This window comes from Sinohyriopsis cumingii, chromosome 14 (assembly GCF_028554795.1).
Source record: "Sinohyriopsis cumingii isolate HCF-2022 chromosome 14, ASM2855479v2, whole genome shotgun sequence".
In the NCBI taxonomy this organism is placed as follows: Eukaryota; Metazoa; Mollusca; class Bivalvia; order Unionida; family Unionidae; genus Sinohyriopsis; species Sinohyriopsis cumingii.
In genome coordinates, this window is record NC_142974.1 from 26193463 (window position 1) to 26312866 (window position 119404).

Sequence of the window (119404 nt, forward strand, 5' to 3'; positions counted from 1 at the left end):
CTATTGTGTTCTTAGACAGAAATAAATTTAAACTTTCTTTTGTATTATTTATAGATTTATCATAAGACTTCAGGACTCACGGTACTAATCCAGTTAAGATAGTAAACATATGCAAACACCATGATATTAATAATCCAATAACCTAACATTTCTGAGTGCGCGCTCATGATCAAACATATATTTATCAGTATAGACGAAAACTGGATGACAGCTTCTGTGTAAAGGAAAGGATATGAGCCGAGGCATTTTCTGGACCTGCATGTGTTTGAAACATGTGCCTTCATTTCCGCACCAAATAGTCAGGTGCTAAATTTAGTAATGAGTGTTCCAAACTCAAGACTGTTAAAGGACTAAAATTCCATCGATAAAACAATATATATTGTTTTAACTTACAACTAGGATAAGCACTCAAAAAGTTCGTTTTCCTAAAATATAATTTACATTACTTAACAATCCTGGCCAGACTAGACCATATATAATGTCTGTTATGTTCACCAATTTCCAGGCTGGTTCCTATTTTCCATATAATTAGTACCGTGTGTCCTTCAGCTGTATCATTCTCTCGTTTGCTTGAAACAATGTCAATGAAGTTCGTTTCTCTGCCTTGAACTCACTTTTACTCGATATCTAAATTTAAATATATGGTCAGACGGCAAAAAATCGTTAGATTATGTGCAAAATAAAGTAGCTCCATGCCCATTACTGATGGGGTAATCTCCTGCAATATTTTCAAAGTTTCTCGCCTACTTCGCAGACGTATTTAGATCAGATTTCAAGAATATGAGAACTACTATGGCAAATATAATAAGTAATGGCTGCGTGTACAACGTAGAAGTTACAGGGATAGGTTTACATAACAAAGGAACATATAAAACATTTTGGAGCGAAAATAGGAACATTAAAATTAGACCACATATGGCAAAGGAATCCTGGCACATACATACATACATAAATACATACATGCATGCATACATATATAAATACATACATACATACATACATACATACATACATGTTGCCAACCTTAACAGCACATCAATGCAGTTGTTTTTACCTTGGTATATTGTCTTATTCTTTATACTTTCCTTACTTTATTTCGTGTAGTTTCCTTTCTACCAACCAATATAATACCCACGTATGTACATTGCAGATATCAGGGTTTCTCACAGTGCCAGCCAAGATTTCAGGTAAATTAGTGTACAAAAATAAACTATAACGATATATAATTTCGCATATTTTGATATATGTTCCATTTTCTAATTTTAATTAAACGTGTAGTGCCAACATGTGGTAAGGCTAATGGGAACTAGCCACGAAAAGAGTAGGAGATACTAAATTATATTTGCAACGTTACCTTCCTATGTATGTATGTATGTATGTATGTATGTATGCATGCATGCATGTATTTATGTATGTAGTATGTATGTATGTATGTTTTTATGTATACATGTATGCATGTATGTATGTATGTATGTATGTATGTATGTGTCAGGATGCCTTTGCCATATGTAATCAAATTTTAATTTCAACTTTCAGGCCTGCCGAAAATTCTGATTGTGACAAAATACACACGTATGGAAAAAGCCATGACCGGACATATAACTCGCTGAATTCCATAAAACGCAGACAAGGTTAGTATTGGAATAATGGACGTATCCATAATGGACTCTGGCAGTAGTGACATGAGACACACTTTGGACATATCATAATTATAAAGACGACCATAGGTTTGTTAATGGCGACACTGTTTGGAATTGATGGGAACTTCGGTGTTAATTTTGTGTTGGGGTTAATCATTGTGAAGGTATTCTTGAAAATAAGGAGAAACGCAGTAATTATTAAAATATTTAATACTATCCAGCACTCACTCTGCTATATTTCAAACGTTTTTTCAATATACAATCCAGCACAAACCTTAGTAATTAGCGGTCTGTTCATACCATGGTTCACACGTGTTTATAGACACAATATACATTCACAGAATTAGACTATATTATTACACCAGCAAGGAATGGAAGTACCTTGCAGGGATAGGTTTATATAACAATGGAACATATAACCAATTGTTGAACGAAAATAGAAACATACATTATTTCATTATGTTGCTAACCTTAATAGCACATCAATGCAGTTGCCGTTACCTTGATATATTGTCTTATTCTGTATAGTTTCCTTACTTTATTTCGTGTAGTTTTCTTTTTGCCAACCTATAAAATATCCACGAATCTACATTGCAGACGCCAGGGTTGCTCACAGTGCCAGCCAAGATTTCAGGTAAATTATTGTACAACAATAAACGATGACGAAATATAATCTCGCATATTTTAATATCATATGTTCTATTTTCTATTTGATGTTAAACGTGTAGTGCCAACATGTGGTAATGCTAATGAGAACTAGCCACGAAAAGAGTAGCAGATACTAAAATATATTTGCAACCTTAACTTGTAGTAATTCCTATGTATGTCGTGTTTGTATGTATGTATGTATGTAGGTAGGTAGGTAGGTAGGTAGCTAGGCAGTTAGGTAGGTATTGATGTACGTATATATGTTTGTATGTGTCAGGATGCCTTTGCCATATGTGTTCAAATTTTAATTTCAACTTTCAGGCCTGCTGAAAATTCTGATTATGACAAAATACACACGTATGGAAATAGCCATGACTGGACATATTGCTCGCTGAATCCCATAAAACGCAGACAAGGTTAGTATTGGAATAATGGACGTATCCATAATGGACTCTGGCAGTAGTGACATGAGACACACTTTGGGCATATCATAATTAGAAAGACGACCATAGGTTTGCTAATGGCGGCACTGTTTGGAATTGATGGGAACTTCGGTGTTAATTTTGTGTTGGGGTTAATCATTGTGAATGTGTTCTTGAAAATAAGGAGAAACGCAGATTAAAATATTGAATACTATCCAGCACCTACTCTGCTATCTCTCAAACGTATCTTAAAGATAGAATCCAGCAAATACCCTAGTAATTAGCGGTCTGTTCATATCATGGTTCACAAGTATTTATAGACACACTATACATTCACATAATTAGACTATATTATTACACAAGCACGGAATGGAATAAAAACTTATTAACGCTCATTGCTCTCACTTAAATATACTATCATACAAAGTGTGTTTATGTTAAAGTTGTGAAACATATATATAGACAAACACAAGCATAACGTCATGAAATGATTGATGATGATTGATGGTTATTATCTGCTTATTCCAAAAATCCGAAAAGATGAAAAGAGCTGTTGTAAGTTGTCAACAAACAAAGAGGGTTGACACATACGACACCTTTTGCTCTTCATTTTCTCAATGTCTTTACATCGTCATTATCTTCCTGTCATTAATACTATTTTGGCGGTATCAATATTAGAATAAGAGATCTTGCTCCTTACCGCATTGACTCTCCATCAAATTGTAGAAACAATAGGTATCCTGTTTTTGAAAGAGGCTTTCGACTACGAATTCTTCTTTTGGTACTTATCTTAAAATCATTTTTTCATACGATGGTACCGAACTTAAAACCGATGGTGATTCGATGATTGCATCTTTTAATGCTAGGAAACGAACGCTTCAGTACTATGGAAACCATACACTTTGAGTAAGTATAAGCACATATTTGACCATGGATTGAGATCATCACAACGTTTTATTTAAAGACCGTCAAAAGAAAATCAAACAATTATTCTCTTTATAAATGATATCTCGTTTAGATTTTGAGACGTGTTTGCAAGACAAGTATATCTTAAGTGGTGTTACGCATGAGTGAGTGTCAAAATATTACTGTATTATATTTGTTGGCTAATGCTTCCGATTACAATACAAACATGGAACAATGCAGAATTTGCGATCTCCGTCTGTAAGTTTTAAGTATATTTGGAAATGACATCAAACTGCCAGCAAAACGACAGATAAGTATCATATACGATGCATGGAAGTGAAAACCTTCACCATTGCCTCGCGACTCTGACCTATGTTCGAAGATAATGTTTTACAAAAACAGCTACCAAAACAGTTCTCAAAATAGACAACGCCATTCCAAGGAAAGTTGTCAGCCTTCCTCCTGTGGACAGCATCATGAACTTGTTGTTTAGCGAAGAGAATTTGTACTTGATTAACAAAGTATATGTCAGCAGCGTGGATACTTAACATTACCGACATGGCAAAGTCAAAAGAACACATATGCATGCATCCGAGGTATAGAAACCAGACAGACGGGATGCCTTCAGCAGCACATAGATGACAGAAGTTGACGGTTTGCATGCAAATGTTGAATTTAAATAACAAATAAAATCAAGCATGAGAGATGTTTGGAAATGATCGGTTGTGTACATTAGAACATGTAGTTGCAAAACAAGTATTTGTTGAATAGAGTAGATAAGTGGCAGAGGAAAAACAGTTTCATCCTATACAATCTGGCCTGATTGATATGGGACTTCAGTTTCCAGTAGTTCCGGCAAACATATAATTTGACAATACTCTCGAAATCAACAGTGTGAAAGAAGTGAACGTTGACTGCTAGAAAAATGGAACAAGAAGTACCTATGGAAATTGTCAAAGAGGATATTACCTAATTAGAACAAAACCATTACCAAATGTGAACAAGATAAACATAAAGTTAGGCACAGTACGAGGTTTTAGAAACTTGGCCTAACGAAACGTAAATGTCTGTCAGAAACTACATGACGAACATTTGATGAGTCAGCAAGAACAATTGGAAGTCAGGGAAGTTCATCTCAGAAACGACTGCTGTGCGAAAATGCTTTAATGACATGCGCGATCATTTCTTACTTAAATATACTTCTAAAGAGGCGACACGTATAAAGTCTCTCTTTTAACAGAGTAGGGTGACTACTTGTTCTTCGTTCATTCACATGCTCGACAGATATTGACAAGAAAAATCAGGTGTGAGATGATGGCTTATGAACGGAAAACTGGGAACGTCATTGCGTCCTGACTCGCAGTTTCGATACATATATGTGGACGGTTGTGGTGTGCTAAAGATGAACTTGCTTACAGATATTTAAGTCTATATCGTTAACAAAAACGACGTCTTGATATGATTGTGTAGCCGTCTACTTCCCAAACGATCACAGAGTGGAATAGTCTGAAGTCTGATGGACAACATTGACGTTCTGAGAGGAAATAGTGCATCTCCAAAATTCCATAATGAGATATTATAAAGATCAGATGACATAGTATTTCAACAATATTTTGCGTGTTTTCTTCTTCAAAGCAGCTTTGGATTTCCCTTAGAATAAATTGTAACTTGTTTAGATCGAGATCATTGATAAAAATAATAATGATATAAAATTGTAGCTTTTTGAACAATATGTTTATTTGCTTTCATAATTCATACATCGATGTATTTTATGCATATAGAAGACAGTTGAAGAACAAATGACCAAGCAAGTCTTCGAAACAAACTGAATGTCATCTTAAATGCAGAATTTTACAATGCTCTAGAAGTAAGCACTTTGAATGAAGTTATCATCGACAATTAGAAGGAAAACATGGAATTCAAGGAACCTATGAAAATCGGGTACAAGGATGTATACAGCACATAGTGTCAGTCGTTGGCACAATGACAATGTATTGTATCATTCGAAGTAAAATGTGACCCCACGACGTTGTGCATGTTGCAAATACGTTAAGCCTTATTGTGGACGATTGTATTCCTGTTTTAGAGAATCTTTCTCTTTTTAAAAACATGTTCACTTTATATAAATGGTGTCGTCGTGCTGCTTTCTTGTTGGAGACGTTGGATCGATATTAGTGAATTTATAGACTTTTTTGTTCCGGGTTCGCATAACTTATCGGATTGACATATTCATTCACGTTCGTGCGTCTGTAATATAAAATCATTGTTTCGAAGAACAGAGATATTGGGCGTCGCATTTTGTTTAGGCTCGTTGTATCTATCAAAGTATCTTCAGGTGGAACGATCACTAATGGTAATAACGAATTGCAACCCAGAAGGTGTGACTACTAAATAGGAGGAGTGTTGACAACTAACCCAAATGACCCTTTGCAGGGCCAACAAGATCTCTAGAAAAAAGATCCTACTCTCAAATTATTTACGCCTTTTGTATGTGTGTTTGTGAATGTGTCGAAGTTTCCCAGTTTGAACTTAAAATCTCTCACCTCTTTATCTGTGATATGATTCGCGTGTGTGTGTAATGTGTGTGTGTGTGTGTGTGTGTATAAACGCTCCTACACTTTCCTGCCTAATTGACAGTATAGTCTGTTGATGTAAGGGTCTAGTATACGTGTATGTTTAGTCTTAATCATAGCATCTTTAGACATTACACGTCTGGTCAGGAAAAATGAACGGGAGCTAGACTGTTTAGTGTGTTCTGGACTATATATAAAAACGGTTAATTGATAGCAGGGTATATGTGCATATTATCTAAACTTTTAGCATCTCAATATTTGAGGTCATGTCCATAATCAGGCGTCTATGCGAGTATGATACATCCTCAGGGATAAATTAAATTACTACCAATGCCAAACTATATATCGAATTATAATGTTCGTAATAACATTGTTCTTTCAGTTTTACCTGACATTATTCCCTAATTAAAACTAGATCCTCAATCGTGGTATATCAACAACATTATCTGGAGTTATAAATGCAACGCTGGAGTTATATAATATATGCACGTACGGAACTAAATCTAAAATAGTAAAACCTTCATCTTAAACGTTTGGCCAGACATTCGTTTCATTCTTTGATTAAGCTGTATAATTTTATAAAGCATGTTTTTATTTTTATAGCAACACCATATCTTTTATTATTGAATATGTTGCACTCGTAAATCAAGTTTTTCTGTTTACAGGGGTAAAGGATTCGGACCTGGAAAAACGTCAAAGACAAAAGAATATCAGACCAATTAGCATGAAGTTAACACAGACAGTTTCAGAGCTGTAATATATACATACGGGATGATCATGCATATATGGCTTAAGTAACAATTTTCCCAATTGCATATCTATCATTCATTGAAGAAAAACATTCAGGTGAAAATAGTCCAGTTAGAGTTGATACAAACAAGTAGAAGAGGTCGAGATCTATGTTTCTGAAAACAATATATATATATATATATATATATATATATATATATATATATATATATATATATATATATATATATATATATATGTGTGTGTGTGTGTGTGTGTGTGTGTGTGTGTATATATATATATATATATATATATATATATATATACATATTTATATGTATCTATAGAGAGAGAGAGAGTGAGTAAGCGATATATATATATATTAACGCACACATAGCACAGCCCATGGACCTTTGTACTTCGTTGAGCACTCTATATGAGTTTAAACAATTGTCGTTTTGGTCTACTTACAATTGACATTTAGAGTTATATTTTAAATGAATGCGCTTTGCAAGAACTTTATCAGATGGTCTGGAATAAGAGGACATTTTTATATCTGTCGATTTTGCTCCATTTGTTTTTCTGAATGTGATATACTTGATTTATTAGATGTGTTTAGATGTACATGTTTGAGGAAGAGGAGAACCAGCTGATGCATTTATGTCTGTCATCGATCGTTTCGAATCATAATTGGAGGAAAGCATACATTTTTATAACGGAATTTATAAAAAGAGACTATGCAATATGACGTTCATTTCATTTTGAGTGCAGTGAGGATTATACGATTGCAGATGGAAATATAGTCAAAATTACAGTAAAATTATGCGACGTTTATTCAAGTATTAGAACCGATGACATAGCTCGTGGAATTCTTATTTGCAGAACCATAAACGTAGAATTTGAGGAAATGCAAGATACAAAAGTGTATGTATAATATTGCCTTTTGATTACCAGCTAAAAACACATGTTTAAATCATGTCACTTGTGTGCTCTGTAGGGGACCAGCTATCTACATAACATGTAAGGCTTCTGTCGCTAGCCTGCATCTAAAAGATTGTATCAAGAAAGTTAACTTCGAACACTGCGAAGCAGCTAGCGTGTAACAGTCCATGCAGCCAGCGAAAATAAGATGTATTCGTCTTCTTGACTTATTGGCCTTGAAGCCCTCTACTTTTCTACCAAAACCTTCAGTTGTATGTCTTCTTGAATTTAGTATTACCTTTCATTAATTGGCATGTCTCTGAAAGATATATGATAACCCTTGGCCTCAATTTGCTCTCCTATATTCTTTCATATATATTAGAGAGCGCTGGTCATAGTCAGAGTCTGAATGACTCTATTTGCGCAAAGTTAAGGAAAAAAAGTTTTCCTAAACAACTGATTAAATGATCAGATTGGTATTTGTTCAATTACTGTGTCTCTCACGTTTGTTGTGGAAATTGCGAGAATAACTTTAATCCGTTTGCTTGTTTGAAATTTTGTTTTGTTTTACTCAGTAAACTCGTCCATCGTTAACTTTATGAATTCAACATTCTAGTGAATAAAGCAGCTTGTTTAGTCCCTCCACAAATAAATATAATAACCGATCTTACATATAAAAATATTATAGTATCATTATTGACAAGCAAATTAAAATACAGCATCTATTTTTACATCATTTAATGGATACAACTATTTTAAATGTTGTTGTATCTTGGTTCATTGGGATTCTCCGACTTATCAAATAGTTCCTTTGTACATATATTCGTCATCTCTGTATCATCATCTCTTACTTGTCGGGTGCGAATTTCAGTACGTTTAACTGCATCTTTAAGTTCTGCGTTGCATATTCTCTCCGAGTCTATGTAATTTGTTATCGTTTTCGCCTGTTACTGTAGAAGTAGAAACCCTGTCGTCTTCATAAAATGTATGCGTGATGATTTTAATAAGGAATTTCAAATCTATCATAATATTCATTAAGAAGTTATAATATTGCACTCTTTAGTTCCTAATATGCTTTCATTAATAATTTTCATCACGGTGAGGGTTAAATAGAATGCAAACTCTTCTACGTCATATTTTCCAATTGATCGCTGTATTTAACTGGTACAAGGATCAGTAACATGGAAACAGAAATATATTGCACGCAAGTTAGGTAAATGCAGTTACTTTTCTGTCCTCAAAATTTAAAAATACAACATGGGTTGAAATATAGTGTAGTAAATAATACATAGTCGGATATAGAGATCAAGGCTGCAACTGCGAAAGAATGAAAATAAATGGTTGGCAAGATCACATAAAAAATCTTTAAACAAACATTCCTTAATACAAGCTCAGCTCAACTCAATGACGGTTTCAGATTGTACTATATTGTCGGTAGCTGCTTTACCTATCTCCTCATTAATGATTTTAAATGAGTTGCAAGCTGTCAAATATGGGAACGATACCAATGGGGTCAACAACCGTTCTGATTGTCAGTTGACGGCATATTGAGTATCCTATTCATGCAGTTCATGTTTTGAATAGAATTTAGTCCCCAATGTGTTTCTATTGAAAGTGAAATTATTTGGTACGTTTTAGGAATAGCCTAATCATACAAGTTCTTACCGATATGTACATACTTTACCAGTCTAAAAGTTATGAACATAAACTTTGCATTCATAACGTTTCCAGAACCACACAATGCAGTCTATTAGGGTCTATCGTCTTATACATCCCTGAAAGAGAATTTATCCGACATATGTTTGAGAGGAGAAAGCGCAATATGGACTAACGTACCTGCGCACTGCTATGCCGTAAAAACGTAATCCAGCTACATATCTAGAGTCCTGAATATCTTCTCATTCATCATATGATTCACCATGTGATTCAAAAAGACCATTATTTACTAGCCATTCACTGTTGACTTGAATGTATGTTATATATAACGCAGAGAAATAACATTATCAAATCTGACTTCCTATCGTGTTAGCTACATTTCCCAAACCATAAGAATGAATTAATATATAAGCCCGTTGCGTAGTATATACATCATGACAGATAATTACATTAATGATACCTATCGGTACCGTAAAAAGTTCTTAAAGGTGATATCTTCGGTAACACACCCTCCTCCCCGCAAATTTATGATCCTTTTCTTGATATGTGTTTATGTGCACTAGTTCCTTCATCTGTGTCCATTTTAGGCTATTATTTTATTTTGTTAATTTTTGTATGCAGTTTCTATTTTGCTATGTAATATAGTTTAATTTTGCGGTTTTCGTAGATAAAACCATTTATTATGAAATGATTGTTACTCTTAATATCTTGACTACGCTGAACTGTAATATTATATGTATTCTGTGAAGACAGCTACGTGAAAATGATATCGTTGGTTTTGCTATCCTTAATATTATTTGTCTCAGTTTTTACACGTGGTAATAATTGGGTCTTTTGATTTTCGAAATAAATTTAGTTGTACTTGTTGTATTGTATAATTTCACAGATTTATTGACTAAGCATTGTTTTCTTTATACTCTTCAGTGTTTCTATGATATTTCTGGGTTGCCTTTTTCGTGTCCTATTCTTCCTTGATCGAATCCCTTAACATTGGCTAATCTAGATAGATAGTCGCTTCCAGTAAATGCGAGTACGTTAGCAACTCCCCTTTCAATAAAACGCAGGAAGCCATTTTAAATATAGATGGACATGCAAATGTCACACCGCTTCTATGTTTAAGATATTTGATGAATATGGAAAGCTCTTCAAATCTCGATCTGCATCAGTAAGCCATAATTTGATATGATATTGTCATATAATATAGTATCATTTCGTTCTGATTGTTATAATAATACTGATATCTTCTATTCTTCAAAACCTTACATATACAAAACCCACCTCAACTACTTTTGTAATAAAAGGACTTAATGTGATCAAAATGTGTAGTTGTTAACTCATGAAAAGATCAAGTAGATACTTATTTTTTTTACAATAATTAAATTTAAAGTACTTTACTAATTCAACTTTATGTATGTAAAAAATGATTAGCGTAATATTACAAATCGCTAATAAGATTTAAAACATTGCACTGAATTAGTGTAAATAGAACCGGAAAAGCAAGCATTTACTTCACAAGTAAAGTACGTTTAATGTCAGCGAGTAATATAGTTTCAACACGAATTACTGTATATTTCAAATCGATGTTAGTCTCTTCAATTACAAAATCTGAACCATTCAGCACTGGAATAAAGCAATTTAAATAAGAGCCTTTTGTGAGTTTTTAATTCAGTTTAACAACAGCAGCCTCTATATTTGATTGTCTACTTTTGTGTAACTCCATGAACTCCAGTTATAGAGTATATATTGCAGTTTTTACAGCATACACTGCTGCCTTAGCTGTTTCAATATTTTCTGCAACAGTTTAAAAATCATCAGTAGTTCCATTTAAATTTTGCCACACCATGGTTCTTCCTTTGTTTTATCGTAATAATTTTAGCAGTTTATTCTTATACTTTTTAGCCTGTACCTTCTTCAGCATCGCTCTTATCTTCCTTCAATGTATGTTTCATTCTTATCATCAACTGTTGATTTAGCTACGATAACGTCTTTTATAAGAGATATCTTTAAACTTTTATAACCTGTACTTTTCACTTGTTAACGTTAGCATCGGGATCTTTAGTTGATATTATTGTTTCCAGTTGGTCTCTCCACTACTTTGAGTCATTTACATTATTATTTGCTTGAGATGATTCGAATGAATTTTATATTAGAAACTTCACATGTGTCGCAGGATCTTTTGAATAATATTATTGGGGTAAAGTCGGTTCTTCCGGTTTTATCGTGAAGTGTTTCATGAAGCGCCTCACAACAAGGTTTTAGTTTCGATGTTCAGCATATCATCTTTAAAAGATGACTTAAAACATTATTTTTCGTAGAGTTGCTTAACGAAATTTGATGAGAGGCCGTGTGTACATGATAAGATGCAGACGTGACTGTGGCATAGGTGTCAAAAGGAGAAATAATATTACACACAGAAGTGTTTCCAACAATAAATGTGTATTTCGTTCAAGTTTCAGTGTTATTTGTCATGTCAGTAAAGCAAGTAACGATTGAAAGGAAATGCTGTGTAGATATGCAAATTGTTATTATTATTATTATTATTATTATTAATTATGAAATCCATTGTTGCTTTCAAATCAGATTAAACTTCCGAAGTTGAAAACTATAATAACAATTAATATATATATATATATATATATATATATATATATATATATATATATATATATATATATATGATATTATAATTTAAGAATAGTATTTCAATATTATCTTGTATTCATCATTATTTTAAAATATTTTTATGTAGTTTGACTATGTGAGTCATTATTTATATTCTACATGTACGTGCTAAAATGATTTGTCAATCCTAGATAAAAATAAAAATACCAATATAAAAAAATAGGTATCTATAATCATTTCCCGCAAATATAGTCAGTGACCCGCATTTAAAGTACTACTTGAATATCTGTTTCGATTAGTATAAACACCAATTTGCTTAGACTGTATTATTGTTGTTGTAATAAATAAGTAATATACAAAAGCCTAATATAATATCAAGGATCAAACGTCTATATATATAGTCAGTGGACAATCGAACCGTTCACTACCAGGTAGTATTATACAAATTACTAGGATGCATAGTACCATCAAACATTTATATGGAATAAACTAAATATTTGTTTGTTTCAATCTTTATAAATAAAAAGAGATGAATATTCCTAGCTCTGTAGGTAACAAATAACCTGCTAATTTTACTTAATCCTGTAAATAAAGTGAAGCTGAAATATTGTTTACGAGATTCTTCAGGTTGAGAGGCATACTTCTATTATTTTATGTTTTGTGGTTAGGTCTGCCTCTTATTTAACACAAGAAGCATATTTCAGTGGCTAGCATATCACGAGAAAAAAATCAGACAATTATTAACGGTTTTCTCTGTGAATTCATTATGATGCAATAAAAGGTGGTTGGCTCAGTCAGGGCATTGACATCTTACAATTCTCATGCAGTTCGATTTAGCAATTCCTGACATGCCAAGAAAAATGTATAAATGCATATTGTAGAAATATTTCAAATATTTCATTGTTTCACAATTTAAAGTTTAAATTAAAAACAAAACAGGAACATTATTATGAAACAATATCTTAATCAAATATCATCTTTATTAAAATTTAGATCAAAGACAGATCTGAAACGGAAACGTAAATGGTTCAGCCCTTTATTTCTTTAAACTTGATATAATCGACTGTCAAACTTTTGCGTTGCAATATACATGGTCTAATTATGCAATGTTAATGCTCACCTTGATGACTGACAAATCAGTGATGTTTGTCGACTTTTACCTAGTTATAGTGTTGTAACTATTCTTTGGGCAATGGGTGGACAAAACATTTCTGGGCAGATGGATTAATTCTAATTGCCATATATAATTTCATATTACAAACATTGCAACGTAATAACACATACTAATCAGTCCTATACCCCTGGCGACTATTCGTATTTAAACCTATGCAAATTACCTTTTAAAAAGCTTTCCAAAGTCAAGACGCTACCATGTGCTATCGTGGTTGTTATGTGTAGAATTATTGACACTTTTAAATGTATGCTTTGGGTTTCATAGAACAAGGCGCCAGTTAGGCATGTTTAGCAAGGGGCACTATACAAATTGAAAGCATCTAAGTTAAACTTAGATACATGATATTTGAGCCAATTTGTTTACGTGATCCTACTAAGAGCACAATACCTTCAACATTGATTTCATTCAGTGCCTACTGTATTCAGTGGTAAACTTCCTGGCTCCACAAATGATGAACTGACTACACGGTGCCCGGATTGATGGACAATCATTAACCATTTAAACAAAATCTTGAAATGAAAACTAAATATCATCACAAGTTCAATGATTATAAAATCAAAAAGATGTTCTCATTTAAAATTTTCAAAAGTCTTAAGTAATATCATTCCTCGATTGACTTTCAATTAACGTATAACTTTGTTTGGACTGGATACAATTCTTTAGAGAAATGAACTGCCAAGTTGTTTTGGACTGGGTCCGATTCCTTAGAGAAATGAACTGCCAAGTTGTTTTGGACTGGATACAATTCTTTAAAGAAATTAACTGCCAAGTTGTTTTTGGATGGATACAATTCTTTAGAGAAAAGAACTGCAAAGTTGTTTTAGACTGGATACAGTTCTTTAGAGAAATGAACTGCCAAGTTGTCTTAGACTGGTTACAATTCTTTAGAGAAATTAACTGCCAAGCTGTTTTGGACTGGATACAGTTCTTTAAAGAAATGAACAACCAATTGTCACGTTACCTGTGATGCGGGTAAAATTGTAGCCTAAAACTACGTGATCCCGCCAGAACAACGTTTATATCGACGATGAATCTAGGCAACGTTCGTCACTTCTCGAGTGTGACTTTCAACTGTTTTTAAAAGACGTAACACATTCAGCGCAGATTTTCATATGTTGAGTCAAAGTTACATACTAACACAACAATCTTAAGTTTATCTTCATTTATAAATACGTTTACTATATGAACCTTTATATTATTTTCATTAGGTAATAACTCAATCGTTGACTTTCTTAATGCTTTTAACACCTTCAGTGAAGTAAAAATTGGAAACTTTCACTGATTTACATCTTCTTGTATGAAGTGTTCAAGTTTAAGCTCTTAATTTAGGATATTGAGTTTAGTAGCCTGGTGTCCATGCTTCTTTCTTACTTGTTAGTAGTTGTACGTGTGGATTGTGGACTCTACTGGAATCAACATTTTGGAATTGGATTGCATTAGGTGGCACTTCAGGCCTCTACGAGCAATCCGTCATTTAAAGTTTCAATAGGTTTAACATTTCACGGCACTCCCGTTAAAACATTTATTTTGTGGACCTTTTCTATGTAGACAAAAATATGGATTCGTAGGGGAAATATAATGTTACATGTTCTAGATACTTTGTAACGCATACTTTTGATATACTATCCATCACGTGCATATTTGATATACGATCCAGCTTCTACATTTTGTTTAATATGCAGCGCACACGTTTTGATATCCTTTCCAACACGCACGTTTTGATATACCATTCAACATACCATACTTGATATAGTATCCAACACAGTCCCTACTATCCAGTGAAATGGGTGTGAATATTTATTCACACTCTGTACCTAAATACATAAAATAATTATATCATGCAAAAGTAAAGTAGGATTCTTTATAGACACAATACGATCACTGACATATTATCAAACACAAGAAGGAGAGTTGGATTTACGTTTTAGTTCGGTTGTGATACACAAACATACAAACACATATATCTTCAATAACCAGTATATTTATTTTCTGGCGAGCTGGTTAGTCCTAAAAAGGGCTGTGCTTGTCTAGCGATGCTCTCCCTTACTGGCAACACTTCTCAGGTTCGGTTGCACAGTTAGAACGTATTTCCTTTTTACGAGCCTTACCTCAATATGTCTTGTGACAGATAATGAGCATGAACATATACTTTCCTGCACCATTCTGCCGCTCTTCTTTCACATCCTCACCAGGAAACAACTCTTTCATCCTCCTATACCATGTTTCCTGTTGGATCCTCGTCCAATATTGGTTGAGGCGCTCGAAATCCATCCCTTTTTCGCGTCTGGTACTCCATTTAATTTTACTATTCCACCCATGATGTATCGATGGTCTATATTTCTTCGTTATTTCTCTGACGAAGTCTTGTTGGCCATTTTCAATTAGGTCCTCCCTATATAGGTGTCGCTTGTTTGCGAACCCCACCATTTGTTGAGATACCCCTTATATATAAATAAAAAAAATTGTTCCACTAACATCCAGAAGTAGTAATTTGTAATTTTTGTCATTCGTCGTTCTTCTTAGTTTTTAATTGTAGACTGATGATGAAAGGCATGCGCGGTGAACGCTTCTAATAATGTAATTACTGTCTTGAATGACAACATCTTCCAATTTAGTACAAAATGCAAATGGATAGAAATCTCGCATACCTATACGAATAACTAGTCTCCCTTCCTGACATTAATAGTCAAACACATTTTTATGCTATCTGATTAATCGTGGTTGGTAGGTTTTAAATGGATGAGAAAATATGTTTGAGATGATTGAGTGACATAGTCATACGCATATCTGGGCCAGGTTTCCGTAACTGTTTAGTTAGTACTTGCAGTTGCGATTCGATTTTTGGGTTAAAAAAAAAAACACCAAAGAAAAAGGTGCTGTGAAGACTGATGATGCACTGCTCTTAAATTTGTTGAAGTAGATTTCAAATATTATTGCCATTAGGAAGATTAAGATAATGGCATGAAAACCAAACGTTTATTTGGCTTCTTCTTCTCCTAACACGCAACTGATGATGACTATATCTGTATGACTAAAATCATATTGGATCCAGTCGTCATGAGCAGAAACTCATTCTACATATCAAACGGATTCCCCTAGATTTTATTAGAGTAACGTGGGAACCGGTTGCACCTCTTTTCTAACACGCTACGATACGCTGTGGGGGAAGATTGTTTTATGTTCTATGAAATATTTGACAAATTCGAGTATGCCTAAGCGACTTGGCGAAGAAACATTGCATCCCAACTTTAACGATCCGGCCTCTCGTCAATCAATTTGAAAACCGAGGATGCAGCAATAATAGTGGTGTTTTGAATTCTAAGATTCCATAAAAATACCATAATTTTCTTCCTTTTACACATATTATTTTTGGTATTGTGACAACATAAAATATGTTTATATTTCTAAATCATGGTACGCAAGTAAACATTAGAAAATGACATGATCCACACATCACGCCTTGAAAAAACATACAACTATAAAATTTCCGTTCAATATGCATTACATTTAATTTACGTAAACTCTTTGCCACTCTTAACTATATCCATTTAATCTGTCTTATCATATCTTTGTATGTAATTTCCCCCTTCTTTGTTACATTTACGATATTAGTACACTCGTGGATTCGTAATAATTTTTGCTGTATTTCCGGTTCGCCTAACATTATTTTTAAAATTGTTTTTAATTCCGCTTTCACTTCAAGTCTTTTTCATCGGTTCTAGGGTAAATAGTTATCCACTCTTCAAAGCAAAGACTTCACCAATCTCAAGCATTATTCAAGTATAAATGTGTTGGTATAACCAACTGGCTAAATACACTTCTTGGCAAGATTGAAGTGTGGAATTAGTACGTAAAATGTCTTCATCCCAAGATGTGCTGAGCATTATTTACAACACTCGTGCGTATTTTCTGCACATCTGAAGGTTTGGTGGTCATGTCGATGTAGCATGTAAGGCGCATAAATTTTCAGAAAAAGAGACTGCTACGATAGTCACAAACGCTACACTTCGTAGACAATTCAATGAAATCGTGCAGTGTTATGAAATCAGTTTTTAAATTAGTTATCGGTAATCCACTAAGACCAGAACAATTTCAGTGACTTTCTTCCAATATTTTTGCTCGAACACTGGTCACAAGAGTCGTGGCAAGGTAAGCTTTATGTCGTTATTGACACGGTTTTCCTTCATTTAGAGATGATATTTGCACGTTTGCTAAATGGAATTTGCTGTAAAGTGTATGGAAGATGCTCAGTCATGATTACACCGCATCACACAACGTGAAGTACATTCGTATCGAGGTGTTGCGAATTTGTTATAAATATAATTTAACATTTTATCTCAATCCAAAAATGTTAGGAAGTTTACTCAAAGGACTAGTCAAATAACTCATCTAATTTTTAACAATTCTACGTTTTCAAGTTTCATGTATAAGATATTTGCTAAATTCGTGGTCACTGTTGCAAATTATGATCCTTGCAATATTTCAATAGAAAATGTCCGTCGTATCTTTAAAAATAGAGTAGCATTTTTATAACAAACGCCTCTTTGATCCAAGTGTAGGCGGCGAGGTCTAAAATCCGTTTAGCTAAATCAGCAAGATTAAATTAACCCTAGAATACTCTTGCAATCTCGCAGCCATTTTGACAATGAACAAATATAGGTCATTTTGTCACAAGTTCGATGAGCTAAAGAAAAATTAGGAATGCGCATTACAATCTGTTGTATGCATTCAAGCTCTGAAAAGATCCAATCCACCTATTACATGTTATTCACGTCCGGGTCGTCTTCAAATAGATCTTAGACTTTATTGTCGTATCTTTGAATGCAACATTGGTGATTAAAGGCAACAATCGGAACACAAAAATGACATTTTATTTCCTGGATAAACTGAAGAACTGTCCTTAGTCCTTCGAACAAGATGTTAATTTGATTGGAGCACACTCTAAATAATTGCCAAATCTTTACTGTTGCACGTGTATCATGCGATGTTAACGGTAACAGCATGGACGGAAAATTATTCCCTTGCAAGTAGAGCAATGAAGCCAAGCACACACGACATCTCTATTCCCAATAAATATGTTGCTTTGATTGGTAAGTCCATGGTCACATTTATAGCAACAAGAACTGCAAACAAGACATCCTGACAGAGTGATTATGGCATCGAAATGCTCTAGATGCCGATAATGAAATATGTGCGAAATAGGATCATTTCGCTGTGTAGGAGAAAGGAGGGTATTAACGAGCCACGTCTTGAAGTTGTTGCGTGTCACTAAAACATACACTTTCTTCTTGTCTTTCTCTCCAATAGTCTCACACTAGCAGACTATAGTTTCAATTAAGTTGTGTCATTCATTTTGGTACACGTTCACACCACAACAACGACACAGGCGTTGAGACTGATTAGTCATCCCAAAGTCACTTGCAAAATATTAATGCTTCACTTTGCACATGAGGCCAAATCTGAATTCATTGTTTTCTAGTGTCTTCTTTTGACTGTTTGATCTTGACGTACGATATAACTTAACTTTGGTACACACTCTTTACCTATTTATTTAGTGACCTATGTCATATATATATATATATATATATATATATATATATATATATATATATATAGATATAGAGAGAGAGAGAGAGAGAGAGAGAGAGAGAGATACAGAACTGCAATGTACTGGTAGTGGTAGTTTTTGTTGCTGATGTAGTCAGTCATTGGATAGTGTAGGTATCTTTCTCTTAGGTTTCAAAATATCTACTAATAGATTAATCAATTTTGATTTTACAAATTTGTTTTTTTTGTACTCCTAAAAGTTTCGTCCTCTAATTTTTTTCTTCTCGTCTTGACTTTGTTGTTTATATGGTTTCTGTTCAAACATAATAACTTTACTTAGTTTGGACGTTGCAAAAGCTCCTGACACATCCTTGTTTTTATTTCGTAACGAATTATACACTGGTAATATTCGGGATAGGGACGTACTACGTAAGCCAAAGCGACATTGAAATCCTCATCTTTTGAAAACGAATACTTGATACATCAGCAGCTGTTTATATACATATTCGATACCATCCTGATCTCTAGGAAGGAACGATAATAGTCGTTGTAGATGTATTCGTGTTTATGTATGTCTATCATCGGAGCTGAGGTTAAACTTAAAGTGCCTTGTCACTCTCGTGTGCTATAGAATATCGTGTGGGAACATTATGTCTATAAACAGTCATAATGTTTCAAGCGAATTATGTATTTCTTTATGGCTAGGTGTTTGTTTACAGCCCGAGGGAAAGCCAGACTGTGGACACGGATAACGGAATCAGGAAGGATACTGCAAAACTAGCTTTTTTCGAGTTCGGCTCCAGGGAAGAAATAATAACATACACCATGATTGTCGTTGCAGGCCACTTTTAGTGACGAGTATAGATTATCTATAGAAATAAACATGAAAGTTACTGCTATTATGGTTTACATACATAATGAAGCTCAAGTGCTTGAAATTTGGGGCTCAGACCCCCACCACACAGAGAGCGCTCTCTGTGTAGCCCCAAAATAAAACAAGGGGGCGGAGACCTGCAGCAACAAAGCGAAGTAAACATATAATGAAAAGCAAGCATAATAAAGAAAAGATAATAATTATTTATCCCAGACTCATAGGCCGTATGTTAAAATCACGATATAAAGTAACTACATTGTAACCATAAATGAACATATATTCCACGTACCCGTAAAAGTGATATGAAACGCGTGCAACAATGTAACTGCATACATGCAAATACAAATTAAAAGCACAACATCGTACACATATTGAAACATGTATATCATGTGTACAGGTACATATATAATACCGAATTGTGCACCCGCAAAAAGGGGTGTATCACACGTGCGAAATGCTCCACAATGAACCCATGTGAAGAGCAATGCCCGTATGATTGATAACGTGTACAATAACGGAAGTTCATGCATGCAAAAATTAAATTAAAAGTTATACATTGCAAGCATAATGGAACATGCATATCATACCAATAATGCCAAATTGTTCACCTTCAAAAAAGGGGTGCATTACACGTGCGAAATGCTCCCCAATGAACCCATATGAGGAGCACCGCCCGTATAATGGGTATTGCTGTCTCGGTCTGTGCACCCACGAGACCTAGACGAAGAACTGACAAGCATAACAAGATAGCAGAAAGTGATATGAAAACATGTAACACAACGGAAGTTCATACATTCAAATTAAAATAAAAGTAAAACATGGTAAACATAATGTAACATATATATCATGTGGACTGGTGTCCAGATAATGCGGAATTGTTCAGTTCATGTCTCAAAATTGGAGTATCACATAGCGTCCAACGCCATTAGAAGAATGTTTGAATGTTTCACACGAGGGTCACACCTCCAAGGAACCCATGTGAAGTGGAATACTCTTCAATGGACCCATATGAAGAGCGGTGCCCGTAGGATGTGAACGGCTGTACGAGTTTGTGAACCCACGAGACCTGAAGAAGAAGAAGAATACGAAGGCAGACAGGCAGTAGGATGTGCTATGATGAATTGTCCAACAAGGTAATTTCATACATGTGAATTAACATATAAAATGAAAAATTGAAAATTATAACAATTATATATATCCTACATAACTTTAAGTGAAATGCGCTTCAATGAAGAGCCGTGCCTGTATGATGTGCAAGGCTTTAATCAGCTTGTGCACCCACGAGACCTGGAAGAAGAATTAGAGGTGATATGATGACGTATATTCCCACGGAAGGCAGCACTAATTCACAGATGGGAAACTCGATTGTTCAGGCGTATATATTTCTTAAAGTATCTGACCTCCACCGTCCCAAGATCTGACTAAGACTGTCTGAGAGAAACTGCTTAGCTCACTCTGTGGCTGCCCCTATCCTAAAACTATGAGCTTTGAACAACTGAGGGTTAAAACAGCATTTGAGGAGCGATGTGCGCAGCGCTTGGTTGAAATCTTGCCTGGTCATGGGCAAACCCCAAGAGGTAAGAAAAAGTGGTCCCTCCTGAGAACCCCGCAGTTGTAAATAATGGCGGAGCGCGTGGACAGGGCACTGGTTTTGGAATTTTTGGGTCACTACACTTAAGCAAAAAACGGTACCATTGGAGTGTTTGCAATGCGTAAACTGTATAACTAAACCATCATCATTGATCCGAACCTGAGAAAAATGAAGCAGATTTGGATTGCCCCAGCCAGGTCGCCTAACGGTCGTTTCCCCCACCCGCAGAAAATCATGAAATGCAAGAAGAAACATAGACTTAAATAAAGCCACCCGAAAATTATTGTGTGTAAATGTCGGCAGGACTAGTACGAGTTTATTTAGCATGCCTTTATCAATTGGTAGTCTGGCATCTGTGTGCGGTAAAAATGTTTATGAAGCGCTTGCAGGAGTTTATGAATAAGAAAGGAATTGGTTGGGTCAGGGAAATTTCTTAGTTTGTGCACATAGCCAATAGCCGAGACATAGGTAGATATGGTTGATGGTGCATATCGTTTTTCAAAAGATATGAGATAAAAAGCGCCAAATTGGTAATTGAAACCGGGAAAGTGCTGTGGAGGTTTAACATGGTTGAAAAAGCGATGTAATGTTTCCAACCTCGCCTGTAGGATTCTACCGAAGATGGAGATAGAGCACTTTTCACCAACATGGACAGTATCACTCCCAGTCTGCCAATGACGGTAGTTCCGGGACCTGTTCCGGGATTTCCTCTGCACAAGGGAAGAGCTGGAAGAATCTGCGCACCTGTTGGCGAGGAAGAGCATCTGCTAAATCGTTTTAAAGACCAGGGACGTGACGTGCGAGGAACAATATATTGTAGCGGAGGCAGGTGAGGACCAGACGCCGAATCAAATACATAATGTTGGGTTCTCTGCACGACTGCTTATTGATGATATGCACTAAGGCCATGTTATCCGCACAGATATAAATACAATTGTTAACAAGCAAAGGCCCCCATATTTGAAGAGCAATTACAACAGGGTAAAGCTCAAGTATAGTAATGCTTTTCACTTTCCACTCCTCGTTCCAAACCCCATGAAACCATCTAGCGCCCAGAACGGCCCAGTAGCCTACAGTACTAGCAGCGTCCGTGAAGAGATTCAGTGTGTCCGAGTTTAACCAGCGGTCTGGTAAGAAGAAAGAGCGACCATTGAAATGCTAAAGAAACCGACCCCACATAATCAAATCCGATTTTACTGCTTTGTTGAGTCGAATATGGTGTTGGGGATGTGAAACTCCCATTGTGATACTAATGAGTCGACGAAGGAATCCTCGTCCCGGGAGTACCACGCCACAAGAAAAATTGAGGGTACCAATTATAGATTGCAGGTTATCAAGCGTAATCTTTGCTTTCTGCAGGCATTTTTGAATACGTTCATGACATGTTGCAAGTTTGCCAAGCGGTAGACGCACTTCCATTATCTTTGCATCCAATTCGTAACCTAAGAAAGTCATCACCGGGGCAGGTAGGAAAGTTTTATCCTCCGCCATAGGGATGCCAATGTCTGCACAGAGCCGTAAGAAATCGTTGAGTTTCTGCAAACACCCATCCTTAGTATAATCTAATATGAGAAAATCGTCCAAGACATGAACCATATGATGAATGCCCAATCTTTGGTTAGCTATCCAGTGTAAAGCCCGGCTAAATGTTTCGAAAATATTACAGCTCGAACTGCAGCCCATCGGTAAACATTTATCGAACTAGAACTCGTTCCTCCATTGAAAACCAAGCAAAGGATATTGTGAAGGCAAGACTGGTATGATTCGAAAAGTACTAGCAATATCAGTTTTTGCCATATAGCAACCTTTTCCCAACAGCTTAATGGAAGATATAGCATCTTCAACCGAAGCATACTGAACTGACGACTTTCCTGGCGGAATATTATCATTGACAGAGTGTCCTTGCGGATGTGACAAGTGGTGAATGAGACGGTAAGTGCCCTGATTCTTTTTCTCAGTCAGGCCTAATGGAGAAATCTGCATTTTAGTAAATGGTTGAGAATGGAAGGGACCCGCAAATTTGCCAAGTGACAATTCCTTTTGGACTTTGGCGTCCACGACTTCTGATTGTGCTTCAGCCGTTGGCAAGTTGTTCCAACCCGAGGTCCATATTAATCCGCTATGACCGATGTCAAAGCCACAAGTAAAACCCTTGATTAGATAATGTGTTAAGAAGGAGTCTAACCACTGTAACCAGAATTGAAGGCAATGTGGTGCAATTGGTGTAGGTAATGCCTTAATTGAATTGTCTAGGGGTGCCTGATGTGGCACTCTTTTGAGGGTGGATTGGTCCAGATTTTGCGCCCCCCCCCCCCGAAAAAGCGAAGGCTTATTTTGAAATTCCAACTTCTGGGAGTAACGTGGCATGACCTTGAAAGGCGGCGTCACGTTCTGTCTGCATGTTATAAAGGGGTGGTTCCCAAGACAATTGAAACATTTGTGTTGGAACGAGCAGGCCAACCCAGCTTTGCAGTTGTTACCTTTGTGATATAGGAAGCAGACCCCTTTTGGAAATTTAAGTCATGGGGAATTTTGATGTTGAGCGTGTGCAATCCCTTGCACGTCCACGACCGACTGGAGGTACAACTCTAAGTGTGTTGTGCCCCATTCGTCTTCATGGCGATTGACCAGTTGACGGAACTGCTCGTCATAGTAACGCTAGCTGGCTTTTTTGTTGGAAAGAGTCATAACTGTTTCCATATGTTGCGACAAACCCGCAATTGATACTGTTTTATTTTCTGCGGGAATTGCAACGAACCGATTCCAAGCAAAGAGCCACTGAGTAAGGGAAAGTGGTGTTTTCTTCTGACTAGGGACAAGTTTAATTTCTGGAGAAGACTGATTGATATCTATTTGCATCTTAAAGGTCTCCTCGCTCCTATCAGGTAGAAGCATAGCTAAATCAACGTAATGACCTTCCGAAATGAGTCGTTTGACCCTTACAGGGATAGCAGAGGTGATGTGTGTGGATGCACTAACAAAATTTGATTTGTTTAGACATGGCCGTGCCGACTGACTGGAAATATTCCCAGGTGTCCACACATTAACATTGCCTATCAGAGTATCACCCACCAATGCTGATGTTGCCATCTCTATTGCCTGATCCATCACCTCATGATTCTGCTGCTGCAACCCCGATACCGCAGGTGCTGGATTAGCAGCAGGTTGATGTATTGGTCTCTCGTTGCTAAAAATGTTGGTCAAGCGATCATCCACATGGGCTTTGATGTTGTCGGTCACCTCTCTAGTAATGATTCTTATAGTCTCGGCATCAAGGGATGAAGCAGGGCCAGGAGCTGGAGCAGAAGAATTTCTTCTCTGTCTGACATTCCTGGTCCCGTCTTTCGCCACCCGTTGTACCCCCTTTGCAACTCTCTGGCGTGAAGGCGCTCTTTTGCGTGCTGAATTCATCGAGTCCACCACCATCTGCACCCCCTTGGATGCTTTTCTCTGTGGAGCCATTCTACAAAAGACTAAATTGAAACAGCGAGCAATATTTCCGCATTGCTTGAATAGCAATGAAATTGTTACCTGGTGTACAAATGGCATAAATCATGATAACACACACTATAATTAACCGCTGTCAATACGACACACTTGAAAAGCGATAGAATAAATGATGCACTTGATAACTTGTCAAGTCCCGTGGTACCGTCGATTGGAAGTATCTCCTAGATAAATTGTAACAAATGGAAGTATCCACTTGATAAATTGTAATAATAGGTAGAGTGAAGTGGAAGTATCCACGTGATAACTTGTAATAATAGGTAGAGTCAAGTGGAAGTATCCACGTGATAACTTGTAATAATAGGTAGAGTCAAGTGGAAGTATCCACGTGATAACTTGTAATAATAGGTAGAGCCAAGTGGAAGTATCCACGTGATAACTTGTAATAATAGGTAGAGTCAAGTGGAAGTATCCACGTGATAACTTGTAATAATAGGTAGAGTCAAGTGGAAGTATCCACGTGATAACTTGTAATAATAGGTAGAGTTTAGTGGAAGTATCCACGTGATAACTTGTAATAATAGGTAGAGTCAAGTGGAAGTATCCACGTGATAACTTGTAATAATAGGTAGAGCCAAGTGGAAGTATCCACGTGATAACTTGTAATAATAGGTAGAGTCAAGTGGAAGTATCCACTTGATAACTTGTAATAATAGGTAGGGTCAAGTGTAAGTATGCACTTGATAAATTGTAATAATAGGTAGAGTCAAGTGTAAGATTGCACTTGATAACTTGTAATAGTAGGTAGAGTAAAGTGGAGGTATCCACTTGATACTTGTAATAATAGAACGTAGAATGAAGGTGGAGCCCAAAGCTGAAGAAAGGAATAGTCAAGTACAATACAACAACTGAACTGGGAAAATGATAGAGTCATACTGAGCGACATGTCAAGTGTGTAACAATAATGAGTATCATCTTACCAAACTAACGTGTTAATATAGTAAATGAATGTGATCACCGGAATGCCCATGCAATGGTATTTTAAGGAATAGAAACAAATACGGAAAATAATCATATATCCATTTATTCTTTTATCTTTTTGCAAGCAGCCATGATAGCACCCCTAATAGATTTATATAAATACCACTGCCCTTAGTTTGACAAGTGCACTATGTCTGCCCGGAACTTATCACTGCAATCCTTGCTTTCGACGGGAAAAGGAAATTTACCATTGTGGTCTCAGAATGTAATGTAAGGATAGGAAGTGACTTCCGACCGCATAATTTCATTCACCGACCGTGCAACGTCACAGTAATTATATGGTGTACGACCCCCAAATCTGAAACGTGGAATCATCTGGCATAATACAATTTGCTTGATATGGTACTCCCGATGTAATTGCGAGGCAAGCGAAATCAGTTTTAAGGCCAATGCGTGGGGGTCAGTATCAAGTTGTATGTCATTGTCGCCCAACAGCAACACCACAATATCGGGACAAAGAAAACAAAGAGAAGACATATCAATCTTCATCCATTTCTCAACTGTTCTTCCTCCAACACCGTGCAACTTAACGGAAGCGACGTTTCTCAACTTAAACTCTAAGACAAGACGATCATCAGTGCCAGAGGTAAGATAATGTGATAGCAATTTACAAATAGAATGGCCTGTAATTAGAGCAAGAGGCATAGTGATACTAGTATTGTAAAGAAATGAATAAAACAAATTTGTACTCACTTTATGAAAATCCCCGAAAGCTTCAAAGCAAGAATGTGTATGGGTAGTCGGTGTGAGTTAAATCGGTGGAAGTTAAACTTAAAATTTCACACCAAATATTTTTCAGAATCTATGATTGCGTCTCTGCTCCTCTGCGGTTCAGTTGAAAGTGACGCTAATTATCATTCAGTAAATGTGCGCCGTTGCAAGCCCTGACTAATGATTGGCCAATGAAACCCATGTGACCACTACGGGGCAATTCAATTGGCCCTTCCGGGCTATGTTCACAGTCATAACAGAGTAAGGTAAAAGGTATACGTAACCTCCTCACACCACCCATAAATGTACTTACGCAGGCGTAAGTAGTTTTATGTATAACGTGTGTATAAAGACGCTTACACTTTCCGCCAAATTGTCGTACATGTAGTATATACAATATTAGTGTTTCGGATAGTATATCATAAAGCATAAAGTATATGTATCAAAAGGTCAGTGTTGGGTATTATAACAAAACCCAATTGAAGATCAATATAGTATTGCGTATCTGTTAGATATTATCTAAATGGTTTAATATTACATTGCTATTATTATTCTAAATAGATCAGTCAATAAATAAAACGTTTGATATGTATGTACCCAGAGGGCTATTTAATTTTAAAGATTTTACTCATTTTAACGTAGAGTCCTCACGTGCTATCTAATATAAGCTGACGGCGAAATGCTATTTCCCCATAGAGGCATCACGTGCCATCTAATGTAAAACTGACGGCGAAATGTGATTTTCCTAAAGAGGCGTCCATCGTCAAGGATAGCTACGACTATCATACTTCTAAAAGACGTAACTCTGACTAATTTGTATTTACTTCCGTGGATCATTACTAAGTCTGCTGATGTCGAGTGGTGTAATAAAACATATACTTTCCAAACCTAAATTGACAGATTTAAACTTACAAAAGAGCAAGGAAAACGGTCCACTTGTAAAGCAGATAAATATACAAACAAAGTACTTATGAAAAGAGGAAGAAAAATGAATACAAGGAATAAAGTGCTGTATATTCATTAACAGTTATTTTATGCGCTCTGTGCTGTCTGTATGGCCATTGGCAATTAGAAAAAAAGAAGAACCAGTGTGATGAGACGTTCTAAACTTTGTTTCGGAGTCCTTGTGCTCCTGTTGATTGCAAACTGCGAGGCTAAGGTAGGTCTAATCTCAAATGCTGCCTGATACAGTTTTCAGTATTTGGAAAATTCATGATGTCGGTGAAAATCCTTTGTATCGGTGTCATAGATTTGCACTATGATGTTTTCAACTGAAGTGACAAATTTCATTAGCTACGTATGCTTTTCATCTTATCTGCCACATTATTCATAAAATGTGTACATTCATAACATCACATTATTAGTACATGGCCATCATACCATCAAGCAAGTAAATAATGTAAATTAACGCCAAACTGTTCGAAATGTTAAGTGTGTTATACTTACTGTACCCAATTTGGTCAGGGGATAAGACGAATTGAAAAACAAAAGTGCATGAAACCTACAAATAAAGTCGATTTCCTTCAAATGGTCTCATTATGCCCTTCAGTCAGCTTGTATCCATGATGCTAATGTGGGATTCACGTCAAACTCACCTATGCATTTGTAATACAGCATCGTATAGTACAGGTTAGAATGTCATATCCAACAACACAAACGTTTCCTATTGCAATCATTTTTATTGCCTGGTAACCATGGATTTGTTTAAAAGTGGCTTATATGTCAAATATATTTTTTACGAATACTAAGGAAACAATGACACAAAATAAATAAATTCAGTTTATTCCATTTCCGCGGTAACAATGACTATGACACTTATATGGTTTTATGTTAAATATTCTTTTTTTACTAATCACTGATTTTAAATACATGATGTTACAACGCACAAATCAAATATTGAGGAACAGTTGTTTTCTTCATTTCATGAAAAAGAGATATACAAAAGAGCTTAAAATATATATGTGTAACTATGGATGCAAGCGTGGAAAAGTATGCCCTTTATTTGCGTCAGTTTATTGCATCATGCGGTTGATGTGGCCCCTGAAGAAAGCGTTTCCCGTCGCTCCGCATCGTCAAGAGAATCAAACTCGATCAAATTAACTGTTCTTTAAGAGTGAGGAAGGTAGAATATGTACACTCTTGTTTCCCTCAAATGTGAATATATTGACAAGATAAGGTGATCTAATTCGCATGGGTTGAATTATGATATTCACCTATGCCGAGCAAATTATATTATGCTGTCGGGGCGTCGCCACTAATAATGTACGCCTATGTAAACCAGATATTTCAACCTTTCCCCCATAAGTGAATTACGTACCGTGCTGATCATTTTGACGCCACTTTCACTTGAAATGATACTGTTTTGTGGTGTGTTTTCCATTCAAATATAGATGGAGCATATATACTTTCAATCTATTTCTTAGGTAAGAGAATACATTCAGTTCTGTTTGGAAAATATTGCCAGTACTATTCCAAACAGACTTCATCAATCACTCGAAACATTATATATCATTTGGGTATAGTGACGTTACTGAGTAAACTTTAAAAAAAAAAAAAAAACTCAAGCCCTGACTGAACACGGGTAAACCTTTCATTCGGTCTCGCTTCTTCTGTCATTTGTTACAGTTGGACAGTTATGTTGAGGTTGAAGGTTAGAGTTCAGTCCCAATTTAAATTTTAGATATGCTGAAACCGTTTAACAGTACCTTACCGTGAGCCTCATCCACAAAATCAATAAGAAAATCAACTTCGGTTTTAATGTAGAATAGACCCAATTTGCTCATCAGCATCTGCTTAAAATCATTTTAAACAATGTGGTTTACATTTTTTAAATGACTCAGTACATTTTGCGATTTACAACTGTGTTATAATGCCTTCTAAGATATTCCATATCATAATCCGTTGCACTATTTATTCAGAATTGATCTTAAGTGTAACTAAACATAGATCACAGCAAAGAAATAGGATTTATATCAGGCATAAGAATTAAAACACTTTTAGTCTCCATGTTAGTTAACATTCTAGGATACGTTAAAGAACTAGACTTTCCACTTGACCATTTCTCACATTGATTGTTCATTGAATCCAAAATAGTCCTTGATGGTCGAGACCAAACAATAAAACTGATGCAACCAACCTACAAAAGGAAACATTCCAAAATTTAGTTAGATTCGTTTAAGGAGGATACTAAAGGTGGCAGTCATATATCTACGTATTGTATCTACGTCACAAATTGTGTTATAAAAGTTGTCAGAGACAATAAATAGTATTCGTTTGGATTTCACGTCTATTAGGTTAGATTCAAGGCAAGTATATTTTTAAATTTCAATACGTTAATAGAATTCCATATGTTTCAGTGAATGTAATCTTCTTGGTACAGGATACACTTTGACCTACCACGCCAATCTGTTAAACTGTAAGCCACTAGGTAAATAAGGTCAAAGGTAATTCCAACATAGATACAACGTATCTCTCTTCATGCAATAATTTTAAAATACGCGTGACCTCAAATTTACAAACACATGTATAATATAACATAAAATCAAACTAATGATGTAAGGGCTCATGTTTCAGACAATAAATAAATGTGTGAACAAATCTTATGCTATTGGCCTGGTAAATTGTTTTTCAAGAGCAAAGCAATGATGTATATGCTAATTAAATGTTTATTTGGTCAAGAGTCGTAATAAAGCAACACTGAGAGAATCAACAGACTGTTAAAAATGCAAAATGTCCCAGTTTGACCTTTGTATGTAAAAACATTCCTGATTAATTCTGTGGAAATGGAACTGAGAAATCCGTAGCACAAATGGGTTATTTTTCGAAACATTGCAATGCCTTTAAAACAACCATATATATCACTTCTTGACAGTACAATTTATTATGTTTATTCTAATCAAACACCCCTCAGGTGGCCTAGTATTTAGAGTTCACGCATCGGATGCGGGTTGTCACGAGTTAAAACCCCAGTCGAGTCATACCTAAGGCTTATAAAAATTATACTGACTACTGCTTCGCTAGGCGCTTAGCATTAGAGGTTAGTGTTACGACTGGTGTCTGGACAATGTGACTGGGTGGGACATCATGCTACATGTTTGCAGCATGATGCCACAGTGCTAGACATCACTATAAACTGAACACTGCAGATAGTATAGCGATATGACAGAACAATTGTTAAAGCTACCTTAAAAATCCAAATCACTCGCATACACTTGGTGTAGTCATACTTACAAGAAGCGACAAGTACAGGAAAGGCTAAGTATCCTATGAATGTAAAGCCAATGCAATTACAAGTATTAGTTAATTCATTTAGTTGATTGCATTCTTAAGAACAAGAGTATTTCAAACTTATTAAGTAATTACTTTCTAACATTTCAATATCATTAGTATTGTTAATGGTATTAATGCGTGTGCTGATTTTCACTCACATACGGACTGCTCCAATACCAAGTCTAATATTCACTTGTAACAGTTGTAGTGGCCTTTTCCAAGACGCCAGCCAGACCAGATACATGCACACGTAAGTCATTTATCAAGTTAAATGGAGAATGTGCATTACCTGCATTCAGAAGCTACTTAGCCTTATGATATAATCATTGACAATAATTCTATTGAGTGCTGTTTACTTAATTGTATTTTTTTTTAATCTGTCTCCATTTTACTCAGATGTATATTAATATTAATACTTAACCATTTGATATATATATATTCAATTTACACAAACATTCTCAACACCATCATTTCCTCCCTTAGAACAGAAAACATTAAATAGTATGAAACAGTTTGAAGTGTTTACAATGAAAAGGCATTAATACAATTCGAAACCTTTGACCATTCCCAATTTAAGATTTAAGTCTGCAAGTTTAGACAGAGGTATAGTGACTAATGTAGACTTGTTTGACCCCTGTTTACATACTGTAAACCATGTAAAATGACTTTGTTTCACCCGCAAGGAAGTTTCAAAATGAAAAGGTCAACTAAATTGTGTGTAATGACTTGGATGTTGCGGGTGGCGGCAAACATTGATGACAAATAAACGATTTAAAACCCCAAATCACTGCATTGTTTTGTTGCTTTAGACAGTGAGAAGAGAAATCCATTTAGTGGAGAAATAATGGTAGAGCATGATCGAAATACAAGGTATGTGTTGAAGTAAGTTAAATATTGGTACCAAAACGCATACTGTTAGTTTAGTAATTTATCGAGATTGGCCTGACAGATCCGTCAACACTTATAATCTGCAAAAACCTCAACCAACAAATCTCTCTCCTGGTATCAAGTTAACTGATAATGACATGTACTTTGGAATATTATATATCAAACAAAATAAGCCAATATTACGTTTATGACACTGGAACTGACAGTAATTGTGCTGGTGAATGTATTTGTCTCCAATCTGTTTTTAATCCTCACCAATAACTGAGGTTTTTTTTTCTTAGGTCATATACTACACTAATGAAAATACATATGTAAGCCAACTGATCAAGTACTGCAAGCCTAAGATGAATATTAAAAATGCAAGGTACCTTTGATCCTGAACATTAATGGCGAATATTGCTGTCGAATGATAACTGAGTGATATGTCAGCTATGCACATCTGACATGGTTGTTATTAAAATTACTTAAAACCAAATGGTATAACCAATACCAGGAAGTGAGTTGCAATATCTCAAATGGGCAAACATATAGGTTTAAAACATAACTTAGAGCTTATCGATAACAGACAGTGACTAGTGGACAAAGTATTTAGCATATATTGCGCGGAACCTTATGTAATGTAATGAATGAAAACTATTTGTTGCTATAACATTTATCCAGCTTATAGTATGAACCACAAACCCCTTTCTTAATAATATGCCAAAAATGTATATATGTGCTGATTTAATAAATAATGATCATGCATCAGGCAGATTGTTCAAATATGTTACTTTTTTGCCATCCATACTTGAAACTCAATAATTGGTGCAATGTCTAGCAGACATTTCGACCACGCTCTCAATATCCGCACTATTATTGCTTCAACGGCAGTGATGAAGTATGAGCTAGTTTGTCAGATGTACCTGTACAAACGCATCTTTAACGAAACCAGCCTTAGCATTAGTAAGAAGTAGTCCGATACTTGTTAGAAACCAATTTCACAAGAATGCTTTTCATGTAATTTAACCAAGACCATGAGAAATTTCGTTTGCAAGTACATGCAAGATTGTTTAATATAATAACATTCAGCAGAAATTTAGCTGAGCAACTTTCTTCGAATAATGTTATTACACTGTTTGTCGGCAAATTATTACAGGCGAGGACAAACAGGCATGGATAGTTACGACTTTTCAAAGTGTTATATTGAACACTGATTAAAAGGAGTATCATTAGTCACTATATAATACGAAGGTAAGAAAATATGTATTAATTGGTTTATTTACATTCCTTGAGTTATTAACACTTTATCTTGATACATGCCTTCGTTAAGGATATATAAAACTCTGAACTAGTGTATATATGTGAGCGTGTGTGTGCGCGCGCGTGTGTGTAATTTGGATTCTTAACGTAGCTTGACACGTTTTCAGTCATATCGCTACCATCTCTGCAGTATGGCATTTAATAGTGATGTCTAGCATTGGGGAATCATGACACATACATGTAGCATGATGTCCCACAAAGTCGCATTATCCTGACACCAAGCCGACCAGTCCTAACACTAAAATCTTAATGCTGAGCGACAAGCGAGGCAGATGTTAGTATCATTGTTATAAGTCTTTGGTATAAGGCAGCGGGAATCGAACCCACGACCTCCCACATATGAGGCGAACGTTCTTACTACTAGTCCACCGGAGCTGTCTAAACCTCTGCACTAGTATTTTGTCACATGTAAAATATACACCAGAGTGTGTGCGTAAGCGTATTGATTTTATCTCATGCGGACTTGACATATTCCTCGGTGAACGATTCATATATAGGCCTACTACGGTATTTTAACGGTAACTATTTTGGCTTTAGTTCTTAGTTGTTTTACTTAACATATGTCCAAATAGTGTATAGCATAAATATCAAAGTAATATGAACTTCAACAGCCAAAACCTGATTCCCAAATTTAAAGTGAATTTAAGTTTTATGTGATTCTTAGCTTTGCGTAAATATGAAAATTAGTACCAAAAATTTGAATCGGTTTTCAAAGTAAAATGGGTATGGTTCACAGGACAAAAACTATAATATTATAGAAAAGTATTTCAGGACCAAATGCAAATTTCAACTTAGAAGTGATTTCTCTATATCACTATTCGTGTTTTTTTTTAGATATTTTTTAACTATATATATATATATATATATATATATATATATATATATATATATATATATATATATATATATATATATATCAGCAACATTTTGCCATAAACATTTACGACAAATTCAAAAATATCCGTTAGCTGTTTTTAATCATCTAATGATTAAGGTTATAAGGTGTGTGTGGCCAAGAACTGTTATAACATCTCCTCTCATCATAACCTCTTTTATTGGATCTTGCATGCTTGACTCATGATCTTGTTATCCTTGCTAATTATTTTAATGTCTCTTCCGAACTGTGTTCTGTTTTTAAAATAAAGAAGTTAGTTGTAACTTAGTATACCTTAACACACTGGTCTGTGCTGCTTCAAAACTTATCTTCCTGTCTATCTCTTTCGATATTTTGACTGCCTGTCTGAACCTCTCCATGTCGAGAAATGAATATGATGTTTGGTTTTTCTTAACAAACATGTATGTAAATGCATTCATATTTGTAGCAGAGAACATCTTTGATAACACTTTGATATTAATGACGGATTATGCTTTAAACAAACTTCCTTGTGATGACAACTACGTTTGTTAGCGATTTCACGATTCAAATCAAATTTCATTCATGTGTTCTAAGAGGTAGCACAAAATATTATTGACTGTCTCAAAATAGTTCTGAATTTTAAAAACGCACAAACTTCAATGCAAATGCGCGTATATTTTCTGATCTAAAAGATAAGGAATAAAACAACAATCAGACAAAACATTCCCAAGCAAAACGTACAATGACTGAAATTTACATCGCGATGCATACATTGGAACCATCATTTCCATTATGTAAATGTTTACTCAGAATCGATTTAAATAAAGGAAATGATAACTTTAATTTGGTCGTGAGGTAGAGACATTATTGATACACCTCTCTCTCTCTCTCTCTCTCTCTCTCTCTCTCTCTTAATGGTACACATTTCTCACATACCTGCTATTCTCATCAACAGTAAATCTCCCCCAATTTGTCAATACTGCGTCAACTTGTTTGCGATTATCGGATTTGACTGCCAGAAACTGTGCCTTTCAGAACTAGTCGCCCTGATAAGCTAAGGTATTCTTGTACTTAGCATCTTTTCTTAATCGTTTTCCCACTCTCTTCATAAATATGAAAACTCCTCTAAGCTATATTGTAGGGTTGTATTTACAATACTACATAGATATATTTAGTAACATGAACAATTGTCAAGTTAATTAAGCCCTGAAAATGATATGTTGCATTGTCTTTGATTTTTTTTTTTTTTTTTTAGTTTTTGTTTTGGCAGAATGACGAGTCTAGTGGTGAAGGTGCACGTCCAGATGATGAACGATACGATTATGATTATTATTCACCTGATTCAAACCAAGACACGGTTAATTCAACTGTTGGACCAAGAGACCATACACCAACATCCGCTGATGATGTAAAACATTACAACAGTGAGGATTGGGATAGCAGTACAAGTATGCATTATTTACTCATCTAAGTATTGTCTTTGGTAGGGTACAATCAAACACTCTTTTGAAATATTATGTTGTTTTTCTAAACCAAGCTAAATATCGTCAGTATTCATTTGGCAGAAGATTGTCGTCCGTCAATAAAACCTTGTTCATATCCATGATCGCCATGAAACATTAACATTTATCCGATAGTCTAGTTGGTTTTGAATTAAAAACATATATTGGTACTCGTACATACAATATTGCCGCCACAACGATCATCTTCTCCTAATCGGATGGTTTACATCAAAAGAAGCTTTCGTAAAATCCTTATTATGATGTCTAAATAGTCTTAGATGAAACAATGCTGATCGGAAGTTCTAAATGGCCACAGCGGCAGCCTTTTAGAAAATTGTGTTATCTCTAATCTGATTGAACGGAACGTTATATGGAGATGGGTGGAGTTCATCAGATGACTTCATTGGTTCCCTAGTTGGTCCTAAATGTCATCATTTATGACCACTATGGTGGCCATCCTGAAAATGTTTTTTTTTTTTGTTTTTATACAGCTGTATCAAAAGGTTTAATCTTGTTCGTGCCTTTTCTACACGCTAACAAAGTTGATATTTGTTGCATTGCCTGACCCACGTTGGTTTGTTTTAGAGTTTTTTGGGGGTGTTTGGGGGTGTAGATGGGACGCGTTTTGTTTCTGCTTTAACCCTGTTTGCGATGAATTGGGTCTATTGTCATGGTCGGTACGCTTCACATATTATTTATCTAATTAAGTCTATTTTGTTTATTTTATTTATATTGTAGATGCAGCAGTAAGAAAGTATTCTCACCTTTTTTCAGACAGTAAATAGAAAAGGGTCCGATGTTTTCCATTTCTTTCACTCCTTTGTAGGAACGTATGTCAGCCATCAACGTTTGATTTAATTATGTGTGCTCGGAAAGGGGATTTTGTTCGCAACAAACAGCTTATAAAGTAATCTTGAGATATTCTTCACACATTTGTTAGCATAAGATAAATTGTGCAGTGATAAGAAAGAAGTCCCGCTGTTGTTTTATTCACATAGTAGCAAAGCTGTTTTGTTATTTTCACATAGTCGCAAAAAATTATGCACGTTTTGGGTTTTCATCTACTTAGATTTGTTTCAAATTGAGGCAATAGTTAAAAAGTGATTATTTGTTGTGTCTTTTTTCACGCAATGGTAGGACAATGCTTCATTTTTAATTGCCCTTGAAAGAAATTTGGATAATACTAACTTTGGCTTAATTGCTGTTTAGAACATACTGTGGCTAGTTTGCAAAAGAGAGAAAGCTAATATCTTCAAATAAACTGAAATAGTTTCATTAAGAAATGAAACTGAAAATATTATTTTCCAGAGTCTACACTGCCTATTTCAAATTAAGCTTTCATTAAGAAAGACAAACGTTAGATCAAGCTCAAATAATTCCTAGTAGCATTGTGCATTCCTTATTATATATACGTTTCAGAAAGGTACAGTGTAAAAGGTCTACCTACTGAAACTTTGGCTCATAAAAGGACGAGCTCATCCGCATACGAAGTTATTGGTGAATATTATAGCAACCGTTGGTCTGTAAATAACCTTACAGTTTAATTTAATATATCAATGATTCGTGATTGTTGAGGTAACTCCCTCCTCTTTAGATATGCATCTGCGACTACAATAGATCTTAAATATCGTGGTCTTGCGTCTTTGTATCCATGTTTTGAATTTTCACCAATGACATTTATAAACATGTTAGTCAATTATGTCCCCTTTAAATTATAGATTTACATATATTGTTCATTTTCGGTACGAAGAAAACCATGATTTAAAATATTTCCTATATTGTTGTCCACGATTGCGCAAACCATGCACTAACGACTCGATGCCCAATTTCGGTGTTTCACCAGACGCTGTTTATATGTGTCCCTTAGCAATAACGCCAGAATACATCAGATCTACGATACACTCGAAATACCAATAATTACTGTACTGCAATTTTAATTGATAAAGTGTTAATATATATATATATATATATATATATATATATATATATATATATATATATATATATATATATATATATATATATATATAATATATACTAGTTCAAGTACATTCAGTAGATATCTCTAAATTAACTATCAATATGAGAGTTTTAGTCTAAAGTAATTGACAAAGCGAATTTCTATTCAAGAACTCTTGCCTATAGTTTGTTTAATCCAGAGCTATAATAATATACATCGATCAAGGAGAACGGGGGTGAGGGTGGGGGTGGTAAAAATGGTTTCGTTACCATATCGTTCCAAAAGAAGTTGGTACTACTGATCATCCTATTGTGTTTTGTTCATGGTTGGCCTGATAGTTTAAACAGTACGCATCATACAGCGATCTCTAGTCAGTGTGGGATATTACAAGTAGGAAGTAGATTTATTTTATTACGCAAGTTTTTTTCAGGTTTCCTCATATGTCCGTCTATAATTTTATTTTAGATGAGCATGCGCATGTAGAAGAATGGACGAAAAGACCTGCTTTTATTTTGCATACTTTGCATTCGGATGTCGAAACATGGCCGTTATTCAGATTTTCTTTTCATTGTAAGCTCATATATATTGGCTTGTTAAAGTGTAAAGACTGATTAGCAGATTTACTATTTTATTTCTATTTTAAAGCTCTTCACCGTTTGCATTACGCATTTTTGTTCATATTTGCACACAAGATGTCAGTGATAGCATCATTTATATATAATGCATGGGTCAAAACACTTATTTCAAAATTGTAAAAATATTATGATTTAGAGGGATTAGGACATAGTACTGCTACCTTAGAAGCTTCCGAGAGCACCAAAGGCCATACAATCCACTACATAGCAAATGAAATTCTTTAGTTATAACGTCTTTAATTTGCATTGACTACAATGGGCAAAAATGCATAATTAATTAATCAAAGTTATTTTTCTTATGAAACCCACTAATTGCTATTAAGGAGCAGCAGAGGAGGCGAACAAACCAATGGTCGAAAAACGTCCAAATGTCGAAAATAAGCCTTCCTACAAATAATCGAAAAAAGGAAAGGCGTCGACAGATTTAAAAAAGCGTCGACACTTTTCTGAGAGAGTCTTTATGGAATTTTTCTAATTAATATTACTCCATTGTCGTTGGTGATTTTTTCTAGTTTATTATGCACGTTGTTTAAGCAATTACGTCTTCGCGAGGCCCCGCCTCCCCTGCTGCTATGTTAATTAAATCATTATGTTATAATAAAATGGTACATCCGGAATCTTTACTGCAAGAATAGCACGACAACGATTAGAAGCAATCAAAAAATGTCTTCCTGTTGGAGATTCATTTAGACAAAACCTACAAGCGCAGCAACAATCACAAGTTAAGTATGAAGAAGACACTAAAAAACTATTTAAACCCTTCACTGCAGCTACTAAGAAAGCTGCAGCGGCTGTTGAAAAAACTATATGGGGAGATATTAAGGAGGAAGATGAGAAGAGGAAAAAGGGTATTTTTTACAGTATTAGAACGAACTGCAGCGCAGACTGAAAAAATAGCAAGAAGAACCAACCAAACAAAAAAGATTTTACGAGATCTTGCAACTGATATAGCTGCAGCTCAACCTCCACCTGTCGATGAAAAAATACTTGAAGATATTGGAAAACTTCGTACTGAAGTCGCCGACGTGAGAAAAAAACTTGCATCTGAACCCAAACCAGTAGAAGAAAACGTAGAATTGATTGCAAAATTTAACGAAGGGTTTGTCGAAGATATTAGAAATACTAAAAGTGAAGAACTACCTGAAAAAATATTAAATAGTATATTTAATAAATCTAATATTTTAAAACCCAGTCATAAAAAAGTAAGTAATGATACTCTTATTAAATGGATATATCGCGTATATAGAGACAAAAAACAAGCTAGAGGTCCAGAATACAAAAGTCTTCATATAGAAGTAAAAAGACTTTATAGAGAGAAAATAAAACAACTAGAACAAGAACAAATCTCCCAGCAAGAACGTTCATATCAACTTCCTCCACCGCAGCAGGAACCTTCACCCCCGCAGCGATTATACACCCGACGAAGTACTATATCGAGGGAACCAACTGAGAAGTTTAAAGAAGAAAGAGAACGGATGTTGGCAGGGGAGGATGATGATGATCCTCCGAGCGCTGTAGGAAGCGGTTTTCTGACTGCATCAGGAGAAAATAATTTTGTTTGTCCTGATAGTATCCTCAATGACGTGTCACGGTTAGAAGTTCTCATAGGGGGGAAACGTGCCGGAAATAACTCACCAGAAATAACCAACGACGCAGCTGATATTTGCCAACGATTATCTCGCGGCGGCATCATGGATATCAGTATTTACCGGGAACTTATTGATGAGCTCGTTGATGATTAGTCACCTCGATTAGATGAATGGTAAAGAAAATAAGATGATCGTACACAATAATCATCGTAAATCCGTATCGGTCAGAGTGGTAAACTCACGATTGCCAATCTATAGAGCAATTTACGGAGATGAACTTGGTGATGTTATTCAGGGATTATTTAAAAGGTTAGCCCCAAAAGCAGCGCCTATTGCAAAACAATTATCAATGAAAGCTATTGATATTGTTCGTGAAAAAGCTCCTGGTGCACTTGTCAATGTTGCTGGTAAAGCGTTCTCGGCGATCAAAGATAGACTAGCACGATTAATAAGACGAAAACGACAACCAGTAAAATTGCCAAGTACTGAAATTATGCCCGTAGATGTCAGTAAAATAATAAATCAAGCTGCAAATCAAAAGCTAGCAGCGTTAGCAGATCGGGGACTCGGTGAATCGGGAAATAATATTTCAAGTTTGATATCAGGAAGTGGAACTTTCCGAAGTGGAACTTCCCGAACGCGGTAATCAACGTGTTAGACGAAAATAATTACAATAAAATGTTTAAGCGCGTATCTGACACAGCATTTGACATGGAAGCACCTGTCCTTAAAGATGAATCGGTACGTGCTTATCAGTTTTATTCTTATGACGCACGAACACCAGATCAACGTGGAGGAAGAATTGAACTACAAGTTCATGACACAAGTAGATACCTTTTACCCGCTGAGGCTTTTATTGAGGTAGAAGGTACAATTGTAAAAACGGATAATACTAATTGCGGAGGTGCAGTAAAAGTTGGTTTTGTCAACAACGGGATCATGGCATTCTTTAATAACGCCACGTATATGATTGATGGAAAAAATATTGAATCGATTCAGAATGATGTCGACGTTGCTACAACAATACTAGGATTGGCAAGATATTCTGATGATTATACAAGATCAGCAGATCCCACAATGATGTTTGCGAAAGATAATTCTGATAACCCTGAATGCGATTTATATAATATAAGACGACCAAGAAATGTTGCTAATAACGCTGACGCTGATGTGTGGCCAGTAGTTCATGGTTCTAATGAAAATTTCAACTTGGGATTTGCAGCGCGTAGAAATATGTTGATAGGAGACAATAGAAGATTTTCATGTACAATTCCACTATCGCATATTTTTGGTTTCTGTAGGAATTTTAAAAAGGTTATTTTTGGAGCTAGACACACGGTTGTTCTTGTAAGAAAGGGTGATGATAATGATGCTCTGTGGAGACCTCTTGCTGATGCTGGTAAAGTAGTATTATCAAAACTTTCACTGTGGATACTGGTGGTGTCTAGAATTTGTAGCTGAAACACCTCAATTATTACTGCATAAAATATAAAGGGTACCTCAATCGACGTTCAGAAATTTAGGTATAATCAAGTGCGTGAATGGCAAGCAGCGTTGAAGGATCAAGTCGAACAATACACGGTAAAAGTAAAGAAATAACGACGACGACTAGTTATCGTCGACGTGATCGTTTATTCAGTATCAGCTGTTGTTGTTGGAACCGGTGTGATGTTATCAGCGGTGACAGTGATGGCACCAGTAGCTGTAACTATTTTTATTTCAGCTACAGCAACGATAGCATGTGTGCTCAATATCATTGCAAAAAAAAAAAAACATGTTCTTGCATGAATGAAAAATTATCCGATTACATGATAGGATTACATACAGCGACGGTCGCATACTCGAAGTTATGTTGGTTGTTATCAGCGAGTCTCAAGGATGGAATTATATCTGATTTTGAGTTTTCAGAAATAATTAAAATATATAACAGCGCTGTTAAAGGTACAAGTATTAATAATGACGGAATTACTGCAGCAGATCGTGACGAACACAACCCCGCACAAGACCACGATGATCTCGGTAAGCTCGATTAATCCTGAATTTAACAACAATTTTCCAACTGCAATTCCAATAACAGAAATTGCACTAGCGCAATTACGAGCATACCATAGTTGGCCAAATATCAGATCGAGATCATTTAATGGTACACCAGCAAATAATTCGCTTGTATTTGCTAATAAAAACAAACCCGATGGAACACCTGACTGGAACGTTGTTGGAATACCAAGTGGTAGTTATGAGATCGAAGAAATCAATGATGAATTCGCACGTAGAATAAAATCAATAGCCGGAAGAGAAGCAAAAGTATCAATTAACATTCATGAACCAACGCTATCTTCTGCAATTGAAATAAACTCGCCTGATTACGTCGTTGATATTTATTAGTCCACGATAAGATCCGTGCTAGGTTGGCCTGATATTGCGCCAGAGCACCGTGGACCACCAGAATCAAAATTAATTTAATTTCTCACGGACGAAACAAAGTTTATAATAACTCCAGAATACAGAGAAAAACTTTCCAATGATTATTTTTTGACTGAATATGGCATATCATTAAGATTTTATTATAAACTATTTAAGTTCGCGACACCGCCGACTCATCTGCTTGTCCAAGAAGAATATTTTAATTTTCTTTCAGGTATAATTACTCCTGAACTTACACGCGCATTTGATAAATTAAAGAATTTATTTGCAGGTATTACGCAGTATTATTCTCATGAGCTAAAACAACAAATTATCGAAACAATTCAGCATATGAATCAAAATGTGGACGATATCGAACATATTAATCGAGAAATTCGTGACTTTTTAATTAACGAAAAGTATTATAAACGTTATGGAAGAAGAGAACCATCGTATAATCTATTTCTTGATTATTTTAAAATACCTGAGCAACAATTACCGACATTTGTAATACCAGCACTTACTAATAAGCGTAAACCACCGACAGTTGTCAGTCATGGGATTCGATCCTGGGGCCGTGAGTATCACGGTCAGATACGTTATCAATTGAGTTATCGAATCATCTAACAATATATGTTTCAGAAGTTATTGTATAGCTACAGATCGGTTTCTGAATAGATTGTGTATATTTCAGTATAGATATAATAAACCAGCGGTTTCTGAATATATTGTAAATATTTCTGTATGGATATAATAAAACAGCGGTTTCTGAATATATTGTAAATATGTAAATGAGCAGCGTGTTCTGCCTTGATTTCTCGTAACAGATTGTAAAATCTTGCACTAACAGCGTGTTCTGCCTTGATAAAATATATTTACATACTACCACTGCACCATCAAACGTTTTACCACCTGATGATCGGTTTAAATATTTCTGTATTTCTGAACAGATTGTAAATATCTGCATTAAAACAGCGTGTTTTGCCTCGATTTCTCTTAACAGGTCTAAAAATAACTCCGCTATATTGTACGATGTAAAATACGTTTATTCTTCTATTTTGTAAGTTAGAAACCATAAATATCTTTCTTTGCTATAATTATTGATATTAATTACGACGTAGATGATTAATTAACTAATGAGACCATGAAAATCGGAAATCTACGAAGAAGGCTATATTGAGAGAATTATCTCCCTTTCGCATAATCGAAAAATAAATAGTATACGATTGTATAATACTGGGTCCCCAAAAAATATAAATGGTTAATATATACAATTTAAGGTAATTACTTGATAGTGATGATAGTTTATCTCATTAACAATATTGGAAAATAATTTTCTGTTTATATTTACTGGAAAGAGTGGATTTGGTTATATTTTCCGCAACAAATTGTACTGAATGATAATTAAATTCAAAGTATTTCGCAGCCGCGTTCATTGAGTGAAATATAATTTCTTCGCCCATCTATATGTTTGTAGATTTTACCGCCCTCCTTACAATTGTTTTACATCTCCCAGTATTACCCCGTGCAGAATTATCACTCTGTGTAATAGCTTGAAGGTTGGATAAACTGTTGTCGGTTTTCACGCCGTTGATGTGATCGATCACAAGACCATCTTTGATCAACCCTTTGTGACACTCGTATGTGAAACGATGACAGAGATAAGGTTTCTTCCCAACAGTAAACAATAGATAACCATGATTATGAATATAGCCAACTGTTACTTTCTTCCGACAATTTCTGATCATACCATCAATATTTGATTCGTAGTTTGTTATTATAGGATGTGGAATAAATATATTTTGCGCCATTATACAATAATATTATTTATTTAAATCATAATTTGTCTGAAAACTTAGTTAGATAATTCTCCACGGATTTTATAGCTCCGTCACTGACATCACTTTTTTAATCATAATATCTTTTAAGCTCTCTGTATCGTTTACCACCACAACACGCACACAACTGTGTGTTTTCTTGTACTCCAGCACCACATCGCAGATATGGTATTGGTCCTAAGCTTCCACGGTGAACGTTTTGCATGTGTTGTCCGCAGAATTCCTTTTTACAGGACTTATTACAACGAGTCAATGAACCCACCATGAGCCATTTACATTGAGACATTGTATATATAATATTTTTTATTTAAATACTTATCTGAAATATAATATGAACGAATTCGATAGATTATCCCGAATAAAGCCCCAGAGCGAAGATAAATTTAATCTCGACAGAATATCTGCTGACCTACAGATGCAAGATTTGGTTGATCCGAAAAATAAAAGTTTGATTAATAAAATTCACGACGCCAAGAAAGAATTTCATGCGGATGGTGCATCTCATGTCTGGTCAACGTTCAAGATTATACGCAACAAAGATATCATCGACGCTACGATGAATGAGAAACGAGAGACAACTATCACTAAATACCTTGATAATCGAAAGTATCTTTTCAGAATAAAATTTGTCGCGTTGACACAAACAGATGATTGGATTATCCGTGACAAATATGATCCTGTCCACGGTATTAAAAAAGACTGTTGTACTAAGTAAAGATTCCAAACCAGGTCTATTGACAGGTAATGACAAACCGTATTATGAACGAGCATATCCTGTGACCGCGGTTATTTATGGAATCTATGTGATAAATGAAAAACCCAGCGTTGATAAACTGGCGCCGATGAAATTTTCAAAAATAAATTGTGTAGCCGAGCGAGTAATAGAACATTTTACAAACGCGGCCCGTGGAAACGGTCTAACGAATAAAAGACAAAATAATAAACACGTGGGGAGAAATGGTTAAAGCTACTGGGGCTTCTATTAAAGATGTCGTTGGGTTAGGAAAAAGATTAAAATTTCCAATAACCGTAGCGACGATAACAGGAGAGATTTTGTATGAATCGAAATATAAATCAAAAGGAGCTTTGATTGAAATTATTGATCATAACGCACACGCGTGGACTAACGCAGTAACGTTGTTTCCACGAGATCGAACTGTTAAATACTATCGCGGAGATATGTTTGATTTTATTAACGAAATAAGTAAAATCGATCCTGTGTTAGTATGGTTATTTCAGAGTTCTAACGACGAATCAGGTATGGAAAAAAAGAATAAATTTGATCAGTTTGTAAGACCGAATGGCGTTATTTATCGAACAGATCTTCTTCACGATAAAATGAAAAATCTTCCACTGCAAGATACTGATGACAATGAGGAACTATTAAGCAACTGTTTTACTGTTCCGTCAGTTGCGGTTCATTTTGCTAGAATGAAAAATTCGTGTAAACCAACTCGGTCTGATTTTCTCAATGACATAATACTGAGTTTTGTCGAATATGGACACAGCGGACTATGGAATACTAAATACGATCATAAAGATGTTACTTCAGTTGATATGGTCGCGTGTTATCCCGGAAGTTTTCTTGGATACGGAGATTGTTCTGTGTACTTTGAACGATTCGGCCATCCGACCCACGAGATGACACGAGTATCGATAAATGGACCATTACCGGATTTTGACCTAACTGGATTCGCTTGTATCGAGTCATTCGAAATGTCTAAAGGACTTCATCCAATTTGTTATGTTTGGTTTGGAAAACATTTCTCAGAAAAAATGTGGGCACCAATAGTACTCTTACGGTATATGCTCGATTGTGTGATGTTAAAACGGTTGATTGTAAGTGAAGCAATTATATCATATCGGAAACAAACCAAAGTTTGGTTACCACAACAAAAGAAATATTCTGATGATGAAAATCCCGATGTAACCGATTACGAGAATAAAATTACAAAAGATCTTGGTAGAAAAATAATCGGCAAGATTACCCAAGGAGGAGCATATGATCACAGACCACATTGTACAAGATTGATTATGGATGATGCTGAGTTAGATTTTATAATCGCTGATACAACGAACAGAAATACGTTTATAAGTCGAGAAATAGCTTTCTTGTGAAATGGAACTAAATTAGGTACAATTCTGAGCTACATGGACGGTGAGTCACCGCAGTATACTCATTTAAGATCTTCAATGCTCGTGTACGTTTCAATAAACCTATTATCGATAATAAATAAAGTTTCTACACTCGCTGTCAGAGTTGCTACTGATTCGTTTTATATAAGTAAAAAATATTCAATACTGCTAGAAAAATTAAACATAGGCACTTGTGCATCGTGGGGTTCGTGGAGAATAAAAGGGGAATATATACTCGATTATTCCGAATCCGCTGATGTTGCGGTTAAAGATATTTACGTGATAAAATCAGGCAGAAATAATCAGATATATTCTGCACCATCGATATACGATCCAATAACCAGAAATAAAACAGTTTATCTAAACAGACTTAGCGGTTCTGGTAAAACCACTAGAGCTATTGAACTATTTCAGAATTCAGATATGATTGTGCTAACACCTACACACAGACTCGCGCGAGAAATGAAACAACGAGGAGTACAATCATGTACTTATCACAGCTTCTTCCGATAGAAGGGTGATACATGGACATCTTTAAGGATGGGAGAAAAATATATTCCAAGGATGATAATATGGGATGAAATATGCACTGCACCATTAGAAACATTAAAAATGTTTCTTGATTGGTTATTAACAAGAAATGCTGCTGTGATAATGTGTGGCGATCACGGTCAACCACCCGTAGTTGGACCATCTCCACATGACTGGCTGAAAACTTTCGTTGACCACTTCGAAGAAGTGACTGATGATCATAGAGTACTTGATGCAGAATTAAAGGAATTTAAAAAATTAATCAGACTAAAACCAAATAAAATTCACCGTGAGGTAATGCGCGTGGAGACCAAACGATTTGATAGTTGCAAATAGAAAGATAGTTCGTGATACACTTCAACGGGAGTTGTTTCAGTTACAACGAGAAAAGTTTCCAACGTTGCCAGTTCCGTTATGTTATCGACCAGCAGATACGCGACGGCAAAATATTGACGTTGATATACCAGGACAGACCGAGTCAAGGAAACAGAATCTTGTGTTGAATGATATTGTTGCAGTTGATGTTGATGTTGTTGAAGATGCTCTACGTGCTGATAAATCCCCGTGGACGCTTGGATACGCGACGACGATTCATTCATCTCAGGGATTAACTATTACTGATACAGTTGTTTGGATCGTTGATGATCATATCGAATGGTCGAACTTAGTTTATCTTGCAGTCTCGAGTTAAAAAAATATTTCAATTGAGACGAATCATCATGGACTCGTCAGTGATCAACGATGATATTGACGAATGCTAAAATGATATAATAAGAAAAAAATTATCTGGTTATAAACAAGGTGACAAAAAAAAACCCTCGATTTTGATCTTGATATTGATTTTATTAATGCGCTGAAACAACAACAGAATGATCATTGTACAAGTTGTAATTGTATAATGTTATGGCGGTATCTGAAAAATGATCCGAGACTATTTACCGTAGATAAAAAAAATAACAATCTTGGTCATACACGAGAAAATATCATGTTGACCTGTCTTGAATGTAACCGACGTCGTGGCGCTAGTTAAGTGATTTGGGTGGTAATTGTGTGTCATCGGGAATTACTTGTAATTGTTCACGTACAAATCCACGTTGAGGAGCAGTTGAATCCAGTCTGTAGATTGCAGGTCTATCTGAGGATCTTGTCACGGTGGATATCTTGTGTGTGGTAATACTCCAAATAGGATCAGTCGCTCTTTTTTTACCACCTTCAAGTTCACCGGGCTCATATAAATACCTTACAGTGATATTACCTAATACTGGCTGTGCTGAAAGATCACGTTGTTGTGTAGGTATATTTTTTTTTGTAATTGCATTAATAGGTTTCATGTTGGGCGTTCGAGTTGTTTCATTATTTAATGCAGTTATCACACTTTGTAATCTTGCAACCCATTTACGAGATCTCGTATCCTGAATAAATTCCTTCGCGTATTGATATCCAAATAACCGCTCAGCAAGTGTTCGAGTAAATCGGTCAACAATTGCCTGATGACGATGAATTGCAGTATGTCCTCATCGTATTTTGGTATTACGTTGTTTCATCAGCGATGATACTGGACCAAGAAATTCCTTGCCAGGATCAACCTGTAGCAGCTGTGGCCATCGTAGACCACCTCGTTGATAAATTCGTTCAAACGCATCGGCTACTTCAGATGCTGTTTTCGTTGATAGCGATTCTGCATCTTTATATCTACTTGTAACATCAACAACAGTTAGCGCGCACTTGTATGTTATTTGACGTCGACCAATTTTAACGGTATCATGAGGTAAAAACAGAATATCAGCTTGATGAACTTCATTAGGAACACTGACATTGAAATATGCAAAGTGAATTTGCTTAGGTGGCGGTAGGTAAATTTGCCATATTGTCTGTTTGGATAACCACGTTTTAGCAGTAGAATGTTTAACCGCTGCTGCATCAGCAAGTTTACTAATTGCTGCTTTACCTTTCCAGTATCCAAGTGGGGAATAATAAATCGATTCCATTTTATATATTACCAGCCCCTAGCGCTAATTTACATTTCATTGCGGATCTTGCTAACCAATAAGCTAGTGATTGTTTGATATTTTTATTTTTTTTATAGAATTTAGCACATGAATTAATTTCACATCTGCAATATGCCTATGTTGTAGATCATTGCTTTTATTCGCAACATCATGAGCATGACATGCTTTATCAATAGCGTTTATTGGCTCCTCGCCTGGATTTGGTTGATCCTGATTATCAAGCCTGATATCGAGTCGTGTACCAGGACCGCAATAATTATATCCTGGTAGATGTTGTTCTCCTGGGTATTTAGCCCACGGAGTCCCGGGTAATTTTGTTAATTTTGCTGCAATATCACCTCCTCGTTGCTTTTTTTAACTCTGACTTTGTTCTTGATTTATCACCGGGAATAAATTTAAATTTCTTTGTACCACACCGCGTACACTTATCCATAACCGCTGATCTGTTATTTTTTGTGGTAATAGTTGTTAATGTATCTGTCGGGGTATGCATCCTGCACTTCACACAATATAAATCCATGGATATTTTATACAGCATGGATATCATTGATTTTTCAGTGACAAGAAAACGAGAACCTGTCAAGCACCATCCTGCGTTACCAAATTCCACCAGAATGATAATAATAGGACCATCTGGAAGTAGAAAGACACAGTTGTTACTTAATCTTATAATGAGATGGTTAAAGTGGGATAAATTGTATTTGGTAGCCCCGTTAGTTGATGATCAACGATGTTATGATGTGCTCAAGGATTTTAATCAAAACGCGCAAATAGATAAAGATAACGATGTTATCGAGTTTATAACCGATATTAATGAAGCACCATCAGTAGATTCCATAGACGGATTTATTAATAGTTTAGTTGTATATGATGATGTGATGCTGGACAAACAATCAAATCCAGCTAGGATTTTTTCTCGAGGTAGACATAAAAACACCGATGTTATTTATGTTACTCAACGATACACACAAATATCAAAGGTGATCAGAGATAACTGTAATATTTTAGTTGTGTTTAATGGAGTTGATACACACACGATGAGAAATATTCATCAAACTTGGTGCAGCGGTGACATGGATATAATTAAATTTAAAAACTTCTTTTCACGAGCGCAAGCTACTCCGCATGGATTTATAACAATAAATTTGCACGATCCTAGAACAAGATATCGTATTGGACTTGATAAAATATTTGGATAAATTAATATAGCAGCAGAGGAGGCGGGACCTCGCGAAGACGTAATTGCGTAAACAACGTGCATAATAAACTAGAAAAAATCATTAACGACAAAGGAGTAATTTTAATTATAAAAATTCCATAGAGACTCTCTCAGTAAAGTGTCGACGCTTTTTTAAATCTGTCGACGCTTTTCTTTTTTTCAATCATTTGTAGGAAGGCTTAGTTTCGACATTTGGACGTTTTTCGACCATTGGTCTCTTCGCCTCCTCTGCTGCTTAAGGACATATGAATGCTAGACCAGAGACTCTCCGAACGAAAAATATACACTGACAAAGAAAGTGGGCACTTAATATCACGTTGCAAAACATGAGTTTGTTTCATGGATTAAAATTCAATTTACTTTGAAAGAGTAACAGGATATACGATCGAAATTATTTTCTAGTTTTTGTTAGTATATACCAACTATTAGGTATACATATGCCTAATTAGTGATTCATTATCGTCTGCAAAAAGGCTACTCTCTAGCTTAATCAAAAGCAGCATTTAAAGCTAGTCTTTAGTTGTAATGATAGATATTTATCTATAAGACTTACTTTAATTAGTATTCAGTTAAGGATAAAACTGGATAGGTATTTATGTTTTCTGTATTACATTGTTTACCCATTAAAGTTGCATACATTATTCAGGGAAACAATTAGGATAATAACTATTATTATTCTTATTATTGTTATTATTATTATTATTATTATTATTATTATTATAGTAGTCTCAGTGGCATTTCCGATATCATTATAACGTCATTTCAACTTCATTTTAACGAACTGCTATTTCCTTACAAGTCGTTGGATGCTTTTATCGAAATTAGTGGCACTGAAATCATACAAGCATTTTCCACACGGACGAACAAACTACGCCATTATCTAGCCTAACAAAAACATATTTAATATTCTAATCTTACTTCATTCTTCTGTCTTAATGCTTAAAACTATACTTATTTTATAAATGCTAGTTTCAGGCTAATAACCGTCACTCAGTAAACTGTTAAATTTAATGGCTAAGTAAAATCATCGATATTGATACTGGGAGATGCATATTAGCAGTATGTAAGTACTGAAACAGGTGTGTATTACGCCCAGTATTTACTGCACAACAATAGCACATCATTGTTAAATCATAATCCTAGATTTATATTTGAAACGAAAATAAATTATTTTGTGGCAAATTTAATCCAGAATATGTGCGACTGCGATCTAAATTGTTGAATATCTTTATCATAACGTTTACATTTGGACGAAATTAGCGAAAATTCAGTTGACTTCTGTATATTTTGTAAATTAACGGAAATTCGGTTTGACGTCTGTATATGTTGTACAGTAATTACGATAGAGGTAATATTCACGAATGCGCGTGTCAATGGCAATATGATGTACAGACCTGAAACTATGTGTGTTTGGTTGCGGGATGTAGCTAGGTTAATGTATTGGCTATGATTCACACCTTCTGCAAATATGGTGTATTTTGTTGTCTAACGATTCTTTCACACAATCTATTTATGTTTGATGTTACTGGCTTAAATATCCAGGGTTCAATATTATTAACCAACATCCATATCTGGTGTTTATAGAGATCACATCATTCTTAAATGCTTATCTGATCTTTCAGATTTTCTTAGTAACCTATGACAATCATTATATGCTCAATCGCCTCTTTTATATCACATGGTAGTTACAGATGCTCCGGGTTTGAAAGTAACGATCAATGGCTCGAACGAAAACAATCGGACGGCTGTGCTGGTCTGTGACGCTCGGAGTGTACCTGGTGAGATCACGTTTTCACCCTGGGTCCACATGTGGGGAGGCAGGGTCATCCGACATGGTCTACAGGGCAGACATCATGACCATATCAACCTACTGATCATAAACAATTTGTCTTTGCGTGACATGGGGACATATATTTGTTCTGGCGCAAGTGGAATCAAAGGAACGAAAACGCACATTGAGTCTGAGAACCTAAAGGTCACTGGTATGGATCTAGTTTAAGGAAAGCAAACCAACATTATGGTTCGGTATTTATTCTGCCTATATATACAACATTAATTCTGTACTAATCATCGTTATCTTCTCTACTCATACATCGTTCTAAATCGTCTAATGTATACTCATTACATGGTCATTTATAGGGTCAAGAATAATGACGGCTTGAAAGTAGCATAGCCACAAAGTCCTCTGAATGAATGCGTTTTGTTGCCTTTCCTTTTACTTTGAAAACCTGCAGTAGATGACCTGTCCATATCAAATACAGGTGCTCATATTATATTGCTATACATTTTGGTCTGCTCTGCCCGGAATAGTGCAGGTAGGGATTTAACATATTGAGAATGGTCATATGTGATAAATATCTTCATAAATCGGTAAAAATGGGTAGAGACTTCAGTGTTAAAAATGAATCTCTTCCGATTACCTCTTCAAAGAAATTGTTATAGCAAGCTAAAAACTTGCTCGTCGGTCGACAATAATAGTTGGTATAGCACCTTAATGACGGATCTTTAATCTGGGGATGAACCGTTTGTTTTAAGGACAAGGGTCACGTTTGCGTATTTAAAAAAGAACTACCCATGGTTAAGCCATTTTTCAAACATGTATGACGATCATTGAATGAAAGCTTGAATACTAATTTCTAAGAAACAGAAATGTACAGCCACTGTGCTAGACGAAGTATTCAAAGTGTATAAAATAACTGGTCTAACGGGATGGTAGTAAAGTAGCTATCCAGGTCTAGTTATTGTTCTAATTACTGCCCTAAAACTTTTTAATGCAACAATATATAACTTATTCTTATTTTTTCAGGGCTGCCCATTGTTTTGTTTGAAACGAGCATATTCTCTGGAAAGATAGGTCATCCTATCAATATTTCAATACCATTCTACAGTGATCCCGCCATAGAAAGATTTTACATCCGGGCGAATGGCACAATTCTTCCAAACACAAGCGGTTCCAGCATAGATATTGTTAATGAATCCATTGACTACATGATGTACGGCATGACGGTTAAGTTAGAAGCTCAGATTCTGCAGTTTGTCATCCCGAATTTATCATCAAGACATCTTGACAACTATACGCTTGTACTGACGAATCCTATAGGACACAAAGAGTTCACATTTCAGCTGCTATTGTTTGGTAAGATATGTGATATATTTTGTTAGGTATTCACTGTTTGACTTCGCAATAATTGCAATTCATTGTTAATAATTCGAGGACAGTAATTCGTACTCTACTGAGCATAGAAACCTGGGTCCTCGGGTTGGTTGCGAAACCTCTGCCTGTCCGACATATACATTCTCCCATATCCCCTCGACAAACACTAAGCCCAAGAAAAGATGTTTCTGATATAGAAATTCTTGAGAGTAAACACGCCCATTAATCAAGGCAGCAACTGATATACATCTAACTACAAGGTCATTCCCGCAACAGAAATCATTATACATATGTATATATATAAAGAATACAAGTCATGTGGTGAATAACAGTCCTTTCAGGAGCTTCTGGATGCAGCAAGGGATCACACTTGTCAAGGTTTGATTAAGATAAAGAAACTGAATACGAACAGTGAAAAACTATTCGTTCTTCTTCTCTTTGTTTTGCATTTGTCTTTTAAAAAGACTCATTAGAGTCGAAAGCGCTGAGGTTAGCTAGATACTAGGTTTGTACTGTACGTAGTCAATTATTGCATATATATATATATATATATATATATATATGTGTGTGTGTGTGTGTGTGTGTGTGTGCATCACGGAGATAATTCCAAACCGTTTCCCACACAGGCTTTTAGAGCAAAAACAACTTCCATACACAAAGCGGACGCTTAAGTCAAAGTCTATACAAAATTCTGGATTCCTACATCATATAATCCCTAAGGGCAATTTACAACAATTGATATAATACAAGGTTGTGCAAACATAATAGATGATTGGATCTGTTAACCTTTCGGCCTATTTCTCAATTGTGAAAAACGACGGAAACAGGAAACATATCGTGGCGAGAAATAAGCATAATCTACGTGTTTATATATAAAAAAATATCATCCCAGTGGAGTTATACAAGGAGGACCTGATGAAAAGATGTTAACATAATTGTGTGTGAAGATGAAACAAAAGTAAGCCAAACTATCAATGAATATTCAACTGCAGTACTTTTCGTCTGTCCTCACAAGGTTAGATTCAATCGTTAATATATCCAGGGACCTGATTTAGTGTCCATTCGAGTTGTAGCTTTGGGAAGCTTTCGCGCTGATCTTGTTTGGAATATGGCTTTTATGAGAAGTCACTCGCTTGTCAAGATAAATGGATTCGTCAACATATTAAAAGGACACAGGTATTGCTTGTCAGAAGATAAACTGTATTATTGGTTTGATATCTTAACTTCTGATTGATCATGTATTTAACTCATGTGGTTGAACTTTTAAAACTGTTATTCTTGCCTTTGTCGTGAATATGTGTGTAACAAGATAACCAGGTTTAAATTTTCGGATTTACAGAACACTTCTGATGGTGATACATATACATCGTTAAATGACGAATGACTTGTACGAGAAAGAAGTATGATTAATACGTGCGTGTATAAGTTCCAAGTATTGGACAAATTATCATAAGCCGCACGAACCTAATAATGCAACCTATTAAAATACAAATAAACGGCCTTACACAGTACAAGAGCAAAGGTGAATGTTTCACATTAATTTCACACGAGGAAAAGAATGATTTGTTTTACTCAAATAGTACAAAATGCAGATTTTACGCAGGAAGTAAAATGTATTCACTTAAATAGGGAAAAGAGGTGTTTTTTCTCAAATAGTAAAATGTTGAAAACATTGGGACGTATATACAAAATATCTTTACAATTCCAGAACACTCGGTATTAGAAACCCCAAACATTAGCCCACGGCTAAAACAATACATGCATGGAGTTACATGCTCCGTTACCATCACACCTAACTACCAGCCACACTGGTCAATCACGCAATCGGTAGTCAACGACTACCATTCAATTCCCTGCTCAATCAAGCAATCAGTGCCCACCAATCGGTCAGCAACGCCTTATCAATTGCTACTCGACCAGCAACATTGTTCACTCGGCTCTACGACTGCTATGATTCTGTTGTACAGCTGATATGGTCAACTTATATGGTTACATGTACAGCTGGTACCACGTCGACTCCGATCAGTTTTACAGCTGCGACTCCGATCAGCAGAAAATATATCTAACACCGTGTGCTATACATGACACGGGCATATACGAAAATACGTAATGACATTATCTACGGTAAGCTAGATTAAATTATCGGCACAATAATTACAAAAGATACACAAGTTTAGAAGTGAACCTTCCCGTACCCGATAAGAATCCTACGATATCAAACGTTTCTAAAAAATGCAACATTACATTTCTAATATAAATATCTTGCTAAGTCACAATCAAGAATAGAAAATATTTACATTGTAAACCAAAGCTACATAGACAATATACAAACCTAAATGTCGTAGGACAATAGTTATAAGTTATGCACAATATATTAATAAATACCTTACATACCTCTACTGTCGATGATGTGCAAGTCCTTCAAGTAGAGCGATCACTGACCAGACGATCCGTAATGTGTAGAATGAGTCTAAGGTGAGTCGTTTATACATAGGCGATGCCGCCATACATCGTCTGTGCGCTGGAAGTAGTCGGCTGTTCCCTTCGAAAACACTTCTCACGTGCGGCATACGAATTTGCTGTTTCGAAAGGTTGTACAATATACATAAATCACACTCGGATATTGATGTCCGCTAAACACGAATCCCGAGTACATGTATTCAATAAATACAAGGATTTATACAATTCCTTGACAGCGTGGAGTTACAAAATGTTATCCTAGCACTTGCTAGATGGTCCATGAGATTTTTAATTCTACGTTAAGCACCAATTAGAACTACTTGAAATATACAATTGACACATTCGGACGTTCAATATGGTGCCAGTGATTACGCATGATCTGTCTAGGTTAGGATCATGGGTGGGCTATGGTCACACGAAGAGGTCAAGATTGTTGGATTTCTTAGTTTTATATTTCAGGATGTATCTTCTGTCCAGGAGTTTAGTTTTGTTATTAACCTCCTCAGTGAAGCTTCATCTGTATCCTCAACTTCTACGATGACCCTTGACCTCTTAAAATCTCTATGTAAAGGTGTCAGTATCAGAGCACATGCGTTTGGTTCTAATGCACATACTGCAATACATTTTTTTTGTATTACGTACAGTAGGTGGCAACCGATCAGATGTAGATACTGGTGAGGGTATAAACCAATTTTGTCATCACTAGAAGGGTAGATTGATTATCCAAAATACGCTAATCCTATAAGATGATTTAATCGTGGGTTGAAAGTTGTTATCAGATTTTGAAACTATTTTGATAATGTCTACTGTTTCTATGTCGGCAATGAATCTACACCAGCTAAGATGGTTATAAGTTGTTTCGCTAAGAAGGTTTTCGTCTAGTTTTGGCATGAATATGTTGGCACATAAAGCTTCCATTGTAGTGCCCATTACAGTTCCATTGACTTTTAGGAACTGTTCTTTATTGAATACTAACTTGTTTTATTTGAGAACCTGTGTTAAACCTTTAACCAAATAAAACGATTTAGAGGATAGATCGGGTCGGTCGAGTATCCTATACTTCCTTGCAGATTGTACTACATTTATAGTGCGGGATGTTAGTGGATACGGAATATACATGCATTGTGGTAAAGCGAGTGTTATATGTAACATTAATTTGTGGTGTTTTGTTCAGAACAACGTGGTATTTTGGATATAGAATGACCAAAAAGAAATTTAACGAATTCAGATATTTTTCATTTTCATTGGTATATGTAAGCACGCACACACTCATATATATATATATATATATATATATATATATATATATATATATATATATGTGTGTGTGTGTGTGTGTGTGTGTGTGTGTGTGTGTGTGTGTGTGTATGCTTCTGTGTGTGAGAGAAAGAAAGAGAGGGAAAAAGTGGGAGGGGAAGAGAGGGTGTTTCAACCACGCATGTAGCATTTTCTTAATGAACCAATTTAGATCCGAAATATGTAGCCTGCACGCGGTCTCTCGGGGACGAAGTGGTATTATAAGGAAACCTTGTTAACACAAATACATTTCTTGTAGAATTTATATTATTCGCACAATTATTTTCTCACTTGCTTCTTCATTATTAAAGACTGAGAATTTCTCAATTGTGCCATGTCGTTAGTTCTTTGTTCACTGAACTAATTTTGGATATAACATTCACCTATGCATTTCGAATCGTGCATTAAGAGACTGCATTATTGTATGTGAGTCAAAGTGCTTTTGGTGATGTTTTAAATGTAATTATATATTTAGTGGTTTCATTGATCCTCAGCTGCGCTATGAGAGTGAGTGAGATAAAGGTATGTCTATTATTGCGGGTAATCTTTAAGTTGCATACAACTCTTAGGTATAGGTTATATCATGGGAAGATATTTGCCCCATTTTTAGTTTGAAGAATAACAATGTGACATTCACATTCAGGTCTTTATTTCCCCGCATTTAATTATCTACCATTAAGAAGTAATTATGTAAATTAAACACCTATCTATAACATCATTTTTTCTTTTTTTGCTCTAAAGAACAATATATTAGCTGACGTACATATTTATAATGGTGCCTTATAATTGTGATAATATATTAAATCTAAATTGAGGCTTTCAATCATATCCTACTTCTTATGTGCTCCCGTTTTCTATGTTAACTGTACGTTGTCAGAATGTGTCTGTACTACATGGCTTCATACTGTACGACACTTGGGTCTAAAATAGTCTCATAGGAACTACTATGTCAATGAACAATGCGGGTTCATGTAGTACACAATTTAGCTTGTGGTTTATTAGTCTGTTTGAGGATGTACTATAAACAAGATGTATCTTCCATCTGAAAGTACTGATGGTAAAGTTAAAGAAATGAACCATTTCAAAGAGTCACAAATTAAACTGTGAAAGATGTACATATGAACCCGAGAGACACAATAAATGAAAGTAACATTTATGATTGTTTAAAACGTTATTTAGATAAACATTCGTACCTTTTCGCAAATATAATGTTTCGGAATATTCATTGCTCTCTATGCTCTATACAAATAACATATACAATCATAACGAGGCCAAGGAAACTCCCATATCTGTCAGATTTTTTTTTTATAAATCAGTCAAAACCCTAATTTCGAGGAAAATGCTTCAGTTGAAGATTTTGATAGATAACTAACAGCGCATAAGCCAAGACGACTACACACACTAGAAACATTGCGATTTCCTCGAATAACTAGTTTAAGGCAATGTTAGACAAGCGATAGAAGCCATACATGTCATTGATAGGATCCCTCATACAGAGAGTATGCAAGTGGCAGGGCATTAACATACTTATTAAGTAGCTGGTAATAGGAATGGCAATACATATGCTTACATTTATGCATCTTGAATTTACTCTGAATGTAGTTTCTTTAATTTTTCAATTAGAGGATTTCAGTTTCCCCAAAGTATGATCCCAGTCAATCAATTACAAAACACAATCGCACGTGTTGTCGATTCAACTGCACAAATCACATATGCATCGTACAGATTCGACCCAATAAATGCAGTTTATCACAAACAGAAAAGCATAATTAAGTATAATCGTAAGAAAAAATGAACCCATCTATTGCGAATGAACTTGAGAATTTGTTTTAATCAGAAAATCGTTACATTTTAATTCTAAGTAGACTGAACGAGATTTTTTAAAAATTAATATCAAGCGCGCAATAAAACACTAAGGTCGCTGGGTGGTGCTTTTATACGCATTAATACATTTTACTCTGTACTAATGAATCTACGATTGTGTATGTATTGTTGAAAGAAGCATAAATTTAATAACTTTGTTTCTTTGTAGATTGTTTCTTATAATGAATCATTAAGCAGGAAAATAAAATAGTATATATTAAAATGTATACTGCATTTGTATGGGAAAATGTGAACTCGGACTAACACTGCACTCACATGGTTATGTATTATTGCTCTGAAAACAGTAGTTCATATTTTCCCATATAAAGTGCAGTATCCTATAAATACGGTATTCACTAATGGATACTTTAAATGCAAAGAGTCACGCGTAGAGCCAGTACCTGTCTAAGTAGTATATATATGTGACATAATGCTGTGGGAAACGTTCTTGTAAAAACTTAAAACACTATCCATTTTAGATATTTTCCCGCGAATATTGTAAGATGTACAGTGTTACATTTTGGAATATGTTTCTGCAGTTATTTAATCCCTGTAGGGAGGGTCTTCCGAAATACAAAAATCTGCACATACCATTTACTACGCTCGTATGATAATGTTGCATTTTTTTTTGAATAGTTATGATTTTCACTTCATAAATTGTTTCATCTGCTCAAATCTTGTATCTACATTTATTGCGTTGCCTGCTTTCCATTGTTAGTTTTGGATAATACATGTTGCAAACTTGTTTTCACTTTGCTTTGTTAGTATGATATAATTCTACTTTTTGCCTAATGTGTCATTGTAATGAGAAAACACATTTAACAATTGTTTGCCTCACTCACATCTCTTGAAGTCTGCATTGACAAAATACGATGATGTTCTTTACATCCGAGAACATGATTGTTTTAAAAGTCTTTGGCTTCCTATTTGTCTTCTACTGAGTATTAATGTATTTCCAAATAATTGCCAGCGATTAATATATTATGTGCGCCTTATCTCATTTAAAATTCTATAACATATGGTGCTTTCTAAAAATTAAGATCATATATCAACCCAGTAATTATTTCTTAACATTTAAGTATTTTTGCGGCTCATACAAAAATAGGTCTTATGCTTTGATTCATGTTGAATAAAAGGTATTATTCTCACCTGGCTATTTGGGCTTATTAGAACCTTTTGAACATCAACAGGTAATGGAGCTTGATTCTGCATATTGCTCGGTTCGTGCAACACTCAACTGAGATGATTAAAAGTTCATCTCATTTGCCTTCCTTTCTAGGAGTGGATATAATAGGGAATGTGACCTTGGCCAGATGAACAACTCATCCACACAATGCTCGTGAAGCTGCATTCAACGAATAGGGAATGCATTTCACTACAAAATCAGTATGTAAGAAAACCAATTGTTACTAGTGCCGACCGAGACTCCACTCCACAGTCATCCTAAAACTAGTATTTATATTATGTGCCTGCAATGGGAATATATTATTAAATTGCGTCGTTATTAAGAGTGTAACCATCTTTAACTAAGCATCGTGGTTCGACGAAAAAAAACAAGTGCGTATGGCCTGAACTGGGTACACTGGTAAAAAGTATGAACATAGGACGATAAGAAGTTCCATTTATGATACATAAAATCATATTGGAAAACAGAAATTCTAATATTAAAACGAAGTCTATTCCTCAAAGTCTGTTTTGGAGATGCCGTCCAATTTGATTATTCTATAAATGACATAGAGCAGTCTGTGGCAGGATTTAACTGGGTGATGGGGTGGTAAAGAATAGAAAACACATTTCATAGTTTAGCATTAGCTAGGAACTTCACCAATAAATTTGTATATATCTGGACCTGGATGCAGAAAACATGGAACTTGTGTGATATAGGATTAACTCCTAGAACAAAACACGACTCTCTCTCTCTCTCTCCCACGCACACACACATACAAATACACACAGATATATGTATATATATATATATATATATATATATATATATATATATATATATAATGTTTCATGAAGTAAATCTAATAATAGTATTATCTTTAGTTAAAAACGATGTTAAAATGTGAAATATTATTTAAGTAATACTGTTTTACTACAAATGCGGAAGTACAACATATATACCTAGTGAGGCCAGATTAACATTCGGCTTATACATATTTTTAACTAGTATTACCGCATTGCTGTTTTCTATTATTCACACTTTTATAAAGTATAATACATCTTGAACTGAATAATATGTTTCAATCCAAAAATGTATATATTAACCAGTTTATATATCTGTATATATAGTTGTTAAATTATAGAATCATAAGAAAATAAATATATTATTCCATTTTCTGCAGAGAAAACTGGACGTTTATCAGTAGCGTTTGGACTAATGGTTGTCGGTGTGATTGCACTACTTATTGCTGGTACTCTCGAGATGATAACTATCTTCCTATTCAAAAAAGCTTCTCAAGGTAAATATAGGAATCAAGGTTAGCGAATTTATTGACCATAAGTTTGTCCCATCTAGTAGAGAGACATTTTTAAGTTTTTTATCAAACGACGTGGATGACATCAAAATCAGTTTTAGATCATCATGTGTCGGTTTCATATATTTAGTAGGGCAGATTGACTATCCTGAAAGCACACTTGATATGTGATAGAGTGCCATCCCATAACTGTTAAGCCATACAGATGTGTGAAATGTTTTGGAATTTATCATGATATGAGAAAACATTACCATTCTTTCCCGTAGTATCTGCTCTCCGTGAGAAACTATATGGCATGACGTTGTTCGGCCATGAGATAAGAAGAAGAAAGAAAAAATCAGAAGTTAACTGTGTCCATCTCACATTGTATTTACTTTGCCAGCCTTAGTATTCCAAAGCATGTTTCCAAAGTAAGTCAAAGTATTTTTGTTACTAAAAGTTTGTTTATTTGTATCTATCCCATATCTAGCAGTATAAAAATTATATAATTATGTCTAGGTTGCATACAGATCTGACCAAAATAGCAAACTATTACATCGGTTCCAAAATATAATATATAGTTATAATATTATAATGGTCATCATTTATTAAGAATATATACCGTTGTTTGTTTATTAGTATCCGGGATTTGTACATGAAAATCGCTGACATATTCCCTTGATCAGAATTTGTACTTTTTTAAAACGTCTAATCATATTCTAGGTGACACAATTGTCCCATGATTAACCAAAATACCGAATCAGTGCTACATTTAGAAACGATATAAAGATCGGAAAAATGGCTCACCTGTTGTAAAGATTAAAAGTCTAAAGCGTTGAACGGCGGTGTTGCATAGAGCGTGTGTACCTAGTTTGGCATTTCAAGTCACATATATGTTGAGTATTAAAATGGAAGTCACGTATGTTAATCTTTCTGAGTTTTTCTATGAATCTTAACATTGAGCTTTTGGTTTTTTTTGGCAAATAGGTCCATCCTAAATCTGTTTATACGACATGAATGTGAAAGTCTTAACTTACCTAATAGTACAAATGCTACAGTAACACTTTTCACTCGAACTTAACTAAAACAATATAGTGACAATTAAGCATGGAAGTCCGATAAAGTGAAATCTAGTTTTGAAAATAGTTTTATTTCTTATGAATCTATTTATATATTTACAAGCGTCCAACATTAAATGCATAGATAAACGTAGCAGCTTTTTCTTACGAAATTTACTATTGATTTGCTTAGCTTTGAACAGATATGCTAGTTCATCTAAACTATATAATATTTTTCTCGAGTTTATTTTCTTCTCCTCATTCAATTCGTACCAAAGTCCATAGCAGATGCAGACTAATACGGTTTTGATAAAATCAGATTCAACTCGCTGCCTCTTATGTCCACTATTGCGTGACGCGTTCATAGCGCACATGCTATCATACAGCAACTGTATTAAAAGGACAGGAAGAAAAGCGAGGATCTCTAGTGGATATTTCCTAAAGTGGAAAAGCAGGAACATGTAAAGGACACATATCCTCAATGTGACGACTATACTGCCTACCGCGCATAAGTATACCACTTCGTCATAAGACTATGAAAGTGCGTGTATATATATATATATATATATATATATATATATATATATATATATATATATATATGGAATGAGTGTGTGAAGATGATTTATGGAGTGAGTATTTTTTATAATAATTTGCATAATTTAAGTGAATGTAATTCGTGTATGTAAAGTGGGCAGTGCATATACATTGCATGGAGGGCCTAGATATAATGTAAATTTCAGTATGTGAGAGCGTACATATGATCTAATGTTTGAGGACCATGAATAACATGTAAGACGTATATAAAGTGATCCAGAGTGACTCTTTGGTGAACTGATACTCCTGTTCACTCTACTAGTCGTATTCCTATGTACTCTACAGAGGCATTCCTATTTCGTGTACATCATGTATTAATGTTTGCTAGCAGTATTCCTATTTACTCTGCTATTGGTATTTATGTTTATTATACCAATGATCTTACAATTTTATCATCTTTTTTACTAGACTAGTGGTATTCCGAATTAATATACTAGTATTAATCCTATTTAATATGTTATTTATTTCAAGGAAAGGAGAAACTGCTGAAATTAAACAGATGAAAGATTAAAACAAATATATTTTCTGCAAGATAAAAAGCTTTGTCCAGAAATGTGATAACAATTTATCCGTCATGATAGTTTTGATATTTAATTCTAACATAATACACAGAACCAAGAACACTACTTGTATTTACTTTAAAATTGTTCTTTTTAGGCAAACAGTCAAGAGAAGAAAACGAGCCTGGGTAAGATTGGTAACTGCAAATATTATCCTTCTCCACATAAATTTTAGTATTATTTCTTGCCTACTAGAAAACAAATGGCTGCACCTATGATATTTTGTAAGAACAGTAGAATGTATTTTGATATTTGTCGAAACAATGGCACATTGGCAGTAGTAATATGATGATCGTGGGAGACATACCATAATTATAAACCAGCAAATACAGTTGCATATGTCAACAGGACATATATGAAAATTTAGATATTTTTAGGAGATTCTGGGAAAAATGCGGAAATATAGTAGTAACAACACTTTTAGGCTCCATACTGCAAACACCTACAATCCATCACCTGCTTACTATTACAAACCAGCATACACTGCATTGTTATTTTTAACTCGAGCTCACTATCTTGCACAACTGACAATTTCGTTTGAAATGTTATTCAGAACAATACATCAAATGCAACGCAGTAATCATTAATAGAGAGAAACTCTTGTACACGGAGGTTGGAAATTTATAATATATAGATTCCATGAACTTGAACATACATTGGAGATAACTGCTTACAATATTTGCTATAATATAATTGTTTACATGCTGTTTTGCACCCTTTCCCAAGTGTCTAAGCCATTTGTCAAATTTTGATGTCAGTACACTGTTGTACCATATTCAGTATAATCAGAAAAACTACCACAGATATTTCTTCAATGGAACATTTTGAAATTTGCTCAGCAAAATAACAATCAAGAAACATGTTCTTATGAAGGTGAAGGCCTCAAGCTAGAGTGTTTCCAATTAAAAGGTAGGACTTTTTTTAAAAATTGGAACGAAACGATTCAGACAGCGACGCAATTTTCAATTCGCCATACATTTATCACATAGCTGAAAAATATGGTACATAACAATCACCAAAGTCAAACTGCATGCTCATTGAAAATAATTCACAAATATCATTTCCGAAAGTATGCATGTTTTAGTTTAGAATCGTGCTTACGGTGGCAGCGGCAAAACACCGACACATGCAGGAATACTGCGCCGTTTAAAGCCATGTGTCCCATTAGTTGCATAGAAATGATTCTAACGTTAATCATACTCAACATTACTATCACGCTTTAAATAAAATAACTGTGCCCCATGGACTGCATATATTGTGATGTATGCATTTGACCCTCCTCACACTCAAGTGATGTTCACAAATTTGGATTTTTTAAACTTTGTTTCCGTTGGTTTGATGTTTTTAGTAATATCTGCACAGTCGAACTTGAATTACATCTACTAACATTACATGTTCTCCAAATACATGCAGGAAAAATCTCTTTCATGAATCACTTATTTCGTTAATATTTCAATGTGATACGTTGGACAGATTTTCATCACATTGTTATAAAATTTCCTTTTGAAATATATTATTTCGTCTTTTCACAGAAAAGAAAACACTACCGTAAACATTATTTATGTCCTGGCTGGTGAGGTAACTGGTGAACATGAAACTTTGCGAGCCAAAACAACTGATGATATTTTATGCTCAGAAACTCCTGGTGAGTCATAGTTTACCACCTGCATATATTCCATTTTAAAATAGTTTGTAATTGCTTTCACACGCTGTAACAGACTTATTTTGCAACCATGGAAACATAATAAAATGAAAGAGAATCTTAAACATTTGCAAAAGTGGAATATTTGAATCAGAGTATCCTAATTTAGTTGATAGTAAAATTGATTATGAAGTACATCATATAACATTGATTAGTAGGAAAAACACTTCTTGCAAATTAGGCTTGATATGTTTTAAAATGTTCATGTAACGCGAGAGGAGGATGTTATCAGCTAAAATGTGCAGTATACATGAAGACGTTTCTGGTAAAAATGCTGTAATATTATGAGCTACATTTAGCATTCATAAATCTAGGAAAGACTTCAGAACTAGTATATCATAGCTGTATTTTACTGCACGCTGTTGTTGCAAAAGTTGGTTTATGAAGTTCATATGCTAAATATGATTAGTGAACTGTCAGGTATCATGTATGTATTTGAAGACATTTCGTGCATGTAACGTGTCAGTCGATAGCATTTGCATCACATTGCCCTATAGATCTTAACGTTGGTGAAAAAGACCCAAATACCCTGTATTTAATTTGAGTACCAGTTTGGATATTTGCTTAATTTTCTAATTGTTGGATATCGCGCTCATCAGAAAATGTAATTTGGTTTATAATGTGTTTAGACTGTCACTTCAAAAATATCTTTAGATATGGGTTGAACGTTATCTCAAGAGTAATACAGTGAACACCGTAAACTTCTTAACGGTGAGCGGTCAAATTTGTATTGGAGTCTTTTCTAGGCCTATAGCACTGTCCGCTGCTCTCGCCTACTTCTTAATATGATTCTTTATTCGAGTCTTATGGGGACGATAGTGTCATTTAAAACGGATATATATATATATATATATATATATATATATATATATATATATATATATATATATATATGGGTAATAGTCCATCTTACTATTGAACGTTCACTAATAATAAAAGATTAACTATTAGCAAGTTTCCTGCTTAGAAGCATACCTACTTTCTCGCTGTCTTCTTAAGTAAGGATGACAAAAGGATGGAAAACGTTTATTACGTCATAAATACCATGGATACGAAAGTTGAGAGAGTTGCAACTTTGGATGAGACAGGAAAAAGCTGGTTATTGATGAAGATACAATATCAATTTGACGCCACAGTTTTTAACCTCAAATTTCTGCAAGTACCTTTACATACACCCAGACGTCGTGCGAATTAACGGACGCAATCGTCCGGACGACATGTACGAGATGGACGACATGGTTAGGACATATCCGGATATTTAGAAAAAGTACTTTTTTAGTTCAAATCATACTAGTGTCGTATTCATTATTTTTTTGTTTGAAGTAATTGTTATATGTGCCAAGATGACGAGCAAATGTCTAAACAATTGTTAACTTTTTACCGACTGTACATAGTGTAGAAACTTGAACATCTGACCCATTGGTAGATAGGAGGAACTAGAAGGGTCACGCGATTGTGATATGTTTATAATGATTAACAACACAACCTCTATCTCAGTGCTCAATAATGCCATTTGTGGGAAGAGCCATTCTACTTTATATCTAAATAATTTATGACAGTAAGACCATACGACGCAGTATTTAATCAAACACACAACAAACATAAAAATGTCTGGGTGTAACAACTGTAGATGGTATAACGTTTTGACACTGTGTCACCATGTTCCCGTAGATCTGTGATGTTAAGTTTTAGCTTATGCAAATTGCCGGCTATCAGTGACCTCATACTGACGTTCTCTTTTTCGTTTTTCTGTAAATACTTGTTCCTTCTCTTTATTGTGAATAACCCCAACGATTCAAATACCCAATGAGGCAGATAGGCGGATACGCGTCATTTCCATACTGGCTGGGGGCTTCCCTGCTATATGGCGGGATATAAATGATGTAAGATGCAAAGTTACTTCCCATCTTTAAAGGCAAAGCATAACGCCTGTGTTCTAACGCCATGAACTAGTTATATAACACATAAACTGCAGCCTCATGTTTTCGTCCATTGCTGACAAGAAGAACCATGAAGTGCATCATATGGGCAACAATAATATAGACGCTCTAACTTGCTCTGCATCTGGTACCCTAAACCTATATTTAGACATCAAAGACTGAATCCAGAAGAACTACAGTAGTCAATACGCATGCGTTACAGTAGTTTCCCTAAGATGCATAAGGTGCTCACTAGCTGACTAATTGGACTCCACACCAGTCAGGATTAGCTTATTTAGTCTTTGGATCTCCCGAATCTAAACCTCGTGGTAGTGGGTGTTGTTTAAGCCAATGTGTTTGGTTGTTGACGGTGGCTAGATAACAATACGCTGTTGAACCTGCACGTCGCGTCTCTGTTATCGAGGCTTTAATACCACAGCTGGAAATCACGAGGGCCACTTTTATACTGGTGCCTCATTGAACAATTTGCTGTAGATTGCAAGAGAGGTTGCACACTATTTATTGCCAGTTATTCTTCACAAAACAATTCAGTATTTAAATGTACCCCTGCTAAATTATAGCCGGTTGTCTTATTCACGCCCCCACCCCCATTTTCCTTTAATTTTACTTTTGTACCCATGCTGTCATAAATCATACCTGTGATTGTATATAATGGCTGAAGGACACACCAACTGTTCTAGGAACACATTGATAACTTTAAAAGATCAAGCTCAGCTATACCTATTAATGTATGATTTGCTTCATTTTCTGTACGTTTCATCTTTCTCCATTAGTTGTGTCTCTGATCGTATATCCAATCTCACTTCTTTCTCATAAAAGCACGCAAGAACTTGTTTGCATGCATTTTATCACCGTTACGGTATTTATATTTGTGGTAGCAACTGTGCATCATGTTTCCGACTATTCAACGTTTTTCTACCTGCGCTTTCTTCTGAGTTTGACTTTGGAGCACAATGTGATAATTTGTTCATGAAAGAATCATATTATGTTACCTATCAAGACATCTAATAGAAAATGGTTGGTGCTGTGTTTAGAGCGATGGATCTGAATTTCCTAATCGCGTCCAAGTTGTTTTGGTCAACTATGGAAACTGCAGACATCTGATTGGAATGTTGTTCATTTAACATTAAAAACTCACAGGCAAGATTGAACAGCGCTATATATGCTTTTTTACAAAGAGCTTTCTCTATGCAAATTAACCATCGCATTCACTGCTGAGATTGTAATGCATGGAACTTTCAAGAATAATTTCATAACATCCTTCTGCAAACAAAGCCTATGTCACTAATCATTTCATTGTATCACATACAACGGTAAGTTTACGTCTGAAACGGGTGCCATCCCATATTGGACCGTTTCTTTTACTTTATCATCAGACTGCTACACAGAAGAATCTTTGCGCTGAGAACACCTCATTATTGAATCCCATAGTTACGTTGACACCATATGGCAGACAAATGTTTCAAACGAATCACGATATTTAAAAAAGACGTGTTGGATAAGATTTACTGAAACAAAGACGTGACCAAGAAGATAATATGGGCATTGTCCCTGATACAACACCCATCTAAATAAGGAATAAAGGGTACTACATCCATGCATATCTAAACATAAGTATGTTTTGTCGATATTGATCAAATTGAATTTTCCAAAGCAAAATCAAATAATTCATAAGGAAGCCAAACAAAAAATCCAATCCGTGTGTGAAAGTAGTTTAAATGTTTTGAAGGGAGCTGCTCTGGGGGATTTCAAGAGTCTCTCAAAAAGCAAAGGAAAGTAAAAAGCAAGAAGCCCGATGACAGGCAGAGCCAATGGAAGAATACGAAAGAAGTGAAACAATTATATTATTAGTAACTGTACGTTAGCATCTCATTACATATCCTATATTTTCCAAGGACAGCTAATACAACAGTTCTCCAAATGGTCAACAGTAATTCGAGGAAAGGCGCCAGAGCGGTTCCCGTAAATGATGCCATAATGTTTTGGTTTAGCAAAGTAGACTTTGGCTTGATTGCCAAGCTATTCAACAACGGTGTGGATACTTGACATTATTGGGCGTACCTGTCAAAATATCAACAATTATTTGACTTATGAAAAGTAAACAACAACAACAACAACAAAAACACATCTACATGTCTCCGTGGTATTGTAATCAGACACACATAATGCCTTCAGCTTTGTAGCGTTGATAGCAGCTGATGATCATCGTCATAATATTAGATTTAACGAACGTTGAAATCACATCAAATATGGATGCAGTTTAGAAATGGATGATCCTTTACATTTGGACATGTCCTTGCAAAAAGATGAATTATTCAGTGTAGAGAGTAGAGAACAAGACACAGCAATTACAATGCCATAGTGAGAAGCGATGAGTCCCGCCCAAGCTCTCTATTCCGTCAAGTGATGAGATCTTATAGTTGCTTTTTCGTGGAGCCTATTCGCTAAAGCAAGACGAACAACCCTTCTGCTTATATGTGAGAAAAATGCAAACATAGTCAATCGGAGGAGCAGTCGCCTACGTGGATCGGGACAGGGGTGGAAAACTCCAGTACAATAAAGGAACAAACAACAAAGCCCTGACCGATTTCAGATGCCCCTACACGGCTTCCACCTCCATAAGTAAAAACAGTACCAAACTTCAAATTCTCAAGCTTGCGCACGAAACCGATTTCCATCAACATACATAGCGTGACGCTCGGTCAAGGCTCGAAAATGCGAGGAAAAATTAATTGAATGACAAGGAGACCTAAGAGGCAACCAGAAGGAAAGAAGTATAAAAAAGACAAACTCAGTCTATAAGAACTGCAACGGCATTATATCTTGAGAGGAACAATAAGGGTACACCATCGATCCATACAGAACAATGGAGTGACTATAAAACAGAAGCAATTGCCAACCTCACCGCCAAATCAACTGGTAACGAGTTACTTCAGCGACGAGGATGTTGAATGGGAAATGAGAGAAGTAATCGAGGATCGTGAAGCATACGAGTAATATGCAGAATACTTTAGGATTGTCGTTGCTGCTTCCAAGATAATTCCGAATGATGGACGGCTAGACAGAGAAACGAACTCAAAAATTCTTCCAGGCAGCGGAAAATATCAGTGCAATGTGGGAAAATATTATGAATATTAAGAACCCATTGTGAAGCTAAATTACCAGGATCCTTGATCAACTATATAATTTTGCCCTCCAGTGAAAAACCTCGTGATTGCTGACCTAACCACTCCAAACAAGTCCTATGTGCGGTGCAGACTCACGTTTAGGCCGTTCCTGATCCATGATGCACATTTTATCCTCAGTCCTTGTAAGGCGTTTCTTGCTCATATTGAGAACAACTGCTCTGATATGATAATCAAAATTGATTCAATTTTCACCGTTCAAAAGGTGAAAACGAATTTAATTTAATTTAGACTACAAACATTTTATTGGTCACTCAGACATATAATATTTTATTCCTATTTAGGTAATGTATGTATAGTCTGTACACACAGTATTTAAATATGACAGAGTATGAAAACTTAACACTGTTGAACGTGATCATATTTACAATAAGTGACTTACACACAGCTGGTTATTTGGAACCGAACGAAATTAAAAAAATCTGGGCAGAAGTTGATGTATGGAGTTTCACAACATTTTTACTTGACACTCAACGAGCAAATGAGACATGTGCTGTGCAGATATTAACTGTCGCATAAAGCCAATCTGCTGAGCGACATTAACGTATGATATGATGGGGCTTGTTGCCCATTGTTGACCTCTCAGTCAACATCATGGCAAAATAGAAGATCGCACAATTTAGCAGAACCTGTACATATACATGGTAACATATCACTTGATAGGAACAATATACATTTACTATAATCCTTGATATGCTCTAAGACCTAGTGGAAGATGTAAACGAGATTAAATAATCTGGGGATAAGAAGAATGGAAAGAAAATTTCAACAGCGAGAGAGAGAGAGAAGCCGTGGGGGTCTTTACAACCTTAATATGATGACAAAATATTGATCTGTATTCTGCAGCGAGATAAAGACATGATTTGTAGTTAAGACCATAATGGGACACAGTAGTCCTGGTAATGTCGTCGTTTACATCTCAATGGCTCTCTTGACAACTAAATGGACCCTTTCAATCATATCTCTTAGAAACGAGAATCTAGTGTTTCATTGCCGTGGTAACGCATATTAAGTGGTTTGTTACCATTTGTACAATTCATCGTTCATCCTGTGTAGAGGAATAGTTAGCCAACACGTCAAAGTCGAAAACTTTACCACTTTTATGAGCCTCATGGACATAGAACAGCAACAATCGGGTGAAATAACTACTGATCTACACAAACTTCAGGCACATTATGGAGCTTCTTGACAAGACGCGAATGGGTTCATCAATGAAGCATCAGATGAAGCCGTAGTGACGATATAATGAGAAGATGGTCAAGGAGAAATGGAAACGTGCGAGACATTTCAATGGTCTCGATCGGCCATTTTAATGTCACTCATACACTTCGGAAACATAGATCGGTACTACTCATATTATTGCCTATTATTGTATCGATGTTCACAACTACAGCTTAAAATATCGTACCCATTTATTTTTTATATAATTCTAATGTGAAGGTCTTCGATGGCTACACTCTTACACTTCCCGCTTATGCGATACTATTGTTTGTTTGAGTTTATAGTGAGTGTTTAAATTCTCCTATCCTTTCCTGTTTGTGTATGATGGTATGTTTTTATAAATTTGTCATTACATATGAATGATACTAACTTTTTATCAGGTAGAATTAATGGGTGATAGTGTGTGTAGTCTTGTATATAAGCTACAAGTAATAATAGGGTAAGTGTGGATAGTATCTACATTGTTATCATTAATATATTTACCGTTTTGTTTCCATAGTAAACCTATGGTGCATGCTGTTACTAATTGTAACTAATTGCTATAAAATATACTGATCGATACCTTTTTAATACCTTATAAGAGACGGCAATGCTACTTCAGCTTTTCAAATCAAACTCAAATTTGATACTCAATTGTGTATATCAGCCAAATTATCTGGAGTAACAAATGAACCTCAGAAATTATAGCGTATAATACTAAATCTAACATCTTAAACGTTTGCTCAGGCATCAATTTCATGCTTTGTTTAAGATATAGGATGCTTGTAAGTAAATCTATATTTTTTAGAGAACATCGTTACTAATTTTATGGAATAAATTTCACTCGTAGATACACTTATGCCCCAAACATATTAATACAAGTGATTTTATTTTCTTCACAGGAACAAAGATGTCGTTCTGGAGAAACAATCCATAGAAAAATGAACATTCAGCCATCTAAGATAAAGATAAAGCAGACCTTTCAGAACTGTAGTTGGTACATCAGTCAATATTACAGAACAATGAGTACAAATATTTCAGCCGTCAAATAAGGAATATATTTTTCTAAAGCATTATCACACTCTCGTATTTATCGTGATTGAATGACACTGTATACTTTTCTGATACTACTTAATCTTTATTGCAATTGGACTGTTAGTATTGAAGTAGTGACCATGTGGTCAGCTGATTAAGGCCAATAAGGGCTATCATAACATACATTCATCAGTTGAAATCTTCAATTATTTCATTCATAACATTCATCAGTTGAAATCTTCAATTATTTCATTCATAATGTATTCTTTGTAACAATCTTCATCACATAATTTTTTAAACCTTTATTTTTTTGCACTGGTGTTTTTTTTTTCTCTACTTTCCTTCATCTGAATCCATTTAAGAATAACATTTGTGATTTTGCATTTGCTTTGGATTGCACCATTTCTATATTCATTTAGCATTGTTCACCGTTTTGTATATTTTGTGAAATGATTGTTACCCTTAATATCCTTATTATTTTTAACTGTATTAATGCTGTGTTTGCCCAAAAGTAGCCACATTAATAATGCATCTTTGATTGTACTGTGCGTTATACAGTTTCTCTCATGTTTAAGCAAAAGAAGAAATACATCTTCTTGATTTCTAGCCATCTGATATTTGCATTTATTGTATTTCGTATGTAGCCATCAGTGCGTCATGCACGAAACATTTGGTAATATTATGTTGTATAAGGAGACGAACGCCCACTTCTTATAAATACATATATATATTTTTGCTGCCTTTTCAAAATTTTAAACTAATAATTCAAATTTAGATGATTAGGTTAAACAAAGACAATTCCCGTAACAAAGTTGATTCCTAGCATTTGTGCTTAATTTTCAAACACATTATCGTTACGCATAATGGTAAGGGATAATGCAAATACATAATCAATATTGTTTCAATATTAAGTTAGCTATATTTGTATTTGTACTTGTTATTGTATTGTTTCATTTAGCACATATATTGGCTAAGCTTTTTCCATTAAACTCTTCATTCTTTACTTGATAGTTCTTGCTTGTCTTATTTCATGTCTTATTCCTGCTTGATCGAATTCCTTAACATCTATCAATCTAATTTCGCTTCCAACACATGCATTGCGTTAGCGTTGCCCCTTCCAATAAACCTCTTCCAGATATCATAGTTGTCAGTAAGTATATAAATATCGTACCGCTTATATCTTTGATCTATTATGTTAATATGGCAAGCCTCTCTATTCTCAATGTGTATCACTTAATCCTATACTTAGTAGATTATTCTTATGAAAAGCGGTACTATTTGTTACGGGGCCCCGAGTGGCCGAGTGGTCTAAAGCGCTATCCGTTCCGGATCACTGCCATCTAACCTCTGTCTGCGCCGGTTCGAGTCTCGGATTCAGCCGATGTGGGTATGTGAGAAAGTTTACCAGTAGCTTCTCGTGGGTAGGTGGTTCTTTCCGGAGTTTTCCCGGGTTCTTCCACCACCTTTAATACTGGCCGCCATGTATAGCCTATCGTGTGTTGAAAAATGGCGTTAAACCCCACCACCACCACTATTTGTTACAACACCGTTTTAGCTTTTGTTATTCCAACATAATGAGTATTCATCCTGCATTTCAGCGTTTATTGTAGTAAACGACATGTATTAATGTGATCTTAACTTTGTTAACATAGAGAACAATAATGGGATAAATATTTTCTCTGAGCTGGCGTAAGTATTATTTGTCTGCGCGTGACACCAACGGCTTTATTTACCGTTAATTCCAAGGTGATATCCACGTTATTTATAAAACCCCTAGAATATGGTTTCGGTGATGTAACAATCCTCCGGGCATCTTTCTTTGACCATTACCATTAAAATAATAATAATGGATTTGCATCAAAAGCTGAACGAATCTTTTTCCAAATATCGCGTAAAACAAAAATCCGTAGAATGGCATTAACGCATGACGTCACTTATCTGAGGGTCGACATAAGCCACACTGACAGGCTGCTGTCATTTTGGGGATATCGATTCGACCGTGGATAGCAATTATATTATAAACCATTTTCTGCCTCATTACCTTGCAAGTGAGGATTTTTGTTTGAACCTGTATTAAGATAATAGACTGAAAAAAGTTCAGCGTAAAATTGTGGCTTATGATATTTGAATGGATGACATACCCAGTTTTATGTATTTCCGCGATGGTTACATTGTGGAGAGAGATATAATTTTGTTATTAGAATTTAAATGTTAGTTTGTGCCAGCACGATGAACGAATATTATTATCTACAAGTAATAGCAGGACTTACCGTCGCCCCGATTGTTTCTCTGGGTTATTTATTCAAAGCGGTATTCATAAAATGATGTTATGACATCATTAAGCCACACTGAGATAAAATTAACAGGCTGCCGTCACATTAATCGGCCCTACGGATAACATCATTTAAATTAAAGGGTAATATCGTTAAGCGCTTAAACACATATACTTTCCGGTGGTAATAGCGGTAATCAGATTCTAATTCGTTCCTTATATTTGAGCGTGAGATTCTCATCTATGTGATTAAAATCGATCAAAGACCGAACTTTTGACTTTAACTGCTACAAATCTGTCGAAGATGATTTGATACAGCGCCAAAAGTCAGTTGAGTTCAGTATTGCTGACGCCAAAATATTTGTCGATCTCCTCTCGTAATTGCTTACGCCGCATTGCCGGGTTGTTTTGAAATTCGGCGTAAACTAGTTTTATCAAAATTTCACACATGATAATCATGATTATATGCCTCCTATCGATTGATTTTAGCATGTGCTTATTGTTTCCAGTGTAACATGTAACCTGACGGTAAATGTCAGCACATAAAAAGCGTATAAGTGTACAGCGATCCTGAATATTTCTGCCATCTTATTTTATATGAAATCATCTACAGTAAAAGCTTGAAATATCTTAGTCCAGGATTTCGAGATTCTGCCGTCAAAGCCACAAGCTTAAACGCAAGATTTGTGGTTTCTGAGAACGGAACAGTAAAATCGAGCAGGTTGAATCAAATGACAGTAGTACCTTTATATAGTAGACAGCACTGTTTTCCTGTTTGACCCCGTCTAGGCTCCACGTCAAAATGCGTCCCATGTCGTTCTCCAATCCTTTCACCTAAAAGTTTCAAATGGAGACCCATGTTGGTGGTTGGACTCTTGTCCAAATACTGGAAGTAGTGATAGCCGTCAAATATTTCGTTGGTGTTATACGCCTATGTCAAATGCCGAGCAATAACAAAATAAGCTTTAAAGAAGCCGAAACTGAAAATCTAGACTGGTTGTTTGTATTATCCGTCAGCGCGATGATGTAACGTTTTCACACGTGGTAGATCCACATACTGCTAAGTGGTGACTTCGGTAGACATGGTGGGTGGGTAATCTGTCATGAACAATTTGTCCCGGTGGACAAACCCCCATTGCACACCACCCTCTGTTTTACAGACAGCATAGTTTATAACGTTTCTATCACTCGCCATGTATGCGATTTCTGAAATTATGGTGTGACTGACAGATAAGTCGGAACACGCCGTGGATAACAACAACTAGAGAATCACTTATAATGTTCATTTGACACGCAAACGTCTTTAACGTTTCTGATGTGCTTTGCATATTGCGTAAACATCATGAAAGTACCTTTGATATTTAAGAAAGATTGGAAACAATAGTCATAAAGCCATGAGACCAAAAGGTACAGAATGAATTAAAATCGTTGGCAGATTTGTATCTGCGTTATGTTCCAGATTAGTTTAAAATTACACGGGATCGCAACCAAAGTCGCTTCAATCACTCTGAAAGCAGCTGAAGCAAGAACTACATGAACATCGGTCGGCTGAAAGGTTGAGAGTAACATTATGGGTAGTTATTCCAACGCTGACTGTCAATTGTGCTGAATCTGGTATAGTGTGTGACGCCATAGTCGATGCTTTAAAGCAAGCATGTACAGGCAAATACAACACCACATTTGCTGTTCGATTCGATCTTATCGATACTCACCGTTACATTTGCATGCCGCTTCCTTTGAGTTCGATTTTTGTTCTGTGCAGGGACAATACGATGGTGTTTAGAAGCGTCAAACATTTGTTAGTGTCCGAGCGGCATTCCCCCACGCAGTACTGCACAAAGCTGATGAGACTATGACAGATGGTCAGTTTATGTTGTCTTGATTAGCATTATAGATGCATAAAATCACCCCATTGATTACATTTGCACACGAATTAGAATCGATGTAAGCCAAATTTACGAAAAAGTTGTATTTTGAGCAAAACCTGATTTATAAGCATCAGTTTACTAGGACTCAGTACCTCAAGAGGAAGTCGACCGCGGCTTAGTGCGAGGAATCATGCGAGCCGAACATTAACTATGAACTGGTGCACCTGCACATTGAACGATTCCATGTGTTGGCGCCAGTACAAACTCTTGTTCACGGCTTGTCAGAGAACTACAAAACCTCGTTCGGGAAAAAAAATCCATGACGTAAGGTCATTTCTGTGCGGCTAGATGACATATGGTCAGCGGATTTAGTGGACATGAGATAATCCAGTATTCATAATAATGTGATCAAATACCTGCTTATTCCCATGTGTACAGCATAGTCGCTTGCCTAAAGCCTTTAGCTTCTATCGTCGACTCGTTAAATAAAATAGAGAAACCGAAAACAGTACGTCTGTGCCGTGTACAAAATCGTGTTCATCAATGACAAATTACAATTCCGATGTAACATGTATCGTGGGCCACATTGCGTGGCAACGATCGATTGTGATTTACTGGCAGAAGTGAATAAAACAGACTCACTTACCGGATCCTATGATTTTTACCGAGAAAACCAAGATCAATTTCGATAACGATGTGGATTGCTCAATCTTCGGAAAATTACTGGGTAATGATCCTGTGCGGAACCATTGTCATTACACCAGCAAATACCGAGGAGCTTCTCGCAGAGTATGTAATTTACATTTTTAATTTTTTTTATGTTGTTCCTGCCTTGATGCATAATGTATGCAGGTACGATTTACACTTAATCGTGAACTGTTTTGGAAAATTCTCGCAAAAAATTAGATGTATCCCTAGCAACATGGAAAAATACATATCGTTCTCATTAGGAAAATTAGGAATCATCGACTTTTTTCAGTTCATGGTAGCATCATTGGATGACCTGATCATAAAACAGGTCAAACACACCAAATAAAAATATGGGGATCATATCGAATATGTCACTCGCAAGGGGTTTTATCCTTACAAATTCCAGAGATATATTATTCCTTGCTGGTCTTACTCCTCCCATGTACACTGGTGAGACACTGTATTTTAAATCAACGGTGTCATCTTAGATGCCATTACAGGTGTAGCCATGTTCAATTTTGTCGAGAATGAAATTCGAGGAGGCATCGTTGTCCTTACTCACACGCATTCGTAAGTCTACAACACATACTTACCCGATCTGATACTAGCGAATAATCCAATTACATCATATATCACAATAACCTGAATGGTTGGACTGATGCCCGTTTGAAATATTTCGTATGTGAATCAGGAAACATTAATGGAGAACATGCTCAACAGCGATAATGACACCGGCTACCTTCTCGAAATCCATTTGTTTCATTCCCAGGAACTCCACGAGCAGGATAACAATTGCCAGCTGACACCAGACGGTTTAGTGATGACCGAGGACATGATGAGCCCTTATACGTTGCAGCTAACAAAGACACGATAGAATGTGGAGGAAAACTCAGTTACTACCTAACCTCATGGGGAAAATTATTAGAGAGTATCCGGTGAGGAGTCGAATTGCTGAGGATTATTCATGTACTCAAATGTGATCAATAGCAATGATTAGAACCTTACATTAGCTTTAACACTTCACAAAGGGCGTAAGAAAGATTTCTTTAAGTTCATAAACAATCCAGTTTGGCAAAACTATAGAAAACATTAGAAAACGAGAATTTGTTGAGCCGGTCAATGATGTCGTGCGAATAAATACAATAGTCACTGATCCCTTGTTTGTCGGCATTAAATCTTTGACAAAATTTTAGCAGCGATCGACAGGAAATAAACACTTGGTGATGAGCAATTACATCTATTGCTGTTTTACAGTAGTATATGTATCCAAAATGCTCATGTATGACTTTCATAAAGGGCACATCAAAACGCGACATGGCCCCAAGGCTATTTTGCTGTTCACCGACTCAGACAGTTTATGTTATGAGATTAAAACCGAAGATGTGCACGATGACATGTTCTCAGAAAAAAAAAAACCCCAAAAAACACATTTATTCAAGTTTCGGACGATCCTGAAACAAGTCAATTTCAAGATGATTCTAACAAAAATGTCATTGGAAAATGGAAGGATGAGGCAAACTCTTTGCCTATATAAAATGTACTCGGTCATATTAGCAGGTGGGAATGTCAAACCAATAAGCCAAATGAATAAAACAATGTCAAAAAATCTCCGATGCATGACCATTATTTAGTGCCTTATGAGAAATTAAAGTGTTTTCTCACATGAGGACGATCAGATCGAAGTGTCATAACCATTTATATACTCGCTCAACAAAGTGGCCTGATCCTGTTACGATGACAAACGAAGCAGCAGGGAAGTTTAACAGACCTTCGTGTACAGACCAAATAAAGCTTCCTACGAGAACTTTCTCCGTAGAAGCCTCAGAATTAAAAAATAAAGCCTTCTACGAGAGCTAATTTTCATGCATTTCAGACCGAGTGCATCGGGGTGGTCGCGCCGGTGTGTTAGTAAATATAGCATCAAGGACAGGAAAAATAAGTTATTGGGAATAATTTTGTTGCAACGCGGGGCTGCTTTGGCCAATTTTACGTCGCATTAAAATAATATACTTGAAAATAATATGAGTTCGAAAACTAGCACAGTTGGAGAACCTCATTCTGCTAGATTAGCGCGAGAACAATTAGCGGCACTAAAGAAACTTATTCCAGTAAAAAAAATATTCAAGAAAAATGTTCGCGATTACGAAGACGCGAAGTATCATTTTACCGATTTATCGTCGAGATTGTTAAGTCCAGTCACCGAAACAGTTGAGAGAGTAGCATATGGTGACAAAAAAGATGATAAGGAACTCAGGAAACGCGGAATTGTTCCCATGGTGAAAGATATTGAGGAACATACTCGAGCAGTGCCAGGTCAGCTTGAACAAATTCACCAAGCACAAGTACAAGCACAAGCACAAGCGCGGCAAGAACAATTGCAGCAAGTACAAGCACAAGCACAATTGCCTCAAGAACAACCACAGCAAGAAGAAGAAGAAGAAGAAGAAGGTCAGGGAAGAGAGCCTCGAGATGTAATAAAAGAAAAATTTACTGATGATGGTTGGAATACGATGGACAAACAATTCAAATCGTTTGGTAATAACATTGGATTACTCGGTATATTTGCGGAAGATTCTTTTGACAACAGGATGCGTTTTTTAACAGAAGACGGATTGAAAAAAATTAAAACGCGAGAAACTTGGTATAATAATATATTCCGAGCTAAATTTAATTTATCCCAGGCGAAAAAAACTAATCCTGTTTATATTAGTTTTCTAAGCGCCGCAGATACAAGGAGAGAACAAAACATAGAATCTTCGAGTAAATCACAAAAACAATTCAACAAGAGAAAGAAACATCGAAATCCGATTATGAAAATCTTCATCGTGCTATCAAACTTGTTTTTACCGATGATGCGTATGAAAAGCTCAAAAAAGGGGAAAATTCAGTCAATATTGCCGCAGATTATGATGAAAGGGACAAATATTTAAAATCAAAGGTTCATGGAAAACCTCTTGGAAAAGACAAATGGATCGAGTGGATATATTTTGCCAGCAAAAGTCCTCCCTACAAATGTGATTCTGAATTTCGTGAATTTAAGAAAAGCGTAGAACAAAGAGAGCAAGAAAAAGAAGAAATAAAACAAAGAGAAACAGAAAAACCGCAGCAGGAAGAAGAAGAGGAAGAGGAAGATTTAATATCATCGTTACATTCGCAAATGTTTCCAGAACAAAAAACAGGAAGCGGATATACCATTTGCCCTGACAGCGATGTTAACGATGTGTCTCGCCTCGAAATATTAATCGGAGGAAAGCGAGCCGGAAATAACTCTCATGAAATAATCAACGAGGCCTCAGATATTTGTCGGCGATTATTCCGCGGCGGCGTCATCGACTCCTACATTTACAAAGAACTCGTTGACGAACTCATCGATTAAAACAACGCAATTGAAATAACATGATTGTTCACAAACATCAGCGCAGACCTAGACAGGTCCGCATAGTTAACTCTCGATTGCCTGTATACAAATATATTCACGGCAATGGACTCGGAGACATCGTTAAAAGTTTCGTTACGCGAGTAGTCCCTAAAATAGGACCCGCAGCTAAGCAATTCGCGTCAAAAGCAATAGGAAAGATAGGCGAGACTGTCGTTTCTGGCATTGGTAATTTGGCCACTAAAGGCTTCGATTTTGTCAGAGGTAAAATATCAAATTTAACGCTTAAAAAAAAGCTGCCCGTCAAATTACCTACCACCAGCGAAATGCCCCCCGAGGTCAGTAAAGCTATAAACGACGCGGCAAATAAAAAAATAAATGAGCTAGCACAGGAAGTTGCTAACACAAATCTTGCAAATGAACACAAGCTTCATATCGGGCAGCGGTCTTCGTTTTAGATGAAATTCTTATTAATAAATGTTCGCACAAGTGTCAAACGAAGTGTTCGACATGGACGAGCCTGTAGGTAGAGATACATCCGTGCGTGATTTCCAATATTTCTCGTACGACGCAGTGACACCAAATGCGGTTTCTCGCTTGGAAATTCAAGTTCACGATACAACGAGATATTTTCTTCCATCTGAGGCATATATCGAAGTTGTTGGTAAAATTGTGAAAGACCCTGGCGGCGTTGACTACAACGATAATACTAAAATTGGATTCGTTAACAATGGTATCATGGCTTTATTCAAGAGCGCCACTTACATGATCGACGGAAGAGAAATCGAATCAATCACGGACAACGTTGATATAGCAACGACGATTATAGGCCTAGCTAGATACTCGGATGATTTTACCAGATCGGCCGGTCCTAGCATGATGTTCGCCAAAGATAACTCCAATGTCGCCGATCATTTCCCGTATATCGTTAGACAGCCTAACAATCGCGCTGTTCCTAATGCTGGCCTCGCAGATGTCGAAGACATGATTATTAACATCAATCTCAATTACAACCTCGGATTTGCCACGCGGAGAAATATGTTAAAGGGAAACGAACGAAATTTCTCCTGTGCAATTCCGCTATCTCACATTTTTGGATTTTGCAGGCATTTCAGGAAAGTTATTTACGGAGCAAAACACAGGATCCTTTTCGTTCGAGACACCGAAGACAATAACAGAGCTATCTGGAGAGACGCTGGTGCTCATCCCGGTAAGGTGGAACTAACCAAATTTACCCTGTGGATGCCAGCGATAGTCCCATCGATACTTGAGGAAGAAAAATTATTGTCATTCATGAATCAAGGTGGTAAGTCTGTTATGTCTTGGCTGACAACCATGACCGACTCCTTCGACGTTAATATTAACGGAATATTTACCTGGCGAATTGCGTCACAGCAAGGCGTCTCGGCACCCAGACATATCTTTGTTGCTCTTCAAAACGCAAATAGATATGTTCAAACTTCCAGTCACATGATATTCGATCAATTTGCAGCAACAAACGTATCACTGAGAATAAACGGCCAACAAGAACCATCCGAGGAAATATCGATTAATTTTGAAAATTATTCAACGGCACGCGCATATCATCGCTTGTTAAGTTTCATGGGTCGCGATCAAAATATCGATACCGGATTGCAAATATCACAGCTGGATTTTAATACTCGCTATCCTATCTACTACTTTTCTCTGGAACATCTCGATTTGGTAAAACAATCCGTCGTTGATATTCATTTCAAAGCCAGAATTAACACAGCCGGAGCGGCAAGGGCAATCGCGGTGATTCTCAGCGATAGAACAATGATCTTGGAAGGAATCAGCGGCAGAATGAGAGTCATCGATGATCCTGTCGAGAAAATGTAACAAAACCTAGATTTCTAAATTTAGATTAAACGATTATTAATATGCCATACGAACACGTCAGCGTAACTCTGACCCCGGGTCAGATGAAAAAGCTGCAATCAGCGATATCAAAGCGATGCGGTATGAAATTAACCTTGAAAAATGATCAAATTCATGGTGGTCCTAACAAACTATCGCTAACTAGGGGTCAACGTGAACGATTTACCAAAGCAAAATCAGCGAATTCCGGCGTTCATGTGAGTCTTAGTATAGGCGCCATCAGAGACATGGTCAAAGTAGGTGGATTTTTCCCTCTACTAGCCGATATTCCCGGATTACTAGCCGCGATTGCTCCGTCCGCGGTATCCGGTCTAGCATCAGCCGCGGCCGGATTTGCAGGTAAAAAATTATTAGAAAAAGTTACAGGAGGACGATACGGTAAAAAAAAGTATCCAAGACGACCCCCGCGCGGATCCGGTCTAAGATTGGGACGACCTCCCATATACGGATCCGGCCTAAGATTAGGATAGCAGCCTCAAATCTAGATTTACTCAGTGAAGCAAAGAAAAAAAAAATAAAGTTTTTCAGAGGCGTATTTATGCGGGATCAACTACCAGAAAAACCGAACCCTACCGAGACAGGAATAATAAATCTCGACTCAAATACCGGTCCTGGCACACATTGGGTCGCCTACGCGATTAATCCTCGCGAAGTTGTTTATTTTGACTCGTATGGACTAGCGCCACCGAAAGAATTTATCAGTTACGTGTCAAAGTTAAATATTCCGATTTGATATTCGACACTTCCGACGCAGACATTAACGGATCCACCGATATGTGGCCCAGAGTCAATTAACGTCCTCGATGCGATTTCAAAATCATCCGATCCGTATCACAGGATCGTATTTAAATACGCCGTAGATAAATATCATGGTTGATATTTACGGTAGATTCATCTACAGGAAGAAAGAGAAAGAAGTGACTGACATTGACACATCAAAATTCGCAACCAAAAGTGATATTAATAATCTTCTATCGCTGTCAGAGATAGATCCTGGCGAAGTTGCTATTTTTCAAAATAGCGAAGGAAGATTACAAACAAGCAACATCAAAATAGCTGATATAATCAAGCGAGACGAATATAACGATCGTATCAACCAATTTACTCGCCTGTCGGATTCGGTAACAAAATCTATCGCTGACGTCGCTGATCTTATCGCGAAGTTGCCATCAAAGGCCGATATCACTGACGTGGAAAAAAAAGACAACGAATTATCAGCGATGTTGCTTCTAAAGGTCGATAAAACATTATACGATGATGCTCAAGACAAATTGACAAAAAGACTTAACAGGCTAAATAACGATCTTAAAAAACTCGACGATGCCTTAGGTAAACTTAGTAAAAAAGTTGACGAGGATATAAAAAAATCCATTGATACTTCATTCGCCGCAGATCAACTAGTAAAGAAAAAAGTTGATCAAGAATTGCACGATGATCTTAGCGATAAGGTAGGAAAAATCAACGAGGATGTTACTAAGATTTTTACCGATGTTAGCGAAATAAAAACCGTGATGGGCCAGAAAAGCGATAAAACACTATACGACGATCTCAGCGAGAAAACAAAAAAAAATAAACGAGGATATTGCCAAAATTAACAAGGATATTGACGCGGTACGTGGATTGGCGCGTCAAGGGGTCGATATGTCATTGTACGACGACCTCGACGAGAAAACAAAAAAAATCAACGAGGATATTGCCCAAATCAACGAGGATATTAACGCGGTACGTGAATTGGCGCATCAAAAAGTCGATAAAACATCACATAACGATCTTAGCGTAAAAACAAGAAAAATAAGCGAGGATATCGCCCAAATCAGCGAGGATATTAACGCGGTACGTGAGTTGGTGCGTCAAAAGGTCGATAAAACATCACACGACGATCTCAGCGAGAAAACAAGAAAATCAGCGAGGATATTTCCGCGGTACGTGAATTGGCGAATGAAAAAGTCGATAAAACATCACATGACGATCTTAGTGAAAAGTTAGGAAGAACCACCAGGGATGTTACTGGCATTCTCGCCGATATTACCAAAATAAATACCGCGATGGGTCAGACAATCGATAAAACATCACACGATGATCTCAACAAAAAACTCAGCGAGGATATTGGTAAAATTGACGATGTTCTTATTGCCGAACTTACCAAGGGTTTTAACACGATACGTGAATCGATGGATGATAAAGCAAAAAAAATCAACGAGGATATTATCAAAATTAACAAGGAAACTTCCGAGATACGTCAAATCGCAAGTGAAAAAGTCGATAAAACATCACACGACGAGAAAACAAAAAAAATCAACGAGGATATTACTAAAATAAACGAGGATATTAACATAGTACGTGATTTGGCGCGTCAAAAAGTCGATACATCAGTGTATGAGAAATTCGAGATTTTAACACGAAACTTCTCGACGCATCTACAAAAATTAGTGATATTAACACAAAAATATCGCTGTTGAATCTTCCAAAATTGGCGCGTTTTCACGTGCCAGATGTGGTGGTAACAAAAAATCTCCCTTGCAATGTACCATTTGTGTTAAGGTCACAGAATCTTACCTGGACACCCGAAAATAACATATTTGGCTTTACCGCGCCAATTCAGGGCGTATATCGAGTATATATTATCTCGGCGATAAATTTCAACGTAACAGCGGGTGCCCATAAAATTTACGAATATTATCCTGGATTTTTTATTATTTCTATGGATGAAAATGCCACGGAAACATTTACGTTATCACCGCCAGATAGAACCACCACAGGACCAGTGTATTATTTTGTAATTTTCGAATATTTATCGGTATGGACTGTAGTTGGTCAACCCGAACCAACTGCAGTTGGTCAACCCGAACCAACTACAGATGGTAAACCCAAATCAATTGCAATTGTTCACATAGGTACTAATAAATGACCGCATCGGACTACCGATACAATCAGGCGCGTTCATGGCAGGATTCGCTAAAAAAACTCCTCGACGAGTATCAGGTAAAAATAAAGAAATACCAGCGTAGATTAGTTACCATCGATGTTGCTGTGTACGCGGTAAGTGCAATAGTCGCCGGTGCAGGTATAATCTTATCCGCGGTAACAACAATCGCGCCAATCGTTGCAACGATAGTAATAACATCGACAACAACGATCGCTGGTGTTCTTAATATCATCGCGAAAAAAATATCCTCGTGCACAAACGAAAAATTATCTCTGTACAAGAGTAAACTATCCCAGGTCAACGAGGCGTATTCGAAATTATCATCGTTGCTTTCGGAGAGTCTCAACGACGGCGTTATATCCGATCTAGAATTTTCTTTGATGATAAATATTTACTCCGAGATTGAACAAATAAATATAAATAATGTCGGAACTAACTCAAATCGTGACAAACACGACACCGCTGACAACAACGCTAATATCGGCAAGCTCAACAAAACCAGAATTTAGTATCGATTTTCTAACGCCAATTGGCGTCAAGGAAATTGCATTAACACAGTTACGTGTCTATAACAGCTGGCCCAATATCAGATCGAAATCTTTCGGTAGATTATTATCAAACAATTCGCTTATTATCGCCAACAAAAACAAACCCGATGGAACCCCCGATTGGATCCCCGTTAGTATACCAACAGGCAGCTACGAAATTGAGCAAATCGACAAGGAATTCACATATAGGATATCAAATATAACCGGCGATGCTGAACCGGGAATAAAAATATTAGCACACGAACCAACGTTGTCGTCGATGATCGAAGTAAAATCGCCGTATATGGTCGATATTTATCACTCATCGATTAGGACAGTGCTAGGTTGGCCTGAAATTCCACCTGGGGAAGTATTAACGCCAGAACCAAAAAAATCTGATTTTATTAGCGACAAAAAAGATTATCACGGTACCGATTTAAATTATATTGGCTCATATGAAAACACGGAAAGAAATCTTGATTTTACCACAGGATCTCAATATATGCTAGATTTGTTTGAAGATAGTATTAATTTATTGTTTGGTGAAATTATAAACGAATATGAGAAACAAAAAAAAATTATTAGAACATTTTTTCCAGGAGTGCATATTTAACGCACAAAGCTCATGTAACGAAATTATCATGACCGTAGAAAGAATAAATAAATTGGCGGCCGATATGGAACTCATTAATAAACTAGCGACAAAAAATATAGAAAAAAGTGCCATCTTTGGTATTGGTATTATTATTACAACCTTCATGCAAAGACATAATTTAACCGAGAAAACGCTGCTAAATTATAAATTTCCTGGCTATAAAGTTGATGAAATGAGAAAAACCGTCACCGATACCATCGATAAATTATTTCCAAAATTACACGATGCGTGGACTAAGAAAAAATTACAATCAGAATCGATTCTCAAACATAATAATGATCCTGCCGGGCAAGGGCGGCATATCTCGCCAGGTATCGTTAACATAACGGAAGTTATCGCGATTTATCTTCATGCGGATGTTGTTGAAAATAGCTACAAAGTTGATTCGTCTTTGTCAAAACAAGCACAACAGGGATTTATCTTGTATTCGTTTTCACCTAGCGCCTCTCCGGGATTTTTGATAATAAAAGAGCCAGTGAATCCATTTTACCTGCGGTGTCACAATCGATTATTGTCGAGGATAAATTTCAAACTGACGGACCAGAATGGAAATTTACTTGATATACGCGGAGAAACGCTGAGTATCAATTTGCTTGTGAGATCGTGAAATTAGAATCGAAGATTTTTAAGATTATTCGATTTCAAAATTATTAAGATTTAAAAAATCTGTCCGCCAGAAAAGAATGGCCCAAAAAATAAATAAATATCAGAGAAATTAAGAAATTAGTAAAATTTCTTAATTTTGATGGGGTAAATACCCGTCAAATTGAGTAATTTATATAATTTCGTGAATCTGCTGGGGTAAATACCCGTCAAATTGTGCAATTTATATAATTTCGTAAATTTGATGGGGTAAATGGTAGTCAGAAACAAGAAAATTGTACAATTTCAGTAAAATATTTAAAAAAAATAATAAAATTTGGTTTTTTTTGTGATAAAATCTTCAGAATCTTAAGAATTTTCAAGAATCAGGAATCGAAGATTCCTTGACTCTACTTTCATCGACCAGCTTTTTTAGCTGCCTGACGCGCGAGCTTGTAATTTTTCTTGACTCATACTCGTCGGATCAACTCGACCTAACTTTTCCTACCAGCGTCGATAATTTAACAAAATTCTCGATTTGATCATCGCTGACTGTCGCAAGTGATTGGTACATGGCAATCTGGATTTTCTTTATAAACTTGTATTCGGACGGTAGCGTGTACCTGTATTCGAGTTTTCCCTGGACAATCGTTTCAAATTCGGACCGGATTTTACCTATGTCCAAATCTGAGGATAAATTTACGTTTTTATTTTTTAAATCTTCGATGGCTTCGATGATATTATTTACGTTTTCCTCGTTCATTATATAAATTTTGTTATATTTAATTAATTTTTAATCGAATCTTATCGGAATATAAGAAAATTTGATCCAAACACCAATTTTGTAGGAAAATGCTGCGTTTTGAATTTTTTCTGCCGTAAGTCGCACGGAATTCGGATGAATACCGAAATATTTTGCAGCGGCGTTCATCGATGTAAATACAAGTTCCTTGTTTGTTTCTTGATTTACTAATTTGACCGCCTTGGCTGATCGTCCGCCGCCGTTACCAAATTTGGAATTTTCACTCGGAGTTACCGGTCGAAGATTAAATAATTTATTATTAGCTTTATTTCCGTCAATGTGATCGATAACAAGACCGATTTTTATTGGTCCGTGAAAACACTCAAATACAAACCTATGACTGAGATAACTCGTACATCTTCTTTTACTAACATTGACGGTAAATCTGAGATAGCCAAATTTATTAAAATGACCAACATGATTCTTCGTTTTGATATGTCTGACAACACCATCGGACGACGCTTCGTATCCCTCGATCGTAGAATGAGATTTAAACTCGTACGTCATTGTTGATTCTGGATTCGCTGATTTTGAATTCATATATGATAATCTATATGTCTAAATCGTTATTTGCCTTGAATCGATTAATATAATCTTCTTCGCATGTTATAACCGACGAGGATCTTTTTTCATAATATCGCCGCAATTCTCGATAATTTTTTCCTCCGCAGGCCAAACACAACCGAGTTTTCCCTCGCGTGCCAACTTGGCAAACTAAACATCGCTGTGGTCCTTTACTACCACGCCGAATCGCATGTATATGAGCGCCGCAATAATCGCCTCTGCAAGATTTATCACACAATTTTGTTGAGCCGATTAATATCCACTTGCATTGATTCATTATAATTTAAACATATGTTTAAAATATAATCATGGACGCATTTGATCTTGATGAGGCAGAATATGTTATACCTGAAGTTGACCGAGCGAAGAAAGAGTTCTTCGATGACGGAGCCGTTCACACTTGGTCGACCTGGAAAACGAACTCTGTCGATGCTACGATGAATTTGGAACGAGCCAAGAAAATAATCGAGCACATAAAAACCGAACACAAAGAAGAGCGATTTATCTTTGGAATAAAATTTATCGCACAAATGCCTGATGATACTTGGATTATTCGTGATAAACGAGATCCAGTGCGCGGCGGTAAGAAAAACGTTGTTCTCGATAAGAATTCTAAGCCCGGATTGTTACTGGGAATCGATGGCCCTTATTACGCTAGGGCATATCCATCTAGTGCAGTTGTTTATGGAATTTATCGGCTAAATAACAACCCGGACGTGAAAAATCTACCTGCGATGAAAGAATCACCGATGATAAACTGCGTGGCCGAGCGTGTTATCGAACATATGAAAAACGCTAGACGTGGATCTGGTCTGACCCAGTTGAGGCTAGATAAAATTAACGCGTGGGCGAAGACTGTCGCTGATGGTGCATCGGTGGACGATGTAGCTGCGTTGAGTAAAAAACTTAAGTTTCCTATTACGGTGAAAACGTTATATGGAGAAATATTATACTCGTCACCGTATAGATCTCGAGGATCACCAATCGAGATTGTCGATCATAATTCACATGCGTGGTCGCAGTCGGTAATGATATTTCCGAGGGATCGTATTGTTAAATTTTATCCTATAGATAGTAAATCTACGGAAAATTCTACGGAATTTTCTGCGAAGGATAATTCCGATTCCATGTTCAGATTTATCAAAAAATTAAGCGCATCTGATCCAATATCGATATGGTTATTCTCGAGTGAAGAAAGATACGATCAATTTATTTTGCCATGCGGTGATATTTACAGGGATGAAATATTACACGAGTCGATGAGGAAACTTGCGGTAAAATATTCGTCGAATCCCGATCAATTGCTAACGAATTGCTTTACGATTCCGTCTGTGGCCGCTCATGCCGCTAGAGAGAAAAACTCATGGAAGCCTACAAGGAACGAATTTCTCGCTGTTATTCAACTTAGTTGTATCGAATACGGCCATGGCGGATTGTGGAATACCAAGTACAATTTCGAAGATATGATCTCCGTTGACATGAGCGCGTGTTATCCTGGAAGTTTCCTTGGATATGGCGATTGTGCAGATTATTTTGCTAAATTCGGCCATCCTACCAGCGAGATGACAAGAGTAGCGATTAACGGACCGTTGCCTGATTTTGTCATGACCGGATTTGCTTGTGTTACGTCGTTCGAGTTTGCTGAAAATTTGCATAAAATCTGCTATATTTGGTTCGGAAGGCATTTATCTCAGCGCCGTTGGGTTCCTACGGTGTTATTGAGATATATGCTGGATTCGTCGATGTTAGTATCGTTGACGGTGAGCGAGGCGATTATATCCTACAGAAAACAAACCGATGTGTGGCTACCGACAGATTGTGACAACGCGAAAGATATAGGAAGAAAAATAATTGGTAAATTTACTCAAGGTGGATCTGTTGACCATAAACATCGGCACGCTAGATTGTTTATCAACGACGCCGAGATGGATTTTATAATCGCCGATACGGTATCACGAGGAATATTTTGCAACAGAGAGAATATTATTATTGATGGAGCAAAGTTAGGTACCGTGATTAGTTACCTTGACGGAGAATCAGCGCAATATACGCATTTACGATCATCGATGCTCGCTTATGTTAGTATAAATTTACTCTCGATGATAAACAAATTTTCTGATATCGCGGTAAGAGTCGCGACGGATTCGTTCTATATCGATAAAAAATACCAGTGTAGGCTAGAAAATTTAATCACCGACGGTAGTTCATGGGGAACTTGGAGGATAAAAAACGAGGATATCCTAGATTATTGCGAGGACGCCGATGTTGAAGATCGCGATGAATTTCATCGGGGTAGATTTGGAGAATCTTCGATTCTAGATTTTTCCAAAGCTGCATCTGCATTTGACCCAATTTCACGTACCAAATTCGTCTACCTAAATGGGCCTGGTGGTAGCGGTAAAACAACGCGAGCAATAAACTTATTTGCAAATTCTGACATGATTGTGTTGACTCCGACTCACAGATTAGCGCGAGAAATAAAGCAGCGCGGCGTTAATTCTTGCACGTATCACAGTTATTTCAAGTACAGCGGTGGATCATGGGACTCAGCTCGCATGGGAAACAAATATGTCAACAAGATTATAATATTTGATGAAATTTGCACAGTAAATTTAGATATTTTAAAATCGATATTAGCTTGGTTGGAAGGAAAAAATACCGCTGTGATAATGTGCGGCGATCACGGCCAGCCTGATCCTATCGATGGCGAATCGCCTCACGAATGGCTCAGAAACTTCGTTGATTATTATGAGGAAATCGACGCTGATTATAGATCTACAGATATTTTACTGACCGAATTTAAGAAATTGATTCGACTACAACCGAATAAAATTCAGTGTGACGTCATGAGAAAAATAATCGACGAGACTCCGATGAGCGATTTTCTAAATTTGTGGCGTCCCGATCATCTGATCGTTGCTAGTAGAAAAATTATTCGTGATATTATCCAGGAAATGTTATTTAAGCTGCATTGCGAGAAATTTCCAACGTTGTAGGTACCGTTATGCTATAGGCCCGCTAATACTAGGAAACAAAATATTAATATTATTTTGCCATGCGGAAAAGAAAAAAACTTGGTCTTGAATGATATTATCTTCGTTGATATTAATCTTGTCAATGACGCGATAAATGCAGAAAAATCACCGTGGAAACTAGGATACGCAACAACGATACACTCGTCGCAAGGATTGACCGTAGATGGACAGGTTTGGATCGTCGATGATAGAATTTCTTGGTCAAATTTGGTATATTTAGCCGTGTCGAGAGTAAGAAAATTATCTCAGCTAGGTAGAATTCGAGTAAATTACATCAATGACGCTGGTGGTAGTTGAGTATCTTCTGGTACTATTTGTAATTCTTCTTTGGTAAATCCGCGTTGAGGAGCTAACGAATCTAGGATATAAATCGCTGGTCTTCCTGACGATCTTGTTACGGCTGATATTTTATGTGTTGTAACGCTCCAGGTTGGGTCAGTTGCTCTTTTTCTGCCTCCTTCAGCCTCGCCTTCTTTATATAAATATCTGACCGTGACGCTACCTAGTACAGGCTGAATTGTGGAATCTCGCTTTAGGGGTATATTCGATTTTGTAATTGCAATTGCGGGTTTCATTGCTATTGTTCGAGTTACTTCGTTATTTAGCGCGTTAATTACATGAGGCAATCTTGATACCCAATCATGAGATCGGTTATCCTGAATAAACTCACGCGCGTATTGGTATCCAAATAATCGTTCCGCGAGCGTTTTATTGAATCTTTCAACGATAGCTTGATTGCGATGAACACCTACAATACCGCGACGAATTTTAACGTTATATTTTTTCATCAATAAAGTAACCGCGCCAAGAAATTCTCGACCTGGATCAACCTGGAGAAGATTCGGCCATGTCAACGGGGATCGTGAGTAAATTTCGTTAAACGCCTTAGCAATTTCTGTTGCTGTTTTATTCGATAACGGCTCGGCTTCTTTATACCTACTAGCGATATCAACGACTGTTAAAACGTATTTGTATGTGACGCCGTCGACGGTATCGTGAGGAAGAAACATAAGATCCGCCTGATGGACCTCATTAGGGATGCTGACGGTGAAACTCGCGTACGGTATTTTTTTAGGCGGAGGAAGATATATTTGCCAAATTGCCTGTTTCGATAGCCACGATTCAGCGACGGATTGTTTTACCTTAGCGGCTTTGGCGAGTTTGGCTATCGCTGATTTTCCTCGCCAGAATCCTCGCGGAGAATAATATATTTGCTCCATATTATTTACCAGCACCGAATACTAATTTGCCTTTCATCGCGCCTTTATCAACCAGGATGCCAATTTCTCTTTGAAACTTTTGTCAGGAATTGCGTTTAGTGCGTGAATTAGCTTGATATCAGCGAGATGCCTTTGCTGTAGATCTCCGCTGCGATATGCGAGATCGTGATCATAACAAGCGTTATCGATGGCGTTTACTGGATCTTCATCTTGTTTTGGTTGGTTATTATCGTCGAGTCTGATATCGAGTCTTGTTCCGGGTCCGCAGTAATTGTACCCTTGTAGATGCTTTTCTCCGGGATATTTCGCCCAGGGCAGCCCAGGTAGATTTTTCATGGAGGCATCATCATCATCATCATCTTTATTTCCTTCCATGGAAGATTACATGATATAAGAATAAATCATCTGAATACAATCAATAAATATAAAAAAAAAAAAAAAAAAAAAAAAAAAAAAATATTCTATATTGGAATACAAATTCTTACACAATATCAATCAACAAAGTGTTCGTCAACTCATAAGTTGCAAGTTTCAGTACCTTATTTACAGAAGATAGCTGCACACTGCATGACAAAGTATGCTGCATACAGGACGAATAGCTTGGAGTTTTCTTTGTCGATTACTCCTGATGGTAACCTTTTACCTAAAAGGTATTGTAGTTGCAGCTCATCTTCTGCATTAAATAACGTAATGTGCAGGCTCAGGGGAAATTTATCAGTAAGGAAATCCCAGAAAGAATTTCGAAAGTTCGACATATAAGGACAACTAACACAACAATGAAGTATCAAGTCTGTATAAACATTCCCACATCTAATACACATATCAGGCTGTGTTTGTGGAACAGCAGCCCATAGTTTAGCTACATATGTAAATACCTTAGTGTGTTGTCTAGTTTTAGCCGACTGCCACACTGAGGCAGGTCGTAAGTATTCGTGTATCGAAGAGAATCTATCAAAATCTGCTTGATTAGACATACGAACTCTCCAGAGGCTATTTTCAAGACCAACAATTTTTGACCTTACAATTTCTTTCCAATTATGTTTATCTGGAATTTCAGAATGATGTAAATAATCAGTTAGATACCCGAGCAAGTCAAACTTCTTTGAGGTATAATATAAATTTGAAATTAACCCGCAGCTTGACATGCATCCGCTCAGAATGAAGTGAAATAACGCAACGTTAAACACACGTTTAGTATGTACATTGTTAGGCATCAAACACAATCTGTGTAAAAACATCAATTTTCTTCTATCAATTTCGGACTGCGCTGATGTCCATCCTAGCATTCCCAGGGCAATGTCTGATCTTGTATGTATTGGAAAACCTTGTAAATGTTTGGCAAAATACCTCAGAGTTTTATCCAATAAAGCGAGGTCACTTTTTGAAATGTTACACCATAATTCACTTCCATAAAACATTGAAGGGAAAATTACCTTTTTAATTACATTTGCAGCAACCAAAGGATTTAAACCATTCGGTTTAATGCCAATACCAAACAGACCGTGAAAAGATTTTTTCCCTTTCTTGCATGCATCGAGTATTGCGTCATGCGACGTCAGCTTTGAGTTAATCCGGTGACCCAGGTGTGTTGCCGAATCGGTGACCGGCAAACATGACGGGCCAAGATACCATTTCATATTGATAAAATTCTTGTATTGGGGTCCGAAAATGATAATGTATGACTTTGTAACACTAAGCTCGAATCGCCACTTATTACTGTAGTCGTATGCTATATCTAACAGCTTTTGTAGATTGCTAGGATATATAGCCAAAAGTGAAATATCATCAGCTAGGGTTGGATTTCCCACAGCTAAGGATCCAATCTTTGCTCCAAATCCACTATTTTCTAACTGTAGCAGCAAGTCATTTATAAATATTGTGTACATCAAGGTTGACAAAACACCCCCTTGTCTCACTCCTTGGCCAATTGAGAACCAATCTGAAAATTGCCCATTTACAAGAACTTTACTCTGTAAATTTGTATACATGTTAAAAAATATCAAAAGGGATTTACCCGTAATTCCCAACGTGAATAATTTAAAAAGCAGTCCTTCGTGCCACACGGTATCAAATGCCTTTTTTGTATCAAGAAAAGCAGCAAAAACCCGTGAACCCATGTTTACATTATATTGTACTGATTGCAACAGCACAAAACTCGCTGTTGTGCAGCCTAAACCTTTTTGGTAACCATGTTGTTGTGAACTGGGTATACTAGAATTAGTATCTTTGAGCCAAGTTACCAAACGTTCATGCATAATTTTCTCAAAGGTTTTGTAGATAACAGGCAGTAAAGTAACAGGCCTGTAACTTTCGAGGGAGTTCTTTGATTTTCTGTTACCTTTGTACAGTGCTATTACTAACCCTTTTTTGCAATCTACAGGTATGTAAGATTGATCAATCATCCGAGTAAATAAAATTGTCATACACTCGATGAGGTAGTCGCTGCCATAGATCAAATGTTCATTGCAAATTTGATCATGGCCCGATGCTTTTGATTTCTTTAGACCTTTAATGATTTCTCTTACTTCATTTAAACTGATACTGGTCTGTAAGGCCTCGATATGGCTTACTTCGTCCTGTAGACCCCGATTTAATTCTCTCTCTATAAATTCATAAAAGTTTCCGTCAAAACTATGGTTTAAATTCGGCGTGTGAATGTCCTCATAGTATCTAGCAAAGCCATTTGCGATGGAATCATCATCACGGACACAAACTCCATCAGTTGATAGTTCCTGACAAAAATTTGTATTGTTCCCTCTCTTAATGTTGATCATTTTCCAAAAGTGTCTTACATCGCATTCATGTGCTTTTTCAATTTCTTCATACACCTCCCCCATATATTTTTCCACAGCCAGTTTTTGAACGTTTCTAAAGTCTCTCTTCTTATCTTTATATTCTCTGTAAGAATTAAATTGACTACCCCTCGGTCTTCCCTCATTTATCCAAGTATACCTAGCTTGTCTTTGAAGTTTATGTGCTTCTTTGAGTTCATTTGACCAATATGGTTTGGCATGATAATTGAATTTAGACTTTGGAAGCGCGATGTCGCTTGACTGCTGTATTGCATTAACAATGTGCTGGTAAAAGCTATCAACATTGTCCGAAATAGTATCTATATCTAAAGTTTTCAGGCGAAGGTCCAGCTCAGATTGATAGTTTTTCAAGATATCAGCGTTTAATTTATTCCAGGCTATGTTGTTTCTCTTCATAGACTGTCTGAAGTCTCTCCCACAGGTCACTGTACGAAGGGAAGTAAGGATAGGGAGGTGGTCAGATATCTCGTGCTCTTCGTGATCTGAAACAATGTGCACACTTCGTAATCTACCTATGCATTGATCCGACAGTACAAAATGATCAATCATCGTTCTTGCTGGGGTGAACGTATAGCGGGAACCAGTGCATATTATTAAATGTCCAGCACTCACTAGATTATTATATCGCAAGAACTCATGAAATACTCTATCTTTTTTATATTTCGCCCAGGGCAGCCCAGGTAGATTTTTCATGGAGGCGGCAATGTCTCCTCCTGTTCTAGTTTTTTTTTACAAATCTGAACTTGGGTGTCTTGCAAACTTCGCATTCTCCTGCAATTGCGTTCCTGTTGTTGCGTGTAATGATTTCGATTGGATTTACCGTAGCTGTGTGCGTGCGGCACTTAACACAATATAGATCCATGTATTCTAGTAACATGAATGTAATTGATTTTTCAGCCACGAAGCGACGCGAGCAAATAAAACATCACGCGGTATTACCAAATTCGATCAGAATGATAATCATTGGCCCATCTGGATCTGGTAAGACGCAATTGTTATTGAATTTGATCATGCGATGGCTAAAATGGGATAAGTTGTATTTGGTTGCACCATCCGTTGACGATCAACGTTGTTATCAAGTATTAAAGGAATTTAGTGACAATACCGACGAAGGCACAATCGAATTCATCACAGATATCAATGAAGCTCCATCCGTGGAGAATTTGGACGGCGATGTTAATAATCTTGTTGTTTTCGACGATGTTATGCTGGACAAGCACACCAACCCGGCTAGGATATTCTCGCGTGGCAGACACAAGAACACCGATGTTATTTACGTGACACAGAGATGTACGCAAATTCCAAAGGTGATTAGGGACAATTGTAATATTTTATCGGTGTTCAATGGCGTGGACACGCACACACTGAGAAATATCCATCAGACCTGGTGTAACAGCGACATGGATATAAATAAGTTTAAAAATTTGTTCAGGCGCGCTCAGGCAACGCCGCACGGGTTCATCACGATAAATCTTCACGATCCACGCAGTCGGTATCGAATTGGTCTTGATCAAATTTATTCATGAAAAAGCAGCCCCGCGTTGCAACAAAAAAATTCCCTTCATTTATTTTTCCTGTCCTTGATGCTATATTTACTAACACACCGGCGCGACCACCCCGATGCACTCGGTCTGAAATGCATGAAAATTAGCTCTCGTAGAAGGCTTTATTTTTGAATTCTGAGGCTTCTACGGAGAAAGTTCTCGTAGGAAGCTTTATTTGGTCTGTACACGAAGGTCTGTTAAACTTCCCTGCTGCTCAAACGATATGTCCTGGAAGATGATATTACAACATTGACGTATGATCATAAAAGATTAGAAAATATGATACAAATTATTTAGTGGTTGATCTCTGATTGATATAAACAAACGTAGGATAAAGAAGTGGAAGTCTAGGGAAGGTGATAATATTTAAGGTATTACATTCGTTTTCAAAACCAAAGCCGGTATTTTCTAATCGGGTTAACGATTAAGACGGATCCGAACTCACCCCATTATGTTCCAGACATGAGATATGTTATTTTCTGTACAGACTCGCATGTCTGTTCAGAACCGACCTTTTGCATACTATTTATGTATGTATGTTGTTCTTGTTGTTATAGGGTTTAACGCCATCTTTCAGCACAAGATAGGCTATACATGGCGGCCAGTATTAATGGTGGGGGATAGAACCCGAGAAAACCCCGAAAAGAACCACCGACCCACGAGAAGCTACCCGCAAGCTTTCTCACATATCCACATTGGCCGAGCCCGAGACTCGAACCCACGCAGAGGTGAGATGGCAGTGATCCGTGACGGAGAGCACTTTAGACCACTATGTATGTATGTATGTATGTATATATGTATGTATGTATGTGTGCATGTATGTATGTATGTATATGTGTATATGTGCGTGTGTGAGAGATAGAGGGTAATAATCATTTTAAATAGCAGATTTGCTGTAATTCCCTTGTGCGGGCAGGTACTGCCCTTTATTGCCCTGAACACCCTGGACCTTTTTTGGCATGTCGAGAATTAAACAAAATACGCAGTTCATCCCTTTGAGAAATATATTAAGAACTATTTTAGTTCACATGGATCAATATGGCGGAGGAAGGAGAGAAAAGCCTTCCTTTAAGACGCAGTTCAAACCATATATGTTATTCACTAATTGTTACTAATAAGAATTGACCCAAGAAACATAAAATGCATCAAAATAATTTTGTATTCGTTGCTTATATCACCCCTACGATTAATTAAATCGCAATGATACCGAATTTGTCTGAACGGATTAGGGTTTATACTTTTACGAAGTAATTTCGGCAGATCAAAATGCATCATTTTTCTGCAGATTTACAATTGAGTGTATATTTGATTGAAGTAAATTGTAGGAATGAAATTTTATAGCGTTGCATGTCAATCCGATATAATTAGTTTTCATCGGAGCGATAAAACATCCCTTTAACAAACAACATACAGAAGTACGTCCACGCATACATAAACACACTCGCTCTCCGTGGAACACCTACACACATGCATTTAGCCACTTCTTTTATATAACTGACATTTTTTCTTAACCTCGCTCTCCCATATGTATCATTCCTCAACAGTATACCCCACGGCAAAGCATCTGACATCAACACTGGGTTAGATTTATATTATTGAAATCAAATTAATACAAGCATAAAATAATTTGTCGTAACAGGTAGGCTCATTATTCATTCCACTTCATCATAATATCAAATTACATTAGAGATATTTAAATATATTTAATTAAATATAGAAGAATGAGCAGACACGTATTTTTCATATCACTAAAATAAGATTTTTCTCTATTTCTCTCCCTCTGGTTCTCGCAAATATGACACAATTAGTTATCATTCATACAGAGCTATTTACAAAACTTTTTCAAACTTTTTAATCAATTTCATTTAAAAACGCAAACAGTAGAGTGGCTGTAAAACAGCAGAAGTACACCGGTCTTTATAATCAACTCAGGACTAACAACTTATAAAGTATGGTGATACAAAATGTATGAGTATATTGCATTTAATAGTACGTGCTCAAAGTAATTGTTACCCGATAAAATTTGTTTTAAGGTAATTCAAAACGTTTTGAAAGGATATTTGTGTTAAAAGAGTAATTGATCCTGTTTGGTGAGCTGTTTATGTAAGGTTCAATTATATTAGAAAAAAGTTTTCTGGTAGAATTATTAGCCATGTGTGCCATTTGAATGTTTCAGCAGTTTTATTAATGATGACTTCTTTTTTATCTCAATTTTGATTAAATATACATGTAGAGTGAATATATAACGTGGAAAAATGGATCCATACCTTTTTTGAAATTGTGCAGGTCAGTGATATGTATGCATGTATCACCTTCTGCCTCAAAAAGGCAGAATTGCCAAAATCAACAAGAATATACTCCACTGACAGTGATCACTGACAATGGACACACTCCAATCAAGGCTGACCGTTCTTGAGGTCAGAGTGAATCAGGTGTGTTTGTCCGTAAGACAATTGGCACAATACCATCTCACATCTCTGCATTGCTGTATAAAGGGATTTCACTCTCCAATAATATGTTTGATGTTCTTAAACTTCTCTGTGGAGTTTTCATTCCATGTATTTTGCTCTGTATGATGAAAGTGATAATCTACACAATATTTCAAGTCAATAGACTGAATCCTCCATTAAGGGAACTGACCAGCATTTTTGTCTGCCTTATGTGCCCTATTATTCACCTTTATGACAATGCTACTAGGCAGGCAACGGTATAGAAAACGTTACCATGAGTGTATGAGAAAACCATTTTTCTCTAACATATGGACATCAATGGATCTTCACATCTAGGACTCAGCAAAGCGTCAAATGCGTAAAGTGTATCCGAATTAAGCTTGGTTTTAATTTTGCATTAACACTGAGGCTTTATCATGTGACCGACTCAAGACAGTGTTATGGCATTTCCTACTCCCCCCCCCTCTCTCTGGAATTTTCTTCATGCAGGGAAGTATGACAACGACAGCATCCTCTGTTTTCCATGAACTCATTCTGAAGAAAGTCATTTTGAATTCGGAAAGTTTGATTATTACCTTTGGAGGTAATATATAATATTTGCAATACTTCCCAAAATGATTTGTGCTATTTTTAAATGAAGGACTAATGTGTCTGCTAAAAGGTAGAATATAGATTGGAATCTGAACGTAAAAGATTTGGTACTTGGATATAAACACCTTATTTTATCCCGGTTAGTTGGATTATAACCTAGCTGGATAGCATACTGAAGGTCCACAATTTCGTTGGCCAGAGATAAAGTGATGGTGCATTTGCGACAGATGGGCTTTTTAAGGAGAAAGCTTTAATGCGCTAAGGCGGAGTCTAAAGTTCTCTTTCTCTATGGCATTAGAGCTCAAATCAGCTGCAACGTTTTGTAGTGCAAGTTATATTTAATGTTTGATGGTTAAACGTGGACAACCTTATAATACAGGAGACTCTGGGAGTTTCGTACCCTTGCTCATCCCAAAGTTTTATACCACAACCACCTTTTCAATGTGCTTGCCCTCAACATACAAACACACGCGCGCGCGCACAAACACACACACACACACTCATACTTCCTAAACGATAATCCACCTTTGAGGATATTTTTGTAACATATGTGTTTCGAATAACAATTAAATCCTTTTTACTGCCGTGATGGAAAGGCATAGTTTTGTCATGATGTCAAATGTGGGGTTGTTTAAAGAGCGACATTAAACAACCGCATTAATTTTACCGGCCCAGCTTGACAAATCTGCACACATCTCCACCTCCACACCCACCCAATACCATAATGTGATCCCTTGACCAGTAATTCGTGTACTATCATGTTTGTCTGTTAGAGCTTATTAAATAAGTACGCTATTTTAGAGTTCAGTTTTGCTTGGTATCGTTCGGTACTGTACTAGTACCTTTAACATAAAGGTAATAATGACATAAAAATGGCGGAGCAGCCAAATTCCGATGATACAACTGCCTATAGTGCATAACAGTCATTTGCATATACCATTATTCAATATCCAGAAAAGGCCCTGAGTCAGCCGGTTTGGTCAGATAGTCAAGGGACAACACCTCGAATTCGAACAATCTACATTCCAGCCTGTGTTTATATATATATATATATATATATATATATATATATATATATATATATATATATATATATATATATATATATATATATTTGGATGTATATGTTGTTTTGTACTGGTGATGATTCCCAATTAGTCAGGAAAGTGCCTGTTTTGAATCATGATTCCTGACATATAAAATTCCGGAAACAGCATTCCTCCTTTTATAAACAATAAAATATGCACATTCTTAGTCAGAGTCTAACCAAATGATGCAAGCGAAAACCAAAGTCACCTAATAAAATATATATATGAAAGATTAACTATAACAAATCCACTGGCTTTGTATATTTAAATTGTCCTTGATTGAGGTTAGAAGCCTACTTGTCCATCTATGATCACAAACTTAAGTAACAAAAAAGAAACAAAACCAACAAGTTTTGTAAAGCTTAACAAACAATTTAATTATCAAGGTGGTAAACGCAAACGTGAGAGAAACTTACATTATAATGAAAGGAATGCATGCTAGTCCTTCTACAGGTCTATGAAAGTCCTAAATAAATGAAAGGTTCCTTATAAATTTCAATAACAAAAATATAATGGTCCTCCAAGAACCGTGACATTCTCAAGATGGCGTTGTCCGGAATTCTTTCAAATAATTTATAACAGTTCCAGAATATTAGTAATGTCCAAATAATTAGCACTTTCTATCACCACTGCGCAGCTCAAATAACTGGTTTTCCTCTCGAAAAATATTTAAGTACAGGAATACTTTCGTTAGCAGACTTACAACAGGAACACAATAAGAGTGAATGAATCTAAAAATCGGAATGAACCTGAATGCCTTATTTTCTCCGTATATACACTGTTTATTGCGACTGCACTTTGAATAAGACCCCATGTGACATCATATGCTATTTATTTTGATTAACCAATCATATTCATGTGACTTCGCGCAGCCAATGGAAAACCACCAAATTTTTCTTTAAACTTCCATATCTCATCAGTCACAGAGAAACTACGCCATAGGCGCCATTTTCAGTCTTATTGTAAACATTATTATTACTAACTGTCAACACTTACGTAAATATCTGTTCACATATCCTGCGCAGTTTGCATTCTTAACATATACAAATTACGTAAACACCTTAAAACAAAATATAAACTAAACAGTTTACATCCATGAATAAAAATTACAACAATAAAAAAAAAATGATATACCAGCAGTTACCAAAGATATAGATATTCATAACAATTCTAGAAGCAACCTGTTTACAAATTCGATGGGAAAATGAACTTCATCATTGTTCTCTTCATGTGTCTTAGGCTTATACAATAACATTAACTTATAATCCAAATGTTCATTTCTATCTTACGTTTTGTAGTAGAAATAGTGCTTGAGTCGTACTCATTTATCATGTGAGAGGATTTATTTGTTTAAATTATTAATTGGAATTACAAAGTGCGCATTGATTTAGAGATAAGTAATACTTTATAATTATTGTGAATTCATTCAAGGATTTTTGGGACTATAGCATTGTAATAAATCAAGATGGTTTGCATATTAACACAGTTAGGACACTTGGCACTTCAGCGAATTCAAGATTGGACTTAATTGGAACACCGTTGGAACTCAAAGGTAATACTCAATAAAAACAAATTTGGATTTGTTACAGAACTAAGATGAACATTCTAAAGCGAAACGTTTATTTTTTCAAGCCAAGAGATGAACAATATCCTGATTCAGTACTTTGGGATAATTATGCTTTGTAGTTGATGTGTAAGCCTGTATCCCTTTTTGACATGAAATAAAATGAATTACAGTTACAAAAAAAGCCCAGATGAAATTAGATTTAGGAATGATTTCTTAAAAAGGAAATTACGTAAATGCAAATTCAGCAAGAGAAACCGAAGGATCAAACGCAGAGATAGAGAAGGAAGAGAAGAGAAGAGAAGACAAGAGAATGAAAATTAATATAGAAGAAATAAATACTAATACAAATGCAGAGAGAGATTGAGAGAGAGAGAAAAAAGAAAGGAAAAAGCAAGATATATATATTTTTTATTTATTTATTTATATGAAAAGAATTAGTCCTGGCTAGCTAAATACCTTCTTTCTATACACCTCAATTTTAGAGTTTAGGTTTTTCGTTACCTTTAATATTACCCTAGTACCACCATTCTTGGAAAAAAAGTAGCTGATATATACTTTCTTTACTTTGAGAAAATTGCTAAAAGGTCGAAATTGCCAATAGAGCAATATACATTATTATTATCAATATAGTTTTGTTATCGCCATGACTCGTGAAGTCTATTTGTTAACGTCGGCACAACAAAGTGTTTATTTTGATGTGGGGGCTGAATGTATCTTGACGTGTTATGAGTTTGTACCTGATGCATATTGCCAAGATTAAGGAACTGTTGGATAGAAATAGGTCAAATCAAATCCATATCGAGTTTTCAGGGGAGAAATAGCAACTATTTGTTTGGAGTTAGAAAATCCTCTCAGTCTTCCACGAGTACTTCCAGATTCCAAAACGGCAGCACTTATAGAAATAAGAAAAACTCTGAAAAGGCTGGTCGAAGGTCATTATTTCTTCACAGTTACACTAATCGTCACAAAGAAGGAACTGTTATTACTGAATACTAAAAACCCCTCCGTTCCTATTTTGGAAACTTGTGAACCATTTGTATTTGTGTTAGACAATTCTACATCACTTATTGGTAAGTTTGCCAAGCTATTACCATTACATATTAAGGGATACATGGGCTTCATAATGCCGTTCGCAAGCAGGCGTTCTTACTTTCTCTGATAAGCCTGTTTTAGTGATAGTGTACGTATTCAGGGAGCTGAGTGCAGCTTTGTTAATGTTCATCTATATTGCCTCAATTTGCAATCGAACTTAGATTTCGGACTGTTAGCGCATAAACTATTTACCTATAGAAGGCCCTAATTTATTACTAAGCAATGACCTCGATGTAGATATGATGTTGCTTAATCCACCTGTAACGGATAAGCATTGTTTAGATCAAAACGTTGATCATATTAGCAGATAACCCTTGATTTTCATGCTCGTTGTGCCGTTTCAAGATCCATGGATGAAATGAATCTTGATAATGAAGCTGACCAAGAATGTATTCCTTGAACTGGCGTGTTTATTGGTCAAAATCTTGATGAGGTCACCATTGTAAATATTACTGATCAATCAAAAGACAAAATATTTGTCAACACAAAATGTGTTTGATACGGTGCACTGTACCCGTTTGATTTGGCCAACACAACACAGTGGCAGTGTTTACGTTGAAATTCCACAACTAAACATGTTGTTGCGATATTTTTGGATGCAGAAATATACATATTTGCAGTAATGTATTTGTGACCAGATATTTGCAGTATTACTGAGAATACTGCACAATAATTTCATGGGCTTATTCGGACCAAGCAGAATCACATAAAGTGATATGTTCATGTGTATACAATCAAAACTATTAAACTGCACACACTATAGGCAAAGTTTACCGACTGTGTGACAAAGATTTGTTTCTAAATGAGCATTAAATTAATAGAACAGTTATTTCCATTTTATGATAGTTTCCAACAGAACTGCATTAAAAAAATATATCAAATCCAGTCTTTTTAAATGGCTGACTATCTTGGAATAATTTTGTGCGAACGCCTGAAGGGCAGTTATCAAAGTAATTGTTCGCTGTACATGGTTCAAGGTCAATTTTCTAGTTTTGTCTTACATATATACTTGAGTCTCGCTTTATGTTCCTTTAGTGCTGTCATTCTAATAATTTTGTTGTTGTTGTTGTTGTTGTAGGGTTTAATGCCATTTTTTCAGCTCACGATAGGCTATACATGGCGGCCAGTATTAATGGTGGAGGAAGAATCCGGGAAAACCCGGAAAGAACCACCAACCCACGAGAAGCTACTGTCAAGCTTTCTCACATAACCACATTAGCCGAATCTGAGACTCGAACCCACGCAAACAGATATGAGATGGTAGTGATCCGTAACGGAGAGTGCTTTAGACGACTCGGCCACTCGGGGCCTCTCTTATAATTTTAGTTGGCACTGATTCCTGATTGGGACAAAATGTTACTGATTTCTTCTCAATGTGAAATGGTTGTAAGGGGTGAAAACAAATGGTTAAAAAACCTGAGAAATGCAAATTTTTTATTTACATAGCTTCTCCATATTATCTTATATCCATTTTCTTGATTACATTGCAAGTTTGTCTGTCGGAGTATTTTGATCCACCATGGTGCATGCATATCTGTTGAACTTGCCGGATAATAGTCAGTATTACAAAACCGATTCTAGGTAATCGCTTATTTCATCTTTAAGCTGTTCAAATTTTAGAGTCACAACAAAAATGGTAAGCTATGTAATAAATAAAAGTGAATTGTAATTCTTGAAAAAGATAGTTTAAATAATTAAAGGAGAAATACATTTTATGTCAACTAATTAATATTGCCGATAGAAAATACGAGATAAGGAACTTTTAAAAAAGTTATATTGTATCTCTCCAACATGCCACTCTTGCATAGCATTTAAGCGATAGATCCATATCCAGCTGGTAGTGGGATAGATTTCCACTATTATAGCAACACGTTTAGGATACCATTATGTGCCAATGGGCAAGGCTATTAACCCCTTGATCAACCGTCGACCCACGGGAAGATACTGGTCAGCTTTCCCAAATAGCCATGTTGGCTAGCCGAAATTCGAACTAACGCAGATATATCTGAGATGTCAGTCATCTGATAAGGAGAGTGCCTAAGACCACTCGGCCACCGGGGTTCCTCACTGCAGAAATGAACATGCTTTTATTGTAGTGTAGTGCTTTTAAAGATATGGAGTAATACTTTTGAAATTTTTCCAATTTTATTCAAGTTAGCATATGATGGTCAAAAGGAATCGGTTGGATGTGATATTTGATTACCGGTAATTACTACACACTACCTTTGGATATAAGCATACTGGTTATTTACGCAAACATGAAAATTGTAATATTTGTTCAAAGGTTTTATTATTTTTTGTCGTAACGTAATCCATAGTTGCAACATGTTTATATCAGTAGAAGGAGACAATGATATACTTCAACACGTTTTGTTACCTGGCAGTTTATAATCAAGGAAGAAAATATTCTACAAATGATATGATGCTAATTAGGAAATACATTGGAATGCAACAAAACGTAAGTATAGTGAAAAAGACTGTATATATATTTACAGTCAGGTGTGAAACGTTTGCTGAATATTTACAGTAAAGCGTCAAAAACATGATTAAATGGGAAACCACCTGGGGTAATGGACATATTCATTTCAGCCTAACTGTAGGCTGGATGTACTCATGTGATTGTCAGACCTTGTTATTTCTTCTCATACATGTTCTTATATTTAAATATACGAAATAGAATGTTGCACGTCATTTATATCTACCCCATTTTGTAGGGAGAAAGCATCATATTGGCCTGATCACTTCTCTGAAATATGAGTTAAAAATTAGAACATTAAACCGATTTAGTTATCATAAACAATTTTAGTTTTCAAAAGAAATATGTCAATTTAACACATATAGTCGCTTCAAACATTTCTGCTTTCAAAGCTAAACTATCACGTATTGGCTCACTTTAATTATTTCCGAGAATGTTTGAATGGATTTCAGTTCACTCAGTTAATTGTAACTTCAAGAGAACACATCTGTTTCCTGCACACGGGGTGTGCCAATAAAAGTTTTCAAAAATATAAAATATAATGACTGCAAATAAATGAAATTAATGCTCACTTCATTATATTATCCAGTCCATATGCCACGTACAATTTCGATGGTCTCGTGTAATATTCATAACCATGTGTTGCTCCAATTTGTGGTCCAAACAAATAGGTCGTTCTACGATTTCAACAGTATGCCATTCTGTTGCATACTTTGGTAATTTGAGCGATGTTAATTTGTTTAACGGATGTACTTGAACCAGCTAAATTTTCAATGCTGTATAAAACGGTGCAAACGTTTACATTTGTTAGACACGTAGGTCATACACTTCCACAACATCACAGTCACCATATGTCAAAATGAATCTGTCCTTATCCCTGTAGAAGCTAATAGCCAGCGGATTCTTGCTTTCTTCTTTTTTTGATATCAGTGTCTTAATGAGCTTCCCTTCTGATGATATCTGTTGGACGCATTGTGAGACGTATTCACACAAGTAAATGTTTCCCTCTCTATCAGTGTCAATACCGGTTCCACTAGCCACGTCCTGATTCACGAAGGTAAACAAGACATTCCAATTCATATTATAGGCGACAAGTTTTTCCCCATGGTCATATGATATATAAATAGTCGCGTTAGTCGTATCATCTTTAATAAATAACGGCTTAAGAAGTTTCTCACATTGATATCTGTCCGATCGCACTGTCCGGATCTCGTTTCCGTGCATGTCCATAATTAGGACACAATGTTCATCTTCATGTGTGGCGATCATCAACTGGTTCTTCACTACTACTATACCCCAACACTGTAGCCTCGTTCTGATTTGCCTGAGCTTCAGCATCTTGTCCTTGGTTCCGATGATCTGTATTGTCTTCTGAACAGGAATTGTCACGGCCACCTCTGTATCAGATAAGGAACAAGCGGAACATGGATACTCTTGCAAAGTCATACTCTCTAGAAACTCATAATCTTGTCCAAACATCTTAATTGTGTAATTGATACTATCTACCAGCAGCATTCTGGTATCCTTGAGGTGCAGAATATCTGATATAGAACATAAATTGCTATCTCCAGATATGCTGACGTTGAACTCTGACACCTTAACTCCTTTAGATTCCTTTAGAGATGATCTTACGTGTCTGCTAACGCAGAATCCACGACAAGATGAACTGTCTAAATTGCTATTTGTCACATTTATCTTCCCTAAATCGTCGATAGCATTGATAAATGTCTGAAACGTTTCGTCAACGTCGAAACCGATCCTGACTTCTGAAATTTCATTTTGATACTCAGAAATGGCCCGATTGTATCTGTCCTGATTCTGGTTCATATTGTGGAGCATAATTATCTGTTGTACCTCTGACCCATTGGCCATCATCAGTTTAAGCTGTATCTTATCATTGTCTATTGCGGTAATCAAACTCTGTCCCAACGTTTCAAGTGATTGCAGGTTTAGGTTTTCAGATTTGCAAGTACCTTCTAGAGATGTAATGATATCATGTTCAAGTTTCTGCAACTTTGCAATCAACTGGGCTTTAAGAGAGCGAATATGTTGCAAAATGTCGGCCTTGTCCTTTTGAATGGTCTCATAATTTGCCTCGATCATGCGCATTATTTGTTGCAGATGATCCTCACATTTACTCAGCGTAGTTTCTACTTCTTTTAATTTCGTTTTAACATCAGACGATTTGATCATGTCTTCGACTGTAGAAACACGGTTGCATTTTCGATGCTCCAGAATCACGCACGTATTACAGCAGAGTGTATTGTGATCACCGCATAAGAACTTGATACGTTCATTTGAATGGCTGGAACATACTTCAATAGTGGATAGATTGGGTATCACAGAACAGGACTCATCACCAACACTTAGATTTATGATATCATGCTGACTTAATGAAGGGAATCCGTTGTGATACTGTTTGCATGTCATGCACATAGCTTGGTCACATTCCTTACACAAGCATGTTGCCAATGACTCCTTTCCCTGCTTTTGGCACTGGCCACAATATTTACCTGCCTTATTTCCTTCTGAGAAATCGAGCAAAGAATAAACAATGCTGTTTACAGGTAATGATTCTGCCCACTGTTCTATGCTGATATTAGGATCAGACGAAGCTGTCTCTACTCTACACACCGGACAAGGAAAACATGGCTGAGGAGTTCCTTTGTTGGTCACCTTGTTGCTAATATGTGACTGCAGACATGAAGCACAATATGTGTGTCCACAAGGGAGAACTTTAGGTCTTTTCAACGTCTCCAAACAGATGGGACACTCTAAAATTTGCGACAGTCGTGTTTCTGTTTGTGAAGCGACCGCCATTTTGCTACAGCTTTCTCATCTATTGATTTTGTATATACACAAGTGTTATTTACTTCCCGGTACTATCGACCCTACTTGACGATGTCGGTTTCTATGAATAGCTAATAATCAGTCAAATATTCGAAGCAGGCCGTCCCATATACACACTCAGGTATGCTATGTACACCGCCTTAGATCATAAACATGCATACCGTCTATTTATGTATGCGACATTGAAATGCGTAGAGCGGGTTTACTCTTGTGTGTAAAAAATAATACAGGATTGTCAGGCAGTAAGAAAGGAAGGATACTGGTCACTTTCTAAATTAAAAATAAAATTTGGATCCACATGTAAAGAAAATGACCGTGATATTGACTCGTGACCCGTGCATTGAAAGCATTATACTATAGAGGTAGCTGGTGTAAAACATGAGAGAGAGAGAGAGATAGAGAGAATTATAAATATACACCAAACAGTCCGGAAAGTGTTATCCCTGGACCCTGCAAAATAATCCTTGATAATACGAGGCAAAATTAATGATTAATACAAATAATACAGTAATTCCGGATTCCTGTGAAAGAAAACAAGGTATATGGGATTAATTATAGAGAATTATAGATATATACCTTGATTTCATTCTTAGGAAGACTAAATAACTCAAGATATATTAGAAATATTGACTAGGTCTCCGTACAAGTGTCTACTACGCACGAGTGCATATAACACCGAATGAGTAGCATTATTTTCTTTTTGGTGATGTGCGCTTAGTCGTGATTGAATATGGGCTGGTGCATGCAAGCAAGGAGATGGGTGACGTTTCCCCGCGGACGTGGGTTTGGATCTCCGTAGAGAACGAATTACAAATTATCTACGTGTATGATAGTATTATTTGTACTCAATATAAATCTACGACACCCCCCTAATTAAGTGCATTATTCTTTCACAACATTTTTTTGTGGGGCAAATTGCATCTAACATGAAGAACAATGTGTGCATATATCATTCTAAGGTATATATATATATATATATATATATATATATATATATATATATATGTGTGTGTGTGTGTGTGTGTGTGTGTGTGTGTGTGTGTGTGTGAGGCAAACAAACGTACTATGCAAATACGGGAAGCTAGTGCTTGTGACTATTATGGCATGAAAAGTAGAGCAAGACATACAAATACGAACACATTCAGGCTATGCTAGTCATTTGTGGACCGATTCCGATTTCGTGATATTGGCAATTGTATTGAAAACCTGAAAAGGTCTTTGTGGAATTAGTTGCTACACGAATGTACAATTAATTGGAAAAGAGAATGCAATTGGCCTCCGGTGGAAGGGTGTACATGACTAAAAGCATGATAAAGCCAACCATCTCGAGCTATTATGTTTCATTTTTTCTTTCATTTGCTATTCTTATTTATTACGGAGCTATTTCTAAATAGGGTGCTGGAGTTGTAATCAACATTATCATTGGCATGACAATTATCGTCACCATTATCATCATCATCATTATTACTAGTTTATTGCTTCAGTTTGTGTCACTCTTGCCACTGTGTGTATTTAGTTCCCTTATTAATCTCCACAGTAGTCTTTGTCGAGATTTGAGTTAGACTCTCCCTAAAATGACCTACGTTATGGCTCATTTATTATATATTTGAATATGTTTCTTTTCTACTATTGGTTCCTCTAAACGTTAAAGGGCAAATTGCATTTTTTTTTATAAAATAGCTTCGAACCTATGCCAGAATATATTTCTATCAAACTATTTTTAAGATTGCATGAAAAAAGGTATAGACTGAGTAGACAATTATAAACTATAAGAAAAAGCTATAGCAATGATATTTCCCTCAGTGTCACCTGTATTAGTATTAACTGTAAAGGGCTTATACAGGATTCTGTCTATTTTCTTGGGTAAGGTTTTATAGAATTGGGGATTGCAATATTTAATTTCTAACTTCGCTTTTTCAAGTGAAGCAAAGGATACTCATCCCACCCCTTATTTGAATCAAATACTGGTAGTAGTATATTTAGTTGCAGTGGTATTAGCAATAGCAGCAGCATTAGGATATATTTCCACAACATATATTTACAGTAAAGAACTTTAAGCATAAACACCCAAGCAAACCCCACACTTTGACAGAATAGAATAACGTTACTTCTAAAGTATATCATGAGCACATTTAATAGATAGGTCGTTGTTTTACTTAGGAGACACTGTAACTATGACAAAGGTAATAAACCATACCTATACTTTATGTTTGCGACTGAAAGTATTAGATATATAATTTTCGGCGTTTTCCATTTAATCGGCGTGCTTCTTTTCATACGAATTTGTCAGAGTATTGTGAAAATAATACCTGCACGAAAATAGTCTTCATCAACATGGGAAAAATTGAATGACCTCGTGTCAACATTCAATACTTTTGTTATTCACAGAGTTACACTATTTATTGATCATTTCACTCGTATGTATGGCAATATAAAGATATTTATTAACGAGGTCGACCATGTAATTTTCGTGGGAATTATGTGCTCTTAACTTTGTTTTAAATATTGTTTTGAAAAACACTATAGCCGGCTCTTAACTAGCTTGAATAAATGTTCTCGCTCTAATTTACAGCTACAAAAGACGCTTTGATATCCATTAAATTAAATTATTGTGAGGTCAAATAAATATAACATAGGTAAAAGACACCTTCAGCCTCCGTGAAAATTAAATTTTAGGTCCAAAACACAATATGTTCCTGCGCATGTTAGTTATTGGATTTTCTAAATATAATCATATCAGAAGCATCCATGCTGGGTAGATCCATATGGAATCAGATCACAATTATTAGTTCAGGTTCAGTGCCCACGAATGTAGTCATATTCTATTTTAGGGCACTTTTTCTTGTCTAGTTTTGGTGGAGATACAATAGTTACATTTAGGCATTTTTGTCAGGATTTAAAGGTGATTGTTTATTCTTTAGAATCTGGACTTCTAGTGTGATTGTGTTTGTGTTTCAAGTGCAGAGTGTGTAAAAAGGCATTGGTGATGATCCATGATGGAAATCTGTGTTCCATTGCACGTTCCTTTGTTTACAGTCCATTTCTCAAAGAAAAGCCGATGAACCTATGACAAGAACTTCACCGTGAAGTCATCTATGAAGGTGTTTACGAATAATATATTATTTGTATTGATTGATACAGTGGAAAGTTCAGTACTGAGAAACAAGTGTAGAGAATATTTAGCAGGATTAATTGTGTTCTGGGTCAACATGATCCGATAATAAGGGAATCAACTCATGTTGTCTTCAGTGGAGTTAAACCAGTATATCTTGCCCTGGTCCTAAATTCACCCACAGCCATGTCAACAATAAGTATGCTTGTTATCTCATGTGGTGATCCTTCATTACTGATTTACACAAGCATTTGATCACCGTTCTGATCTCCAGCTGTGTTGGGTTAATTTTATCTTTATGACCCGAGTTTTCTGGGCTTGAAACGTCACGTCCACGTGGGTGTGAAATGCACAGCAGACATGTCATTGAAATATTTTTAAAAAATCAAACAATGTTGACTCTTATATTCCTGCCTAATCTTTACTTTGAGATTAATGTTGACGACTCATTAACATTTACATTTTCATTTTTAAATTTTTGAAGTTTTTTCAGCACACCTCCTTGACTTAATCATATTCGCCAGAGACAGTTTCTAAATAAAGAGAAAGGAACTGACACTCACGATTATGAAGAAACAATTTGAACATCCTCTTTTGAATAGCTGACTCTAAATTAATTCAACGCATTTGAATATATTATGCTGATGTAAACTCTATGTCGTAAGTATATGTAAATGACTATTTAAGGTGGGGTGGGGTGCAACATTATTTATTTTGATCGAAATACTTATTCTTAGATTTCGAAAACCACCGTCACATGTTTTCAGCAATTACATGTAATCTATCTCAACATGCGTTCTTATATATTTCTGATATCCTCCGATTTGCCGGTGAGAATGAGGTCAGGCTATGTGTGGTCACTGTCGATATTTGCCACTTGACCACACAACATAGTGCATGTTGATCATAGCAAAATAATTTGATGCATTCACTATGATACATTCGGCATGCCTCTAATGTGTACAAATTGGATTTGACCAAATCAGGCACTTGACAAATACGCATGGTAATTACAATAATCGCAATCTACCAAGGACTTCTTTGTGTCGTATCATGCAGCGGTATTTGTTACAGTCCGTACACAATCATGTAACTGATGTTTTTCTGCTCCGCTAAGCATACTGGCAATACACGTTCTTTCCACGCCTATCATATAATCATGTCCACAAGAAATGGTCCCGCCGACTATCCAAACGCTGATATAATAAATCAAAGAGGGCTGTATGCACCGTTACACTGTCAAGAATGGTAAGCTATTAATATTTCTTGCAGGGTCATCGTGAATGTATAACTGAAAGCTTAGTACGTGCATCCATAAGAAAACAAACCTTTGGGCTTTGGGCCGTTAACCTTTCCCAGCATATAAGACTCAGTGAAATATGACAAAGACGCCCCTTTGTGTTTTTTCTTCTGGAGCGTCCTTACCTATATGACAAATTTTCGGCAAATATTACTTTCTGTATGGCATCGTCCACGCGATTCGACAGACTCTACATACAAATGGTTTATATACCTAACACGGACTCTCTGTGCCAGATGATGTACTTACAAATCTTCTGGAATTGTTTTAACTGTGTATTGTACGTTTGATAAAATAGCTGTATATAAAGATAATCTACATCATCTGTCATTGTTTGAGAAATATAAATAATATATTGAACACGCTGAGATAAGACCTTTCACTCCATTAAGTATGAAATAGGCCCAACTTAAGGACATACCGTCAATGTAAAAGTACTAATGGAAGCAAGACAATTTTTTTGGATAACATGTTACATTACACCCACACACACACACACACACACACACATATATATATATATATATATATATATATATATATATATATATATATATATATATATATATCCCATTCTGAGAATTGACCACAGGCCTCCACAGCTTATGGCATCTATCACCTTGCCTGCACGCACAACCCCATACACTATCGACAAAGTGCACCTCCCGAGTAGAGGATATAACCAAGTAGTAGTCATTCACGCATAGCATGAAGACAGTAATTAAATCACGTATTTTCACGTCGTGTTTGGGGATTTTTTTCTGACATAAATCGAATGTGCAACAACATTGATGGGCTTATTCTGCTTTGGTTGCATAGAACACATTAGTTTTCAGATAATATAACCCAATTGTTTGAGAATGGATTTCTGATGTTAGGAAACTAATTATTTAAGAAAACAAATGTAATGTCTTATTATCTGATTCAGTTTCATTATTGTTTATAGTGGAATGGTATTAGTTAGGAAGAATAAAAAATGTAATGGTAATTATGGAAGGTTTTGTGACAGAGCATGAGGTAAATGGGTACTAACATGCAAACTTTTGTTCAGATTTCAAAGTGAAACTTGTAATATGTGATTACATGCAGAACTAGTTCACGTGGTTATCTTATATATTTCAACGTTTCTGACATCTTGATATACAAGATAGAGGAAATGTGAAATTAAATTTGAGAAAAGTAAAATCCACAAAATTATAAACAAATGCACAAAATAGACTGTTAGATATTAGCTCTTCTTTGGTTATTAATGTGCGGAAAAGGCCCTGCACGTGCATCTACACTGTTCTCATATATGAATTAAATGACAAAACATTAGACATATTTAGTTTCCATTGAAAATAGTGGAATCCGCTTATGATACGGGACATTGACAGCCGATTTACAAAGCGCGTATACTTTTAATAAATAATAAAGGATACGTTGAAACTCTGATTATATGTTAACCAGTTTCAATAAATCTAGAAGCAATAACTTTAAGTGGACGTTCTATAAATCACATGTTGAATGTTCAGTTGGATGATAGTCTACGATTATAAAATTTGAATAACGATCCAAATCATTCTAAGATATTTTATAAAACGGGCGGACATTATGTCAAGTGTGCGTTTCTCGAAACATCCGTCAGTTCTACAATGCTATTAGGTTTTGCATTTTTCTGTTTCTTTTTTCTAATATTTTTTTTAAATTTGGCTTGGTGACCTTTACTTAAGGAAATCGATTATCATCAGCAAGAATAAAGCTGACATCAAAATGCTACTTAAAACAAATTAGACAAACCGAATTTGCTACTGTCTTGAACATGAACAACGTATTCCTCTTAATTAATCTGCTGACCTACTTTTTAAGTGGAAATGAGTTACTAGTTTATATGAAGAAAACATTTAATCATAACAATGTTACTCCTGGCCAGTCTTGTACAGAATCTGATAACAAAGCAAGAACAATAATAATGTTTCAAATAAATAAAAAGGGGTATAACTCTGTTAAATATAATCGGATATGACAGGTTCAATAAATGAACAAGCATTGTGTACACTGAGTCCATTATTAAGATAGTGGGTTATACACAACTTTATTTTGTGTATAATATTTTGTAAGATGCTGCTAGTTTTGGTAAAGGCTGAAGGAAAATGGAATGTGTATGATGCATACAAAATGACAGTCTTAGATGTAATTTCAAAACTCGTGTATATAATCAGTTACAGTAGACAATACAAATATATTGTTTTTATGTTCAAGTCTTATGATTAATATTGGCTAAAAAAAACCATCAAAACTGTGTTCGTGTGTGTGTGTGTGTGTGTGTGTGTGTGTGTGTGTGTGTGTAACTGATAATGTAGAGAAAACTATTTTAAAACTTTCTTGAAATTCAGCATTTGATCAAATCGAATTCAAATATTTTGCCTTTATCAGCTGAGTGATCACAACATACAGACTTTCTCATTCACATTCTTTACCTCAAACAATAAATATCAGCAACACCAACATTAAATTCATACAATCAGTACGAAACCTAGCTGTTACTCTGGACAGTACTCTCACATTGCACCAACATGTCATGAACATATACAAGGCTGCATATCTTGAGCTGAGACGCATCAGCTCCATTCGCAGATATCTTTTAGCTGATGCCACTAAAACACTTGTGTGTTCTTTAGTACTTTCAAGACTGGACTATTGTAACTCAATTATGTCTGGTTCATCTCAATATCTGCTCCAGAAACTTCACAAAGTTAAAAACACAGCTGCTCGGATCATATTTAGAGTACCACGATCAGAGCAAACCTCCCCGCTGCTCTGTACCCTACACTGGCTATCCAGTCGATCCAGAATCAAACACAAAATTTGTTCTCTGTGCTACGTTTCACTGACGGACCCTAGTCCAACATACCTATCCGACCTCACCCATGTGTACACACCAGCAAGATACATACGCTCCTCTTCTGAAAATCTTATACTCATTATTCCCACAATGAAAACAGTCATACGGACAGCGTTCTTTTGCATACCAGGGCCCAGCAACGTGGAATGAATTGCCCAATGAACTTAGACACAAAGACACAGTGATCCCATTCAAGAGTGCTCTCAAAACTCACTTATTTCGACTGCCAAAACAAACTTAAAGACGTAATGTTTCCTACTTTAAATATTCTCAGCATGTTTTCTATGTTTTCTAATTTCATGGTATTTGTTTTTGTAATCATATAAGTATATATGTTTTTTATCTTATAGGTGTTGTCTAATGTTGTAAAGCGCTTAGAGCTTCTAAAGATTAGGCGCTAAACAAAGTCCTCATTATTATTATTATTATAAATAGTATCAACTGGTCCAAGAAGTTAGTACGTCTTAAGACTACGAGCAGCATAATTGATATAATCCATTCATTAAAAATGTTTGTTGATTATATTCTATCCTTAAAAACACATTGTAAAGTTTTGTTGGCTTTGATACGATTATCTCCTGGTGAAAGATTAATATAGCGAAACTAATAAATACAGTGATAAATACAATTTTCCTTGCTAAAAATTAGTACAGTAATAAGTTCCAATTTTCCTTCTTAATGTTCAAAATGTAACATCTTTGCTATAGATTCTCCTGGGTATTCAATGAAGTGCAATGTAAAGAAGAAGAATATAGCTAACGTCTTTTCATTATTTCATGCTTTGTATCCTTTACGACTTATTCTATCTTAATGCGTTAAGGATTCCTAGGTTTTATATATATCATATTTATTATATTTTAGGGATTTCTCAAAAATAGTCCTGTCATTTGATGAAACATCTAATTGCGTTTTGTATTCAGAGAAGGAATAAGACAGGGCAAAGACGGACAAAGATAGAAAATTTTATACTAAAAAATAAATACATGAACATTATATATGTTTTCTTCGTCAATGCGCTAATTATTTTTAAACAACAAAATAGATGTTTAGGTCAATTAACATTACTGCCTTACAAGGACAAACACGTTTTAACTTAGAATAATAGAAAATGTTTACTTTTGATACAAAATATAGGTTATATCGATGGGAATTGCAACTTTAATCAGCTTCACATGTGTCAACACATGTTTACAATTAAAAATTATATAGAAGACACGTGTTTTCGTAAAAGTCTATTACCAATTAACATCGGAAGGACAAGGACAGTTTTTAAATGTTGATTATGCAGTATATAATTTAGTTATTCTGGGACTGCGATTTATTGCCACTATATTTTTATTGCAGAATAAAGCATCGTAGAAAGAAACGTACAAAGAATATAACTACATGATTTTGAAAAAGAGATGAAGAAAGAACATTACATCCGCATTACTATTATAGAAATCGTGGACCATAAGGCTGATCGAACATATAATTGGCCGAGTACGTAATGAGAAAGAGTTCGTTATGTGGACAGAGTACGTTATGGGCCGATTGGGTAGGTATGCCACCTTAATTTGAGGTATTACCGAAAACCGATGGGACAGACTATCCTGATGAAGGATGCTGCTGAAAATGCGTGAATTTAGAATCGATCCACGAATCATTCCGTAAGGAAAACAAGTAACCACACCTCCAAGAGCAAGAGTGTCACCGAATAAAATCACGCAGCTCACAGGTCACAAAAGTATTTCATCAGTCACGGTGCACGACTCTGAACTAAGAGCAAATGATCAGAAGGAATATGTTTCATTCCTGAAGAACATTACTGTTCCAAATATACCTCCTACGCCCAAATGTACTTCTTCGGCTATGACTGCATCGTCTAAAGAAAACATGCGAGGAATTTGTTTCCAGCGCATCTTTTCACAATCGCACGTTCAGTTTACATGAATGTATTGAGTCATTTTTTTTATTAGAATAATGTGTATGTGTGTGTGCGTGTGTGTGATTTGTATTTTTAACGTAGCTTTAACAGTTTTTTCAGTCATATCGCTACGATGTCTGCAGTGTGGCAGTTTATAGTGATGTCTAGCACTGGGCAAGCATGCCGCAAACATTTAGCATGATGTTCCACCCAGTCACATTATCCTGAAACCAGGCAGACCAGTCCTAACACTAACCTCTTAATGCTGAGCGCCAAGCTAATAAGCTGTTAGTGCCATTTTTGTAAGTCTTTGGTATGACTAGGCCGGGGATTTAACCCACGACTTCTCACATCCGAGGTGGAAGCTCTAACCACTAGGGCACCGGAGCAGTGCCAGAAAAATGTAACTGGATTGGACATGATGCCCCACTGCTAGACATCACGATAAACTACCACGCTGCAGACATAGTAGCGATGCAACTGAAAATTTTAAAGCTACGTTACAAACCCACATAGCACACTGTTATGTATATGTAATTCAATTGTTTTTTTTTTTTGTTTTTTTTTGTTGTTGATAGTTTTAATTTTTCTGATTCCATTACATACTGTTTTAATATAATATTGTTTACTGGATTTGATATTGTCCAGAATAGAGTTCAGTTCTGACTTGATTTTTCTTAGATTTTTTTATATTTGCGATGTAATCAACTGATAATAAAAATATTGTATCTAGTTGCTGACCTTGTTTCCAAATCAGTGAAAACTTTTTATATATTTTTTATTATCCTTCTCAGTGTAAGAGTCATTAAGTTTCATCAAGGTCACAGCAGGTCTACGTGATATCAAGAACGTGTAAATTGATAAACAAACTTCTAGTTTTTCTAGAAGGATGAACTCTTGACCCCCATCCGGAACTTTGATTTTCGTTTTAGTTAGTCTTATAACTGATTTTATGATGCAAAATTATATCGGTCGTGCCTTAACACTTGAGATGTCAAGTTGTTTTATGTTGTGTGCAGTTTGGAGCTAAAATTTTATTTTCATCAAATTATTGAATTCATGTGACTATTTTCCCTAGAAATACAAAAGTGCTCTGATTATTCTTGGACAAAGACGTTTACTGGAATTTATACGGAATTCAAAAACTGGAATAATATTTTCTAGGGTTCA

General features: G+C 36.0%; 4 protein-coding genes across 13 annotated transcripts in view; 2 read left to right on the forward strand and 2 right to left on the reverse strand.

Annotated features, from left to right (window-relative positions):
• The window catches only part of LOC149783458 (uncharacterized), a 30829-nt gene extending 23707 nt beyond the window's left edge, over window positions 1-7122 (forward strand). For 2 of the 4 annotated variants that reach the window (XM_089931693.1, XM_089931696.1), the window contains 5 exons: window positions 1151-1187; window positions 1537-1631; window positions 2238-2274; window positions 2610-2704; window positions 6855-7116. In XM_089931693.1, coding sequence (XP_089787819.1) covers window positions 1151-1187; window positions 1537-1631; window positions 2238-2274; window positions 2610-2704; window positions 6855-6946 — 356 coding nt within the window. In that variant the 3' untranslated portion in view covers window positions 6947-7116. Of the gene's footprint in view, window positions 1-1150; window positions 1188-1536; window positions 1632-2237; window positions 2275-2609; window positions 2705-6854 lie in introns of all 4 variants that reach the window. The other 2 variants (XM_089931695.1, XM_089931694.1) reach the window with 2 other exon arrangements.
• A 12545-nt stretch (window positions 7123-19667) lies between these two features.
• Window positions 19668-55845, reverse strand: LOC149783459 (uncharacterized). Of its 5 annotated transcripts, none has more exons than XM_089931702.1 (2): window positions 55185-55845; window positions 19668-24766 (listed from the first exon to the last, which is right to left on the reverse strand). In XM_089931702.1, exon 2 carries the CDS (start codon window positions 24763-24765, stop codon window positions 23962-23964), a length of 804 nt encoding a protein of 267 aa, XP_089787828.1. In that variant the 5' UTR covers window position 24766; window positions 55185-55845; the 3' UTR covers window positions 19668-23961. The 5 variants fall into 5 exon arrangements, with proteins under 5 accessions (XP_089787828.1, XP_089787829.1, XP_089787827.1 ...); XM_089931703.1 differs by lacking the exon at window positions 55185-55845 and adding an exon at window positions 27949-28040; XM_089931701.1 differs by lacking the exon at window positions 55185-55845 and adding an exon at window positions 26485-26828.
• On the forward strand, window positions 27368-73148 carry LOC149783460 (uncharacterized). 3 transcript variants are annotated; one of them, XM_089931698.1, is made up of 8 exons: window positions 27368-27661; window positions 35070-35262; window positions 51328-51618; window positions 52443-52772; window positions 60758-60874; window positions 63181-63211; window positions 64616-64728; window positions 72013-73148. In XM_089931698.1, the coding sequence occupies exons 1-8, from the start codon at window positions 27596-27598 to the stop codon at window positions 72045-72047; spliced, it is 1176 nt and encodes a 391-aa protein (XP_089787824.1). In that variant the 5' UTR covers window positions 27368-27595; the 3' UTR covers window positions 72048-73148. The 3 variants fall into 3 exon arrangements, with proteins under 3 accessions (XP_089787824.1, XP_089787825.1, XP_089787823.1); XM_089931699.1 differs by having other exon boundaries at window positions 27372-27661; window positions 35085-35262; window positions 51322-51618; XM_089931697.1 differs by having other exon boundaries at window positions 27374-27661; window positions 51322-51618.
• A 31978-nt stretch (window positions 73149-105126) lies between these two features.
• LOC149783461 (uncharacterized) lies at window positions 105127-109023 on the reverse strand. Its single transcript, XM_089931705.1, has one exon. The coding sequence runs from the start codon at window positions 109000-109002 to the stop codon at window positions 106990-106992; it is 2013 nt and encodes a 670-aa protein (XP_089787831.1). The 5' UTR covers window positions 109003-109023; the 3' UTR covers window positions 105127-106989.
• Between the last annotated feature and the right edge of the window lie 10381 nt (window positions 109024-119404).

What these genes read in the sequence shown, in the direction of transcription:
- LOC149783459 (XM_089931702.1), bottom strand. Translation starts at nt 24,765, where the DNA reads ATGGCTCCACAGAGAAAAGCATCCAAGGGGGTGCAGATGGTGGTGGAC.
- LOC149783460 (XM_089931697.1), top strand. Translation starts at nt 27,596, where the DNA reads ATGAGACGTTCTAAACTTTGTTTCGGAGTCCTTGTGCTCCTGTTGATT. An exon ending in ATTTCAGCTGCTATTGTTTG is followed by an intron (nt 52,773 to 60,757) that starts GTAAGATATGTG and finishes CATTTTCTGCAG; the next exon opens with AGAAAACTGGACGTTTATCA. An exon ending in AGAGAAGAAAACGAGCCTGG is followed by an intron (nt 63,212 to 64,615) that starts GTAAGATTGGTA and finishes GTCTTTTCACAG; the next exon opens with AAAAGAAAACACTACCGTAA.
- LOC149783461 (XM_089931705.1), bottom strand. Translation starts at nt 109,002, where the DNA reads ATGGCGGTCGCTTCACAAACAGAAACACGACTGTCGCAAATTTTAGAG.